The 133,966-nt window shown below is 39.0% G+C and overlaps 2 protein-coding genes and 2 pseudogenes across 4 annotated transcripts; 1 reads left to right on the forward strand and 3 right to left on the reverse strand.

Moving 5' to 3' along the window:
• Nucleotides 1-28,940: 28,940 nt before the first annotated feature.
• On the forward strand, nucleotides 28,941-113,268 carry ZFR (zinc finger RNA binding protein). 3 transcript variants are annotated; one of them, XM_030331786.1, is made up of 21 exons: nucleotides 28,959-29,080; nucleotides 29,379-29,478; nucleotides 47,353-47,376; nucleotides 48,847-49,129; nucleotides 50,747-50,891; nucleotides 53,056-53,274; nucleotides 60,418-60,665; nucleotides 63,413-63,604; nucleotides 64,123-64,414; nucleotides 66,275-66,468; nucleotides 67,879-67,998; nucleotides 69,061-69,206; nucleotides 73,896-74,058; nucleotides 75,329-75,534; nucleotides 76,267-76,417; nucleotides 78,439-78,580; nucleotides 83,850-83,947; nucleotides 84,810-84,905; nucleotides 105,320-105,431; nucleotides 105,540-105,637; nucleotides 111,751-113,268. In XM_030331786.1, exons 1-21 carry the CDS (start codon nucleotides 29,044-29,046, stop codon nucleotides 111,928-111,930), a joined length of 3,246 nt encoding a protein of 1,081 aa, XP_030187646.1. In that variant the 5' UTR covers nucleotides 28,959-29,043; the 3' UTR covers nucleotides 111,931-113,268. The 3 variants fall into 3 exon arrangements, with proteins under 3 accessions (XP_030187654.1, XP_030187660.1, XP_030187646.1); XM_030331794.2 differs by lacking the exon at nucleotides 47,353-47,376 and having other exon boundaries at nucleotides 28,941-29,080; XM_030331800.1 differs by lacking the exons at nucleotides 83,850-83,947; nucleotides 105,320-105,431; nucleotides 105,540-105,637; nucleotides 111,751-113,268 and having other exon boundaries at nucleotides 28,958-29,080; nucleotides 84,810-84,887.
• On the reverse strand, nucleotides 89,788-90,146 carry LOC115524979 (annotated as a pseudogene).
• On the reverse strand, nucleotides 90,262-99,341 carry LOC115514165 (annotated as a pseudogene).
• A 6,575-nt stretch (nucleotides 113,269-119,843) lies between the features above and the next one.
• LOC115524998 (60S ribosomal protein L31-like) lies at nucleotides 119,844-120,263 on the reverse strand. Its single transcript, XM_032594612.1, has one exon. It carries the CDS (start codon nucleotides 120,234-120,236, stop codon nucleotides 119,859-119,861), a length of 378 nt encoding a protein of 125 aa, XP_032450503.1. The 5' UTR covers nucleotides 120,237-120,263; the 3' UTR covers nucleotides 119,844-119,858.
• Nucleotides 120,264-133,966: the final 13,703 nt, after the last annotated feature.

Consider the following 133,966-nt stretch of genomic DNA (forward strand, 5'->3'; position numbering starts at 1 on the left):
GCGTCTGACTCTTGATTTTGGCTCAGGTCTTGATCTTATGGTGTTAAGTTTGACCTCTGCATCAGGTTCTGTGCTGACATCGCGGAGGCTGCTTGGGATTCTCTCTCTCCCTTTCTCTGTCCCTCCCCACCATGCACGTGTGCTCGCTCTCTCTCTCTAAAATAATAAAGTATATGCTTCAATGTTTTAAAAATAAATAAATAAATAAAATGCCATCTTTATCAAATACTGTCTTCCCCTGCTTGCACAGGTCCTGACATGATTCTAACAGAGCTGGATAACTGGTTTCCTTGTCTATTACAGATTGGAAGCAAGAAAATAAATCAAGGACTTTATTTTAGAAAACAAGTCAAATGATGGCAAAAGGAAGTGAAAGCAAAGAACACTGGTAAACAAAAGAGAGGAAGCTTTGTTGTTTTGCACAATAATAGATAAATATCCCAAGTCTTGAAGAAAAGACTGAAGAAGGTCACCTGGGTGACTCATCAGTTGAGTTTCTGACTCCTGATCTCAACTCAAGTCTTGACCTCAGGGTTGTGAATTCAAGCCCTGCATTGGGCTCCACACTAGGCGAGAAGCCTACTTTTAAAAAAAGAAAAAAAAGAAGAAGAAAGAAAGAAAAGACTGGATTATGTTTAGGCCCTTTTGAATAAAAAAAAAATTTTTTTAATGTTTATTTTTGAGAGAGATAGAGAGAGAAGTGGGGGGAGGGGCAGAGAGAGAGAAGGAGACAGAATCCAAAGCAGGCTCCAGGCTCTGAGCTGTCAGCATAGAGCCCGACGTGGGGCTTGAACCCATGAACCATGAGATCATGACCTGAGCCAAAGTTGGACGCTTAACCGACTGAGCCACCCAGGCATCCTGCCCTTTTGGTTTTTAAAACAGTTAACAAATTACATATTTTAAAACAATATCTATTTTTTTAAAGTGGTCAAAATAAACACTGTTTTGGCACCTGAAGGGGCAAGTTTCCATCACATGGAATTATCAGCTGCATGGGACCTTGATTCACATACTATGTGGGTACACTGAGTGTTGCTGTAATTCTTAGATATGAAAAGAAGCCACGGTGGAACCAACCTCATAAATGCAGAGCAAGGAAGATCTTACCTGCAATTTTAAACAAACCTGAAAAAGACCTAGGAGCTTTATTTTTCCATGCCAGGCCTAGTTGCTACATTCACTGCCTGAGCACACAGCCCCCTTTACATTACAATTTGCAAACTCTACGTGCTCAAGTTCTCAGCCTTGGTGCTTCCTGCCAGAGACAGAAATTCCTGGCCCTGTAATTTGAGCTTCCACAGGCTCATATTTTAGCCTGGGGGCAAAAATCAAGGAGGCTCGAATTTTAGCCTAGAGGGTAAAAATCAAGGAATATGTATCAAAGTAACAGTAACAAAGGAACGATTCTGGCTGCGAGCCCCTACCTTTGAGATTTTAAGCTTCTCATTCAAGATGTTTCCATGGTAACTCACTTGTGCCTCCAAACAGCCTTGATGGGCCCTGTAGGAGATTGGGTTACTGCTCCTTCACTTCCTCCCAGCAAAAAAGGAAACATCCACAGCCTTTGCCTCGAGACCTTATAGGGTCTCCCAGTGCAGTACCTTTTCATGCCCCACTGATGTCGGGCTTGACTCTAGTTTGTTTGTCAACAGAATGTTAATGAACATCACCTACACAGAGGCTTTAAATGTGCTTACAAGGTCTGGCTTGACTTGGTTTGGCTTCTTGGACCTCAGCCATCCGCTGTGAGAAGTTGCTGATCTCGGCTTAAGAGACATGGGGAGTTAACTTGAACCAGACTCAGCCTGAAGCCTATATTGGGACCTATAGTGAGAAACATAAATGTGGTGTTGATGTTGATATAAGCCTCTGAAATTTGAGTTTATTTGTTTATGCAAAACCATTGCAATAAAACCTGACTGATCCAGCCCCTACTTTTTAGAAGTAGAATTGCTCTAAAATATATAATGTATTACCTGTCTTAAAAATCAAAGGGTTTTTTTTTTTTTTTTTTTTTTTTTTTTTTATTTTTGGGACAGAGAGAGACAGAGCATGAACGGGGGAGGGGCAGAGAGAGAGGGAGACACAGAATCGGAAACAGGCTCCAGGCTCCGAGCCATCAGCCCAGAGCCCGACGCGGGGCTCGAACTCACGGACTGCGAGATCGTGACCTGGCTGAAGTCGGACGCTTAACCGACTGCGCCACCCAGGCGCCCCAAAAAATCAAAGGGTCTTCAACGTAATTCAATCCAGCCCCTTGTTGGGCACATCCCTGGTGTTTACCATGCAGCTGGCGTGTCATTCCAATAGTCCCTACTCACCAGACACATGCTGTGACTCTTGCTGCACGGGTCTTCACTCTCCCCACCATGGCTGGTGTCCCCACCACCCCCTGTAACATCTCCCATGTCTCTGTGGTCACAGGTAAGGTACAACTCTGCTCAGCTCCCACTGAAGTGAAACGCTTACTTTCTTCCAACCTGGGTTAAATTGTACAAGGTCACAAAATAGAGCCACCCTACGCTGCTGTCTGCAGCTCTGAAGCTTAACTAATTTTTTTCTTTTTAGCACAAGACGACTCACCCCAGGAGATAGTTACAAGATAGCTGGACCTAAAGATCATTTGAGACTCTGGGCTGCATTCAAACCCTCTCTCCTCAGCAACCTCAACAGTGTCCCAGGGCAAGTAGGAGTGCTCCTGTTGGGGTGGGCTGCTTTCCTTTCAGAATACCATCAGGAAGGTTAAGGCAAAGTTAATGATCTCTGATTGAATGTGGTACAGCCCTGGGGTGTCAGTCCCCATGTACCAGGCACCAGGCTCTTGTGAGAGAACAATCCCTGGTAACACATGTGGAAATTCACATGAACTCCATAGCACACGCCTGCACTCTGACATTCGAAGCAGAATAACAGACTGGTATTTCCTTTTTTCTTTACTTTTCTTTTCTTTATCTTAAGTTTATTTATTTTGAGACAGAGAGAGAGAGAGCACTTCATCAGGGGAGGGACAGAGAGACAGGGAGAGAGAGAATCCCAAGCAGGCTCTGAGCTGTCATCACATAGCCTGACACGGAACTAGATCTCACAACTGTGAGATCATGACCTGAGCTGAAATCAAGAGTTGGAGGCTTAGGAGTGCCTGGGCGGCTCAGTCAGTTAAGCATCTGATTTCAGTTCGGGTCATGATTTCACTGTTCGTGGGTTTGAGCCCTGCATTGGGCTTTTGCTGATGGCTCAGAGCCTGAAGCCTGCTTCACATTTTGTTTCCCTCTCTCTCTGCCCCTCCCCTGTTCATGCTCTGTCTCTCTCTGTCTCTGTCTCTCTCTGTCTCTGTCTCTCTCTGTCTCTGTCTCTCTCTCTCAAAAATAAATAAACATTAAAAAAAAAAAGGAAAGAATCATAGGTTTAACTGACTGATCCACCCAGGTGCCCCCGGGCTGACATTTTCATTTTCCCATTCTTAGAGAAGATAAGTCTGTATCAGATTAATCTTGGAAGATTCATTCATTCATTCGCTCAACAAATACTTATTCACCTACTGAGTTAAGCCCTAGAGATAGAACAGTGAAAGGCATAAAGTCTTTGCCCCTGTGAAGCTTATACTCCTGGGAGGAGGAGGGGAAGGAAATAGAAAACAAAGAAATAAACACATAAACATATCCTTTTAAGTGGTGATAAGTGCTATACAAAAGAAGGAGGGTAAATGATAAGAAGAGTTAGGGCTCTTTCACATAGGGCAGAGAGAAAGTATCTCTGAGAACCTAACATCTAGGTAGGCACTGGAATCAAGGGAGGGAACAAGCCATAAAGTTTTAAGAAAGAACCATCTAGAATAAGAAGAGCAAATACTAGGACCTGAGGCTTGAGCAAACATTCAAAGAACATCATAAAAGCCAGTGGCTAGAGGAGAATGAGCCAAGAGGAGCGGGAAACAGAGGGTAGACAGGGGTTCAGGTCCTAGAGGAGCTTGTCAGCCATGTGAGGAATTTGAATTTTATTACAAGTAGAAGAGGAAGCCACTAGAGAGAGTTGAGAGGGAAATAGGGAGGTGGCTTATAATCTGATTAATATCTTTAAAACCTAATCTTCATCAATACAAAAGACAAGTTGGAAGCTTACTGCGGTAGCCCAGATGAGAGATATTAGTGGCTTGGACCAAGTGGTAGTGGTACAATGATGAGTAGGACTCAGATTTGGGGAATAGTTTCAAGGTAGGGTCCATAGGACTTAGTAAGCAACTGGATGTGGACAGTAAAGAAAAGAGAAGCATCAGGGATGACTTCTTGGGAAGGGCAGGGTGTGGTGGGGTTTGTCTTGAGGAAACAACTCAAGCCCTGTTGCACGGTAGCTGAAGAATCTCTTTCTTTATTGAGATGAGAATGTCACGAAAACAGCTGAATATTTCAGTTGGCAATCAGGAGAGAGGCCTCGGCTGGAGGTGTGAACCCGGGAATCATCACCTTTTAGATGAGTGTGAAGCTGTGAAGCAGGGCGAACTCTCGAGGGAGAAAATGTAGTAAGAGAAGGTAGTTGAGGAGAGTCTGATGTATCTGGAGTCTTACAATCTAGAAGACGTCCTAAAAAATGTAGATAGTTCTCCATTTGGACGTAATGGTGGATTCATGTTCTCGAAGGCAGAGGCCCTGTCTTAATCATCTTGGTGACCCTTCCAGGTTTTGCATAAGTCCTGGTGTCTGGCCCCTGTCTCTATAGCAGGGAGAGCCTCAACTGAGGTTTCAGCTGGGAACCTGAAGGAACAAAACCAACTCAGGACTGAGTTGCAGCCAGAAACCAGAGGTGAGCTGATAATTTACTTTGCGTCATACGTGGTACGAGTTTGGTTCTGTGACCAGAATGACAATTATGTTGTGTGGGAGGAGGAAAATGGAGATGAAAATTTCTTAGCATTTGAAATTTTCAACTATCTTTTGAGTGAACCTCTGAGTTTTTAAATAAGTCTTTTATAGTTGATAGGGTAAAAATAATTACCTACAATGAAATTTTGCTGGACATATTATAATTTTTAAAATATTTTTATTTGTGGAGAATTTCCAACTCACACAAAAGTAGATCAAATAGTATAATGAGCCCTCTCTGTATCACTTAATCCCCAAAATTATCAACCCATGACAATCCTGCCCCATCCACATCTTCATCCACTTTCTCTCTTGCCAAATTATTTTGAAGTAAATCTCAGACATAACATTATTTCATCCTTAAAATTTTGAGTACGTTTCTTTAAAAGATAGTTTTTAGGGGCACCTGGGTGTCTCAGTCAGTTAAGCATCAGACTCAGCTCAAGTCATGATCTCGTGTGGTTTGTGGGTTCGAGCCCCAGGTCGGGCTCTGTGCTGACAGCTCAGAGCCTGGAGCCTGCTTTGGATTCTGTGTCTCCCTCTCTATCTGCCCCTCCCCTGCTCATGCTCTATCTCAGTCTCTCTCTCTCTTAAAAATAAATAAATATTTAAAAAAAAATTTTTAAGATAAGTGTTTAGGGGCCCCTGGGTGGCTCAGTTGGTTAAGCATCTGACTCTTGATTTCGGCTCAGGTCATGATCTCCTGGTTTGTCAGTCCAAGCCCTGCATCAGGCTCCGTGCTGCCAGTACAGAGGCTGCTTGAGATTCTCTCTCTCCCTCAGATTCTCTCTCCGTTCCCCCCACCACTCACAGTCTCCTTCTCTTTCTCAAAATAAATAAATAAACTTCAATTAAATAAATAAAAAGTTAAGCTTTTATTGATTTATTTTATTAAAAAATGTTTTTAATCTTCACTTATTTTTGAGACAGAGAGAGAGACAGAGCGCAAGTAGGGGAATGGCAGAGAGAGAGAGAGCAAGACACAGAATCTGAAGAAGGCTCCAGGCTCAGGAGCTGTCAGCACAGAGCCCGACCTGGGGCTCGAACCCACGAACCACACAAGATCATGATTTGAGCAGAGTCTGATGCTTAACCGACTGAGCCACCCAGGTGCCCCTAAAAGATAAGCTCTTAAAACATAACCGCAACACAACCATTACACTTTTTTTTTTTTTAATTTTTTTTTTTCAACGTTTATTTATTTTTTGGGACAGAGAGAGACAGAGCATGAACGGGGGAGGGGCAGAGAGAGAGGGAGACACAGAATCGGAAACAGGCTCCAGGCTCCGAGCCATCAGCCCAGAGCCCGACGCGGGGCTCGAACTCACGGACCGCGAGATCGTGACCTGGCTGAAGTCGGACGCTTAACCGACTGCGCCACCCAGGCGCCGATTGCTTTCCTTCCAGCTTCATGCCTTTGGCAGATTTAAAAAGCATGCTACCAGCCAATGTTCTCAGTTGCGAACAACAAAGTCAACTCTGGCTGAGGTAACTAGAGAAATGGTTGATTGCCAAGATGGAGGGTGGCTCACAGGTTCACTGGGAAGGCCACAGAACCTGGGGCCATGGCAGAGAAAGAGTAGTCTGAGCACCAGGAAAGATGCCGTCACAAACCAGGGGGCAAAACCCGACTATGGAGGATGTCACTGTTCCTATGCCTGGATGGCCCAGCCTGCCTGGCCCGTGGCCTTGGATCGTGGACACAGGCCCCGTGGTGTGCCAGTGCTGCCCAGAAACCCAGAGGCTGCTGCCACGGCCCATCTCCTACCACCAGAAAGGATTTGGGGCACCTGGGTGGCGCAGTCGGTTAAGCGTCCGACTTCAGCCAGGTCACGATCTCGCGGTCCGTGAGTTCGAGCCCCGCGTCGGGCTCTGGGCTGATGGCTCGAGCCTGGAGCCTGTTTCCGATTCTGTGTCTCCCTCTCTCTCTGCCCCTCCCCCGTTCATGCTCTGTCTCTCTCTGTCCCAAAAAATAAATAAACGTTGAAAAAAAAAAATTTAAAAAAAAAAAAAAAAAGTGTCTTAATAATGTCAAATGTGCCGTCAGTGCTTAAATTTCCAATTGTCTCATAAATACTATGGATTTTTCTTTTTTCACTTTTTGGATTTTTTTTTTCTTCTTTTTCTTCTTCTTTTTTTTTTTTAATGGTATCCAAATAATGTCCACACATTGCAAATGGTTGCTATGTTTTTAAAAATCTCTTTTAATCATAGGATTTTCTTCTACTTCTTTTTATAACACTTCCAATTTATCTGTTGAAGAAACTAGGTTGTTTATACTGAATAGTTTCCAATAGTCATGGATTTTGCTTATTGTATCACATGGTTTATTAAACATGTTCCTTTGTCCTCTGCATTTTCTATAACTGGTAGTTGGAATTGGATCATTATTTTTAATATAACATTTTTTAATATAAATATTTTGAAAAAGCATCAAAAAATACAGAAAAGCACCATTTACTCAAAGTTCCACCATCCTTTTGAAGAGTAGAGAATAGAAATGGAAGTTCTCCCTTCCCGTCCTGGAATCACACCTTTCAGGAGTAACCACAGGTAACAATTTGGGACTTGGAGTATATAGTTCCAATTCAAAAATGAAGGAAGTAGTGATGGTTAATTTATTTGTCAACTTGACTGGCTCATGGGGTGCCCAGACTTTTGGTCTAAGCTTATTCCGGGTAAGTCTGTGCGGTGTTTTTGGATAAGATTAGCATTTGAATCAGTAGACTGGGTAAAGCAGATTGCCCTCCCGCATGTAGATGCCCTTCATCGAATCAACAATAGAACAAAATACACTGACCCTCTTTCAGGTAAAAAGAAATTTCTCTTGCCTGATTGCTTGAGCTGGGACTGTTCTTTTTCCAGCCTTTGGACTCAAACTGAAACATTGGTTTTTGAGCCTCTGGGCTTTTGCACTGAAACTTACACCATCAACTCTTCTGGTTCTTAGGCCTTTGGACCTTGTCTGGAATTACACATCACCTCTCCTGGCCCTCCAACTTGCCAGCTGAAGATCTTGAGACTTCTTATCCTCCATAATTGCATGAGCCAATTCCTTATAATAAGTATATATGTCATATATCATCCATATATGATATACATACATATCTCCTATTGGTTCTGTTCCTCTGGAAAACCCAATACAGAAGACTAAGCAGAGAGAATGGAACTTGAGCTAACCTTGAAGGCTGGATGGCATTTAAATGGTTAAAGACAAGGGGAGATAGTATGCCAGGAAAGCAAAGTGGAAGTGTCTGGAATATGAATATGTTACCTGGGGTTCAGAGGGGAGGTTGGGCAGACTGCAGCTAAGATTTGGGATTGTTGAGTTATGCAGAGTTTTGGAGGCCAGGGTAAGGAATAAGTACACTGTCCCACAGGCAAACAAGAATCATTGTCTACTCTTAACAAGATAAAGAGACAGGTATTGAAGAAGTCCAATGTGTATGCAAAATGGCTCAAAGCAGTAGGATTTGCTGGGCAAGTTCCACTGTGGAATTCTGAAGGAACCCAAGATTCTCATTATCAACCGGGTGTCAGAAGGGTCACATACACGTTAAGAAATGCATTTGCGGTGCGCCCGGGTGGCTCCGTCGGTTAAGCGTCCGACTCTCGATTTCGGCTCAGGTCATGATCTCACAAACCGTGAGATGGAGCCCCGAGTCAGGCTCTGTACACGGAGCCTGCTTGGGATTCTCTCCTGTCTCCCTCTGCCCCTCCCTCGTGCTCACATGCACATGCATGCTCTTTCGTTTTGTCTCAAAATAAATAAAATAAACTTAAAAAAAAAAAGGAAGAAAGAAAGAGATACATTTGGGAACCCTCCGAAAGGGAGCTACGAGGTAAATGAGGGCTGTCCAGAGCTGTACCTCAGCATAGACACACACTCACACCTTGGCTCTGGGACTCTCCTGCTTTCCACCTCTTTCAGCTCTCTGGTTCTCATCCTTAGAATGCACCTGTATCTGTGTCTCCTTGACTTCTGGTGCATTCTGGTTGCCAGTCTTTGCTCAAGAGTTTGCTTTGTGTCTGTGCTTATCTGCTTGGCTTACATGAGAGGCAAAATTGGGTACAGTGGTTAAGTATCTCTGGAGCCATATTGTCGGCATGTAAATCCCAGCTCTGCCTCGTCACTCAGTCAGTAGACTGCTTTCCTCAGTCGGATGATTCAAAGATTTTAACCTCATCCAAAAACACCCTCACAGCATACCCGAATAACATCTGACCAAATGTCTGTGCACCCTACAACCAAGTCAAGGTGACACAGAGTGTGATCTGAGGCAAGTGTCTTAAACTTCCTGAGCCTCAGTTTCCTCATCTGTAAAGTGGGGAGGAGAGTACTAGCAACTTACATGACAGGATTAAAAAGATGACGCATGTTATCCTGTCTCTCTGCCCCTTCCCCTGCCCTCACTCTGTCTCCCTCTCTCTCTCTCTGAAAAATAAATAAACATTAAAAAAAAATTTAGGGAGTATGGGCTAAATGGGTAAGGGGCATTAAGGAATCTACTCCTGAAATCATTGTTGCACTATATGCTAACTTGGGTGTAAATTAAAAAAAGAAAAGAAAAGAAAAAGGAAAAAAAATTAAAGACAATATGGCACATGTGCAGTGCTTAGAACAGGCTTAACACAACAGTAAGAGTTATTTTTTATTAAAACATATGCAAAACATGTGGTCTCTGCCACCACTGCTCTATTCCCCTGCTGAAGTAACCCGTGGCCCTGAATGTCTGCCTTTCCTATCCAGAGCTGTGTGCTGCACTCACTCAGAGAGCTTCCCTGGGAATGCTGGATTTCTGCACTTGCTAAGCTGGTTTTCCATCCCTCGCCCCCAGCTAACTGAGCACCTGCAATGGGAGAAGAGATGCATGGTATCTGTCCCTGTCACTGCTCAGCTGTGGGCCTTGAGGCCTTTTTCCAGCAGGCTGAGCTGACCCTGACCGAGAAAGGAAGGGTACTGGGAATACCCAAGCCACCACGGAAGGGATCTGGAATCCATCAGGCTGCCACAGGCCTAGCATCTGCTGTGCTTGAACTTCTCAAACCCCTAAGCCACAAGCATGCCCCTTCAAGCCTCGGGGCTCTGCCTCTACCTCCCATTCCTGGGCTGGAGTAAGAGTTGTCCCCTAGACAAGCCAGGCGTGTATGTGACACCCTGCCCTCTCTGGCCCAAAAGGGCTCTCCCCTGTTTTCCTCTAAAGGCTTTATTGACTTTTCCTTTCACATTTAAATTTGCAATCCAGCTGAAATTGATCCTGCCTTTAGTTCAAACTTTTTGCCTAGAACTGAATTGAAAATAGTTGGATTTCCTTCATGAGACAATGGTGTCTGTCCAGACTATTCCCGCACTTCCTGCTTCTTTACCTTCCAGAGCTGAGTTTGTTTCCATCCAGTTCCAAGCCTGATCCTCCAGCTTTCCTGTTATGCATGTGAGCTTTCTATAAACTCTTCCAAAGTTCCCTGTGGATTTCATCAGCCAGAGTTTGTTTCTACTGCTTGTGATCAAAGATCCTTAATTTTTATACCTCCAGAGAAGTGAATGACTGAGGTCCAGCTATCTGGGGTGAAGGTGGTGGAAATGAAAACATTTGAAGATATCAAGTGAAAAAGTATGTAGATTACTATTGGTGAAATTCTAATCTATCACATTTACTTTCTTTATTCAGGGGACTAGAAATACCCATCCCCAGGACTTGCCTAGGAATTGGGCAACATAGATAACTGTGAAGTTGTTTGTGATGGAGACAGTAGGCATTGGTGAACAAAGAATGCATGCACGGGGAACTCAGGAAATTTCCAATAGGCTACTGTACATGGTCATAAGCTGTAGACTTTTTTGGGATACAGCAGGTCTTTTTTATGGCAGAAGCAAGGCCCACCCACACTCAGCCTATCCTACGATGGCTAAGATAATCAAGGACATTGTCTGTGCGTAGAGCCCATTCACTAGGAGTCCCAAGCTCTGGAGGTCCATGAAGGAGAATGTGAGAGAATGTCAGGCCTGACTGGCTAGAGAAACATGATTTCACTATGGCTGAGAGTACCATAATCACATCTTTGGTATCTCCTGCAACCAACATATTCCCCAGGCTACTACCAAGCTGGGACCACCTAATCATCCCACAGAGAAGGAATGGCAGACACTATTTATAGCCTACTTGGCAGCTGTTATGAATAGAATGTTTGTGTCCCCCACACCCCCAACGCTTCCCATTCATATGTTGAAGACTTAACCCCCAATGTGATAATGTTTGAAGATGAAGCCTTTGGGAAGTAATTAGGGTTAGAAGAGGTCACGAGAGTGGTGCCCTCATGATGGAATCAATGCCTTTACAAGAAGAGACTTTGGAAAAGTTGCTCTCTTTCTCTCTCTCTCTGCCCCTCTCTCCCATCACACATGCCTAGGAAAGGGAAAGCATGTGAGAGCACAGCATGCCTGTTTCCAAACAAGAAGAAAACACTTAACAGAAACTGAACCCTGCTGCACCTTGACATTGGACTTTATGGCCTCCAATTTGCTGTTGCTTAAGCCACCCAGTCTACAGTATTGTTATGGTAGCCCTCGCAGACTAATACAACAGCCATTCTCTTTCTTTCCTAACAGAACCTTATTTTGTAATGGGTGGAAACCTCTGGAAAAAGAAGCCCAGGGGATCAACAATGATTTGTGTAAGATAATCATTGTGCTACTATTCCCCGTTTTCAATAATGGGTTTAGGGGTAGGCACATCAATCAATCATGGTCAATGAGATGGGAAAGAAAATTGGCTACAGATAAAAAACCATTAAAAAAAATCCTTTTTCCTCTGCCCCTTGTTTCCTCTGGCAGAGCTGGAACATCAGCCGCCATCTTGTGACCAGGAGAAAACATATATGAGGAAGAAAAGCTAATGGGCTTTCACCCTGATGATGGTGAAGCCAAGGGTGTTTAATGATACTAAGCCATTTAACCAATCCTGAGACTTTGTGTTAAGTAAGCAATAAATGTCCTTATTGTTCATACTTACTGGTCAGCTTCGTGTTATTTGAAGCTGAATGTAATCTCACTAATACTGGAGGCTACCAGACTTCTCCCCAGGCAGATTGAATTCCAACAGCCATTTAGCCAACGGAAGACTGCATCATGTCTCTATGCCTGTGATACAGGTTTTTGGCAAAAGGGTGTTCTCCTTTTGGATTATGGAGCAAGACGCCATAATCATTAAGAGATATAAATTTGGAATAAGATGCCTGGGTTCAAATCCTGGCTTTTAAGCTTATTAACTGTGTGACCCTGGGAATGTTATTTAACCTCTCTGTGTCTTAGTTTCCTTCTCCATCAAAACCTGGGAATAATAATAGTACCTACCTCATTGGGCTGTTAAAAGAATAAAATAACGCCTGTAAAGTGCTTTGCACAGGGTTGGTCTATAGCCTGGCATATAATAATCTTTCAAATGTTAGTTATATTCCATGGCAGAAGATGAGGTAGAAGGTCTCCAGCATTCACTGCAAGAATGTCCTGCATGGATTTGTGCAACTCTTGATCATACACACTGACAAATTAATGGGGCCCTCTTTTCTGGAATATCTGGAGTCTTATTTATGAAAACAAAGTAGGCAGGTGACACCTGGGTGACTCAATTGGTTAAGCCACCAATTCCTGCTTTCAGCTTAGGTCATGATCTCATGGCTCGTGAGTTCAAGCCCAACGTCAGGCTCTGCACTGACAGTGTGCAGACTGCTTGGGATTCTGTCTGCCTCTCTCTCTGCCCCTCCCACACTTGCTCTCTATTTCTCTGTCTCTAAAAAATAAATACATACACATAAAAACAAAACAAAGCGGGGCTCTCAGGGCAGAGGTAGGGGCATAGCTTGAAATTGCAGGCATAATTTTCACTTGTTTGTCCAAGAACATTACCCATCTCCTCTGATAGACCCTCAAACTCAGGCACCAACCACAAAACAACCCAAATCTTCATTAAGGTTTCAGGGAGGCTAATTTGAGACAGGTCTACAGTGCAGTGAGTGGAGAAGCTCTGAAGACCTGAGAGAGCTTATTCAAATTGCTATGCCCAACAAATTACATTGATGCACAGATGATTCTTGACCAAAGTATTGCTGTTGCCTGGGGGAATATCGGAAAACTGTGGTTATTGCAATGACACCATTAGCATATAATGGTCAGGGGCCACAGATGTTAGACACCCTGCAATACACAGGGCAGTCCTGGACCACAGTGGATTGTCTTACCTCCTGCATGACTTTATAATATCAAGTTGGACGTTCATGCACATGTAAAGCAAGTTTGTAATGATTTAAGCCTATAATCTAAGTTGGCTTTGACAAATACAAAATATTTTTGCATAGTTTTAACATGCTCTAGATTTGAAAGAGATGTCATTATTGTGTAAATAGAAGGATGGTTGTATTGTGTTCTATTTAAAACTCTAGCACAGAGTTTTTTACCATTTCAGAAAAGCACATCACCAGTGCCCGAGTAATTAGCCAATTACCTTACCTGATGCCATCTGAACCTGCAACTGCTGCATTCCTAGAGATTTTCACACTGGGTGCAGGAACCTGATGTACTCACTTAATGTCTTCCAGAGTAGTCATGACCAAACATTTATACGTTGAAATACACAGTCTATTAATTACACATTGTATTTTATCATACACAGTATATTCTACTATAAAGTTTCCCCCTCTCCTTTTTTCTTTATACTTCAACTAATGCATTATAGATTTTTTAAATTATAAAATTCAAATTTTATTTTAAAAGGAAAAAAATTAATTATACATGTAGTATGTACAATTTTAATTTCAGGAGATACAGAGAATGTCACAAAACCCTTGTTATGAAAAGGGGGTGTTTGGGTTTGATAAAATGGATAACTACTGATCTGTGGTGACTTTTTTTTAATGGAAATTTTATATTGAAGTAAACACACATACAGAAAAATCACAAATCATGAGTGGACCACTCAATGAATTTTTATAAATTACTCAAGTATTACAGAACTTATACATCTATAAATTAAAATTTTATAAATTACCCATCACCTCTGATGGACACTAATATTACCAGTTCCATAGAATTTGCCCTAATATTCTCTCCTAGTCACTTCCTACCCACTATCCTGACTTAAAACACCAGGGATTAACTTTGAGTGTTTTTGGTTAAAACTTCACATAAAAAATTATAATTATGTGAGGTGATGGATGTGTTAACTAACTTTGTTGTGGTAACCATTTCACAATATATATGTGTGTCAAATCATCACATTGTACACCTTAAACTTACATATTATGTCAATTACATCTCAATAAAACTGGGGGGGGGAGAAAATTTCATGAAAATGATATATAACCTGTACTTATTTATGTCTGGCTTTTTTCCCCCTCAGTGTTATATTTGTGAGTGCCATCTATGCTGCTGCATGTATCATTCATTCATTCTCATTGTTGACAATATTCTATTGTATGAATGTAATAGAATTTATTTTACCCATTTGACTATCGATGAATATTTGGACAGTATCCAACTTTAAACAATGTAAGTAGTTGCTGCCATGAATATTCTTTTTTTTAAATGTTTTTATTTATTTTTGAGAGAGTGGGGGAGGGGCAGAGAGAAAGGCAGATAGAGGATCCAAAGCCGGCTCTGCACTGACAGCAGTGAGCCCAATGTGGGGCTCGAACTCATGAACTGTGAGATCAGGACCTAAGCCAAAGTAGGACACTAAACCAACTGAGCCAGCCAGGTGCCCCCTCCTCTGAATATTCTTGAACATATCTTTTAGTAAACTTGTAAATATACATTTCCGCAGGCATGCCTAGGAGCAGTATCGCTGGGCAGGGCATATGTGCTTGTTGAGCTTTATTAGATACTGCCAGTTTCTGAGGGGTTGAAGCAGTGGCATTTCCAATAGAGTTAACACAGATCCACTTGGCCCACACTCAGGTATTTAGACATTTAAATGTATTCTTCTATCCCTACCTTACATAGAACCTTGACGGTGGGGCTTTTAGATGTGGCTGGGAGAAACCAGAAAGGTGGGAGTGTGACTACTTAGGCTTGGAGTCCTCTCTGGGAGTCCAGGAAGCCAAGTGCTGCTACAGGTCCTTGCTGGCAAGTGCAGAAGAGTCACAGCCAAGCCTAGAGGCTATGAGACTCTGGGGCTCTCACTGTGTCTCAGCGGGAAGATAACAACTCCAAGGCCTTCCCAGCAGAGAAGGGGCCTTTCAGATGCTCCTGGCCCCCAGCATAGCTGGGCTGCAGCAGTAAGGCAGGGCTGACCGCACAGGTGGAGTGTGGAGTGGGCAGAGGAACGGGAGAGGAAGGAGCAGTGTGACAGCTACGAAGCAGACTCAAGCAAGGTACGTTGGAGTGGGGGAGCCAGAGTATAAATGACTGTATTTCCAAGATGGATGCAAATCAGATGAACTTAGAACTAGATTTTTTTTTTTTAATTTTTTTTTTCAACATTTATTTATTTTTGGGACAGAGAGAGACAAAGCATGAACGGGGGAAGGGCAGAGAGAGAGGGAGACACAGAATTGGAAACAGGCTCCAGGCTCTGAGCCATCAGCCCAGAGCCTGACTCGGGGCTCGAACTCACGGACCGCGAGATCGTGACCTGGCTGAAGTCGGACGCTTAACCGGCTGCGCCACCCAGGCGCCCCAGAACTAGATTTTTAATTAAAAAGTCATTCATTATACAAGGAAAACTTTTTTTTTTTTTTCCCAACCACCACAAAAAGGCAAATAGTCTCTTTTGCTTCTTTTTTTTTTTTTTTTTAATTTTTTTTTTTTTTCAACGTTTATTTATTTTTGGGACAGAGAGAGACAGAGCATGAACGGGGGAGGGGCAGAGAGAGAGGGAGACACAGAATCGGAAACAGGCTCCAGGTTCTGAGCCATCAGCCCAGAGCCCCACGCGGGGCTCGAACTCACGGACCGCGAGATCGTGACCTGGCTGAAGTCGGACGCTTAACCGGCTGCGCCACCCAGGCACCCCAGAACTAGATTTTTAATTAAAAAGTCATTCATTATACAAGGAAAACTTTTTTTTTTTTTTTTCCCAACCACCACAAAAAGGCAAATAGTCTCTTTTGCTTCTTAGAAATTCTGGTCTTCCAGGCCCCTTCCCCAAAGTCCCTCTAGAAGCAGCCTGTGATTATGCAAGGATAGACACAAAGGGCAGAGTGTAAGAGGCACAGTCCTGAAAGACCCAGCCTCTACTTTTCCTGGTATTTCTGACATAAGGGAGAATAAGGACACTTAATATAAGTTTATTTGCAAACTTGGGGTTGCTATTTTTCATTTATCATTAATAATAAATCTCTAAGTTGAAATGAAACTGGCTTTGGAGTAGAAGTCAGGTGTGTCTGGATGTGCCACTGTGGCAAAGGACTTGTGATCTTGGGCAAGTCACTTACCTCTCTAGACCCATTTCCTTGTGTATACAATGGAAGAATGGACTGGGTGGTATCTTATTTTACTGACGGTAAGGTGCGTGGTTTGTGGGTTGTTGTTTTTTTTTTCACATTTTAATATCTCTGAATTTGGAACGCATATATAATAATTACAATCAATGTTGTATTACAATTATTATTGGCAGAGTTTTTTTTTTCTTTGCTGCTCTTATAATCTATAGCAGATTAGAACAAGTGAAATAATTGAAGTTTACTAAAAATTTACTTCTAGCCTGGGGAGGCTTCTGGGCCCTAGGAGGGACCGGACTGTGAGACACCAGGTGCCTATGAGAACTGTCCAACATGAACTGGGTATTATCTTTTTTTTAAAAGTTTATTTATTTATTTTGAGAGGAGGAGGAGGGACAGGGGAAGAGGGGAAGAGTGAGAATCTCAAGCAGGGTCTGCACTGTCAGTGCAGAGCCCGATGCGGGACTCAGACTCACAATGAGACCATGATCTGAACCGAAGTCGGTTGCTTAACCGACTGAGCCACCTAGGTGCCCCAAACTGAGTTATTATCTTATCTACCAAACTTTAACATGTACACAGCAGCATTCCAAAATAGAAGTGGTACATATATATGTGTATACACACACACACACACACACACACACACATATATGTATATATATATACATACATACATATACATATATGTATATGTATATATATGTGTATATATATATATGTATATGTATATATATATAACCGGGCTGGAGCAATCCAGAAGGCACAAATACACTATCACAACCAGTGTCCAGAATCCCCTGTTACCTGCTCCTATTACTTTGCACTCTCTTCCTCCAGGCATCCCTGTAGCTTCTCGGGGAATTCCCTGTGATCAGTTAATGAAAGAGGCAAATTTGGAAGAATCATTGATCAATCTGTATGCCATACTGGTTCCAGCTGGAATTGGATGATTGTCCTACTGCCCGACTCAGGGTGGCCCTGACATATAATGATAAAGGAAAACCTTCCCAGAGGGCAAGATTTAGAGTGTCCACCTTATTGTCTACTTCGTGTGTAAATAAAGATAGACTGAGCATGGACCTGTATTTATTAACGAGCACTGGCTAGTAGGTTGGCCAGCTGATCAGAGACTTCAGAAAGAACAGGCCAGGGGCGCCTGGGTGGCGCAGTCGGTTGAGCGTCCGACTTCAGCCAGGTCACGATCTCGCGGTCTGTGAGTTCGAGCCCCGCGTCGGGCTCTGGGCTGATGGCTCAGAGCCTGGAGCCTGTTTCCGATTCTGTGTCTCCCTCTCTCTCTGCCCCTCGCCCGTTCATGCTCTGTCTCTCTCTGTCCCAAAAAAATAAATAAACGTTGAAAAAAAAATTAAAAAAAAAAAGAAAGAACAGGCCGAGGAAATGGTGACAAGATAATCCAGGGGAGAGGTTACACGGATGGACCTTTCAGGATGGTCACTGAATGTGAAATGTCCATATCCCATGTGTGGTAGGCAGAATCATGGTCCCCATATCCACGTTCCCTTACATGGCCAAAGGAATTTACAAATACGATTATGTTAAGGATTTTGAGATGAGGAGATTATCCTGGATTTCCCGGGTGGACCTAATATAACCGCAAGGGTCCTTGTGAGAGGAATACAGGAATGTCCAAGTCAGAGGGAGATTTGAAGATGCCCTGCTGCTGGCTTTGAACATGAGGAAGGGGCCATGAGCCAAGTAATACAGGTAACCTCTAGAAGCTGGAAAAGACAAGGGAATGGATTCTCCTCTAGAGCCTTCTAAGGGCATGCAGCCCTATTGACACTTTCACTTTAGCCCAGTGAGATTTCTGAACTAAAGAATTGTAAGATAAAATGTGTAGTTTCAGCTCAAGAAGTTTGTGGTAATTTGTTATAGCAGCAATAGGAAACTAATACACCATGTTAATGCCCATGAGAGGGTATTCCCAGCAGAGAAGGCACTCGATTAATAAGGTGGACCAGATGACCCATTTTTGAATGTCAGTCAGCCTCTTTCCCTAGCCACCCCAGTGCTAGCTTAAAGTATATATTTAGTTACTTAATCCTCACACCAAATTTATGACATTAGTACTGTTATTATTGTCCCCATTTTATAGATGAGGAGAGCAGGGCACAAGGAGGTTGAGTAAATCAGTCAATCATATAGTCAGTAAGTAGTGGAGCCAGGATTTGAACCTAGGTCATCTGATTCTAGTACTGTACTATCTAATATGGTAGCCACTAGCCATATATGGGTATTTAAATTAAACAAAATTAGGAGAGCCTGGGTGGCTCAGTTGGTTAAGCATCTGACTCTTGATTTCAGCTCAGTTTATAGTTTCATGGTTCATGGGTTCAAGCCCCACATCAGACTCTAATGGAGCCTACTTGGGATTATCTCTCTCTCTTTCTGCCTCTCTCTCTACACCCTCCCTTCTCTCTCCCCTGCTTGTGCACACGCACACTTCTCTCTCAGAATAAATAAATAAAATTTAAAAAAAACAAAATTAAAATTTAGTTTCTGTCACAATACGCCCTTCAGCATCTCTCATTAATTTGATATCAATCTCTAAATGATCACAGCATGGCTTAGACTCTTCTCCAAGCCCCTAAATAGCTATTCTTTATGGCTGCCTTGAGTTCTGCATGTTCTTCAGATACCTCAAAATGTGTTGCTAACACAAAGAAACCCTTACAACACAGGTGTTGAGTGTTGAGACTTGGTAACAGATAACCCATGTTCACATGTCAAGGAACCTGGAGGACTAAAACAGGTTGGAATTTTCTTGTGTGCTTAGGATTGTGCCAGGTGGTAGCTGGAGGAGGGTAGAGGGAGATACCAAAAATACATCATAAAACCATTGCCCTCAAGAGATGAAGAACACAGAACTACTCTCATTCACTCCACAAATATGTGGGATGTGTCTACCGTGTTCTTGCCATTTTCCTAGGCACTGGGAATTTTAAAGTGGATAAAACATAGCTCCTGCCTCAGTGAAGCTTACTACATCCTTTTCTGGGGGAAAGAAAGACATTGAACAAGAAATAACAAATCTAATGTATGTTAGGAAATGTAAAGTATGGGATGCTTCAGAATAGAATAATTGGACAGTTGACAACATAAATGCTCTAGGAGTTTATAAATGAGATATAGCCAGGTACAATAACTGGCCAGGATTTTTACTTTAGGCAATAGGAATCTTCATAAGGTTTTTGGCAGGGTAGTTACATGCTGGTCAGAGGTGTTTCAGGAAGGTGGTATGTCATAGAAATTAGGCATTCTGGGGTCAGGTTGGTGTTAGATTTAAATCCTTCTCTGCCACTTACTAGCTTTGCGAACTCAGCTTCATCATCTCTAAATGGGATAAACATAATAGTCTCTACCTCATATTTTATTAAAGAATGAATTATTGTAATGTACATAGCTGTTCTTTCTATTATTACCACTAGTTTTTCAAACTTAGGTCCTTTGATAATTATGTAGAGAATGGGATCCTTAGAAAGACCAATTGGTAGGCTGTTGAAGTGGCCTTAGCAAGAGACAAACTAGGGCAATGACTATGCAGAGGAAGAGAATTTGAGATATTTGGAAAGTTTTTTTAAAGTTTATACCAGCAATTCCACTCAGGAGAAATGAAAACATGTCGATGCAAAATTTTGTATTAGTCAGGGCTTTCCAGAAAAACAGAACCAATAGGATATATAGTGATATATATAAAAGGATATGTTATAAGAATTGACTCACACTGTTATGGAGGCCACAAAGTCCCTTGATCAGCTATCCGCAGGCTAGAGAACCCGGAAAGCTGGTGATGAAAGTCCAAGTTGAAAGGCCTGAGAATGAGAACCAATATGTTCTTTATATATTTTTGATACTAATCTTTTATCTGATATGTCATTTGTGTTAAGTCCCTGTTGGAGTTGAAAGGCCCAAGAACCAGAAACTCCAAGTTGGAGGACAAGAGAAGATGAATGTCTCAGCTCAGGCAGAGAGAGCAAATTCTCCAGATCTCTGCCTTTTTTGATGTATTCTGGGCCTTGGCAGATTGGATGATGCCCACTCATACAGGTGAGGGCATCTTTACTCAGCCTACTGATTCATGTGCTAATCTCTTCCAAAGACACCCTCACAGACACACTCAGAAATAATGTTTTACCAGCTATCTAGGCATTCTTCAGCTCAGTCAACTCATCACATAAAATTAGCCACCACAAATGTTCATAGCAGCATTATTTTCTTTAATATTTTTTCGTAGTTTCTTAGTTTTCTTAAAAAATGGTAAATTTTTAAAATTTATATCCAAGTTAGTTAGCTTATAGTGCAACAATGATTTCAGGAGTAGATTCCTTAATGCCCCTTACCCATTTATCCCATCCCCCCTCCCACAACCCCTCCAGCAACCCTCTGTTTGTTCTCCATATTTGAGTCTCTTATGTTTTGTCTCCCTTCCTGTCTTTATATTATTTTTGCTTCCCTTCCCTTATGTTCATCTGTTTTGTCTCTTAAAGTCCTCATATGAGTGAAGTCATATGATATTTGTCTTTCTGACTAATTTCACTTAGCATAATACCCTCCAGTTCCATCCACATAGTTGCAAATGGCAAGATTTCATTCTTTCTGATTGCCGAGTAATACTCCATCGTTTATATATACCACATCTTCTGTATCCATTCATCCATCGATGGACATTTGGACTCTTTCCATACTTTGGCTATTGTAGATAGTGCTGCTATAAACATTGGGGTGCATGTGCCCCTTCGAAACAGCATACCTGTATCCCTTGGATAAATACCTAGTAGTGCAATTGCTGGGTCGTAGGGTAGTTCTGTTTTTAGTTTTTTGAGGAACCTCCATACTGTTTTCCAGAGTGGCTGCACCAGCTTGCAATCCCACCAGCAGTGCAAAAGAGATCCTCTTTCTCTGCATCCTAGCCAACATCAGTTGTTGCCTGAGTTGTTAATGTTAGCCATTCTGACAGGTGTGAGGTGGTATCTCATTGTGGTTTGATTTGTATTTCCCTGATGGTGAGTGATGTTGAGCATTTTTTCATGTGTCAGTTGGCCATCTGGATGTCTTCTTTGGAGAAGTGTCTATTCATGTCTTTTGCCCATTTCTTCACTGGATTATTTGTTTTCTGGGTGTTGAGTTTGAAAAGTTCTTTATAGATTTTGGATACTAATCTTTTATCTGATATGTCATTTGCAGATATCCTCTCCCACTCCATTGGTTGCCTTTTAGTTTTGCTGTTTGTTTCCTTCGCTGTGCAGAAGCTTTTTATTTTGATGAGGTCCCAATAGTTCATTTTTGCCTTTGTTTCCCTTGCCTCCTGAGATGTGTTGAGTAAGAAGTTGCTGCGGCCAAGGTCAAAGAGATTTTTAGTACCATTATTCTTAATAGCCAAATAGTGGAAACAACCCAAATGTCCATCAATTTATGAATGATAAACAAGATGAGATATATTCAAATGGTAGAATATTATTCAATCATAAAAAGGAATGAAGTACCAAAACATGCTACAACATAAAAGAAACTTGAAAACATTAGACTAAGTGAAAGAAGCCAGATACAAAAAGCTACATATTGTATGATTGCATTTAATTTTTTTAATGTTCATTCATTTTTTGAGAGAGAGAGAGAGAGACAGACAGACAGACAGAGAATGAGTGGGGGAGGGGCAGAGAGCAAGGGAGACACAGAATCTGAAGCAGACTCCGGGTTCTGTGCTGACAGCTCAGACAGCAATCGACATGGGTCTCAAACCCATGAACCATGAGATTATGACCTGAGTGGAAGTTGGCCACTTAACCGACTGAGCTACCCAGGTGCCCCTGTATGATTGCATTTACATTAAATGTCCAGTGTAGACAGATCCATAAAGACAGAAAGTAGGTTAGTGGTTGCCAGGACCTCGGAGGAATAGGAAATAGGGAATGACTTTTAATGGGTTCAGGACTTATTAATGCAGTCATGGAAAATGTCCTGACATTATATAGCAGTGAGAGTTGCACAATTTTATGTATATACTAAAAACCACTGAATTGAACACTTTGAAAGCATGAGTCTTAATGGTAGGTGAATTATATTTTAATTTAAAAATTTAGTTGAGGGGTGCCTGGGTGGCTCAGTCAGTTGGGCATCAGACTCTTGGTTTTGGCTCAGGTCATAATCTCAGAGTTTGTGGGATCGAGCCCCACTTCAGGCTCAAGCACAGAGCCTGCTTGGGATCCTCTCTCCCTTTCTCTCTCTGTCTCTGCCCCTCTTCCCCATGCTTTCTCTCTCTCAGAATACGTTAATAAATTAATTTTTTAAAAATTTTAATTAAAAAAATAGTGTAACAGGGTGAAAGAGATTAGAGATTACCTATGCCAAGAGATCCTTTATTCCCAAAGACATTGCTAATATCTATTCAGTCTTTGTGGTAACCGCAAGGATTGTATTGAGAACTTGCTATGTGCCAAGCCATGTTCCAAGAACTTTATGTGTATTTCCTTTAATGTCCACAACAACCACCCGAACTGAAGAAACTGAGGCTTAGCCAGGTTATATAACTTGTCCTAGGTCTACACAACTAGTATGTGGTGCAGGTAGGATTTGAACCCACAAAATTTAGCCCTAGAAGAAACCACTGTATCATAAACTCTCTTACTGAGATTAAATACATCATCATTGCACTAAACCCCCTTTTGCACCAGTAGGTGTCACTGTGTTTATCAAGGATGCATTCCATCTCTGTGGATTACCCTAGTGTCTGACATCTCCTAGACCACACAGTTATTCCTCAGAGGGAAGGAAAGAGACTAGAGGGGAAGGAAGAGAAGGAGATAGGAGGGAGAGGAGGAGAGAGAGTATGGAAGAATTTAGAGGGGAACACTTCCTGATGTGTCACTGTCATATCCACCACCTGGAGTGCATCTCTCAGTTACGGTTTTCTTGATTAAAATCAGAGCTTTCTCGGGGTGCCTGGGTGACTCAGTCAGTTGACTTCGGCTCAGGTCATGATTTCGCGGTTTGTGAGTTCGAGCCCCATGTCGGGCTCTATGCTGACAGCTCAGAGCCTGGAGCCTGCTTTGGATTCTGTGTCTCCTTCTCTCTCTGCCTCTCTCTCTCTCTCTCTCTCTCTCTCTCTCTCTCTCTCTCACTGTCTCTCTGAAAAACAAACATTAAAACAATTTTTTGTTTTTTTTAAATCAGAGCTTTCCCTTTGAATCAACACTGTCCTACCCCACTTGGCCCTTAAGAGCCAGTCTGATAGTTGGGTCAGCTCCCCAGACTGACTCTGTTGCTCTCCACATTCCCTCCTGTCCCACCACCACCTGTCTGTGTTGGGAAGGTCCCAGAATGCCTGGAGCCTCAGCCTGTTCGGGTCACGCCCAGAGCTAGAGCTTCATTTCCCATTCTTTCTTTATTAACCCCAAATGCAATGACTGTAGTTATCTTGTGAAAGCATCACAGGTTCCAAGTGAGCTTCCTGGCCTTCTTGCTCCTTCCCTGGGTTCTCAAGGAAACAACGATGCAACAGCAAGTTTGTCCCTTGCCTCTCCGTGCATTCCTCCCTATGACCCTCTATGCCCCTTTCCCTATCCAGGTCCCGCCCATTCTATGCCCTTGTGGACTCCATCTTCCCCCTTCCACTACAAAAAGAATGACCGCATCCTTTGGCTTTATCTCTGATTGTGATAAAACTGGGTGGGTGGTGGTTAGTGGCACCTGGGTGGCTCAGTCGGTTAAGCATCAGACTTGTGATTTCAGCTCAGGTCATGATCTCAAGGTTTGTGAGTTTGTGCCCCACTGACAGAATCCTGCTTGGGATTCTCTCTCTCTCCCTCTCTCAAAATAAATAAACTTAAAAAAAAAAGAATGGGTGGTAGTTAGAAGGACCAGCCAATACTCATAGCACTTGCAAAGAACCCAGCATTGATCTAGGACCTTTACCTCTGGAAGTTGTTAAAGCCCTGCCAACAAAACCCTGCTGTAGACACTACTTTTATAACCTCTTTTTACTTAGGAGAAAAATGAAGCACAGAGAGATTGTGGTTGAAGTCACACAACAGTTAGTGACAGCTGAGATTTGAAGCCATATGGGTCCAGCTTCAGAGACCAAGCCCTCATTCACCATGCCATACTCTTTTGGTTTATAGAGTAGCTCATATGTCATCCTCTCTGGCTGACACATTTGTATTTTAATGTTTATTTATTTTTGAGAGAGAGTGAGAGTGAGAGAGAGAGAGAGAGAGACTGGGTATGATGCAGGGAGGGAGATATAGAATCCGAAGCCAGCTCCAGGCTCTGAGCTGTCAGCACAGAGCCCAATGCAAGGCTGGAACTCACAAACCGTGAGATCATGACCTGGGCCGAAGTCAGACACTTAACTGACTGAGCCACCCAGATGTCCCTAACACATTTGTATTTAACAAGACCTTTCAGGAAACCGGGCCTGACTCAAAGGTGTGACTAAAGGTGACTACAAATATTTGGGGTGAGTTTAGGGGCAGGCCTTTTCAGGCTAGCTCCACCTTGTGGTTAATCGGTCTGCCAATTAATGTTTCCTCATTTGCCCTCAGATGTTAATTGAGGTTCCTAATGATGACCCCGAGGCATTACAGTTTCCTGAAACTGTCTTCTGAATCATCAAAGATTAAGCTGTTCACTCCCTGGTTCATTTATTAAATAAGGACTTACTGAGTGCCCATCACCAGGCACCCAATATTGGCATCCTGCCTTCATCAAGCTGTAGTTTGATGGGAGACATAATGTCAGTCAAACAATCACGCAGTAAGTGTAAGATTGCAGCTGTCACAAAGGCACCTTAAGGAGAGATGCCCGGTGCTCTGAGAGCATGATAAGAGTCTGATGGTGGGGGGGGGGAGGGGGCAGGGAAGGCTGAGGAGGGATTGACTGAGTGGAGATTTTGAAGCATGAGGATTAACTAGGTAAGGAGAGGAAGGAAGAACATTCTAGTCAGATAGAACATGCAAAGCCCTGTGGTAATAGCATGCTAGATGGGAGGCCAAGGTAGCTGGAATGAAGAGAAGGAGGAAGAAGCTGAAATTGGCTGGTAGGCCTGACTGCACAGGGTAAGCCAAGTGAAAGTTTTGCTTTGTCCTAAGAGTGAGGGGAAGCACAGAAGTGTTTGATTAGATTTGCATTTTGAACACGTCACTGGAGTGAAAGTGTGGAGAATGACTGGTAAGTGTAATTTTTTGTATTCCAATGCCAAGCATTTCTGGACATGAAGCATGACAGATGTTATAAGTGATTTCCTCCTGTCAAGTCTCCCACCTGGCCCAGAGGACTGCATATTGCTCTGTTGGCTGGACTGGTACACTCTGGGACATAAACCCTCTAAGGCAGAGCCACCTACTTTTTGGTTTTAGGTGAGTGACTTGGGCAGTGCATTCACTTTTTGGAAGGAAGATTTTAAAAAGATTCACAATCATCCAGCCTACTTCTTTTTACATAAATACCCTGTGCTTGGAGTTGTTCTATAGAAATTCTACCTTATTTAACCCCCACCACAGTCCTGGGAGACATTAGTATTATTCCTGTCACAGAAGTTCAGGAAGGTTCAATAATGTGTTCAGGTCATTCCACTACTTAAAGCCCAGGAAAAGGACCCATTGCTTCTTTTTTTTTTTTTTTTTTTTTTTTTTTTTTTTACCGTTTATTCAGTTTGGAGAGAGAGAGACAGAGCGTGAGCAGGGTAGGGGCAGAGAGAGAGGGAGACACAGAATCTGCAGCAGGCTCCAGGCTCTGAGCTGTCAGCACAGAGCCTGATGTGGTGCTCAAACTCACAAACCATGAGATCATGACCTGAGCTGAAGTCAGATGCTTAACCGACTGAGCCACCCAGGTGCCCCAGGACCCATTGCTTCTTGATTCCAAGTCCATCCCAAACATCCCAAAACCCCTTCCTTTTTTTTTTTTTTAAAGGCTTATTTATTTATTCTGAAAGGCAGGGCAGGGCGGGGGGGGGGGGGGCGGGAGCAGGAGCAGGGGAGGGGCAGAAAGAGAAAGAGAATTCTAAGCAGGCTTTGCGCTGTTAGCAAAGACCCCAATGTGAGGCCTGAACTCACAAACCCTGAGATGACCTGAGCCGAAGTCGGACGCTTAACCAACTGAGCTGCCCAGGCGCCCCCCCCAAAATTCCTTCCTTAAATAAATCCATGCTAGTTGGTAGAGCCCTTCCTACAGATTCCCTCTTTAAGGAGTACACTGTGGTAAATAATTTTCACTACTGCCACACCTACTCTGAACTCTAGGAACAGTTACCAAAGACAAGAGGCACGCCTTCCTCTTTCTAGTTACTTGCTTGCTCATTGGGGTGTGCCAGCAGCCCTCTTCCATCCCCTAAAGGCCTGCCAAGCATAAAATTGGCCTAAAAATAATCTTAGGTGATTAACACCTGTCTCTTCTCCTCCAGTTTTATTCAAGTAGCCTAGGAACTAATAGTGCAAGTTTATTAAAGCAGTGATAGTCAGTGCCTTAAAAGCTTTATTGCTCCATGAAGTTCAAGACAAATTACGTTGAAAATGCAGTTCTAATACCCTATGTGTAGGAGATATTTTTTCCTAGCAACACACTTGGACTGCAAAGAACTTCTGCCTAGGGAAACACCAGTATTGTCAAAAACAATGACATTGATTTTTTCCCCCCAATGTTCTACATTTTCTCTTTTTTGAAATGAGTAATAGGATAAATCAGACAGGTTCTTAGAACTTGCACCTTTGTAGGAGGTGTGGGGGAGCCAGGTTGGCACAAATAGGAACCGAGGTATTGTTTCTGCTCTGGCATAGGAAGGTGGGATAAAGCCCTAAACTTCATGATGAGTTCTGATTCACCCTTTGCATTTCTCTTTTCAAAAAATTATTGATTATTATTATTATTATTATTATTTGAGAGAGACAGAGAGAGAGACAGAAAGCACAAGCAAGTAAGGGGCAGAGGGAGAGGGAGAAAGAAAATCCCAAGCAGGCTTCACACGCACTGTGGAGCTGGATTTGGGGCTTGCTCCCCTTACTGTGACCTGAGCTGAAATCAAGAGTCGACACTCAACTGACTGAGCCACCCAGGCACCCCTGCATTTCTTTTTAGTGCTCATATTAAACACTGAGGAGGGGCACCTGCCTGGCTCAGATGGAGGAGAATGTGACTCTTGATCTCTAGGTTGTGAGATTGAGCCCCACATTGAGCTGTAGAGATGACTTAAATAAACTTTTAAAAATGGGGGGCACTTGGGTGGCTCGGTTGGTTGAGTGTCAGACTTCGGCTCAGGTCATGATCTCAGTTTGTGAGTTTGAGCCCCGTATCGGGCCTTGTGCTGACAGCTCAGAGCCTGGAGCCTGCTTCACATTCTGTGTCTCCGCCTCTCTCTGCCCCTTCCTTGCTCATCCTCAGTGTCTCTCTGTCTCTCAATAATAAATAAATGTTAAAAAATTTTTTTTACTTTAAAAAATCGTTATTTTTTTAATAAATGATCTTAATAAATAATAAACATTGAAGAGAGGCCAGTGGCAAAGGGTCTGGGGCACGGGCATGGAGAAGATGAGCAAGAGGTGAAATGGAGCACTTATGCATTAATGGGAGGCAAGAAGGAGGGACTGTAAGAGGAAAGAGAATGGTTGGAAATGAACTGGGAAAGCAAAGAGAAAACAGTGAGAAAGCAGAGGAAGAAAGAGATGCTTGCATGGGAGAGAGTATTCTGTCCTTACCATGAAAGACCTGGCATCCCTACCAAGGACCTTTCAGAAGATCCTGTATCCTTACCACTCAACTCCAGTCAGACTAACTTCCTTGCTGCTCTTGAGCACTTGGCTTTAGGACCCTCCATTTGCTGTCCTTCAGGTATTTACCGGGCTCTTCCCTCATTTCCTTCAAGGCTCTACCCAAGTGGTCGCTCTATCCACACCCTACGTAAAATAACACCTCCCTCCTTTTTATCCGACTTTATTCTTAAAGCCGCAATCACCATCCACCACACGATTTGCGATTGTCTGACACTCTCCACCTCCCTCCCCAGAAGGTAAATTCTATGTGCGCAAGGATCTTCATTTTCTTCACTGATACATCTCCAGGACCTAGCCTGACACTTTGAGGTGGGGGCGGGGCTAAACATAAGTTGAAGGACTCAAAGAGTGGGTGTAGATGGGCGGAGACGGTGTTCCGAAGGGGTGTTTTGGGGGTGTGCTTACAGCTCAACACAACAGCAATTTTTCTCTCCTCCCCAGGCATTTCCTCCCCTAGGAAGCTAGGAATCAGAAGCAGGAATGAGAGAATTAAGGAAGCATCCAAATTAGTCCAGCTCAAATTCTAATTAAAAGTGCAAAAGCGAGAAGGACTGAAAGGTAAAGAATACTGCATACACGCAAAAGTGAGAGTGAAAAGTAAGAGAAGGCTAACAGGCGTCACTCTTTCCAATCTCTCCCTGATTCCCCCGCCCCCCCTCCACGTTGGGGCGAGGCGCTGCTCGCACGCTCCTCTATCGCTCCTGTTGCGTTTCGCAGTCACCATCACTTTGGGGGAGACCAGGCCCGCCTTCGCCCGTCAGCTTCCCCCGCCCGCCTCGGCTAAGGCCCTGGCACGCGCCCGCCAGAGCCGCTAAGGCGACCGGGACTACACCTCCCAGGGTGCCGAGCGCGGGGGCGCCTGCGCAGTGCGACGGGAGGCGGCGGTCTGTTCTCCGCTGAGGAGGAGCGGGGCAGAGGAGGGAGGCAGTGGGTGAGAGTTCAGAGTTCAGCAGCAGCAGCCCGAGCCCATGATTCCCATATGCCCTGTAGTTTCTTTCACCTATGGTGAGTATAATGTGCCCCGCCGAGGTCCCTGCCCGGCCCCTTCCCCGGCCCGGGGCCGCGGGGAGGCGCGGGGGTTGGGGCTGGCTCCAGGGAGGAGGCGGCGGCCGCCACCGGGGCGTGCGAGTGAGTGAGGGAGTGCGAGGCGGGAGGGGGAGGCGGCGCGGCCGCGGCCCTGGCCCCGGCCCGGCGAGGGCGGCTTCTCACAGCGCCTCTCTCTCTCCCTTTCCCTCCCTCGGCGTCTCTGCCCCTCTGCGCCTCTCCTCCCGCCATGGGACCCGACTCTCCGTGCCCGCCGCAGTGCCCAGCCGGCTGGGGGAAGATGCCAAAATGGCGACCGGCAACTACTTTGGATTCACCCACAGCGGGGCGGCGGCGGCGGCGGCTGCGGCCCAGTATAGGTAACGGCTCCCCGCCCTCTCCCTTCTTTACCCCTGCTCGCTCTTCCGCCCACATCCCGCCGACACAACGCCCCCGCGCCGGCCCCCGCCCGGCGCCCCCGAGTCCGGGCCCGAGACGGGCCCGGCCCGGCGGCCTCTCCCGCCCCGCTCGGCCCGCGACGGGGAGGGGCCCCCTCGGTGGGGGCGGGAGCGAGAGACCGCCGAGGTGTTGGGACGTGGAGGGCCGCCGGGGCTTTCGGCGGCCCCGCAGCTAAAATGGCCTCCCGCGGCCTCGGAGCCCAGCCGCCACCCCCGCCCGGCCGGCTGAGGGAGGGAAGCGAGGCCGGGGCTCGGATCTCCCCCCCGGTCTCCGCCCCGCCTGTCCAGTTCCCACCTCTGAACCCCCTCCCACTTGGGGAATGGAGAGGGTGGGCGCAGGGGAGCGCCGAGTCGCACTGCCCACCCGCCTGTTCCGCGACGCCTCCCGTGCGCCAGTCTTCGCCCAGTGCCGAGGCCCCTTGAGCCAGATAACGTGTCGTTTTCTCGGGTACCTTCTCCTTCGGCTCCTCCTGTCCCTCCTCTCGAAACCTGCAAACAAACCGCGGGTGTCAACTACATTGGGTTCCTTTAGTTTTTCCTCTGGGGAGAGATGTAAACATACCAACCACCTGTGAATTTGTAGTTGGTAGACTGGTAAAGATGTGCGAAGTTTCTAGTACTGATAAATGAATCCATGGCCTTATTCTAGCTATTGAGTTTAGGCCGGGGGGGGGGTGGGAGGTGGTAATAATTCCCTTTGGCGGGTCTTTTTCCTCGAGTATGGGGGCGGGTTGGGGGGGGGGGAGTTCGAGCGAGATTGTACTGACATTGTGATGCATCCAATGAAATCTGTACCTTAAGGGAAGCTCTAATTTCTGAAGTGTCAGTAGTTCATTATACATCTTATCAAAAGAGAAAAACGCGCTAGATTTTTTTTTTGTGGTCGTTGTTGCTTTTGAGTCAGTCTGAGACATTGTGTTCAGATTCAGGCCATAAACCTACAGGGCTCCTAAGCGACCAGCTTTTTATAGAAAGAGATATATTAGATATGTGTGTTAACTATTTGGTTAAACCGAGGGAATTTTTTTATCTCCTTAACTTCAGGTGTTAGGTTGTGTAATGCAAAGGGCATCACTGGGAATCAGAAGACCTGGCTTCCATGTCTTTTTTCCTCTTGATTTTATGTCGTTGGGGGGGGGCATCACTTGTTTGGGCTTTCATTTTCCTCATCTGTAAAATGAGATATTCGGCTGTCTTCTTGAGTAAAAGCTTGTAATTCTGAAAAGGTTGCTATATTTCATGGAATTCTAAGATACCGCTTATGTATGCTTTATTTTATATATCACCAAAGAAAGTTGTTGCCAATTAAAGTATACAGTGCTTAAGACCCCATTGGTTTTAAGAGATGTTAAAATGTGTAAATGTACATTTTATTTAAAAAATTGGTATTAAATTTTTATAATTGTTGAATTCCTTTTTTTTTTTTTCTAATGTTTGTTTATATTTGAGAGAGTATGCCGGAGGTGGGTAGGGGCAGAGGGAGATGGAGACAGAATCCAAAGCAGGCTGCAGGCTCTGAGCTGTCAGCGCAGAGCCGGAATCCCGGCACTTGAACTCACAAGCCCTGAGATAACGACTTGAACCAAAGTCGGATACTTAACCGACTGAGCCACTCAGGTGCCCCTGTTAATCGTTGAATTTCTTAAACGCATGCGGCAATTTTTACAAATCTGTTTTATCTTGAGACATTCCAGAAAATATTGGGGGCAAGATCTTGGGGCTTTTCAAACACTAACAAATTCTTTGCTACTAACAAAGCATCAGTTACTTTGATAAAAATCTTTTAGAGCTAATAATTTTCATGGAGAGAGGGGAAAAAAACCATTTTCTTTTCCTGGAAAACAAGCTAGCTAATCAGCATCTGTGCCATAAATCCTGTGCTACCAAGTACTATGTGTTCTAGACAAAGCTGTATTTAACCATTAAAAATTTTACTTGTTTCACACAGTATTTTTGTTGTTACTATGGGCAGAGTGATAGATTTTGGGATTATTTGCTGAAAATAGAATGGGTTCTTTGGCAGTTTTGAAATAATTGTTTTCTAGTCCAGACCTACAGATAGAAATGGGGGAGGAGGGGTGCCTAGGTGGCTCAGTCTGTTAAGCATCCCACTTTGGCTCAAGTAATGATCTCACAGTTCATGGGTTCAAGCCCCGCATTGGTCTCTGCTGACAGCTCAGAGCCTGGAACCTGCTTCAGATTCTGGGTCTCCCCCTCTCTCTCTGCCCTTCCCCCACTCACACTCTGTCTCTGTCTCCCAAAAATAAATAAAATGTTTAAAAAAAAAATGGGAGAGGAAATGCTAACTTAAAGATGCTTAACCTTTTTTTTTTTTTTTTTAAGTTCATTTATATTTTGAGAGGTGGGGGAAAGGAGGGGCAGGGAGAGAGGAGAGAGAATCCCAAGCAGGCTCTGCACTGTCAGCACAGAGTTCCGATGTAGGGCTCTATCCCACCATCTATGAGATCATGACTTGAGCCAAAAACAAGGGTTGGATGCCTAACCCTACTGAGCCACCCAGGCACCCCACTTAATCATTTTTTTGATAAAATAGTTGTATGTATGTGTTTTATCCCAGTATAGAAAAGTAGTACAGAATTTCTGTACCTACTTTTTCTATTGGCTTTGAATCTCAAGTTTCAGTAAACTGTAACAACCATCCAAATTACTAAATTTTATCTATGTGTCTAATAAGGAAATACTAGTCTTTTAACTATACTTATTTATGCATATGCCAGCAAAACTAATTGTTAATATGTTCTGTCCTTGTATATAGATATAATACATGGCAAATTGTTTGCTTTTATGGAAAGAAATCAGGCCCAATAATGCTAATCCTGCAGCTCAAGGAAGATAAATAGCATTAATAATAAAAGCATATACAAAAAATGCAGTGATGATGCTTGTTTTTCTTCCTGTCTAGAAATCACTATAATGTAACTTGTAGACATGGAAGACCAAGGGCTTACTTTGCAAGTTTTTGTTGTTAGTTTTTGTTTTTTATTTTCAAGGATGCAAACTTGGAAATTTTAAGCATTTACTTGTGGATAATGTGTTGAATCAAATACAAATAACTCATTGAATACAAGTAACAAAGTAACCTAAGTCTACATTTCATTCTAGTTCTTAGTTTTCTTGGTTATAGCTGTCTGTGTAAGGCTGTAAGTTCTACTTCTCACTGCTAACTTCTAAATAAACTAAGTTTTTTTATTTGTATAATGCATATTAAATATTTTCATGATAAGCACTCAGTCCTTGTGCTGCATGTTCCATCAGCTACTGTTTTTCTTTTTGTATTTTTTTAAGGCAAGTAAATAAACCTATGCCTATTAGCCACTGTTGCAGATAAAATCTTTTCATTTTTTTGACCTTTTTTCCTCCTTAGAAATGAAGTAATCAAAATACTTTTAAGTATTAGTTTATGTGTTTATATGTATGTGTTTCTGGTAGTATTAATTTGTGGGGCACAGGATGAAGCAGATAAGAAGTATGGTGAGAAAATAGGATGGCTTCATGGCAGAAAGGGGGGGACTTGGTTGGGTAGGTAACCTACTTTAGTAGAGCTAACCTTTTTTGTTTGAGAAGAAAGACTTTCAGATAAATTTAATTTTGCAATCTTGGAAAAAGTATTTCAACAGTTATGAAGACTTAGTGTAGCAAAGAATGTGGGGAAACATAGTTCTCAATAGAAAAAAAAGTTTTCTGATAGTTACATAGGCTCAAAATCAATTTTTTAATTCATTCATTGGCAGTGATAGAGAAGTACTCATAGTTTTTACTTTTTGAAAGGGGTTGTGGCATATACAGATACATGTATGTGTAATAAATGTGTAAAATAATATATATTATGTGTATTATATATATAATAAAATAGTAATATAATCCCATTATATTTTACTATTAATAGGACATAAACATTTCTTTGAGAGTTTTAAATAGCCAATTTCCCTTATTTATTTATAATTTTTTTATTTTAATATTTATTTTTGAGAGAGAGAGAGAGAGAGAGAGAGAGAGAGAAAGAAAGAGCGAGCATGAACGGGAGGGGCAGAGAGAGGGAGACCTAGAATCTGAAGCAGACTTCAGGCTCTGAGCTGTCAGCACGGAGCCCTACAGGGGGCTGGAACTCACAAACCTGAGCCAAAATCAGAGCTTGACTGACTGAGCCACTTAGGCGCCCCTCCCTTTATTATTTAGACAAGCCTTGGACATACAAGTTCCTTGTCCTCTTTCTATCTAATCAAGCTATTTGTTACCTGGATAACCTAAATCTTTAGCTTTTGCTTAAACTAATTTTCTTTGTCCTATATATAATTCATAATGTATCATTGAATAATTTAAAGTTAGCTATTTGAAAAAATCATTTGGTAACTTTCTTTTTTACCCTTTTTATATCTAATATTTATTGAATTTAAAGGCTTTTGGGTAGAGATTTTATAAAAATATAAAATAATTACTTTACCCCCATATTCTTAGAATCTTAGCAAATGTTGTTTAAGGATAAATGTTTAAGTGGATTTTGACTATCATCTGGACATTAGTTTAAATTCAGCATCTGCTAATTCAAAAGAAGGCATCTCATCAGTGATTCTTAAGATCTGTTTAGTATGTCTGTTCCTAAAGGTTAAGTATCTCCTCACATCACTAAGATAACTTGGGTAGGTTGATAGCTGGTGAATTTTTTTTTTCTTTCCTTTTTAGTTTATTTTGAATATAGTGTTAAGAATACTCTCTTGAGGAAAGAATGAGAGTAACATTAGTAGGGTAAAAAAGGAGTAATCCCTAACTGAGAAGGTGAAAAACCAGGTGAACAGGTTTTTGAAACCAATCACGGTGATGGAAATTTACTGGCTCTATAAAAAAAATTCTGCAACTGCTAATTATATCAGCTCTTTCATTGTTGAATCAGAGATCTTAGGATTCATAATGCTTGAATGAGTTTGAAATAATGAAAATTTTCTTTCCAAAAGGATTACTACTGTTACATTGATGATATTTCTTGCCTATGTTATTAGTAGCCTTAAGGGTAGTGTGAGCCAAAATATTCCTGTAGAGAATGTTTAAGGTGTATGCTTGACTGTGCTTTTGTAAACTGCTTTACAGTATACTCTAATGGGAAGAGCATGAATTTGGAGCTTGTGAGACTTCAGATTTGAATCTCAGCTCTATCCCATCAGTCATTTGGCCAAATCACTTCATCTTTCTGAGACTGTTCCCTCACCTGACTTACCTTGAGGTGAAGATTAAATATAAAAACTTCCTACCCTGGTCCTGATTTTCAGTAGGCATTTTACCAATGTTAGTTTTCTATGAAGTATAGATATTTGAATAATACTATAAGGGTTTTAAAGGAATTCATTAGTTGATGTCTTTCATATATTTAATGTATAGAGTTTCATAATCTCAAGGTAAAATGTTTTAAAAGTAGGTAATTGAGTATCAATTGATGGGCCTCAATTTGTGTCATTTTGTTTTTTTTATTTTACTTATTTTTAAATGTTTAAGAGCGAGGACACTTGAGGGGAGGGGAGGGGCAGAGAGAGAGAGAGAGAGAGAGAGAGCGAGCGCGCGCTCAAGGGAGAGAATCCCAGGCAAGTTCTGTGCTGTCAATGGGAGTCTCTCCAAATGTGAGATCACTACCTGAGCCAAAATCAAGAGTCAGATGCTCAACCTACTGAACCACCCAGGTGCTTCCCACTCCCCCACTCCCCCTGCCACCGTGTCATTTTAATGGGGAAGGAAGGAGATTTTTTTTAAGTTTATTTATTTTGAGAGAGAATGAGCAGGGGAGGGGCAGAGAGAGAGAGAAAGATCCCAAGCAAGCTCCATGCTAAGCCTGACCAGGGGCACAATTTCATGACCAACCTTGAGATCATGACCTGAGCAGAAATCAAGAATCAGACACTTAACCAAGCCACCCAGGTACCCCGGAAATTTTTTATTTGCAAGCAACATGATTATTTTATTTGCAGCCAACAGACAAAAATAAGAGAAATAGTAAGTACTTAGCAAATTTTCTGAATCTATAATCAGGCAGGAATTGGTAACATTCCTGTTTCAGCAATATTGTGTTAGATTATTAAATTTCAAAATAAATCTTTTTTTATATAGCCACAAAACCTATTAAGTAGAAATAGAACTAATGAGATCTACAAAACACTTAAGGAAAAAATACATTAGGATATAAACGCCATAAAAGAATACATAAATAAATGAGGATGGACTGGGTCCGTGGAGTGAAAAAATACCATCAAGTTATCAACTTTCTTCTATGTGATCTATATAATGCAATTCCAATAAAAATCAACAGTCTTGGGGGACAGGGGTTAACTTGATAAAGAGATTCTAATGTTGGTAATGAAAATAGTGTTTGTCCAAAAGTAGTCATAACAGTCTTGTAAGATATGACAAGGAAGGTCTTGTATTATCATATACCCAAACTTTATTAAACAGGAGAATGTCATATTAATCAGTTACAGGGATAGACAAATAGATAACCGGAATAAAATAGAGATCCCAGAGATAGAATTATGCTTATAAGCAGTTGGATTATAATGTATAGCTGTTTAAATAGACATATTCGGGGGCGCCTGGGTGGCTTGGTCGGTTAAGCGTCCGACTTCGGCTCAGGTCATGATCTCACGGTCCGTGGGTTCGAGCCCCGCGTCAGGCTCTGTGCTGACAGCTCAGAGCCTGGAGCCTGTTTCGGATTCTGTGTCTCCCTCTCTCTCTGCCCCTCCCCTGTTCATGCTCTGTCTCTCTCTGTCTCAAAAATAAATAAACGTTAAAAAAAAAAAAAATTTAAAAAAAAAAAATAAATAGACATATTCGTTAAATCAGCCAAATTAGTTTTCAGAAGTACACCATCATGTTAATCAGAAGACAGGCCTTGGGCTTATAAGTGTAGTAATTGACAAAGTATGTTAGAATTACTTAGCTAAATGATTGAAGGTGTGCAGTGCACCCACTATGCTTGGCCATAAATTGCCCTTGGCACTCCTTCCTCAGAATTAGGGTCACTGTTCAGAGTATAGTATTCCTTAGTGCTGTGTGAAAGCTATGTGCAGTGCAGCTCTTTAATTCAGGCTTGTAGAGGACATACTAATAAAATAAAGATTACATTGGGCTTTAAAAGATATTTCCTATATAATATGTATATTAAAATACATTTTTAGGGAGTAACATGTAATATTTAATGAATATCTACAATATATATGTGCAGTCTCTGTACTCAAGGAGTTTATGCTTTCATGGGATGTCCTGTGGGAGGATAAATATACCTGCAAATAGCCATGCCATGATAATGATCATACTTGAGTTTAAATGAAATACTAAAATGGGGAATTTTAGGATTCTCACTGTGGAGTTTGAGATGCACTTCCATGGTCTTTCATTCTGAAAGATAGGAAACAACACAAAAACCTTTTAAACGATAATCATCTAGATGAGGGCGAAGTGCTGTTATTTATGAAGATGGCTTTATAGCGTCTCTCACTCTCCCAGTCCTACACATCCCAAACCATTTTTTTTTTTTATTGTAAACAGAATACTCATCATAAAATGTAAATTCAGTCACACCACTTTTCTGCTTAAAATCTTCACTGGCTGTCTATTACTTTGAGAATATCTGGTTATCCTAGCTTTATTAAGGACTTCAGTATCTTATTGTACACATTTATAATTCCTTATCTACATTTATGAAATCAAAAAACTACTGAAAATACTCCTGGTAAGTTTGTAAAACACTTGACAATAAAAAATTGATCTATCAGGAGCCTATTTTTAGTTTGTGTGTTTTTTGTTTTTAATGTTTGTTTATGTTTGAGAGAGAGCGAGCAGGGAAGGGGCAGAGAAAGGGAGACAGAGAATCCCGAGCAGGCTTCACACTGTCAGCGCAGAGCCCCACATGGGGCTTGAACCCACGGACTGTAAGATGACCTGAGCTGAAATCAGAGGAGTCAGTCAACTGACTGAGCCACCAAGGCACCCTAGTTTTGTTTTGTTTTTCATTTTACTTACTGTGAATATTCATATCTTTAACTGAAGAAATGTTAATGTGTTTGTGAAATAATGAAGAATGTATTTTTTCTTGAGTTTGGAAAGTTACAAGGCACTTTGGTTTAATTACCTTATAGTATCCATCAGCTTTTATTGTACCTAATAGTTGGTGAATTTCTTTTTTGAGCAGTTCTATTTATAAACAGTTAAAAGGATTGACATTTCATGACTTGTTCCTTTTTAGAGGTCTTCAAAGAAAATCTGCTTAATTTTTAAAAGTGGAGTAAAATTCATTTTTATCTTGCAATTACTGTATGGATCCATTGGGTCCTTTTTATAAGTCTTAAGATTTACCATATGGGATTTTAGTGATTTTACTTTTCTATGTCTTGAAACATTTTGCTGTTTCATCATCCTAGGAATTATTTCCTCTTGTCACTTATTCCCAACTACACTAAGAAAGATTAATACGATAGAAAAATGGAGGAATGTTGGAATCACCTAGAAGGGTAGTACAATAGTGAAATAACTGGAGGACATTGATTGCATTGTCCTCATCTTTGCATCTTTGAAGACATATGAAAGAGACACTACCATTGTAGTTGGCTTTTAGTTTTGTCCTTCAGCACAGTTGAGGATTCCAAGCTGTTCATACTTTGTCCATATTGGCAAAGAAAAGAAAATTAACAGGAAAATATTTGACAATTATTAGATAAATAGCACGAATGCCAAAAAACAGGATCACTGTAGACTAATGATAGTGACATTGATTGTAAAAGCAAAATCTCAGACTAAGAATCTTTAGATACAATATCCTAGATGACATTTTTTTTAAGTCAGGAATCAGTGAAAAATCAAGTTTTTCTAAGGATTAAAAGGTAAGTATGGTAAGGGCACCTGCATGGCTCAGTCGGTTAAGTATATGACTCTTGATTTCCGCTCAGGTCATGATCTCATGGTTGGTGAGTTTGAGCCCCTCATTGGCCTCTGCACCGAGAGTGAAGAGCCTGCTTGTGTGTGTGTGTGTGTGTGTGTGTGTGTGTGTGTGTGTGTGTGTGTCTGTGTCTCTCTCTCTCTTTCTCTCTCTGTCTGTCTCTCTCTGCCCCTCCCCTGCTCTCTCTCCTCTCCTGTCTCTCTCTCTCAAAAAAAAGTAAATATGGTATTCTCATCTAATCAGTCAGTAGGAAGGACTTCTTACATAATATTCTGTGACAAGATCTTCAACATCTCAATTTGCTAGAAGTGTATATGGCAGAATTCTTTCATCTTTTTGTAATGTTTATGCATCACAATTTACTGGATAGGATTTATCAGTGGACAGATACTGAAGGTACGTATGTATTCAAAGATAATCGGAAGGAAGTTGATGGTGTAGAAAGGAAAAGATTGATTAGATTGATCATTCCAGACTTAAAATTGAAAATGTTTGTATGGAGCAAAGAAGATGACTGTCTCTCAAAAAAAAAAAAGGAGCCATCAAATGTTCTAAAAAACTTTTTAAGCATTGTATTTTGACAGTTCAGGTGCAGGAAGAAGAGCCAGAAGTAATAAATTAGAACTCATTGGAGATACATTTGAAATCTGGATTCCACATTTATGAGATAGAAATGTTGTGGTTTGTGCATAAAAGTTGATGAGCAGTTAGGCTCAGGGAACGTGGTTTGTTTTAAAACCAAGAACATACGGAATAAAAATTTGGGTTTCTAATAGGTTTTTATTAGCCCTTAATCTTCTGTAAATAATTTGTTAAATTACTTCAAAAATATAAAAAGTGCCAGGGGCACCTGGGTGGCTTAGTCAGTTAAGTGTCCAGTTCTTGGTTTCAGCTCAGGTTATGATCTCACAGTTTGTGAGTTCGAGCCCCATGTTGGGCTCGGTGCTGACAGCTTAGAGCCTGGAGCCTGCTTCAAATTCTGTCTCCCTCTCTGCTCCTCCCCTGCTCATGCTCTGTCTCTCTCTCCTTCAAAAGTAAATTAAAACGTTAGAAAAAAAAGAAAAAAAATCTCTCAGTGCTTTGGTAGATACATAAAATGCCATAATTTGACCTGGAAAATTTAGAGAAGTCCAACAATGTTGAGCATTAAATTTGGACTCATGAAAAGATCGAATTGTGTTTTGAATGCCATGAAAAAGAAAAAAACATTTTGTCTATCAATCAATTTGACATTTTATCCAAAATTAAAAATAATGCACACACACAGAGTATGTTTTCCAGAGGAGGAAAAAAAAAACACCTTTAATAATGTGAGTGACAGAAGCAGTCTACATTTTCTTGATTGAGACTTTTTCTCATTCCTTTTACAACATTAGGTATTAAACATTGTTTCTGTTTTACAATGGTTGCTCTAGAAATTTAATATGGATATTTCACACTGTCCAAAGTTAATCATTATCTTTACTCTCCTAAACAATATAAGGACTTAAAATGCTTTATTTTTTTTTTCTTTCTTGCCTTTTTTTTTTTAACTTTCTATAATTTATTTTTTATAACTTACATCCAAGTTAGCACATGGTGCAACAATGATTTCAGGAGTAGATTCCTTAAGCCCCTTACCCATTTAGTCCATCCCCCTTCCCACAACCCCTCCAGCAACCTTCTGTTCTCCATATTTAAGAGTCTCTTCTGTTTTGTGCCCCTCCCTATTTTTGTTATTTTTGCTTCCCTATAAAATGCTTTAATCTTGGGGCGCCTGGGTGGCGCAGTCGGTTAAGCGTCCGACTTCAGCCAGGTCACGATCTCGCGGTCCGTGAGTTCGAGCCCCGCGTCAGGCTCTGGGCTGATGGCTCAGAGCCTGGAGCCTGTTTCCGATTCTGTGTCTCCCTCTCTCTCTGCCCCTCCCCCGTTCATGCTCTGTCTCTCTCTGTCCCAAAAATAAATAAACGTTGAAAAAAAAAATTAAAAAAAAATAAATAAAAAAAAATAAAATGCTTTAATCTTAATCCTCTCCTGATTTTGTGCCATTATTATACAATATTTTAGATTTTTTTTAACCCCACAACTAGTCATTGTTGAACAAAATTATATAGTCAGTGATTTTTTTTTTAAGTTATTTATTTATTTTGAGAGAGAGCACGCACAAGTCGGGGAGGGGCAGAGGGGGGTGGAGGGCTTGAACCCATGATCCATGAGATCATGACCTTGAGCCAAAATCAAGAGTCAGAGGCTCAACCAACTGAGCCACCCAGGTGCCCCATATTAGTGATTATTTAAACTTAATTTCATATTTACCATTAAAAAAAATTTTTTTTAATGTTTATTTTTGAGAGAGAGAGAAAGGGAGTGCGAGTAGGGGGAGGGGCAGAGAGAGAGGGAGACACAGAATCCGAAGTAGGCTCCAGGCTCTGAACTTTCAGCACAGAACCCGATGAGGGGCTCGAACTCACAGAGAGATCATGACCTGAGCCGAAGTCGCAGCTTAACTAACTGAACAACCCAGGCACCTCTATCACTTTTTTTTTTTTAAGTTTATATATTTTGAGAGAGACAGAGAGGAGAACACGAGCAGGGAGGGGTAGAGAGAGAGAATCCCAACCAGGCTCGGCACTGTCAGTATGGAGCCCAATGTGGGGTTTGAACTGAAGAATCATGAGATCATGACCTGAGCTGAAACCACAAGTTGGTTGCTTAACTGACTGAGCCACCCAGGCACCCTATATTTACCACTTTTTAAACATAAGTTTATTCATTCTGAGATCATTTTCATTTTTCCTAAAGGAAATCTTTAAAAATGTCCTTAAATATGGGTCTACTGGTAACATTTTGTGTGTGTGTTGTGTGTGTTTTTAATCTCATGTTTCTCATTATTGAGAAGTCATCACTTAGGCTCTGTAGGCAAATTGTTTTCCCTCAGTGCTTCTCTTTGTTGGGGCTCTTGAATCTCAGGATTGTTATTTTTTTTATTAATTTTAGGATATCTCAGACATTCATTTTAGGTGTGTTTCTTTTTTCTCCATTTGCAACTCTACTTAGATGTAACTTACCACTTTTTTTCTTTCCTCCTGATTTTTTAACCTCTAATATTTTTCACCTCATTGTCTCTGTCCATTCTAAGTAATTTTGGAGACAATTTTAAGTTTAATTTTTTTTTTGTCAGCCATGTCTAATCAGTTATGTAATGCCTTTCTAAATTCCTGATTATAATTTTTATATATAGTGTATTTTGTTTCTGGAAGTTTTGTTCTTTTAAAAATTCATCTGGTTGTGTTTGATCAATTTCTTGGTCCTTGGTCTTAGTTTTGATAGTCTCTCTTACTTTTTTTTAGTGTACTTATTTTATATTTTGTATCTAATAATTCTAATGCTTCTTCTAGTCTTTTCAAATTTTTTTTTTTTTTATTCTGCAAACTCTTGCTCATAGTAACTTGTTTCCTTGTGGGTTTTGTTGTGTTTTTATTGAGAGCTCCTGTTTCTTGGAACATTGTAGCATTTAGAGAGGAAAATGTGTTTTGTGGCATCTGGAAGCACTATCAGCCCAGAGATACATTAAGCGAACTTCTTAGCTGGGAGTGTTCCTAGTTAGAGAATGTGCATTCCAGAGCCCAAACTAGGGGAAGGCTGGCTTGTGATTAATTGTCGGGGGAGACTTCTTTCCCCTTTCCCCAGAGCCAAGGCTGAGATAGTAAAGTTTCTTTTACAATTTTCCCTTAAAAGGGGAAATGGGGGTCCCTGGGTGGCTTTGTTGGTTGGGTGTCCAACTCTTGATTTCTGCTGAGGTTGTGATCTCATGGTTTGTAGGAACCAGCCCCAAGAGCCCTGACGTGTGGCCTCTGTGGTGACAGGGCAGGGCCTGCTTGTTGGGATTCTCTCCTTCCCTCTGTCCCTCCACCCACGTATGCCTCAAAACAAATAAACATTTTTTAAAAATCTTTAAAAGAAGTGGGGGGAATGGATTTTTTCCTAATTCACCTTCTGTGCTGGTTCTCGTGGGAGTCCCAGAGTTCTAGGCCATTGCTTCCCAATGCCTTTCATGTCTGCTAACACAGAAAATGATGTTTGTTGAGCAGCACAGTAGGCAAAGTGGGAGATTTGGAGCCCTGGATAGGGTTATTGCAGCTGTAGGCACCAGGCTCTGACCATGTGCACTGCTCATTTTCCTGGAGAACTGTTTCCCTGTTACAGAATAGAAGGAAATGTTTTTGTTTAAAGATATAATTTAGGGGCGCCTGGGTGGCGCAGTCGGTTAAGCGTCCGACTTCAGCCAGGTCACGATCTCGCGGTCCGTGAGTTCGAGCCCCGCGTCGGGCTCTGGGCTGATGGCTCAGAGCCTGGAGCCTGTTTCCGATGCTGTGTCTCCCTCTCTCTCTGCCCCTCCCCCGTTCATGCTCTGTCTCTCTCTGTCCCAAAAATAAATAAACGCTGAAAAAAAAAAAAAAAAGATATAATTTAAAGAGTGGGGAAATGAATGATGAATACCATTATAGACTCTAAGTTAATGCTCTATGATAAAATGGTGGTTCTTGAAGCTTACAGTTTTGGGACCCCTCAAGCAGTTACAATTATTGAAGACCCCAAAGAGCTTTTGTTTATGTGGGTTATATTTACTGTCTTAGAATTTAAAAAAATATTTATTGGGACACCTGGGTGGCTCAGTCGGTTAAGCATCCGACTCTTGGTTTTGGCTCAGGTCATGATCCCACAGTTTGAGAGGTCTAGCCCTGCATCGGGCTTTGTGCTGACAGAGTGGAGCCTACTTGGGGTTCTGTTGTCCCTCTCTCTCTGCCCTTCCCTTGCTTGCTCTGTCTCTCAAAATAAGTAAAAACTTAAAATTATTAAGTCATTTTAAAATAAGAATAAAATTACCACATGTTAACCCCAAATTTCTTTATGAAAAATAACTAGATTACTATCCCCCCAAAATAGTGAGACAAGAGGCCTTACCTCACACTTTTACAGAGATTTTTATTAAATTGTTTAGATTAAATTATATGAAAGCAATAAATTATTTGGATTAAATTATATGAAAGCAATCTGTAACTGAAAAAGGGATAACCTCCTGGATCCTAGTAGTCCTTGGATCACATTTTGAAAATCACTTGTATAAAGATTAAAAAGTATAGAGAGTAGCATGGCAGGCTCAATCTGAAGAGCATACGACTTGATTTCAGGGTTGTGAGTTTGAGTCCCATGTGGGGTGTAGAGATTACTTAAATAAATAAACTTAAAAAAAAAAAAGAGGTATAGAAATGTTTTCCCTGTTACCAGATGCCACTTATATGGACAAGTCATTGGTACACATAGTTGTTTTAATGTCAGTAGTGACTATAACTTTAGTATAATAGCCAACTCATACTAATGGAACTTGCAAATGCTAAAAATGGGCTCAGGGTTGGGTATAGGTTAGTCCAGAAATGTAGAAATTAGGAGTATCTTAAATTTGTGGTGGGTGGTTCGTCGGTTATTCAAGTTGCCAGTTTGAGAATTCTATTCCAATACTTTCATGCTCCCCCCTAGAGTAATAATACTGTAATCAAAAATAAAATAGTATAGAAGGGCTTTTAATGAAAAAATTCTCTTATTTTCCTTCTCCCTTTTTCCCAGTTCCACTTTGTAGAGACCCTTACTTTTAGTGCATTCTGGTTTTATTTCTAACCTGCATATCATGAAATCATATGCTTCTCTGTATCTTAATTTATCAACTTTTTTATGCATTATATTTTGACTTCTACAGTCAGGAGTTAGTACATACTCTCTCATGCTTCTCATTTCTCCTTCCAAATTCATTGATATGCCTATTTCTCTTACTTCAACACTCCATTTCCATCAAAGGTAGTCAGTTTCTCAGTACTCTCTATTTTAGGAAAAGAATCTTGGAACTCTGGTGCTTTACTTTCCCTCTTTCCCCACCCCATCCCCCAACTTAGCTGTGGTTGTACTTGTGATTAACATTTATGTTATATTCTGTAATCGTAGTTTGTCTTCTGTAATTTAGGTTGATTCTGAAACTTTAATGCAAAAACTTTTATTCTTTTATGATTGTAAATAGTAGTACTTACTGTGGAGCCAAGTGGTGGTGGTGTACGATTATCATTTCTAATATGTTTGTTCCATTTTTACAACCCTGTGCCACTTAATAGAACAATCTTCCTAGGTTCAAGTTCAAATGGATGTTTGTTTTTTACATCCTACTGATTGCTTAACTGTGGTGTCTTTTACCAGGATCATGCCTTTCTTGAGCAATTTCATATTTGCTGAAGCCTTTCATTACCACCCGCCCCCCCCCCCCCCATCTTTTTGGTGCCTTGATTGTATCTTAAGATTTTTCCAGGCTCCTGGTATACTGTCCCTTGTCCAATCCTGTTTTCCTGGACATTTCTCTCCTGGAGACCTCTATACTGTTTTTACTTACAGTCTAAGCTCATTGCCTGTGTCGGTCTGCTGCACAGCTGCTGACCTGGCCTCTCCTCTCTCCTGGATTTGGATCCACTGTTTATAGGATCTCATTTTTTTTTTCTTGGTTTATTTTTTATTGAAGTACATCCTCATGTTAGTTACTTCGGAGAGGGGGGTGGTGTATAGGTAGTAAACTCTTTCAGTTCTCGAATGTCAAAAAAAATAGTAATTCTGTCTTGATGGTTTAGCTGGGTACAGAACTCTGTATTAATAATCATCTTTTCTTGAATTTTTAAGACAGTCTGCTGTCTTCTAGCCACTAGTGTTATCAGTAAAAGTCTGATTTTCATTTATTTGTATACAGCTGACTTTTTTTCTTTCTGGAGACTTGAAAGATTTTTTTTTTTTTAAACCTTGAAGTGTTGTAAAATGCTATATGTCTCTAGATGTAGTTCTTTCATTCAATTTTGCACTCTGTAGTCCCTTTAAATTTGAAAATATATGCTTCCCTTCCAGAATGGGAAATACTATTTCTTAATTTCTTTCATTTGGTTTTTTCTTTTCTTTTCAGAATTCTTTCCAATTGGATATTGGACTTCCTAGATTATCTTCTCTTTTCTAGTTTTCATATTCTGATCTTGTCTGTATCCCTCAACTTTATCTTCTACCAGAGTGTAAAGTTTTTATTTTATGGATAAATCAGAGTTTTTAAAATTCTTGTTTGTTGCCTTGAGATATTCATTTTCTTTGGATCAATCCTGTTTCTTTTGCAGTTTATAGTAGGCTTTCTTCCAACTGTCTGGTGATTTTGGTCAGCTATCTGTTGTGGTAAGGTCTCTGGTTGGTTTCACTTTCTGGTAAGGAAGGGGAGAAAGCTGGCCATTAACCTCCAGTTTAAGTCCAAGAATATAAAAAGTGTCATTACTCTTTAATATTAATAATTCCCTAAATATTTTATTTTTCAACCCCCAAGAGAAATACCTTTCCATTTTATGTCTGATTCTTCAAGTATTTCATAACCTTGCTTACACATATTTTTATATGTTTGTTTTGTGGTTAATTATTTAGTTTGTCCTGGTTTAAAACTGACTGAAGTTTATTAGACTTAATTTATTCACAAAGGATATTATCTAAATGGAAGCTTCTTCTGAATGAAAATGAAAGTCTTCTCATTTCACAAATAAATTTTTATTACAAGACTTGGGTTCTTAATTACTTGTCCAGTTTTATTTTAAAAAATTAATGACCATTAAGCCTTAAATTTTATGTAGGGATATAATTTAAGACCTTTTATTCTAACACTCCAAAGTAGGCACAATCCTTGGATTAAAATATTTCGACCTAAGACTAATTTTGCTTAAACTAATTTGAACTTGAATTTTTAAAAATTTACTTACTTATTTAGACTTAGCCAGTAGATATTTAATTGAATTGGTATGGTCCAGGCTGGTCATATACATCACATTAAAGGCAGTTTTTCTAAGGATATTTCAAGTTGAAAAAGAATTTCCCAGATGGGTTTAAGATAACCAGAGAATCTTTATTTTGAACAGCAGACAGTTGCCCTAGCCCTTAAACCCCTGGGAATTGGGACTAGATCATCGTTCATCATGATGCTTTTGGTAGAGGATATAGTTTCAGCCCAGATGATGGGTAGGTATCTGGCTAAGAGCAGTTGGGTTAGGCAGCCCTAGGCATGTACTTTATGATAATTGCTAAAGGTATTGACATACTTTTTATATGGTTACTGGGAAGGGTGATTATAAGATTTATTGTTCAAGCCAAGACACATGGGTGTGAGAGAGTACTGTTAATAATTATGAGGGGACAGTGGGCTTAAACCAGAGCATGTTGTCCTCCCTTTCTTAGTCAGAGGGTCTTTTAAGGATCAGAGGCAGTATAAGTCAAATTGACTTAATGTTCCTATTCTATTCCCACTCTCTTTTTTGTCCTGTAGGACAAGTTTTGGGGATCAAGAAGTGTGAACAAATATTTTGATAAATAGCGTGGGGTGAATGGAAACTGTATAGGAGTCCAAGACTATCTAAATTTTTATATAAACAAACCCCTTTTATGCAGTGTAGTCTGAATGTGTGAAATTTTATCAGTAAATGTTAAATATAAGTTTCACAGAACTGGTGTATTTATATTTTAAATATAATTCTTTTTCTCAGTTCTAGGAATTTTGAAGAAGTATAATATGTTATTGGCATTTTTTTCTTAAGGCTGTGGAATTATCCATAGAAAATGTCAATCCCAAACCAATTTTCCACTATTTAAATTTCCCTTTTCCTGTCTTTCAGTTGTCATATATGTAGAAATTATTAGCTATTTTTAATATCAAAATGTGGAAAACCTCTTCCAAATATAAATTATAAGAGTTTCTTTGGACTTTGTTCTAAGTTTTTGTTTTTTTTTCTTTTTCATATTGGGCTGAAATCTGCCACCCTTCCATCCATTGGTTCTAGTTCTGTTCTCTGGAGCAGCATGGAGTAAGTCTCTTCTATTAGAAGGCAGCTCTCATATCTTCCCCAGTCATCTCTTCTAGACTGAATGTTCCCAGGTCCTCTACTTTTTATGTGAAATAATACCCATACTTATAAGTTTCATATTGATTCCCTTTGAATACATTATAATTATCAGTGTTTTCCCTAATATGGTTAAAATGTGATGGCCCCAAATTTTAATTGTATGCCATATTGTATGGTATTGTGCACACCAGTGAAGAATATCCTGTACTATAACCCATGAATCAGACACTCTATTAGTGCAGCTTCAGCTTACGTCGGGTATTTTTTTTCTTAGCTATTCTTAACTTGTTGGCTCATATTAAAACTTACGGTCATCTAAAACCTGTCAGCTAAAATAACTGTTGGGGCTTTCCTTTTTTTAGAAGGCATTTCTGCCTTGATAATAAAACTTAAGTGTAATTCTAAGTGTATTAGAATAACAAATACACTTTCATGTGCTAACATCTGTAAGCCTTGGTTTTATATGACATAGACTCTCAATTTAAAAATGAAACATTTTTCTGAGAACTTTAGCTGGAAATTTATTTGATCTACAGTTTTGAAAAATGTTTTTGCCTCTTTATGTTTTAAATGGTTATGATTGAAAAGCATCTGACTTAGGTCTTCTTTTGCAACATGTGCTACATTTTTAAGAGAAAAATAAATGTATGTAATGAAATGCTGCCTGTAACTTGGGTAATTTATCTAAAATCATAGATAGTCCATTGTAGGTTTTGTGCCCTAGAGCAAGATTTCTCAACCTCAGCACTATTGACATTCTTTGGATAATTCTTTGTTGTGGGTAGTTGTCCTGTTTATTGTAGGATAAGTAACAGCATCAATGGTCTCTACCCACTAGGTGCCAGTAGCACACATCAATCACCACCACCTCCTCTGCAATTTGACCATCAGAAATTATCTCCAGACATAGCCAAATGTTCCTGGAGGGCACAATCTCCTCCAGTTGATAAGTACTGCCCTAGGGTATCAGAAGTATTTCTTATGTCAAATAAGTAATAGTTTCTCCCTTAAATGTTTTCTGTAATTGGAGTTAGAACTCAATATTTTTAACATGATTTCTTTGTAGAGTTTTTTTTAACTATGGAACAAGAATAAAGAACTTTACAAACAAATATTTTTTAAAATTCCTAGTTTCATCAGTTTTTCTTTTCTTCCTAGTACTGCTTTTTATCCCAGTTTGTCATCCCTGCTTTGTGATATGGTCCATGATCTTAAGCGTAGTATGTGTGACTATCCAATGTTTTAAAATTAAGGAATAAAAACTATACAACAGTAACAAATACGGTATTGACTAGGAGGTTTATTGAGTTCAAATACTTGGTGTTTTGTAGCCCGTGATTAAATTTCTTGAAAATGTGCTTTGTATTTTATTAAATGCTTAGATTTTACAACTAAATTGTATTATCTTTATTCTTCTACTCCACAATATAGCCAGCAGCCAGCTTCGGGTGTAGCCTACTCTCATCCAACTACAGTTGCTAGCTACACTGTCCATCAGGCTCCAGTAGCTGCTCACACAGTTACTGCTGCCTATGCACCAGCGGCCGCCACAGTTGCAGTTGCCAGGCCTGCTCCAGTAGCTGTTGCAGCTGCTGCAACAGCTGCTGCTTATGGAGGCTACCCCACTGCACATACAGCAACTGACTACGGTTATACCCAGAGACAACAAGAAGCACCACCACCACCACCCCCAGCTACTACACAGAACTACCAGGTAAGAAAACTACTGGTTCCAGTAGTCTTGACATACATGCTTCAATGGCCATAGTGTGTGATACAATGTCCAAGCCAGTGCTTTCAAACTTGGGTCTTCGGAAATCTACCTGTAATGATGAAGTGAGTGTGTGTTCATAGGTAATTTAGGGGCATCCTTGCAGTGAGTTTTATGTTAGTAATTCCCCTGAGTCCATTCAACTCCATTTTGTATCTGTGTCTGCTTTAATTAAAAATATTTTCCATTAATTACTGGTTAAATATTAACCAAGGTTTTCAGAAAAATGAAGACATAGTGAAGATGCTCCTTGTTTGTATTATGGCATTATTCATCCATTTGGAACACAGGCTGTGTCTCCTCTTTTGAGAACCACGAGCCTAAGCTATATAGGCCAAACAAGTTACATAGTGTTCTCTTGAAATTTAACAAGGACAGAAAACTGTTGCCTGTACATTGTTCCACTCAAGGTATTCTTTCTTGGTATGTAACAAATTGATGACTGCTCTTATTCATTTAGTTGCTTTTGGTTCAGTCTTTTGGGAACCCAAAGATCTAATTCCCTTTTATAGTAGTACTATGTTTGTTATGACACTAAATTACTACTTACTAAATTTGGTCCTCATGTTTTAGCAACCCATTTTCTGTTTGTTTGCTTTTAGGATCTGTATTTATTTATTTATTAATTGATTGATTGATTTAAATGTTTGTTTTGAGGGAGGGGGTGGGGGAGGGACAGAGAGAGAATCCCAAGCAGGGTCAGCACAGAGACTTACACAGGGCTCAAACTCATGCAAGATCATGTCCTGAGCCAAAATTGAGTTGAATGCTTAACTGACTAAGCCACCCAGCTCCCCTAGGATCTGTTTTTAAACTCAGATCCTTCTGGACTTTGCCTAGTTTTCCTATATTCTTTCTAAAGTATATAAATTTATTTTGTTCAGTAATGAATTGACATGTGAATCATAACATTAGTATTTTCTGTTACTATTGGGCAAGTTACTAAACTCAGAATTCCTTTTGCCATGTGTGATTGTTTTTATTATGTCCAGAGACACAATATAATAAATCCATTGTTTTTAATAGGGTGTATGCAACCCATCATTTTCTGGGCCTTGCCTATTTTTTCAGCCTTTCCACCTGCATGTCCCCCTCCTCACTTTATGCAGTGCCAGAGTTCACCCAGCTCACCTTGATCTTCACTGCTTTGGAGACTTATATACAGTGTTCTTTCTTCCTGGAACCTGAGTTCCCCTTTCCTTTCCACCCAGAGGCTGCTACTCATCATGTTGTTAATAGTGGTAAAGAATGAAAAGAAAGCCAGAGCAGTCAAAGCTTAGAACACACAGGTGGTCTTTACTATGAGATCCATTTTTAAAGATAGGCATTATTTTTAAATGCTTCAGTGATTTTTTTCTGATGTGAAAGTTAAACATGCTGCTTGAAATGGTTTTGACCTTATTTGAAGTCCAAAATGATTGCCCTTTGTTTTGAATTTGATTCTTATACATAGGTCTGTAGTTAGTTGTTTTCCTTTATTACACTTTTATATAGTAGAGTTGGGTTTTTTTTCCTGCCACTTCACTTACAGGAAGACTTTCTTTTATTTCCTTTCTTTAGGACTCGTACTCGTATGTAAGATCCACCGCTCCTGCTGTAGCTTATGATAGTAAGCAGTACTACCAACAGCCAACAGCAACGGCTGCTGCCGTAGCAGCTGCTGCCCAGCCTCAGCCTTCTGTTGCTGAAACCTACTATCAGACAGGTGGGTTTTATTAGCATACAGTTTCATTGAAAACTACTAAAATAAATTGTTCACTGTGTTTAATGAAGGTACCCTTTTGAGTTCATCTAAGGTCATTGTGTTACATTACTTAAAAAGAAGCAGGTTTTAGCCTTGTTCTCTGTTCTGCTGTTGTAATGCCTTTGAGTACCAAAGAGAGAAGGCCATGGGGACAAATCCTAATCATGCCCTTTTCTTACAGTTCTCTTCCTGCTGTGAAATAAGCTATACAAAAGGAGTTATGGTGATAATTTCTGGCCACATTCTTATCTTCACTAGAGATGCTCAGAACATATTGCTGCCTGCCTTTGTGTAACCAGTGGAGACCCTTTGAGGCCCCCACCTTTTTAAGTTTTTAAATGTATTTTGAGAGAGAGAGTGCAACTGGGGGGAACGGCAGAGAGGGAGGGAGAGAGAGAATCCCAAGCAGCCTCTGTGCTGTCAGTGCAGAGCCCCACACAGGGCTGGATCTCAAGAACTGTGACCGCATGGCCTGAGCTGAAATGGAGAGTCGGACACTTAACTGAGTCACCCAGGCACCCTGAAGATGGATTTTTTTAATAGAGATTGAATTGAAAACTTTTAAAAACAGCTGAGTTCAGAAAAGTAGACAGTTCATTTATTTTAATTATTTTTGAAGGACTGTGAGAGTGTGGGTAGAACCTTGGATTAGGAAAAAGTAGGACTAGCCTCTAGTACTGACTTTACCACTAATGTGGGTAGTGATTTTTACCTCTTTTCGTCTCTGTTCTCTTATTAGTAACTGAGGTAGTTGATCCAGATCTCTCTAGGGTACTTCTAGTTCTCAGATTTTTATGAGTCTCTTAAAAGTGGTATACAAATATTTTTATAGTTATGACTGATTTTTCTTAGTTTGTTCTCTAATGATTTGTGAGTACACTGATCTGTAGTGAACTTCCTAGTTAATTATCAAAGTTAGATTGTATTTAAGAGTCAGAAGAGCCTTGGTTTAGTCTTGGGTCTGATATTGACTATGTGACTTGTAAGTCATTTAGCTCTTGGACATTAATTTCCTTTTGTAAAATGTCCTGATCTGTGTGTTGTGTGGATCAAGTTTCATACTACATGTAGATAACAGTTTTATAAACTGAACTGCTGTTTATTTAAGGTGCCTTTACTAAACTAAGCATAAGGTACTGGCCCTCTGATATTTGGGCCTTTATCAGGAATTAGACTTGTATGCCTTAATGATTGTTAATAAATGATTAATTATTAATTTAGGGCTTAATAATAAGGTTCCTAAGATTCTTAAAGCATACGGTTTAAAAAATCCTTAAAGCATAAGGTTCCTAAGATTCTTAAAGCAAAATAAATATTTTGAACATGGTCAAAGGCAGCAGAAACCTGAATATTAGCCATTTGAGAACAATTGCACTCAAGCCATTGGACATTTGAAGATTTAAGTCAGTGTCACCTTATGAGTTGAAATTAGACTGAAGTTCACTATGAATGAATTAATAAAAATGTGATGAAGTATATTTGAACAAGTTGACGTAATTAAACAATGAAATTTTTTCAACGTTTATTTATTTTTGGGACAGAGAGAGACAGAGCATGAACGGGGGAGGGGCAGAGAGAGAGGGAGACACAGAATCGGAAACAGGCTCCAGGCTCTGAGCCATCAGCCCAGAGCCCGACGCGGGGCTCGAACTCACGGACCGCGAGATGGTGACCTGGCTGAAGTCGGACGCTTAACCGACTGCGCCACCCAGGCGCCCCTAAACAATGAAATTTTTATTGTGAATTGAAATACATATTTGAGGCTCACTATTCCTAATATTAAGCATAATGCTCAAATTAGACTGACTAGCCTAAATACACACACACAGACACACACCTTTTCTAAAAACGTTATTTAAGTAGTACTGCTATTCAGTTAGTTGTAAATTTGGACAAAATGCCATTTTGGAAATACATAGAAAGCATCTGAGAATGGGATATTAGATGAATTTATATAGATGTGTTATTTAATTGGTAGTAAGAATTTCAACCCTTGTGCTAAGAAAAAACTTCTAGCATCAAATTTACAGTTGATGTTTATACTTAGTTTGTCAATACCCTTGAAAATTAGAAAAAATATCAAGGTACACCCTTCTAATTTTCTGATGTCTCTTTCCCATTTTAGCCCCCAAAGCAGGTTATAGCCAAGGTGCAACTCAGTATACACAAGCCCAGCAGACTCGACAAGTGACAGCCATAAAACCAGCCACACCAAGTCCAGCTACCACTACTTTCTCCATTTATCCTGTATCTTCCACCGTACAGCCAGTAGCAGCTGCAGCTACTGTGGTGCCATCTTATACCCAGAGTGCTACTTACAGTACCACGGCAGTTACTTATTCTGGTAAGATGGATAAGCTGTGTTTAAATGAGTAAACAAGTTACTAGAAACTACCTTGTTTTATGGAATGATCTTCCTCCCAGTAGCCAGAATTGAATTAATTGATAGTTGTTGTTATATGTGCATAATGTAACAAATAGACCGTACCCTAGGTTGTGTTTTTGTTGGTGGTGGTGTTACTGTTTGTTTGTTTTTTTATTTTTATTTTTTTAAGCTAGGAGATTTTAACAATGTGAAATGCTCTTTGGGCATTTGAAAGGTAGTCATGAGTCCTGGGCCTAGCATTGCAGTTAGAGAAAATAACACCTAGTATTTTACATGGTCATTTTTTTTTTCCTGACTTTTCCAAATGAATTTGAAAACTTAAGGTTGACATTCAGGGACTACCACTGACAAATTGTATTTATTTCAGCTGTGTCAGGGAGCTGTTTCTTTATCTTTATTATCAGGAATAAGTAATCTTGAAAATATTAGGTAGCTTTTGTAAACATCCATAAGATTGTTCTGTAACACATGTCTCTTAGAAGGACAGAGGAGCTTTGTTTTCCTTAAATAATCATATATTTTTTTATTATCTTATTAAGGAAAGTATGTATTTCCTTAAGTAATCATTATAGTGAGAGAAATATAATCACTAAAATCTTACTTATGTCCACTGCTTTTCTCATTTCTAGCTGAGGTACTTTGCAGTGTTTCAGTGATTAAAATCATATGTTGTGGCAGCTCTTTCTGCCCACAGGTCCTGTCCCCGTGCTTTAATAAAACCACCTTTTTGGATTGGGAAAAAAAAATGACATGTTGCTTTTTTGTAGATCTGTAACCTTGCATTACTGTATGGTTTGTTTTGTTCTGCAGTTTATTTCTTAATACCCCATCTTGTTCCATGGAGGATTTAAAGCAATATGGGCAATTTTAGTTCTTCTTGATACTTTGTTGTAGCTTGGTGTTAGAAGACTAACTACAGAATTTAAAAAAAAAATTTTTTTTTTCAGAGTTTTTTTTTTTTTTTTTTTAATCTCTTACCCTATGCAAAATTAAATGCTTATGCTGGGTGCTAGGTATATAATGGTGAGTTAGGCACACATGGAGTATTTAGGAAAACCTTTTTTTTCTGGCTGGAATACAGGATACACAGGGTAAATCTCAAGATATGAGGCTAGAAATGTCATTGTGAAAAGCCTTGTAGGCTCTGTTATAGTCTTATGGGCCAAAAGGGTGCCAAAGAGGAAATCTGCAGAACAGGAGCAGTAGGAGCAGGTTTTAAGTTAACTGTGGCAACCATGCAGGAATGAATTAGGAGTGAGGAAATGTTATTATTCCTAGGTCTGTGATTCCTAGGATTGCCAAGATACTTTTCGGCCTCTCTTTATCTCTGATTAATAAGTTATAACTGCATATGGAATTATTTCAGTGGAATCTGACTAGACACATTTTAAAGTTTTGTTTTTCTCTTTTTGAGAGAGAAGGGGTGTGTGTGTGGTGGGGGAGGGGCAGTGGGGGGGTGGAGAGAATCTTAAGCAGGCTCCATGCCTAGCACAGAGACCAATGCAGGGCTCACTCTCACAACTGTGAGATCATGACCTGAGCTGAAATCATGAGTTGGACACTTAATTGACCCAGCCACCCAGGTGCCCCTGGGCACATATTTTAAAAATGTCCACATTAACTTCAGCAAAATAAGGAGTACAATAGTATTCTTTCCTATTGTTGCTTCTCTCTTACATGTTCTCCTCCCTCTCTTTTCTCTCTTCCATTGTCTCAGCTGCTTGAATAAATCTTACACAGGATGAAGTTTTTATTTACTGTTTTTATTTACTGTTATATTACATGAATAATACATGTAAATACATTTAAAACTAGAAACTATAGATAAAAAAGGAGAAAAAATTAAATCATTGGACATCTACTCCTAGATACTTCCTGCCATTAACATTTTGGTGCATGTCTGTCTTTTCTTCATGGGAATATACATATACAGTATATACCTTTTTTTTATAAAAAGGAATTTGTCTAATGCATATTATTTTGTTAATTGGCTTTTTTCTCATTGTGAATGTTCTTTCATGTCATTAAATTAAAATATATCATCCTTTTGATTTGTTTTTCCCCAACTTTTTATTTTAGAAAATTTTAATTTTGCAGAAAAGTTGAAAAAATAGTACAAGTGTACTATATACCATTTAACTAGATTTATCAATTAATATTTTATCATATTTGCTTTATCAAAACACATTTTCAAATGGTTCAGCAGTATATTTACAAGTTGCAGATGACCTGGTGCTTTGCCTAGAATTTTTCAGCATGTATTTCCTAAGAATAAGGGCATTCTTTTACATAACCAAATGCAAATATCATAAAACGAAATTGAACATGGATATTATCTAATTTCTTTAATTGTCCTCAAGTGTCTTTTATGGCTGGGCTTTCTAGGTGTTTGGTGTGTTTGCACTTTGTTTTATTTATTTATTTATTTACTTATCTATCTATTTAATGTTTGTTTATCTTGAGAGAATGTGCACAAGCAGGGGAGGGGCAGAGAGAAGGAGACAGAGGATCCCAAGCAGGTTATGTGGTGTTAGCCAGAGCCTGATGCAGGTTTCCTGCTCAAGAACTAGGAGATCATGACTTGAGCCGAAACCAAGAGTCAGGTGCTTAAGTGACTGAGCCACCCAGGCTCCCCATTTTTTTTTTTTAAGTTATTCTTTCTTTCTTTTTTTCTTTAATGTTTTAATTAACATTAATGTTTTAATGTTTATTTATTTGGGTGGGGAGGGGGAGGGAGAGAGGGAGACACCGTATCCGAAGCAAGCTCCTGGCTCTGAACTGTCAGCACAGAGTCTGACGCAGGTCTCAAACTCAGAAGTCATGAGATCATGACCTGAACCGAAGTTGGACATATAACCAACTGAGCCACCCAGGCACCCATGTGCTTCGTTTTAAATTCAGATTCTAATCAAGGAGCATGGATTGTACTTGGTTGTTATACCTTGTTAGTTTCAGTTTTCTTTAATGTAGAATAATCTCCTATTTTTATCTTGTCTCTCATGACCTTGACATTTTTGAAGAGTTCAGGCCAGTTGTCCTATAGAATATCTCACAATCTGGATTTTTCTTTCTTTATGCTTAGATTATGACAGCTTTTTAGTCAATAAAACTACCTAAGTGAACTTTTGTATCTCATCACATCAAGAGCACATAAGTAATGTTATAAATTCTGTGTTGGTGATGCCAGCCAGGTATAATGACTATCAGATCTCTCCATTTTAAGGATACCTTTTTCACTTTGTAAGTAACCGAGTAATCTATGGGCCTATTACCCAACTACTCTTCACTCTACGGTGTTAGATCCTTTGAAAATCTCTTAACTGAATCAAGTTCAATGATGGTGGATGTAAAATCCTTTTACATTGATTCTTAGCACTCTTCTCTAAGGAAGAGTCCCCTATTCCTTCTTTTTTAGTATTACTGTGGACTCATTCTTTTTTATTCATTGTAGTATAATCCATTATTCTCTTTTTTTCTTTTTGAGGCACACATTTTCCCAAATTTGGCCAATGGGATCCATTTCAAACTAGCTCCTGAGCCTTTTGGACTTGGCATCGTTATTCTTTGAGCCCCTATTTCGTTTTTGGCACAGTAAGATATTGCTGATACATACACTTAAAGCATTTCCTGCCTGAGTCTCACAACCAGCCATTTCACAAAGGAGCTGTGATTTCTAATATAGTATTTAGAAATCAAAATCTACGTTTAGAAGTACGTAGTTTTTAATGGGTGCGTGATATTTTATTGTATGGATGTACTATATAGATTTTAGAGTTTGTGTCTTGGGATGCTTGGTTTCGTATTAGGGAAAAGCTAAGAACGACATTGAGTTAAATAATCCTTGTATGAAAAGATTTGTGTAGTTGTCAGTTGTTTTCCTAAGATAAATTCCTAGAAATTCCTGTTGTGTCGAAGGGTATGCACTTGAAAAAAATGCAATACACAGTGTGAAATTGTCATCCAGAAGAGTCATTATTAGGGTGTCTGAGTTCTGTATATGCAGTTTTATATCAGCTACAATTTAGGTTAGCTATTTTTTTGGTGTCATTAAGATGAGTTCTAGAATATTGGTATGTACTAAATGGTGACTTGTAGCATGCTGAGTTTTCTACTGAAGTGGTATGTTTTTGTGATATCTTACACTTAAAATTTCAGCTTATTTAACTTACTAATTGATAAGCATTTTAAATAAGAGTACTTTTTAATTGAAACTGTTTTAGCCCTCAAAAATTGAGCTTTTACTTAAAGATGCAGCCTTATATTTGTTTTTCTACAGTGCTTTTACAAGAAATGTACGATTGTTTGCAAGTGTTCATAGGAGATTAAGTAGTAAGCTATAGTTAAGTTTGCCTTTTATTAGTTTTAGACTACATGTGTACAGATGGAGATTATTTTGTAAATAGTAAGCTTAACCTGGTTATTTTTGTGGTTTAGATAACTCAGTGTTTAAAGTACTTCACAATCTCTTAGCCTCAGTTTTCTCATCTGTCAAATAAGGAGATACTTGCCTTAACACACCTGTTTTGAGACTTCACTGTGTCTGGAAAACTGCCTGTCATACTGTGGATTCTCAATTAAAAAAAAAAAAAAAGCAAAAAACTACAAGTCCTGGTCATCCAGCATTGTAGTATGCTGTTGCTGTTACCCTGTTTTTTACTTTATGATACATAATTCATGAGGTTACATTTAAGTGGCATTTTTACAGTTTCTGTATATAACAGCTAGTTATTTAGAAAATATCTATTATAAAGATTCATACAAAAATCATGGTCCTAGCCAGTTTTAATCTAAAGGTAGCTTTAACTAGACAACTTAATGGATTTTAAGAGTGATATTTAAACTATTATTTTGAAGATACTTGGCTGTGAACTTAATTATATTTTTCTATCACATTCCTAAAAAATTTTTTTATTGTTTTTTATTTATATTTTGAGAGAGAGATAGAGAGCAAGCTGGGGAGGGGTAGAGACAGGGTGAGATACAGAATCTGAAGTAGGTTCCAGATTCTGAGCTGTTAGTACAGAGCCCGACGTGAGTCTCAAACTCCCCAACTGTGAGATCATGACCTGAGCTGATGTCGGACACTTAACCGACTGAGCCACCCAGGTGCCCCTCTTCTATCCCATTTTTAAATAACAAAGGACATTGGTAAAACTGACCAGAAAAGAGTTTATTGATCTATATAGGTTTTCCCTTGATCATTTACATCAGTTCTCTTTTTTCTTTCTTTTTAAAAAATGTTTGAGGGAGAGAGAGAGAGAGCATGTTAGCTGGGGAGGGGCAGAGAGAGAGAGACCGACCGACCCAAGTAGGCTCCAAGCTGTCAGCACAAAGCCCGACGCGGGGCTCGATCTCATGAACTATGAGATCATGACCTGAACCGAAATCAAGAGTCACACACTTAACTGACGAAGCTGCCCATGCTCCCCTACATCAGTTGTTTTCTAATTGTTTTTTTATCTGATCATATTCTTAGTATTGATATACCTACCTACTTCTCCCTACTTTTATTTTTAGATGTTTTCTTCTCTTATTACACTTTCTTTCTTTTTTTTTTAATGTTCATTTATTTTTGACAGGGACAGAATGCGAGTGGGTTAGGGGCAGAGAGAGAGAGGGAGACGCAGAATCTGAAGAAGGCTCCAGGCTCCAAGCTGTCAGCACAGAGCCCGACATAGGGGCTCGAACTCACAAGCTGTGAGATCATGACTTGAGCCAAAGTCAGATGCTCAACTGACTAAAGCCACCCAGGCACCCCTACCACACTTTCTATCTTTAGAAGCATTTATGTAATTTAATAACCTGACATAAAACTCTAGGGAGCCTTTTCATGCAAGTTATTTGGTCTCTTTTCTAGATATTTCCAGTTTCGGATGCCATGATTCTGATTTCCCATGCATCTTAAAATCCTCACCTTTCTAATTAATGTTTTCTTCCCTGCGTGTAGATGCCTTGGAGCTAGTGGGTCAGAAGTCTTATTTTTTTTTTTTTTCCAATAAAGCAGTCTGCATTTGAGACATCAAAAGTTCAGTTTTCCTCAAGTAGTTCTTCTTTGCCATCCTGGCAACCAGGAATCTTTTTTTTTGAGCCTTACATGACTCTTTTTCCACTCATTTCCACTTCAGAGAAAAAAGTCTTACTGTAATGGGGTAAATAGGGAGTCCACCAAATTTCCAGAGATCTTAGTTTAGAAAGGGGGTAAGTTTTCTAGTTTTGAGGTCCTTTTATACAGCAACTTTGTCAAATTTAAAACTTTTATAGATTTTTAGGTCTATAAATCACTGAACATAAACAACATGTGTATATTTATTATGTTTATGTCAGTAACAAGCTTCATGTGCTTATTCATTACACTTTGAACAATGGACATGGATAGAATCCATACATTCAACCAGAAAATATAGTGCTTTTGTCTCTTTTGGAGGATGAAAAACAGTGTATTTGGTCCTTAAGTCCAAAATCTTCCGTCTGTTGTCCTGTATATTCATCTAAACTCTGGTTCCGTATCGCAAACTTCTGCTAGGGTTTATTCACCTTACTTCTCCAAACCAGCTTCTGTCAGCCACTTGCTTTTATCAGTTGCACAGCCCATCAGTCAATCAGTGGGTTTCAAAATCTTGGTGTGTTTTCTGTTCTTTTATTTCTTCTATTCTCTTAGCCATCAAGTATATAAAAATCTTACTTTCATGAGTTTCTTTTTTTCCTACTAGTATCTTAGTTCAGACTCTTCCTCAAATTCAACCCTTCCCAAATTGTATTCAGAGGAATTCTTTTGGGAGAAATATTAACAGATTCCGTGACCATGTAACTTTATCACTCTGTTGTAGCCCACCAACTGAACTATATGTTTTTTGAAGGCAAAAACCAAATCTTAAACTTTTTCTATGCCTCTGTAACGCCTGGCATGTGTTGAGTTAAAAACTTGATTGACTTCGATAAAAGGAAGATAAAGATTTTTCCAGGTTTTGTGAGATACATATTTGTAAATATGCACACGTAAACCTACCTATATTGGCGGAATTTATTGAATTTAAATTCATGACATTTAACTTGGCCTTTTGTAATTATTTAACATAATCTTTGTTTGATTTTATTTGTAAGGTACGTCTTATTCAGGTTATGAAGCAGCAGTGTATTCAGCTGCATCCTCCTACTACCAACAGCAGCAGCAGCAACAGAAGCAGGCGGCGGCCGCAGCAGCAGCTGCTGCTGCAACAGCTGCCTGGACAGGGACCACCTTTACTAAAAAAGCACCATTCCAAAATAAACAACTGAAACCAAAACAGCCTCCCAAACCACCCCAGATTCACTATTGTGATGTTTGTAAGATCAGCTGTGCTGGACCACAGGTACTTAACGTTGTATGTTTTACCATGAGTCTTCAATGGGTATTTTTGATAGTTAAGTATGGTTGATATTCTAACTCTTATGCTTACAGAGAAGGTTTACATTTTCTTTCCTGTTAGCTTTTAGCTAACACATACATATTTTCCTAAACAGTCATTTTCAAGGAAGTATTTGTACTGACACATAAGAATTCTATTAAGAAGAAACTTTAAAAATGACTATGAATGTTAATGAAAAATGGGCAAATTGTACTTTTTTCCGTAAAGATACTTTGCTCTTTAAAGTAAAACTTAAGTTTAACTTAGAAGCCTTACATTCAGATTAATTGGGGTTGGGGGTAAGATTGAATTTTTATTTCTCTTTTAGCATCCACAGCTTGCTTAACACAGTTGGCTCTTGATTTCCTTGGCTTTTCTTTGAGGTCCATTTTGAGTGTATGGATAGAATTTTACACCTGAAAAAGGATGACCATAGAGAGAATTCAGCTTTACATACTTGCATTAAAGATGAGAGGACTTTGTCAAGTGTGCTACTTTTTTGGAGCATATAAATAGCAGAAGAAAATTGTCTTTCTGAATTTTAAAAATTCTTAAAATAAATTTTTTTCTAATCTGTAGTTTGCAGGGTAACATTTCTAATAAGACTGATTTTTGTATATGCTTTGTAGAATATTACTATTGCTATATAATATCTTCCATGAGGGAATAGGAACTTTGGAAACAAGAAAGATGTGGGGAAGTGTCTTTTTCAGAAATATCAACTAAAGAAGCATAAAGTAAAGCATAAAGTAAAGTATAGTAAAGCGTAAAGTAAAATCTTTATGCCCCCCCCAACCCCCATTTTGTTTTTTCCCTGATTGCTGCAGTTTAAAATGTGTGATTTAGGCATGAGTGTTTATAAAATCTAATATGTTCAACTCTTATCCCAACATAATTTGTTAATATTTAAGAGTGTGTGTTTTTATATAAAAATTTGATAAGCAGTTTGGCAGATAAAAGGCTTATTGGAAAGGAACAAACTTTGTAGTAGTTTCTTTCAGTTACATTGTTTTCCACTCCTGCCCCACCTGTGTACATTCTTGTTAATTTACTAGATAAGTTCTACTTTTAAATACCTATTTTTAAAGATTATTTTAAATTGTCAGTATTTCCTGTGTTACACCAAATTAGGAAATAATTGTGGAATATTTAATATATGTGACTAGTTATGTAAAACCTTTTTTCTCTCTATTTTGAGTGTGATAGGAAACAGTTTCATTGTGATTACATGGCTAGGGGAGAGGGAACAGGTGGGAATGTTGGTGTTGGCCCAGGATTAAACATGGAAGGAGGATATCCTACTCCACGATGGGCTGTTTAGAGGAGATGATGCTATGAGTGGCCTAAGAGATGTTTTGAATATGTGATATACATATAAAAGGATAGAACATAGCTGTAGGATGACAGGTGAAAAGCAGCATTTTAATGAGTATATATAAGGCTGACCATTGTCTAGATTGTTCTGAAAGAACAGGCCAAGCAGGTCAGAGGGCAGTGCCTTAAGGGGCTGATGAGCCTTAGGGAAAAATATCACTGATATTGTAAGTTAGAGTCTAGGTGTAGACCTAAGGAGGGAGAATAAGTGGGTTCAGATTTAAGGGGCCATGGTTCCCAGTCCTGGCTCCACCATTGTGTGGCTTTGGGCAAGTTGAAGGCCTTTACTTCTTTGGGCTTTTGTTTCCTCACTTCTGTGATAAGGACGTGCCCTAAATAATTGAGCCTCAGAGTGCTTCATGGAGCCAGTTCAGGCCACTGCAGATAACGAGAAGAATCAAATGGCTGGGTCTTAGGTCTCCCTCTTCTGTTTCAAAAACAACAACTTTCTCTACTTCTGTATAAGATTTCACTTGGAGAAAGGATTCTCTTTTTTAAAAATTAGAAAATCACTGTTTTAGGTTATCTTTAAAGTCCCATCCACCTCTGAGATTCTATGATGAAAATACAATTTTTTGCTAATTATACATCTGTCTTAAAAACAATTTTAAAAATAAAACATGAAAGAGGAACTTTTGGCCCCACTCAAGACAAAGCAAACAGTAGTCCTTAGTAGCCTCTTCACTTCTGCCTTCTTCACAAATCTGCCTTCTTTGATCATCTGATTCCAGACAGTTTTTTATACACAATTTCACTATTTTGTTGGTTAGAAGTACAATAATAATTTTTTCCTTGCAAATACATACAATTTTGGCTGTTACCTATTTTAAATAGGCTTTTGTTCGGGATGGCATGGATTCTATGTGAAAATGCATTCTAAGTAGAAAAGTCAGTTTTATAAATAGACATACCTATTTGTAAAGAGTCTTGTTACCGTTCCATAATTTTTTTTTCATGATGTAGATACAGCCCCCCATCTTAATTCTATAATGAAAATAATTTGTGGAATCATCACTCTGTCCATGATTATACATAAGCAGTAAAAGATGCAGATTCTTAAAACTGAAAGTGATGTACCTTCTATTGATAATGTGGCTAAGTATGAAAGGCCTTTGTAAATCAGTGTTAGATAAATGTATTCTTGGTAAACAAAGTGCAGAGAACCACAGATAAATATGGATAGATAAATAGATAGGGAATCCCACATGCTGTAATTGCTTTTACAGTTGTTTAGTACTCATTCTTAAATGAGTATTAGAGATTTGAGAATTGAATATTTTAAATGGTTATAGATAGAAAATTAGCAAAGCAAAATTTATCCTTTTTGTTTGAAACAGACTTATAAAGAACATTTAGAAGGACAGAAACATAAAAAAAAAGAAGCCGCATTGAAAGCCTCACAAAATACCAGCAGCAGCAACAACTCTACTCGTGGGACTCAAAATCAGCTACGTTGTGAGCTCTGCGATGTGTCTTGTACAGGAGCAGATGCATATGCTGCCCACATTCGTGGTGCTAAGCATCAGAAAGTAGGTGTTTTTTCCCCACACACCCTTATGTCTTACTCTCTTTTCTTTTACTTTTTCAATGGAGGGTTTAAGTATAGGTGACTTCAAAACTTAAAAACTGAGTGGATTACATGCCTTGTTTATATGTTAATATATATAAAAGTAATATCAGATAGTCATTGCTTAACGAGAGAAAGACTGTAGACCTTTTTTCTTTAAATTGAACTCGATCATTTATTCTGCCAATTGGAAATTTGTTGTATGATTATTTGCCCCCTCTTGTCATACTTAAATCTAGGTTGGTGTGCATGTAGCCAAGTTGATTTCATCTTCCTCTGCCTCGGTTTCCTCACCTAGTGCTAGATGGAATATGTATAGAAATCTGCATCACAGAGATTGTTTTGAAAGTAATGAGTTTTGTGTATAAAAATATAAAAATACGAAAATATAGTTCAGATTTTCATTGTATAAAATCTTTTAGACAAACTCAAAAATCTACACTTTTTGAGTTTCCTGACAAATGTGCTTTTATTTTGTAGGTGGTTAAATTACACACAAAACTTGGTAAACCCATTCCTTCAACAGAACCAAACGTTGTTAGCCAAGCTACTTCTTCAACAGCTGTGTCTGCTTCAAAACCAACTGCCTCTCCCTCAAGCATTGCAGCAAGCAATTGTACTGTGAATACTTCATCAATTGCAACTTCTTCAGTGAAAGGTCTTACAACTACAGGAAACTCGTCTCTTAATAGCACATCCAACACTAAAGTATCAGCAGTGCCTACAAATATGGCTGCCAAGAAAACCTCTACACCCAAAATAAACTTTGTTGGCAAGTACTGAAGATTCTCTGTGTTCCTCCTAACTCTGTCAAAGTGATGTTTCTTCTCCATTCCAGAACTAACCCATCTGCTTTATGCTCTTGTATCCGTCTCCTCCTTTCTTCTCTGGGACCTTCTTTAATCACATACCTGTTCTTTTCTCTTGAATTTTTAAGCAGTCCTCAATCTTCTAATGGTTTCTTCCTTATAGTCATATAGGTTTCCCTGTGTCTTCTGTAGTCTTAAAAAATATATATATTGTCTTATTACTATAATCTTCTCAAGCTGCAACCTAATTCTTACTTTCTCTACTTCTATGCTTTTTTTCTAGTCCTTATTAGTCTGTTTTAGTGTTTCCACTCTATTCTTCTAAAACCACTTTCAGAAGTCACTAAAGACCTAATTGCCAAATCTAGTGGCTAGTTTTCAGTCTCAACTTGTTGACCTCTGTAATATTTGCTCAGTTGACTGCTATATCTTAGAGCGTTAAAGTCTCTCCTGTGTCCACCCACCTCTTTCTCAGGTGTCTCTATCAGTTCTCCTGCCTTCAAGTTCATTAAATGGCGGTGCTCCGAAGATTGTGATTCTGGCTCTCCTCTCTAGTCACCCAGTGTTCTCAAGTTGTCTCATTCACTCCATTGTACAGGAACTTTGAAATCTTTCGGGCAAACTCAAAACTGCCACCTTTTAGAGCTATTTGTAGGAATTACCTGGTCATTATCTGTGTGGCTCTCTATGGCCAACGAGTGTCTCATTCTGTCACAAGAATACCATGAAATAATCTGTTCAGTTTGCTGCTTTTTTCACATGGAAAACTTCACTGACGTTATTTCCGCTTGTTTATTGCCTCCTTCAGTTGTGTACATAGTTCTTTTATTTCTGTCACCACAGTATCTCTACAAAAAATGTCAGTTTTTCTTCATAGCTACTGCCTTGTTTTTAGGCCTTCAAAGTCTATTCCTCAGAGCTTTGTCTCTGATTGTGTCCAGTCTCCAATGCTTGTCAAAGTTATTTTGTTAAAATAGTGTCAAGTTGTGTTAGTTTCCTGCTTAAAAATTTTCACTGACCTTCTGGCATATCAGAAAAAGTTATATTCCTTATTTATGTCATCCCACAGTCTTCACAATCTGACCCCTGCCTCATAGGTCATCACCTCTGTCTGTCTAGTAATTGATGCTGATGTCTTCCTTGAGTTTACCATAGTCTTTTAAACTTTGTGTTGTTGTGCGTGGTGTTCTATTTAAACATCATTCTCTTCTTTCTACCTGGCCAAGTTCATGCTTGTTACTCTTCTTTCAAAGCCCAGCTCAAGGGACACACCCTTGGTGAAGCCTTTCCTAACTGAATCATGTTAGAGGGGAGTGGCTCTTTTTTTTTTTTTTTTTAAGCATTCCCATAATGTATTTCTACTTACTATAGCAGTTACCACATTGTATTGTAATTATTTGTGTCTTCTCTTAAATCGTTGGCACCTCAAAGGCAGCTACACAGTCTTACTCTTATATCACCAGAACTTAGGGCATTGCCCAGTTGGGAGGGAACTGGGGTTACAAACGTGAATTAAGTTTAGACCCTACCTTTTTAGGTACTTGCTGTTCACTTTTAGGTACTTGATGTTAGTAGAGTCCTGGTGGGGATGGAGAGGATCCTTGGGTGGTGGAGAAGGGCAAAATCCAGACGTGTATTTATTTCGTTAATAGGATAAAAAGGCCAAATGGTTTATATGTTCTTCAGAATTCTGATGGATGTCACCAGGAGTTTGACTATCGGTAGAAAAAATAAGAACTTTATCTGAAATTTTTCCTGTATCAGATTATACATTTACACAAAAAGAAAGTTAAAATTACTGTAATTCTTTTATGTTCTTCCAGGTGGGAATAAGTTGCAATCAACAGGAAATAAAACAGAAGACTTAAAAGGAACTGAATGTGTTAAAAGCACTCCTGTCACCTCTGTACAGATTCCAGAAGTAAAGCCGGACACCGTGTCAGAACCAGTCACACCTGCATCTCTTGCTGCTTTGCAGAGCGATGTGCAGCCAGTAGGGCATGACTATGTGGAAGAGGTATTGATTTGAGAATACCGTTCCTGTGAGATTAGATATAGGAGAGAAGTGTGTGTGACTTTGTTGCAGGCATGCTTTAAGTCTAAAATTAGATTTAGGTTACTTATGAAGGAATATAATATGGTAGGTATTATTGTTAAAGGTTTTTAAAATACATGCCTTTGAAGCTTGCCTAAGTGATACCATGATTTTTAACTTCTCTCTTTCCCTTCCAACACCATCACTGTGATAGAAGGTAACGTTCCATTTGTTTGGTAGGCATTCTTGTATCCTTCCAAGTGTCCTGCAAATAAGAGTAAAAAAAAAAAAAAATTGTGAGCAGTGAAAATATTGACAGAGAGAGCCAGTATTTCTTTCTGAACAGTCACGTAGTTTCACGTGTAAAATTAAAGGTGCTGATTTAACAGATCGTGTTTATTTGGTTTCTCAAGCTGGTGAGAAAGCTTCTGGTTTTATAGCTAAACTCAGGAAATTGAGGAAAGAGGGAAAGTCAGAGGGTCTAATAAATATTTGCTGTTAGCAAAAGGCCCAACATAGAGTGGTATAGCACTACTCTTTACTTTCACTGTGTTGTAGAACATATGTAAGTTCTCTGAGCTTCAGTGTCCACATCAGTAAAACTTGGATATTTCCAAAGTTGTGAAGATTAAATAAAGTACCTAGAATAGCGCCTAGCATGTAGTAGGTTTTTGGTAAATATTTGTTCATTTTTTTCTCCCATCAAAAAAAAAATTATGTATTCTGTTGTCTTCTTTGTTGACCAGATAGAAAACTAGAATGTGTAGTTTATAAGTAGATCACAATTTTAAAAGTACAGATCTTAAGAGAGTAAGATTTGGTTATCTAAAGAAATATACATGGCCAGGACACCTTAGAGAAATATTATCCAATGACACTTTTTTTTCCTTTTTTAAATTTATTCATTATTTTCATGAGAGAGAGAAAGTGCAAGTGGGGGAGGAAGAGAGGGAGTCATAATCAGACTCCATGCCCAGTGCAGAGCCCAAGGCAGGGCTTGATCTCACAACTGTGAGCATGACCTGAGCCGAAATCAGAGTTGGACGCTTAACTGACTGAGCCACCCAGGCACCCCTAGCCAATTGCATTTAAATCTAAATGTTTGCACATGGATAAAAGTGCTGAAATTAAAGTTAATATCAAAAGCAAATACATGCTAACACATCTTGCATCTTACAGTTAAGAATTTTAACAATTCATTTCTATAGGTTATCCTTTCAAAAAATTATAGACATTGTCTCTTATTTTTTCCCCTACTTCAAACTCTTAATTGTTTACAACAGTTTCTTATCACAGAATCTGTGAAGGTTCGTGAATGAAATCCTCAACTGTAGCATACCTGTTATGATTCTTGGGTTTTTGTTGTTTTTTTTTTTTTCTCCCTGTGTCAAGGTACGAAATGATGAAGGAAAAGTAATTCGATTCCATTGTAAATTATGTGAGTGCAGTTTTAATGATCCCAATGCTAAGGAGATGCACTTAAAAGGGCGAAGACACAGACTTCAATATAAAGTGAGTAAGATTTCAACTTTTTTTTTTTTTTTTAAACACAGTTTGGAACATTCTATGTGGAAAACAAAGCATCTAAACATAATGCACACAGTTTGTGAACTTCGATTTTAACAGCATATCATGTCTCAGTTAGATTCAGATGTTTGTTTTTACTGATTAGTTTGTTATACTTAGGTAAGAACAGTATAACCATATTTCATCACTTTTAGTGACTTGTAACATTGCTTGGATCCAGTAATATGTAAATACAGATAATTGCTTCACATAAAGTGTTTTGAAAGAAGTATCAGGTCTTCATTTACCTTCTCTGTCTTGGTAGAATTCTCATTAAGATGAATTTTGAGATGAGAAATTCTGCATTGAAAACTTGTTAAGTGTTAAGTTAAATACAAATCATCTATTTAAAGTTTTGCTTAATATTTTTATTTATTTTTGAGAGAGAGCATGAGTAGGTGAGGGGCAGACAGAGAGGGGATCAGAGGATCCAAAGCGGGCTCCAAGCTGACAGTAGCAAGCATGAGCAGGCTCGAACTCATCAACCGAACTGTGAGATCATGACCTGAGTCAAAGTCAGATGTTCAACTGATTGAGCCACTGAGGCGCCCCCTAAAGTTTTTAATTAGGCTAGACTGATGCACTAGATTCATGTTTTCCCTTCTAAACACAGAGGTGGTGAAAATTAAAATAGTTGTTTTTTTAACCCCAACACTCAAACGTTTAGAATCATCTACTCACAAACAAGTAAAGGAAAATTAAATAGCCATTAGTTCCCTAAAGATTTCTTCAGTTGGTTAGCACTAAGTTATGTACTTTTTATGTAAGAAGTATGTCGTCATAAGTTTGGACAAGTAAGAATTTGGGGGTGTGGGAGGGGAAAACGAATGTTTATTAATGTATTCTGAATCTTTTCTCTAATACAACTTATTTACTGATCTTACTCTTATAATAGGAAATTTGAAACTGAAAGCCTCTATGATGAAAGAATATGTAGGATTGTATGATTCAATAATATGTGTAGATTGTTAGAGGGGCTGCTAATTTTGTAAATGTCTTTTTTAACAGAAAAAAGTAAATCCAGATTTACAAGTAGAAGTAAAGCCCAGTATTCGAGCCAGGAAGATTCAAGAAGAGAAAATGAGGAAGCAAATGCAGAAAGAGGAGTATTGGCGAAGACGAGAAGAAGAAGAACGTTGGAGAATGGAAATGAGGTAATATCTTTAACTTCTAGTAACATGATAGTGAGTGGTTCAGCCTTTCTAAAAAACAGCTATTCTGAGTATGTGACTCCCATTCAAAGCAATCCAGATTTGTTTAATGCACTTTTAATTTTCACTTTTCAGGAAGATCCTAGGTCTAGGAAAGAAATGCATTAAAATTAACTTATTGACTGTTCTAGTATTTGACCGTGGCCTTGGTATTAGGAATTATGTGGTAAGTGGTACCTTATATATATTAAATATGTGAAGAAATAGTTTAATATTATATATATATAGATTTATAGATTTCTTTTTTAAAATAAACTCTACACCCAGCATGGGGTTTAAACTCACAACCCCACAATCAAGAGTCACATGCTTTACTGATTGAGCCAACCAGGTGCCCCAAAGTAGTTTAATATTACAAGTAATATTATAAGTTTAATTATTATATGTAATATTATAAGTTTAATATTACATTTAATATTATATTATAAGTAAATGGCCTCTGTTTAAAACAAAACAGAACATTTGGTTACATAATAAAAATATCCTGAGTATAAGATTTGGTAGATTCTAGACATAAATAAAGTGTGGGTTTGTTTGTTTCAAAGAAATTTCTATTAAAAAAGCTTTAGAGGCTACAGGGAAGGAGAAAGGAGAAAATTCATCTTCTGGAGATATATAAATGTTTGGTTTTATTAGTATAATTGACATATCTTTAAATAATGCAGTTCAGGGGCGCCTGGCTGGCTCAGTTAGTTAGTAGAGCATGTGACTCTTGATTTTGGGGTCATGAGGTCAAGCCGCACATTGGGTGTAGAGCTTACTCGAAAAAATTAAATAGTACAGTTCAGTGTTTTTTAAGTAATGTTCACAGAGTTGTGCAACCATCACCACAATCAATTTTAGAACATTTTTATCACCCCCAAAAGAAACCACAAAACCCATTAGCAGTCACTCCCTATTTTCCCCGGAATTCCAGCCTTTACCCCCAGGCAACCACAATATACTTTGTCTATAGACTTACTCTGGAGATTTCATATAAATGGAATCATACAATATGTGGACTGTTTTGTCTCCTACTTTTGGTTAGCACAATGTTTTCAAGGTTCATGCATGTTATAGCATGTGTCAGTACTTTGTTCCTTTCATGGCTGAATAATATTCCATTATATGGAGGTGTAACATTTATCAGTTGGTAGACATTTGTGTTGTTTCTGCTTTGGGGCTATCATGAATACTGTTGCTAGGAGTTTTTGTGTACAAGTTTTAAAATACAGTTTCAGAAAACAGGAACAGAACCACAATGTATCACTTTTATAACCTACTTTTTTCATTTATATGTCAACTTTTTAAAAAATGAAGCTATATCTTTATTTTCGGGGCAGCATAGTATTCTCATATAGATGTGTAATTTTCTTTATAACTTTTCTCATGTTGTTAGATATTTACATTGTTTCCATTGTGTCTTTAGTCATTACATTGACAATCTTTGAGGTTGTATTATTGCATAAAACATGATTGGTTGCTAATAATAAAATCCCAGAAACAGAAATACTTGTTTGAAGGAGACCTGTACTTTTTGCCTATACTGAGTAGTATAATTCCAGTGGTTTAAGCTATGCCTTTTATTCCTGTGACTTAACTCATTTCATAACTGGAAGCCTGTATCTCCCACCTCCCTATACCCATTTTGCCTATTTCCCCATTCCCTTCCCCTCTGGCAAAAATCAGTTCTCTATATTTATACGTCTGAATTAGCTTTTTGTCTGTTTTTTCATTTGTCTTTATTTAGATTCCACATGAGTGAAATCGTAGGGTATTTTGTCTTTTTCAGTCTGACTTTTTTCACTTAGTATAATACCTTCTAGATCCATCCATGTTGCAACAGCACTATCTTATCCTTTTTTATGGCTGCATAATATTTTGCATGTGTGTGCCAAACCTCCCTTACTTATTTGCGTATCAGTGGACACGTAGGTTGCTTCCATATTTTGGCTGTTAAAAATAATGCTGCAATAAGCATAGGGATGCATTATCTTTTCAAATTAGTGTTTTTATTTTCTTTGGGTAGATACCAAGTAGTAGAATTATTGGATCATAAGGTATTTGTTTTAACTTTTTGAGGGACCTGCATACCTTTTCCACAGCGGCTATACCAATTTACATTCCCACCAACAGTATACAAGGGTTTCCTTTTCTCTACATCCTTTTTCTACATCCTTGCCAACACTTGTTATTTCACAAATTGAATTAAAAAAAATTTTTTTTAATGTTTGTTAATTTTTGAGAGAGTGAGAGACTGAGCACAAGCGGGGCCGGGGTAGGGGCAGAGAGAGAGGGAAACAGAATCCAAAACAGGCTCCTGTCAGCACAGAGCCCGACAGTGGGGCCCGGATTCATGAACCTTGAGATCATGACCTGAGCTGAAGTCTGACTCTTAACCAATTGAGCCACCCAGGCACCCCACAAATTGAATTTTATTTCCTGTTCGAGGACTTGTATTTTTTCTGTGGTAATTGCCTATTCACTTTTTATTTTTTTTATTTACCTGTTGTTGATTTCTATAGATTACTATATTGTAATAGCCTATTATTAGCACGTGACCTTTAGTTTTTGCTGTTATGTGTTTTTATTTTTTATTTTAAAAAAGTGTTGTTGTTGTTTTTTAATGTTTATTTTTTTGAGAGAGAGAGCGTGAGCATGCACGAGCAGGGAAGGGGCAGAGAGAGAGGGAGACTCTGAATCCGAAGTAGGCTCCAGGCTCTGAGCTGTCAGCATAGAGCCCGACCAGGGGCTCGAACTCCATGAACTGTGAGATCATGACCTGAGCTTAAGTCAGAGGCTTAACCAACTGAGCCACCCAGGCTTTTAAATGTATTTAAATATATCATTCTCATTTTTTAATGAATAATCTGCCTTTGTAATGTATTAGAAATTCTTTGTACTTAGATTACGCAGCTTTTCCTCCTTTGCATATAAATATTTATTAAGCACCTACGATATGCTAGGAAATTGCACATAGTGTGTTAGGCACTGAGTATGGATTGGTAAACAGTGGATAAAAAATCCCTGCCCTTATATAACTTAAATGTTTCTCTTCAGTAATAACAAAAAACTATTCAAAATTGGTATGTATGTGGTTTTCCAGAGCCTTCAGCTTGTTGTGATTCATTTTTCTTCCAAGACCTAAATAATAGAGAAGTATGTTTCTATACTTCTAAGTCAGATGACCTAAAAAGCACAGCTTATTCCCCACCTGAGGAAATTGGTAATTTTTGCAGAGCTACTTGAGAAGCATACTTCTTTCTTAATGTTTTATATTAAATAAATGTATCTACCAAAACCTTATTGCTATCAGAATTTTCTTTTTTTTTTTTTTAATGTTTGTTTATTTTTGTGAGAGAGAACTGGGGAGAGGTAGAGAGTAAGAAGAATAGAGGCTGTGCGCTGACAAGCATAGAGTCCGATGTGGGGCTCAAACTCACAAAACTGTGAGATCATGACCTGAGCCAGAGTTGGTTGCTTAACCAACTGAGCCACTCAGTTGCCTCTCAAAATTTACTTTAGAGACATGATTTCCCTTGGGAGTTATTGATATCATAGTATGAAGCTAAGAGTGAAGATAGAACTCGGAGAAAGTGAGATAATAAAAAAGAAGTTAGATTCTGAAGAGGACCATTAAAGCAGAGGTTATACACTAGCTGCCTGCAGTCCCAAGTTCAGCCCATGGGTGTTTTATTTGGTATACATGGTATTTTTAATCTGAACCAACATTAAAGATACTGAAAGCTGTTAATAAAATCTTGATGATTTGGGGATTGCAATCTTTATTCCCTTATAGCAATAATTAATAGAGGCTGGGTGGCAGCTGTTCCTGTCTAGCCAGAACATGTGCTTTCTACTTTACCGTAGTCCTCTCCACTGTTAATATATCCCCCAAAATGAGACAGAATGTGAGTTGCCATTTATCACTGTCTTGCACTGTTGTTTTTCCTCATAGTGTACAGATGTCTTTGTCTCTGCCTGTGTCATAAATGGGGAGATTAAAAATAGTCTTAAGAGATTCTCTCCAGGGGCGCCTGGGTGGCTCAGTAGGTAAGCATCTGACTTCGGCTGAGGTCATGATCTCAACAGTTCTTGAGTTCAAGCCTCACATTGGTCTCCATGCTGACAGCTCAGAGCCTGGAGCCTGCTTCAGATTCTGTGTTTCCCTCTCTCTCCATCCCTCTCCCATTCGTGCTCTGTCTCTCTTAAAAATAAATAAATAAATAAACATTAATAAAAGAGATTCTAAGGAGAAAATAGGAGAGAGAAAATTCTTGAATGTGTGCTTCAAGTCTTTCACACATGTTACTGGTCTGGCCATTTGAGGTAGCCATTTAAGTTTACCATCTTGCCCTTAAAGAGGGAGAGATTGGAAGGAACTCTGAGGTTTCTGGTGTTTGCTTCCTCAACTTTGACATCAGGCTATGAAATTTTGTGTTGCTTTTCTCTTTGTTTTCTCACCTCTTCACTCATATTTGCCTCCTTACTTATAGATGGAAGCAAATGAAGGACATTAGATACAGTAGTGGAAAAAAGGCATTAGGTAGGCTGATTTGGGAAGGTTTTTTTAAATTGTGCTTTTTGTCATTATTGATGTAAGTTATTGGGGTGTATTTCTCTGAGGCTTGTAGCATTATTCTGTATTTTCAGACGTTACGAAGAGGACATGTACTGGAGAAGAATGGAGGAAGAACAACACCATTGGGATGATCGCCGCAGAATGCCTGATGGAGGCTATCCTCACGGTCCCCCAGGCCCATTAGGCCTTCTGGGAGTCCGACCAGGCATGCCTCCTCAGCCACAGGGGCCTGCAGTGAGTATCCACTTTGTCTACATAGGGGGTGAACGTGTAAGATTGGTTCAGTATTACAGGATAACAGTTTGGGGGGCTAATGCTTAGATTTAATAGTCTCATAATCTCAATGTAAGTTTTTCATCTGATACAGAATTTTCCCTCCTTTTTGTTAACAGGTTCCCAACTCATGCTTTATATATAAGGAGTTGATAGAGTTTCCATGAGTCTTTCTTACTTTCAGTATAAGCTATACAGGAGAAGAGCTTGTTTTTTTTTCTTTTTCTTTTTTAAGGTTTATCTTGACAGAGAGCGAATGAGCACACCCATGCAAGCTAGGGACAGAGAGAGAGAGAGGGAGGGAATCCCAAGCAGGCTCCATAATGTCAGCATAGAGCCCAACACAGGGTTCGATCGTACAAACCATGAGATCATGACCTGAGCCAAAATCAAGAGTCAGACATTAAACAACTGAGCCACCTAGGCGCCCTGAACTTGTTTTATCAACTGTTCTTTAACATTAGAGATTTTCTATCCTTTGTTTTTCTTGAGATCAGCGAGAGCAACCAATTTTGAAGGCAGCTGCTTTGCCTTCAAAATTATTACCTTCCCATTACCAGTTGTTAAGAGTCTTTTTTTTTCCTTCTTTGAATCCTGACCATCTAAAACCTACTACTACTTCTGAATTGAGTACAGGATAAGGGGTAGGTAAATGGTTCCACATGAGCATCACACTTGATGTATTAGGGAAACTATAGGAAAGATATGCATCTTGAGAGTTTGTGTTCCATGGAAGCTGTAAAAGAAGAGACACCTGGGTTATGAAGAACATTTCATAGAAGTTTAGATTACAAAAAACAAGAGGATTTTGTTTTGTTCTGTTGTCCAGAGAGCACAGCAAATTCCTCCTCTTTATTTAACCGATTCTCTTTCTCATTTGTCTTTACACAGAACAAGCATTTGTAAGACCTGTTTTATCAAAGCCAAAAAAAAAAAAAGTGTCACAACCACTGGTCTTTAAAATTGAGTAAAAAATATTTTCATAACCTTAGATCTGGTGTTTAGGCAAAGCATATATACATACAGAGATACATACTCTTGATAGTATAACTTTCCATAGTTTGCATTTTTGTTTTTACTGAAATGGAAAAAGAGAAGATAATTTTAAATAGACACTTGGCATCATTGTCTTTTCTTATTAAAAAGATACGAAAAACATGTAGAGTTGAAAAATAGTTTATTTTTGCCCAGGAAACATCGTTTTTAAATGAAGTAACTTTTTTTTCTCTAGCCTTTACGTCGTCCTGACTCATCTGATGACCGTTACGTAATGACAAAACACGCAACCATTTATCCAACTGAAGAAGAATTACAAGCAGTTCAGAAAATTGTTTCTATCACTGAACGTGCTTTAAAACTTGTTTCAGACAGTTTGTCTGAACATGAGAAGAGTAAGAGCAAAGAGGGAGATGATAAAAAAGAGGGAGGTAAAGACAGGTGTGTTTTCAGAGCTATTTACTTTGCATATTTTTGTTTTCTTTACATGGGCTTCTTACACCTGAAATAAAAAGTTACAAAGACTGAAAAACTCTCTGGTGTGAATGTACATGTCTTATCTTGCTTGGTCAGATATTTAATGTATTCAGCTGCTGTTTGCTAAAATGAGAAATGCACAGTTCCTTAGAATCTCCAACCTTGTGATTTTACTCATTTTATTGAAATTTGTATAAAACTATTTTGAGTCTATTTTCAAAGCAGCCTTGGTAATTGGATTCAGCTGCTCTTCAGTTTTTATGTGTTGCATCTGTCCCATTTTCAGTCTTTGTTTTAGCAACTTTTTTTCCTTAATGCATTGACCATAAAGCATAAAGAAGCTTAAGCTTTAGGAGTATCTTTCATATCAGTTTTGCATATAACCTCTCAATAACCTCTCATTTTCCTTTTACCATTTGGAAATATTTTTATATTAAACATGACTCTAATTTATAAAGTGAGACAGAAATGTTAATGTTCTTTGAAATTGTCCCTGTGAGAACTTAGCTCTTCATTTATTTATCCATATTTCTTATCTAAATGAAGTATACTTCTTAATAATATTGAATTCATCTTTATACTGTAGTTGATGAAACTTTTAATAGTGTAAAAAATATTTGATTTACTATTGTGTAGATATTATGATGGCTCTGGTTGAGAAGAGAAATGTCATAATATAATTTGATTTCACTGCAGAGCTTTAAAAGGAGTTTTGCGAGTGGGAGTATTGGCAAAGGGATTACTTCTCCGAGGAGATAGAAATGTCAACCTTGTTTTGCTGTGCTCTGAGAAACCTTCAAAGACATTATTAAGCCGTATTGCAGAAAACCTACCCAAACAGCTTGCTGTAAGTATTATGGAAATGTTCATTTTTACCCCTTGTCTAGTTCAGAAGTTTTTGGCAGGACTAACTGTGCTTTAGCCTAAACCTAAGCCAGCCTTTAAATTATTGGCTTGACTTTCCATATTGAGTTTTTTGCTTGGTTGTGCAAACTGGCAGAACTATTTTCTACTTTGTCTTTTTAGGTTTTATAGTGCTTGTATTTGACATGAAGCCATCCTGCTAATTTATTTAAAAATGTTAAATTTTAGCACATGTCTTCTTCCTGTTCTTTTTCCAAGATTTGAAGCATAGCAGAGAAGGCAGTTGTTATAGGACAGAAAATGGTTTTTCTTTCTTTTTTAAATAAAGACCCTGTATTGCAAGCTTAAGTTTTGAAAATTCATGAATCTTTTGCCTATTTAACTGAATGCATGTTTTTAATAAAATATAATAAGAAATAGTCTTTCCAGTTTGGATTTCCTCCGTTTTATTGTGTTTGATATATTTTGTTGTTGTTGTTTGTTTTGGTTTTCTGTGTTTATGATGGTAGGAATTACTTCTTCTATCTGTGTCCACTAAGTTATGGCAATGCACAATTAGTAGCATACCCCCTTCTGGTCTTACAAAAGCAAACTTTTTTTTGTTTCAAGTTTTATACATTAGTTTGTCAGAATCTCAGATTAAGATTTAAAATAAATATCCTTGAATAATTCAATGTATAAAATTTATTTCAAAACCTTGCAATTTAATTAGGCATTCTAAATCCAAGGATTGACATTTCATTGATAATATGTATTCTACAGCAGTGAGTCAGAATAAATACTGCCTGACCACAGCAAAGCAACTAATACTTTTAAGTATTAGGAACCAGCAGAATTAGCATTGTGCATCTACTTCTTACCCCACTGTTGAGGCTGAAAGGGCAGTGGGGTGCACAACGGGGGGGAGAGAAAAAGGTTTGAGGACCTTGAGAGAATTATGTAACTTGCAAGAAACATCTTGATATTAATTGTGATGCTTAGTAAAACTACAACACAGGAAATATATCCTAGGGAAATAATCAGGCACTTAGCCTAAAAGCAGAATACTCTTTCCAAATCAGTCTGTACTTTATACAAGTGGATAAACAAAAGAAACAGAATTAATTCATCATTATCATTGTCAGAGTTGACATTTATATAATACTTAGTATGTACTAGGCACTGTTTTAAGTGCTTTATGTAGTTAATTCATTGTGTCCTCCAACGGTTCTATAGGTTAGGTAAAATTACAGTCCCCATTTTACAGAAACAGAGGAGTTAAATAATTTGCCCATGTTCACATCACTAGTAAAGTAACAGCTAGAATTTGAATTTAGATACTGTGTTATAAATATAAACAGTATAATTTCTGTAGTCTTCATTCATTAATGTAAACTGGGGCTTATTAAATATCTTCCAAATTGCAGTGATTCCTGGTTTTGTGGATGTTTATAATAAAGACTTTTTGCTCTCTGATAAAATATAGATCTGTTGATTTCACAATTTACAGTGGGAAAGGTTGAATTATGCTTCTGTTAGGTTCAAATATCTATTTAAGTTTCAGTCAAATTCTGCAAATGTACAAGTACTTAGCTACCCGGGTGCTATTTGGAAGGTACAATAATAAATACAGCAGTGTTTCTGTTACCCAAGAATTCGTAATCTAAGAGGGACCTATCCACATAACTCATGATACAGATAATGGTAATTCTAAAAGGAAAGTATAGTAAGAAACTAATGATATTTGCATTATTGCAAGCCTTCTTGGAGGAAGTAGTATATTATCAACTTTTAAAATGCTTGAGGTAGGGAGGGGCAGCTGGCTGGCTCAGTCAGTAGAGCATGCAACTCTTGAACTTGGGGTTATAAGTTCAAGGCCCATGTTTGGTGTAATGATTACTTAAAAATAAAATTTTTTAAAGTAAAATGCTTGAGGTACCGAGAAAATGAAAGATCCATAATGAAATTGCTTTGTCTGATAATGTAAAAGGTCCAACTAATTTGTTTGTACTTTTCATTACATAGGTTATAAGTCCTGAGAAGTATGACATAAAATGTGCTGTGTCTGAAGCGGCAATAATTTTGAATTCATGTGTGGAACCCAAAATGCAAGTCACTATCACCCTGACATCTCCAATTATTCGAGAGGAGAACATGAGGGAAGGAGGTTGGAAAGCCATTAAGCATTCTACTTTTCTATTAACTTTTTTTTTTCATTTATCTACTCTTTTAAGATGGCATTAAGCCCTAGAAGGCAACATGCTGGCATTAAATATGAATTTGATAGATTTGACTTATAGCAACCAGTTTTGCTTAAGATCACTTCCCAGAAAGTAAATGTTTTTAGTAATGTACTTTTACATAAAACATTCATGGTATTGTTGATTTTCTAATTTTTTTCTTTTCTTGCTAACCTCAGATTTCTGGAAAAAAAAAAGTTCAAAATTATTCTTGCTGACATAGTGGACACATGAAAAAAATTAAAGAAATGTTGGTAGTAAGGGGCCACAAATTTAACTTCTATTAAGAAGTTCTTGTTCTTGCCTTGTCTTACAAAAAAGACAAGAGAGTTTCATAAATAAAATTGGTTTAATACTTGTAATGCTTATACTTTAAGAGGCATTGTTATAAGTGTAATCATGGATTTGGCTTGTCCTCAGGTAAATACTTCTAGTTCTCTGAGGTTGCTCTTTGGTTTGGAGAGTTTTAATAAATGCAGAGCATCCTAATGCACATAGATTTGGGCGTTTGATCCCAATATTATTATACTAGATATATTGAAAAATAAATGGTGTAGGTGTAGTTAGTAAGTTCTAGTACAATTCAGGGTTTTTAAACTTACTTTACAATTGTAGAATATGAAATCCTGCTGGTGCCAGCAATGTTGCTTTAGGGACTGTTCTATAACATTTTCAAAGCTTCGAAAGCTTTTAAGCCAAAAAGCATGGTCAGTGTCTGCCTTATGTTGGTTCTGTTGTTTTATGGGTCAGATAAAATTTACTTTGTTTCCTTTCATGTTGTTTTTGTACATCTTAACTTGTTGAGTATGGAGTTAGTCTACACTAATATTTCTTTGTGATAAAGGAGAAGAGAAAATACTATATATTGAATATTAAAATTAACTTGTCTAAAATAGCATGATTAGGCTCTTAGTTGTAGTCCCTTTAAATTTGTTTTTTTGTTTTTTTTTTTTACAGCAAAACAATTTTTTTTAAGGCACTGGGCTTTCCACAACCCAGGAAGAGAACACTTTATTTAAAATGTAGTCATTGGGAGACATGTCTCATATACTTCATATGTATACCATATCAGGGCTTGTATGTTGTAAAAGCTTTGCGTCTTAAAAATAAATGGGTTTTGTGAAAAGGATCTTTTCTATGAACATGAGTTTCCACTCAAGGTCTAGCTGTGGATATTGCTAGAAAAACAGTTCCTGAGTCAATCTGGTCAATTCATATGCAACATATGACCCTTAGGATTTGGGGGAAAAAATCTAATATGATATAAATAAAAGTTGCTATATTTAGGATGAAATTATATTCATATAACCATTTAACTATTTCAGAGCACATTTTATCTAATTATATTTAACTGTAGTTAAATTTGTGCAATATCAAGTCATTTTATTATGTTGCAAAAGTCTAAAGTTCGTATCGCATTTGTAGTAGTCTTTGATAACCTATCCCTTCTAAAGGAAACAAAATTATATTTTTGTCTGACCCAGACTTGAGTTAGAATTACTGTTCTGGATTTCATAAATACTTTGGTGAGAGAAATGATCAGTCCAAAATTAGAAGATTTTACTTCAAGACACTGAGCTGAAAAGTTGGATGTGCAAAAACTGTAGAAACATTGATAGAGTGTTCCTTGCTGCAGATAACTGCAGTAAACTATGTCTTTAGCTTCATTATGAAGATTGCTTCTTTCTTGCTGCAGAATAACGGTATGTATTCTCTCTCACTGCAGCTCCCAATGCTCTGTGTCTTAAAATCACGTAAAGCCTATAGCTTGCTTTGGGGAGTTAGTCCAGAGGGTAAGGAAGGCTTTGCCGGAAGAGCAATTATAAATCTCAAGACTTGCGCAGTGTGGTAGCCTCTTTAACGGTCCTGGTTAATGCCAAAAATTATCTTTAAATTACTTAAAAGAAATTATTAAATTGCCCAAATAACTGTTAAACGCATGACAGATCTATTTTATGGTACTGTGTTTGGCAGTTAAACATTAAGTTAACAGTTAATTGACTTGAAGCTTGAAATGTTCGAAATGCTCTAACCCTTGCTACAGAGTCTTTTCTGCAGCAAGACAAGTATTGTGTGTGTTTTTTTCCACCTGTAGCTTATCAGGCCCGGTCCAAAGCCTTCTAGCAGAGGGGATTGATTCCTGTCAGGGGTTGCTGCCAAGACATCGGAAGGATTTTTGACCAAGGTTTTCAAAAGCTCAGTGTCACACCTGCCATTTGATTAAGGAGGGATTTTTGGATGCAGAGTCTGGCATTTATTGTCCTTTGTGTGGCTGTTTTGTTTGTTTTGTCTTTGTCTATTTAGAATTGAGCAGTGTTCACACTAGTTTTTAAATGGTTGTGGGTGGATTATATATTTTATATAACCATGTTAATTTAAATTAATACATTCCCATTAACTTTTAATCATAAAGTAGTGTGGACACAGCATGTCTTCTAACTGGTGATTAACCCCTTAAAATTTATGAAATACATTTATGTAGGGTAAGAATTTGCCTTTTTTTTTTTTTTTAAATTAACTGAGTTTTGTTAACTGGGTATTAAACAACAAGTATGATTTTTGTTTTGTTTTGTTTTTAGTACAGTATACGTAAGGGGTTAATCCACTTGAAATATAAAATGGGTGCAAAAATCCACACTCTAAATTTAACAGAAACTTCCTACTTACAGCTCTTAATTTGTTTTTAAATTGCAATAGGTGTCTTGGCATCTTTGAAATTGTCATTAAAATTTTCAAAGTTATGAATGTGTGCTAAAAGAGAAATTTTCTTACATTTTGGAGGAAATTACAACATTGTAAAAATAACATTTAGAAATTCAGAAACTTTTTAGAAAGAGATTGCACATTGTCACCTATTTGCATTCTAGCTTTAACAAATAATGTAAATAAGGGGACATGGAAAGAGGATCCTTCAGCAGTTCTGTAATCTTGCTTTGAGGAGTGGTTTCTTGTTTCTTTTTTTCTTTCTTTTTCTTTAGTTAGCTGTGCTTTCCTGTGTCCCTTTTCCTTATCTCAGAATAGCCCCATTTCTAATGGTCAGTATGTTTCTGACGTTAGTAGTAGGTCTTACAGGTTTTAGGATTATTTACTGTTTTTTTAAAATATTAAAACATTTTTTAATGTTTGCTTATTTTTGAGAGAGAGACTGAGTGCACATAGGGCAGGGGCAGAGAGAGGAGACACAGAATCCAAAGCAGGCTACAGACTCTCAGCTGTCAGCACAGAGCCCGACACAGGGCTCGAACTCACTAACTGCGAGATCGTGATCTAAGCCAAAGTCTAAGACGTTTAACCAACTGAGCCACCCAGGCGCCCCACCCCGTTCACTGTTTTTTTTTTAACACTAATATTTTGTCTTGACAGTTTCTTTTTAGCACTCAGATTCCTCTTTTAGTGTTAATTCTCAGAATGTGGCGTAGTGTTCTTGGATTATCTGTAAATCGCCCTTCTAACATGTCTTCTAAAAAAATCTGTATCATCTGATTATTTGAAGAGCAAGAATTAAGAACAGAAAGCCCATGCAGTGGAGAGACTTCTATACCATTTCTAAAATAAGGTTTTTTATGTGTTACCTATTCATAAGAGCAAGTGTCTTTTTTTTTTTTATGTTTATTTATGAGGGAGAGAGTGGGGGAAGGGCAGAGAGAATCCCAAACAGACTGCGTGTTGTCAGTGCAGAGCCCGACACAAATCAAGCCATGAGATCATGACCTGAGCTGAAATCGAGAGTTGGATGCTTAACCGACTTAGCCACCCAGGCAACCCAGGACAAGTGTCTTTTAAGATAACTGAATGCTCATACAAAATATACAATTAAATAACTTACCTAAAGTGGCCCTGTACTCTTAAAACCAACTTTAACTTCTTTTATCATATATTTCTTTTGACCCTCATACTCCTTTGGTACCTTCAATGATTTATTAAATTATATCTTAAAAAAAATTTTTTTTTTATCATTTATTTTTTGAGAGAGAGAGACAGAGTGTGAGCGGGGGAGGGGCAGTGACAAGGGAGACACAGAATCCAAAGCAGGCTTCAGGCTTTGAGCTGTCGGCACAGAGCCCAATGCGGGGCTCAAACCCATGAACTCCAAGATCATGACCTGAGCCGAAGTCAGACGCTCAATCAACTGAGCCACCCACGTGCCCCTAAATTATATCTTAAGTACTGCATACATCTGATGCACTTAGCCAGAAGACTGTTAAATTCCAGAGACTACTTTCCTGGTATATGATTATACTGTATTTAGAAAATATTTATACTATTAAAATTACCCAAGAGCTATGAATTAGATTGACTTAGTTGCTATTTTGGCTAGTTTGATTAGCAGATATGCTGTTATGTATGTATACACACTTTACAGATATGTATAGATGGATACATAGCTGGCCCTCCAGCTATCATGAATATAAAATTACCTTCTTGTCTCTAGTTTTCTCCTCAAGTTTTTAGATAGCTCATTTATGTTTTAATACAATAATTAAAATCAGTTATTACAATTTTAGACCATACATATTGTTTATCATCAAAGCATTCTGCTTACTTTACTGCATCTCTTCCTTTCTGTACGTATTCTGTTTAATCATGCTGGTTCCTATCACCCTTTTCCACTTTACCCATTGTACCCCTACATTTATTCTTTGGAATATTTTATGGTAACCTTTTAAAAGAGCATTTCATATTCCCTTGAAGCTAAAATTTTCCTTGCAGGAGAGAAAGTATTGATCTCTTAGAAATGCTTATCTTTGACTCTTCATTTTTCTCTGATTATTACTATATTGATAAATCCATCTTTATTATTAGTCCTTTGCTATATGAGCCCCAGAATGACATGACCATTTAGAATACTGAACAAACTTCATAGTTTATCATACACTCTTCATTTATTAAGGTGGATTTTTGTGTTCCCTCTTGTCTTGTCTTTGTGCTGGTGCGCTGTGTCCAGTAATCCTCCCTTTTTATTTTGGTGGGTAGGGTTTATATTTGGAGAAACTATTTATTATAAGAGTTTAAATTCTCCTTTTGATCTTCACATTGGATTATGTAAATTTGTTGAAAATAATTCTCTGGGTACATTAATGTGCCGGTAAACTCTCAAATGGCTCATGTGACACTGATGCTACTATAAGGAAGTGTCTTGCTCACCTGGTCAAACACCCATTCCTCACTGCATTTTGCCAATTCAATCCATTTTAGATGTAACCTCGGGTATGGTGAAAGACCCACCGGACGTCTTGGACAGGCAAAAATGCCTTGACGCTCTGGCTGCTCTACGCCACGCTAAGTGGTTCCAGGTTCGGAACATCATTTTACTTTTTTCTTGTAGCCTTATGAGAGAGTAGTTCAGTACAACATGTTTAACTGTGCTTAAACATTTCAAAAGATTGCCCAAGCAATACTATTTTAAATTAAATCTCAGAAAATATGTTAACATAGAAAGCTGGGTATGAAGATCTGCATATTGCAGTTACTATTAATTTGACAATAACCTTAGGTTTTGGGGGTGTTTTGTAGTTTGGGTTTTTTTATTTTCATTTTTAGTAGCTATATTTAAAGTTTACTTGTTTAGGAACATCACATGTTTGTGTATATATATTATATTCCATAAGGCTGCAGATTAACTTTTGCTTTAAATAATGGAATATGTGTTTAAAGCTTTGTGTATAGTTTTAAGATTTTTCCCCCTCTTTCTCTAAGTTAATAAGTGTAGGGAGTGAAAGGTGAGGAAGAAACTGTTTGGTTTAGTGACTTTGCAGTCATGCAAAGGCACAGAAGGGAAACCAAACAGATTTCCTTAACCTTTCAGTCCCTAGACAAACTTTTTAGCTCTTTACTTTTTCTTTTATTTCTAATGTAGGCAGATTTTTTTTAAGTTTACTGTTTTAAATGACACAGGTCAAGGTTCACAGGGGATCAAGAAATATTATTCTTGTATAATCTGTTTACTTTGACCTAAAATACCAGCTCTTAAATACTAACCCTGGCATAAAATACTGCTGTAAATGGCAGCTCATTGAATCCAATTTTAAGTGTGATTATTTTTGTTTTATTTTTACCTGAGCTTCCATTGAACAGTGGTATTTTAACTTTTTTTCATCAAGGGATATTTTCAATATTTCTAAGATTAATTCACCTGGTTTTTGTGTTGCTCTTAAGGCTAGAGCTAATGGTCTGCAGTCCTGTGTGATTATCATACGTATTCTCCGGGACCTCTGTCAGCGAGTTCCAACTTGGTCTGATTTTCCAAGCTGGGTGAGTACTATGTAACTTCATGGTGTGAAAAATAAACATTTAGGAAATATTTCTGCAGTTTTTATAATCTTTTATATTTAGTCATCAACTTTATGTTCACTTGCTAAATATTTCTTTCCTTCTCTAGTGAGAAATCCTAGGGGTCATAGAATATCTAATTTTCTGAGATTTTACTATTTGAAGAATTGGACTTGATGTTTCTTTTTGTATCGCCCCCCCCCCCTTTTGCCCTTCTCACAATGTTTATTTTTTAAAATAACAGCAATTATTAATTGGCTTTTACTTACATAAAGGTACAAAGTTTAAAACTAAGGTATTTATCTCCCTATGCCGCGTTCTGTTGACAACTGTTGACAGTTGTTTTAAAATAATGTGCAAAAATTTAAAATTTTAAGAATTCAGAAATCTGGGCTTTTCAAAAATGTGTAGAGTTAGGAAATTCAAATAATGCAGAAAGGCACCAAAAAGTGAAAGTCTAACACTTTGTTGTGGGTTCTTCCAGGAAAAAAATGCATGCGTATGCATCATATATATTTCTGTTTTTATATATGTAGTACTAGTATCCCTTTGATGTTGGAGCTTTTTTGGTTCCTCAGTAGCAAGAATTCAGATAGAGAGGGGTTCATCCAAAAATATTGATTCCAGAGTTCGTTAGTGAGAATTAAATAGCCAGGTTACTTTACTTCTTCTTTTTTTTTTTTTTAATTTTTTTAATGTTTATTTATTTTTGAGAGAGGGAGAGAGACAGAGTGTGAGTGGAGGAGAAGCAGAGAGAGAGAGAGAGAGAGAGAGAGAGGGAGACAACAGAATCTGAAACAGGCTCCAGGCTCCGAGCTGTCCGCACAGAGCCCGATGTGGGCTCATAAACTGCCAGATCATGACCTGAGCCAAAGTAGGATGCCCAACCAACTGAGCCACCCAGGCGCCCGAACTTTTTTTTTTTTTTTAAGATTTTTTTAAAGTTTATTTATTTATTTTGAGAGAGAGAGAGTGCATGCGCATGTGGGGGGAGAGGCAGAAAGGGAGAAGGAGAGGGGGAATCCTAAGCAGGGTCCGCACCAACAGTGCAGAGCCCAACGTGGGGCCTGATCCCAGGAACTGTGAAATCATGACCTGAGCCAAGATCAAGGGTCAGATGTTCAACTGACCCAAGTGCCCCTGGGTTACTTTACTTCTGTAATTTTTTAAATAAACACAGGGGTGTTTATGCTATTTACATTATTCGGATTTTTCTTAACAAAATGCATCTTGAAACTCTTTGAGAAGGTCACAGTCAAATCTACCTTATTCTCTGCATTGACTACACGGTATTCCCTTTGTATGGATATGCCAAATTTTATTTAACCTGCATGCATTTGATAGACATTTTGGTTGTTTGCAGTGTTTTCCCATTAAATGTTCATTATATTGCTATCAAGCTTTTGTTGAGTACTATGTTCATGTGATAAATTGTTAGGGCTAGAATTCCAAGGTCAAAGAACATGTGCTAATCATTTATCAGAAAGTTGGATCATTGAAAACATCCAAAAACTGTTGGATTGATCATTTCCTTCACACCCTCACTAACTCTGGGATATCATCACATTTCTTAACAATATAATAAATACAAAATGGTGTCTCATTTTTTATTTACGTTTTTTAGGGTCAGCTTCAGCTCAACTGGTTACTTCACATGTGGTTATTTACATTTAAGTGAGTTGAGTGATTGCTAGCACTTGTAATTATTTTTTTCTTAATTTGCAGTTCCATTGTTACTCAACATTTTCTTAATAATTTATATCAACTCTTTTTTATACGAAAATAGCCCTTATCTGTAACAAAAATTATTTTTTCCAGTTTTTTATCTATTTTTTAACTATATGATCATTTTTGCTGTATCAGAGTTTTAAAATTTTTGTAAATTCTAATCCATTGATCTTTTATGACTTCTGGGTTTTGTTTATTCTATTTATAAAATCCTCTTGTATTTTAGGTTATATATTATAGGGCACCTAGGTAGCTCAGTCAGTTAAGCATCAGACTCTTGATTTTATCTTAGGTCATGATCTCACAGTTCTCGAAGTCAAGCCCAAAGTCGAGATCAAGCCCAAGGTCGGGCTGCACGCTGACAGGGTGGATCCTGCTTGAGATTCTCTTTCTTTCTCGCTCTCTGCCTCTCCCCCCCCATCAAAATAAATAAACTTTAATTTTTTTTTAACATTTATTTTTGAGAGATAGAGCATGTGCAGGGCAGGGGCAAAGAGAGGGAAACACAGAAACCTAAGCAAACTGCAAGATCATGACCTGAACCGAAGTTGGATGCTCAACCGACTGAGCCACCCAGGCTCCCCTCGAAATAAACTTAAAAAAAAGTTCACACATGCTTTCCTCTGAAGCCTCCTGCCGTCCTCCCCACAATCAAATTATATTTTGGGGCACCTGGTGGCTCAGTCGGTTGAGCATCCAGCTCGATTTCAGCTCAGGTCTGTTCTCACGGTTCATGGGTTTGAGCCCCCATCGGGCTCCCATTGGCAGGTATAGAACCTGTTTGGGATTCTCTCTGTCCCTCCCCCACTCATGCTTGCTCTCTCAAATAAACTTTTAAAAAATTATGTTTTCCACAAGTGCGTATTACATATTTTTTTAATACATAACAAAAGCTTTGAGAAAGCTATATATCAACTTAAAATTAAAGCACTTATCTCTGAGGAGTAAGAGAAAGGGATGATTATAATAGAGATCTGTAATGTTTAATTTTACCAAGACAAAATATACATATATGACTTACACAATTAAAAATAATTTTAAATAAATAATCATTTAAAATCATAAGTGGATTTAGCTAAATGCTTTTTCAGACCAATTGCCAATTATTCCAGTACAATTTAACAATTTAACAGTGAAATCTGTTATCCCAACCCCCAGTTTGAAATACCACCATTATTCATAAACCAGTGGTTCTCATGCAGGGGCAGTTTTGCCCTCCAGGAGACATTTTCCTTTATCAGTAGTACTGAGGTTGAGAAACTGTCCTAAACCAGAGTTCCTTTTTTGTGGGTCCATTTTGGCAGTTGTCTTTTATTACTCAGTCTGACTGTTTTGTTTTCTTCTATAGTACTAAACTCTTAACTATTAAAGCTTCAGAGTATGTTTAAAAAAAATTTTTTTTAATGTTTACCTGTTTATGAGAGAGAACATGAGCAGGAAAGGGGGGTGCAGAGGATCCAAAGCAGGCTCTGTGCTGACAGCGGTGATCCCTTATAGGCTCTAACCCACAAACCATGAGATCATAACCTGAGCTGAAATCAGACACTCAAGGGACTGAGCACCCAGGCTATTCTCTGCCCCCATTTTATTTCTGCCCCTCATTGTAAACATCGTCTTGCACAGAAGAATTTCTCTGGCTTTTCTTATATGTTTGTTTTTCCAAATGAACTTTACTACAGCTTTGTTCAGTTTCTCCAAAGTTCTCATGATGTTTTTTAAGTAGTACTTCACTGAATTAATAAATTAGTTTGGGGCATATCACTTTTATAATACTGACTCTTCTTGGCCGAGAGTATGTGATATCCTGCTTGCTGAAGTTAATTTTACATACCTGCTCAGATTTGAATAGGTTGTATGCATGTTAAATTTTGGTTTGGGTTGTTTGTTTGTACCTACATATTTAATCTTTTAGAGGTTTTTTTTTTCCTCCCCCCTTCACATTTTATTTTCCGGTTGTTGTGTATATAAAAGCTATTAACTTTTGGTATTAATTTTGCAACCTGCCACTTGACTGCATTCCTTTATTTGTAATATTTTTTTTATATGATATTCTTGGGTTTTCTAATCTTAGAAACATAACTATAAATGATATTTTGCCTTCTTTCTCTTTTCTAATTTAATTGATACTTGTAGAATAAATAGGGAATATAATAATACTTTACATGCATGCTATGTTCATACATGCATTGAAAATGCTTCTTGAGTTCGAGCCCCGCGTCAGGCTCTGGGCTGATGGCTCAGAGCCTGGAGCCTGTTTCCGATTCTGTGTCTCCCTCTCTCTCTGCCCCTCCCCCGTTCATGCTCTGTCTCTCTCTGTCCCAAAAATAAATAAATGTTGAAAAAAAAAAATTAAAAAAAAAAAAAAAAAAAAAAAAAAAAAAAAAGAAAATGCTTCTTGGAAAAAGGAAAAAAAGTGCTTCTAGGTGTGAAATGTACTAATTAACATGATGATTAGCCTTTTATTGTAGAGCATGCGACTATTGATCTTGGGGTTATAAGTTCAAGCCCCACATTGGGCATGGAACTTAGATGAAAAAAAAAAAGTAAAGAGGGGCACCTGGGTGGCTCAGTAGGTTAAGCGTCTGACTCTTGATCTCAGTTCTGGGTTGTTAGTTCAGGCCTCACATTGGGCTCCCCACTGGGCATGAAGCCTACTTAAAAACAAAAAGTAAATAAAAAAAGAAGAAGCAGGAATGGAAATTGAACTTTACCAGATAATTTTTCAGGGTTTATTGACCTAAATGTATAGTTTTTCTCCTTTCAGTCTGTTCAATATCGTATATAATACAAATAAATTATCTCATATTGAGCTAGCTTTGCGTTCCAGGGGTGATTCTCATATATATGAGAATATTAATGAACTATTAAATTCTGTTTGCTGATGGTCTGTTTAGGATTTTTTTTGGTGATAAAATTTTTTTCTAGTTTTATTTTTATCCTTGTTTTCAGATTTAGAATAAAGAATGCACTAATGGTATGAAAACAATCTGGAACCTTTTATTCTTTCTCTGAACTCTGAAACAGTTTTAATAGGATCAAACTACTACTGTCATTTGATGATACTGTTTTCCAATCTCTCTCTCTTTTTAATTTAATAAATTTTTATTTTCCAAAATGTTCATTTGGTGAGATCTCTTCATGCATGTTCACCAGCAGCTGAGACATCTCCACCCTTGGTGCTTCTGGTGTAAATTACTTGAGCTCTGTGCTTTGAAACCAGTTAGTAAGTTCTTTACTAACCAGCTCCTAAAGGGCTTTCCTGGCCAAGAAAACTCAAATCTTCAGTCTGAGACAACAGCTGGAGTTACAACCTTATGGTTGGGAACTTCCTTACAGAGTGTCATATGTTGCTTTGTCGAACAAAACCAGGTTATCTATTGAGCTTGTCCCAAATTTTGCCTTTGGGCCACTTCTTTTTGGGCTCGATTCGTTCATTGAGTCTTTGTCTTTTTTGGCCAACTTTCTGCCATCTTTCTTTTTGTCCTTGGGTGACATTGTGAAGCTCAGAGAGCAGCAGCCACCTATTTCCCAGTGTCTTTCAAGAAATGGGGTAGCATTTTCTCAATTTTTTCTGTTGATTAATTAGTCTAATTTTTCTCTCTCCTGAGCTTCATTTTGGCAACTTCCATTTTCCTAGAAAAATTGACCAATTCAGCTAGATATTCAGATTTTTACATGATAGAATTTTGCTGTCTCAGGGTTTAAGTACTTGCAGCATCTTTATTATTTTGTTTCTTTGTAATTCTCCTTTTGATTGATCACACTAGCCAACAATTGTAGTTAGCATATAAGAGCAAAATGAATGAGTGTTTCAGTATTTATATGTGGTCAGAATTCACAAAATTCTTAATATATTTTAATATAAAATTGTATTAAGCATTACCTAACTTCATATTTTTTTAATGTTTATTATTGTTGAGAGAAGAGAGAGCAGGGGAGGGGTAGAGAGAGAGGGAAACACAGAATCCGAAGCAGGCTCCAGGCTGTGAGCTGTCAGCACAGAGCACGGTGGGGGGCTTGAACTCACAAACCCTGAGATCATGACCTGAGCAGAAGTGGGAAGCTTAACTGACTGAGCCACCTAGGCGCCCCCAAAATGGTTACTTATTTAGTTTGAGACAGAGAGAGAGCAGGGGAGGGGCAAAGAGAAAGGGAAACACAGAATCCGAAGCAGGCTCTAGGCTCTGAGCTGTCAGTGCAGAGCCCAGTGCAAGGCTCGAACTTATGAACTACGAGATTATGGCCTAAATTGATGTCGAAATCCCAACCAAGTGAGCCACCCAGGTGCCCCTCAGGTTTTTAGTGTATAAAAATATATGCCCTATACATTATCATTTTGCTTTCTGCTTCCTTTAACTTCAGTCCTCTCCACCCAGGTGCCCTTGAGGCTATTTCACCTGATGGCTGATCTTTTGAAATCGTGTACATATAACAAAAATACACCAATTTTTTGATTATTTATAACACACCAGAATGTCAGTATTTTGACATTTAAAAATGTCTTATTTAGGCAGTGGTTTACTTTTCATATTATTTTTTCCTGTCCCCAAAGAATCAGCTCCTTGGGTTTATTTGCCAGATCTACCATTTTCCTATTTATTTCTAATTTCATCTCTTTATATTTTTTTGGGTGGGGGGTTATTTTATTGTTCTTTTACAAACTTTTTGAGATGGGTACTTGTTTCATTCACTCTCTTTAATTCTAATTCCAGTATAGTTAACATACAGTGTAATATTAGTTTCAGGTGTACAATGGAGTGATTTAACAATTCTATACATCACCCAGTGCTCATCAAGACAGGTACACTCCTTAATCCCTATCACCTATTTCACCCATTCCCCCCACTCTCATTCACTCTTTAATTATGTAGAGGTTTTAACACAGATTTTGGCTATATATGTAATATTTTCTTTTTATTTTCTATGTAATCTGAAATTTGTCTTCACATGGTCTTTAAGCAAAGAGTAGTTTTGAGGGAATTTTTGAATTCATTGTGATTGAAGGAGGGTTGCTTTTATTTCTGTAAATAAGCTCTAGTTTTTATAGCATTGTAATCTGATAAAGGTATTCTATTTACAGTTTTTAGAATTTAAAGTTTTGCTTTGCAGTCTGATATATACCATTTTTATAATCTATATGGGCACGTTAAAGAGGTGTTCTCAGTAAGATATTGGGGCACCTGGGTGGCTCAGCCAGTTAAGGGGACAACTCTTGATTTCGGCTCAGGTCATGATCTTACAGTTCATGAGATTGAGCCCTGCGCCCAGCTCTGTGCTGACAGCATTGAGCCTGCTTGGAATTCTCTTTTCTCTGCCTCTCCCCCTGTTCTCCTCTCTCTCTATCCCTCCCTCTCAAAATAAATCAATATTTTTTAAAAAGTTACAGCGGGGCGCCTGGGTGGCTCAGTCGGTTAAGCGGCCGACTTCGGCTCAGGTCATGATCTCATGGTCCGTGAGTTCGAGCCCCACGTCGGGCTCTGTGCTGACAGCTCAGAGCCTGGAGCCTGTTTCAGATTCTGTGTCTCCGTCTCTCTGGCCCTCCCCTGTTCATGCTCTGTCTCTCTCTGTCTCAAAAAAATAAATAAACGTTAAAAAAAAAAAAATTAAAAAAAAAAGTTACAGCAAACAACATTTACTCCTTAGTTCAGTTTAATCATCTTTCTATATTTTTCCTTACATATATTTTGTCTACTTTGTTTATCCATGGATTGATGAAAGAATTAAAATCCGCTATTTCTATTGTGTTTCTGTTTCCTATAGTTTGTGCTTTACTGTTTTGTTGCAGTAATAATTTTGGACATAAACACTTAATATAGTTTTGTCATTGTGAATATGAACCCTTTCCCATTATAAAGGGCCCCCCGTTTTAACACTTTCTGCCGAGAGTTAATAAGCCTTGTTCATTGATTAATATTGAAACTCTAGTTTTCTTTTCGTTAGCATGTCTAGTAGGAGTGTATTTCGTGTTTCCTTTGTTTTCTTCTGTGCTTTACCATAATTCTTATTCTTTTCTTGTCCTTTTTATGTGTGAATTTTTTTCTTTTTGACTATTAATTGTTGCCCTTCTATTTTATATACTATTCTTATTTATCTATCTCTTTTAACAGTTTTAGATAATATCTGCCAACCTCTCACCTATAAAAGCTGAGAAAATGATCATTTATACATCCTCCCCTTACCCCTTCCTTCTTGGGTTTGTTATTTCTTTTGTTCATTCCATTTATTTCTTTAATGTATTTACACCTGTTTCTTGATTAACTTATCTTAATATATACTGATTCCATTTAGAAAACAGGTCAATTTACACAGTTACGCGTTTTAAATTTTAAAAGTGTAAAAATAACTACATTTACCTTCTGTAGCCATATTCTGTATGATTGTTTAATGTTCTTTATTTTAATGGTTCAATGCCAACCACTAGGTCTTTTTACTGGGGCTTTGCCTTTTCATTTCCTGATTGACTGCATTTTATCATCAAATAGTTTTTATCAAAAGATGTGTAAGTTTTTAAAAATTTCTCACATTTGAGAATCTCTGCCAGTCGCCATTACTTTAATGAGAAATTCATTGTTAGGTCACAGTTTTCCCTCTCTCCATTTTTAGTTTTGCTCCACTATTTTCCAGCATTGTGTATTGGTAAATCTAAATTCAGCCTAATTTTTTTGCCCTGACGTTTTTTTACAGGCTATTGAAAGAATTGTTTCTTTATTCTTCCATATCATTACCTTAACCAAATTATGTCTTGGAATCTATTGTTTAATATCAGCATTTTTTTTTTTAATCTTTATGTCCTTTTGTCCTGGAGATTTGGTTTTTCTTTCAGTTAGGGGAGAAATAATCTTCCATTATGTCTAATTTTTTTTTTTTTTAATTTTTTTAAAGTTTATTTCTTTTAAGAGGGAGCAGGCCAGGAAGAGAAGCAGGCTCCTTGCTGTCAGCACAGAGCCTGACCAGGACTCAAACTCTCGAACCCTGAGATTGTGACCTGAGCTGAAATGATGAGTCAGACACTTAACTAACTGAGCCATTCCAGGCTCCCCTCTGATTAATAGGATTCTCTATTTTAGGGAAACCAGGTTTCCTTACGTTGGATTGCCTTTGTCTTGCATATCTTTTATCTTCGTAATTATCTTAAGTCTTGTTCTCTTTCCTCTTGTTATCCCTATGATTGTCTCTTCGGCAGTACCTTGGTTTTCAGTTATGTTGTATTTTTCTTTACTATTTATAATTCATTTATTCTGTAATAATGTTATTTTATGTTTCAGTGTGCTTTATTAGCTCTAATCTTGCTTTTCATCTCAACTTTTAGTTCTTAATTTTATTGGCCTTTTGCTGATCAGGTTCTCTCTTACAACTCAGAATGTTAGCAGAGAGATTCTTTCAGAACAGGTTTGTTGTTGTTGTTGTTAAGTTTATTTATTTTTGAGAGAAAGAGCAGGCAGGGGCAGAGAGAGAAAAGGAGACAGAGAATCCCAAGCAGGCCCCACACTGTCAGCACAGAGTTGATGCAGGACTCAAACCCACATAGTGTGAGATCGGACGCTGAACTGACTGAGCCAACCAGGCGCTTCCACAGCAGGTTTTTAAATTTTTTTTTTTAATAGACATTAATTTTTTAGAGTAGTTTTTGGATCTTCTGCTCTCACATGTTCACTCCCTCCCTGTCAATATTCCTCACCAGAGGGGTACATTAGTTACAAGCAGTGAACCTGTATCGACACATCAACATCACTCAGTTCTGAGAATAGATTTTTCATCTCTGTTTTTCATGGTACATTCCACCCAAATATAGAGATGTCATGTCTAGTTTGTTTTTGTTTTTTCTTCTCCTTAGTTGTCAGTTCGATTACAAAATTGTTTTTGTGCTGAGACATCCAAACAAGAATTGTCTTTGAATCTGTCTGTGCCTTTTAAAATCCGTTTCTTTTTCTTCTCCTGTGAGCTCTGCTTTGAGGATTGTTTATTGGAAAGATATATGGATTTGCTGTATCCAGCCTTATTCCAGACATAGGCTGTGCTCTCTACTATATCTTGGTTGAATGTGCTGTGCTATTGTGTGAGGTAGATTCCATTGACACATTTCAGGCTTTAGTGTTCAAACCCAGGGTGGACACCTAGAGCTTTTTCGCCTATGCAGAATCTGTTCTCTTCCCCACCCCTACCCCCACCCCCGCTCCAAGCCTATTTACCTTCTCCTTGTAGAAACTACTTCCATTTCCCTGAACCAACAGAGTATTTGGGTATGTGATGCCACTTTGGGACACTTGAGAGTTTACAGCCATCCTTGGTAATATTTCCTACCCTTTTTTCCTACCCTTACTCCTTTGAAAGATGTTTTTTTTTCTTTTTTATCTACATGTTAGCCAAATGTCTATTTAGAGATAATTAGATGTGGATAATTAGGATTCTTCTTGTTCTTTCCTTCCTCCTTTCTGCAAGAGTCTTCAGGATGGTGAATTCTACTCTTTTCCTTTCTCTGTTAAGATGGAAGGGGAGGTAGAAGGAAAAGGGTTTTTTACATTTAGGAAAATTTCTTCTGGAATTACCTTCAATATGACTTGTTATATCTTTCCAACCTCTCTGGGTTGGAAAGTTATTGCTAAAATTTTTTGGAGTTTTCTCACTCAACTGCCACCCCCACCCCCATCTTCTGTCTAGAGAACCAAGTTGGGAGCTACATGGAGAGTTGCCCAAGGCCTGCAATTTCTTGGAAAGTTCTTTCACTGACCTTTTCCTCTGTTTTTGGTTGAAGCTGTTACATTTTTGCTTGGGTGGTATGTGTTGTAACATATTTCTTAATCATGTTTTGGGCCAGAGATGGTGAAGTTTGGGTTTGTGCTGTCACCTTAAGCAAAGAGTAACTTTTCTTGATTTCATAAAAGAAATTTGAAATTTTTTGTGAACTTTATTATCTTTAGTTTTATTTAGCATTCAGATTATTTGAGTAAATCTTTAAGTAACAGTGCCTGCTTTTAGGCTTTCATTTACCACTACAGTGAGTACTAAAATGGTACTTTGCCTTCAGAGTAGTTCTTTTGTCCTAAACCCATGGTGATGAAGTAAAGAAAAGACAGAGCTGTTGTCAGGTTGGCCTGGCATCAGTGTTGCTTTGTGGTATCTCAACCTCTTTTAGAATGGTATACCTCTATAATGGTATACTATGGTATAATTTACAAAGGACATATTATTTTTTTAATGTTTATTATATATTATATTTATGAACAGTATGTATGAAGTTAAGGAATATTTTATAAAAAGAATAACCTGTCACAACATAGATGAACCTCCAAAATACTGTGTTAAGTGAAGGAAGCCTTAGGCACAAAAGGTCACATTATGTGATTACATTTGTGTGAAATATCCAGAATAAACAAATACATACAGACAGAATGCAAATTGATGGGCTTCCAGAGACATGGGGGGAAAGAGGAAATGGGAGAAACTACTTAATGGATAAGAAGTTTTACTCTGAAATTATGGCAATGTTTTGAATTAGAGGTGTTAGTTGCACAACATAGTGAATTATTCACTTTAAAGTACTTGATTTTATATTATGTGACTTTTACCTTACTTTTTAAAAACTTGTGTGTATTTATTTTTGAGAGCAAGTGGGTGAGGGGCAGAGAGGGAGAGAGAGAATCCCAAGCAGGCCTTGTGCTGTTGGCACAGAGCCTAACACGAGGCTCAAACTCATGAACCATGAGATTGACTGGAACCAAGATCAAGAGTTAGACGCTTAACTGACAGAACCACCCAGGCGCCCTGAATTTTACCTCACTTCTTTTTTTTATTTAAAAAAAAATTTTTTTTTAAAACGTTTATTCATTTTTGAGAAACAGAGCACATAAACGGGGGTGGGGCAGAGAGAGGAAGACACAGAATATGAAGCGGGTTCCAGGCTCTGAGCTGTCAGCACAGAGCCTGACGAGGGGCTCAAACTCACAAACCATGAGATCATGACCCAAGGCAAAGTCTGATGCTTAACCGACTGAGCTACCCAGGTGCCCCTACCTCACTTTTTAAAAGAATGATCTGCCAAATGTTAAAGGACAGTTCTCAAAGAGGCTGAGGGAACTGCCATAATTCTTCTGCTTTGTGCTCAAATAGCTGTTGAAATATGTGATTATTTCTTTCTACATATTTTGTTGTGTTTTTTCCCAAGAATATAAGTAATTTAGATTTTAGTGGTGGTGGCTTATAGTAAGAGAGTTCCTATCACTTTTTTCTTTTTAAGTAATCTTTACACCCGACATGGGGTTTGATCAAGCTCGCCATCCTAAAATCAAGAGTCACATCCTCTACTGACTGAGCCAGCCAGGTGCCCCCTGCCTGTAACTTTTAGAACCAGTGAAGAGTTTTTAAATGATAGGACACTGACATTCAGGGCGAAGAAATAACATTGTCTTAGCTTGTAAAAGAATCAGCAAATTACACTTGAAGGGTATTGTCTCATTCACTTTAGTTTAAAAATAATAATGTAGCACTTAGCTACCCCCCAACAAAAACCATCTACTTAAACCATCTACACATGTACCCCCTAATCACCAAAAGCTGTAAAAAAATTATTCTCACAAGACATGACAATTTTTACCAAGAATTGTTGAGTCTGAAATGAGGTGTTACTGCATAAATGTAATACAAAAATACAATATCCTGCAAATGGACATGGGAATGAAAGTCTGTCATGCATGTATCAATATTAACCTGTGTCAACTAGAATATAGAAATGGATTTTGTGTATACAGTTGCTTGTTGTAAATGATATTCATAAAGTCCTATTTTATTATTACTAACATCTTCATCTGTCAAATGGGAATAATAGTCCTATCTGCCCCTAAAAGGTGATTGTGGGAATTTACATTGGTTAATGTACATAAGAGCTTAGAATAGTGCTTAGTTTATAATAAGCACTCAATAAGCATTAGTTTTAATAAAGAGGATAACTACTATTATTTCTGTTATATAACCAGACTTCCTAGTGTTAGATTGTGCTTACATTAAATATAATAGCCCTATTGTAAATCTTTGAGCGTGTCAGTTGTATGCTAAAAAAGGGTTTACCCGTTTACTTTGCCACCAAATGAAAGTATCTGTGTTCTCACAGTCTCAGAAGATGTTTTTTTAAGTCAGTGGGACACTTGGCTGGCTCAGTCAGTGGAATGTGCGACTCTTGATCTTAGAGTTGTGAGTTTGGACCCCACATTGGGTGTAGAGACTACGTAAAATCTTTTAGGGAGGCCTAGGTGGCTCAGTTGGTTGGGTATCTGACTATTGATCTCAAGTCTTGATCCCAGGGTTCTGAGTTCAAGCCCCATATTGGGCTCCACACTAGGTATGAAGCCTGCTTACTTAATTAAATCTTTAAAAAGAAAAGAAAGAAACTAATATCCAAGGAAACTAGTTAACTGGTCTGGATCACCCATTGATAAAGGATATACATTGCAATATAGTTGTGGTTTTTAAAAACAAAAACATTTTAAATCAGACCTGGGTTCAAATCTCAACCTAATTTTTACAGTTTAGCTGCATAACCTTGGACAAGTTATTTAACGTCTTTAAGATTTTCCCCCCCAGTCTTTAAAATTCAGGTATAGTAGCATCTAGTTATGAGGATTAAATTAAATTATGCATTTAAAGTGCTTATTAGCACGTGGGACACCTGTGTGGTTCAGTCGGTTAAGCATCCAACTTCCGCTCCGGTCATGATCTCACCTTTGGTAGGTTCAAGTTCCGCATCTGGCTCTGTGCTAACAGCTCAGAGCCTAGAGCCTGCTTCACATTCTGTGTCTCCCTCTCCCCCTCCCCTACTTGCGTGCACGCGCGCTCTCTCTCTCTCGCTCTCGCTCTCTCTCACAAAAATAAATATGGGCGTATGGTGGCTCAGTTGGTTAAGTGACCGACTTCGTCTCAGGTCATGATCTCACAGTTTGTGGGTTCAAGCCCCATGTGGGGCTCTGTGCTGAACACTTGACCGGAGCCTGGAGCGTGCTTCAGATTCTGTGTCTCCTTCTCTCTCTGCCCCTCCCCCGCTTGTGCTCTGTCTCACCCTCTCAAAAATAAACAAACTTAAAAAAATTCTTTTTAAATAAACATTTAGAAAAATAAAAATAAAGTGCTTAGCATAAAAAATAAAGTGCTTAGCATGGTGCTTGCCACATTGTAAGCCTAATTAGTACAACTAGAGATGAGAAGGAAAAATAGGCTTCATAAGTGGTTTGGGTTATGGGGCAAATAATTTTTTTTTTTTTTAAACAATATACCAAAGAAACATGCAATACTGCCAGCATTGGATGAAATCCTGGGCCACAAGTCTGCACACTTTTTGGCAGCTCCTCCTGTGATAGCAGAACCTATCATTTCACCTTTATTGTTTACTGTGACCCTTCTGTTATCTTCAAAATAGAAAAACACACCATCTTTTCTCTGGTATGACCTTCATTGACAAATTACCACTGCTGGTTGTACCTTCTTTCTGAACTCTGGTTTGCCTTTCTTTACTGTGGCCATCACCATGTCACCCACAACAGCAGTGAAAAGTCTGTTCAGTCGTTGCTTGATCTCCTTCACAGAGATGATACACAGTTTTTTGGTTCCTGTGTTGTCAGCACAGTTGATCATGGCTCCTACTAGAAGACCTAGGGAAATCCAGAATTTCACACTGAAGGACCCACCACATCCTCACTTCAACATCTTGAATGCCAGAAAGGAACCCATGAGTGTATGTGTGTAAAAGTTTGTTTATTTATTTTGAGAGAGGGAGAGAACAAGCAAGCAGGGGAGAGGCAGAGAGAGGGAATCCCATGTAGGCTTTGCGCTATCAGCACAGAGCCTGATGCGGGGCTTGAACTCATGAGTCATGAGATCATGGTCTGACTTGAAACCAAGAGTCAGACACTTAACTGACTAAGCCGCCCAGGAGCCCCTCCCCCCACAAGTGGCTTTTAAAGCAAATATTAAAATTGTAGATCTCAAATCATTTAATATGGAGAGCTTTTCTCTCTCCATAGCTTCAGCTACCAAGATTCTTTATAATCTAAATATTATTTCTCTTGATTCTGTTCATCTTTAATGTTTACTTTTTACTTTCAAATGCATACATTTCAGAGTTTATAAGCCACGTGCATACTATTTTTGTTGCTTTCCCAACTATAGACATTTGCTTAGAAAATAACCATGTTCTGAAGAAAATTAATATTTTTATTTATTTTTTATTTTTTTTATTTTTTTAACGTTTTTATTTTATTTTTGAGACAGAGACAGCATGAACAGGGGAGGGTCAGCGAGAGGGAGACACAGAATCTGAAACAGGCTCCAGGCTCTGAGCTGTCAGCACAGAGCCCGACGCGGGGCTCGAACTCACAGACCGCGAGATCATGACCTGAGCCGAAGTTTGCCGCTTAACCGACTGAGCCACCCAGGCGCCCCGAAAATTAATATTTTTAAATTGCTTGCTTCATAGCAAATGATCTCAGAAGGCAGATCGTTGACCTAGTTTTATTGTGGGTATTTATATATTGACTTTGGTTTTCCACAAGTAATTTATTTCCTTCTTGGTTTTTAATTAGTCTATACCTTTATTTGCAAGTATAAATCATAAATCCTCACTTTTCAAGGTTAATAAGTAGATTTTGATAAAACTTTGAATTACTTGAAACACACCCTGTGTCTTGACATACCAAGACTACAGCTGATTATTTAATACTTTTTTTCTCTGAACATTTTCTAAAAGTACTTATTAAAAGTGTGAGGTACAGTTGACCCTTGAACAACGTAGGGGTTAGGGGCACCAATCCCCACACAGTTAAAAATTCGTGTACAACTTTTGACTGCCCAAAAACTTAACTACTCTAATAGCCTGCTCTTCATAGGAAGCTTCACAAATAACACAGTCCATTAACACATTTTGTATGTTGTATATATTACATCCTTTGTTCTTATAGTAATGCCTAATTTTTCTTAAATTCTTTTGATATATCAAGGCTACATTCATCTTGTTGTTGTCGTTAATGTTGATGTTATTTATTTTGAGAGAGCGAGCAGGGAAGGGACAGAGAATCCCAGGCAGGCTCCCCACCCAGCATGGAACCCAACACAGGGCTCAATCCCATGACCATGAGATCATGACCCAAGCCGATAACAAGAGTCAGACGCTCAACTGACGGAGCCACTGAGGTGCCCCTCATCTGTCTTTTCAAATTATCACAAATGTCCAAAATATTGTCCTACTTATTTATTAAAGATTTCTATTTTTAAGTGATCTCCACACCTAATGTAGGACTCAAACTCACAACCCTGAGATCAAGAGCATGCTTTACTGCCTGAGCCAGCCTGGTACCCGTCTAATATATTTATTTTCACAAAATCCATGTATTGGTGAACCCACACTAGTCAAACACATGTTATTCAAGGGTCACCTATATTTGTGAAAGTTGCATATTTTGTAACTCAGTGTTGTATTTTGAGCACAGCATCAGGAATTTTGATAATTACCACCTTTAATTTCTCTTATGACCAGGACTGTTCTCACATTATTTTCAAAAGCATTTTGTTTCCTAAACATTTATTGAGTAATTTCTACATGTTGGCTACTTATGCTAGGCACAGGAGTTCAAAATGTCATTGATTTTGATTTGTCAATGATTTCACAGTCTGTTGAACATCTTAAAATAGTACTTGATTTGTCTAAAAAAGGAGAGCCATTTATTACACATTCATAGAGTTGTCTGAGTAACTGAAGCTGATTCCTTAGAATTCTCAAAAATTTTTTAGGTTTATTTTTATTTATTTTGAGAGAGAATAGAGAGCAAGTGGGGGAGGGACAGAGAGAGGGAGAGAAAGAATCCCAAGCAGGCTCCTTGCTCTCAGCTCAGAGCTCAATGTGGGGCTTGAACTCCCAAACCGTGAGATCGTGACCTGAGCTGAAGTCAGACTCTTAACTGACTGAGCCATGCCACCCAGGCACCCCTAAAATTCTAAAAATTTCTAAATGGCAATCTTTAAACAAAATGCTTGAACATCTTCCTGCATTCTTCTGAGTAAACTGAACCATCTTAATTTTTTTCATTGTGATTTGCATTTATCATATGAACATTCATTATTTTCATTTTTGTTAATCAGTGTCTCATGCTGCCGGCTATTATTTTTGTACCTGTTAACTGTGTACTGTCTCTTTAAATTTCCAACTCTCTTATAATTTATTCCTAATTTGTTTGGGGTTACTTCTCCACATGTCCAGACTTTTTAGTTATTGCTATTTAAAGATCTGACTAATGCAGGGGCACCTGGGTAGCTCAGTTGGTTGGGCATCTGACTTCAGCTTAGGTCATGATGTTGCAGTCTGAGTTCAAGCCCCACGTCGGGCTCTGCGCTGACAGCTCAGAGGCTGGAGCCTGCTTCAGATTCTGTCTCCATCTCTCTCTGCCCCTCCCCTGCTCTCACTGTGTCTCTGTCTCTCAAAAATAAAATTAAAACATTTAAAAATTTTTTTTTTAAATCTGACTAATGCAGCGCCTGGGTGGCTCAGTCAGTTAAGCCTCCGACTCTGCTCAGCTCCTGATCTCACTGTTCACGAGTTCTTGGGCTCTGTGCTGATAGCTCAGACCCTGGAGCCTGCTTCACATTCTGTGTCTCCCTCTCTCTCTCTCTCTCTCTCTCTCTCTCTCTGCCCTTCCCCTCTTTGCACTCTGTCTCTCTCAAAAATAAATAAAAACATTATTAAAAAAAAAAAAAAAACAATCTGACTAATGGCCTTAGGGTGAATAGGTTGATATGGTAAATCTCAGATTATATAACTTCATAAGCATTTTAGGTACACAAAAATAGATTCTGACTAAGGTATTTTCAGCTTCATTATTTTTGTTTTGTTTTGATTTTTTCTTTTTTTATTAATTTTTTTTTTAATTTACATCCAAATTAGCATATAGTGCAACAGTGATTTCAGGAGTAGATTCCTTAGTGCCCCTTGCCCATTTTGCCCATCCCCCCTCCCACAACCCCTCCAGCAACCCTCTGTATGTTCTCCATATTTAAGAGTCTCTTCTGGGGGCGCCTGGGTGGCGCAGTCGGTTGAGCGTCCGACTTCAGCCAGGTCATGATCTCGCGGTCCGTGAGTTCGAGCCCCACGTCGGGCTCTGGGCTGATGGCTCAGAGCCTGGAGCCTGTTTCCGATTCTGTGTCTCCCTCTCTCTCTGCCCCTCCCCCGTTCATGCTCTGTCTCTCTCTGTCCCAAAAATAAATAAACGTTGAAAAAAAATTAAAAAAAAAAAAAGTCTCTTCTGTTATGTTCCCCTCCCTGTTTTTATATTTTTGCTTCCCTTCCCTTATGTTCATATGTTTTGTATCTTAAAGTCCTCATATGAGTGAAGTCATATGATATTTGTCCTTCTCTGACTGACAAATTTTGCTTAGCATAATACCCTCTAGTTCCATCTATGTAGTTGCAAATGGCAAGACTTTATTCTTTTTGATTGCCGAGTAATACTTCATTGTGTGTATGTGTGTGTGTGTGTGTGTGTGTGTGTGTATATATATATATATATATATATACATACCACATCTTCTTTATCCATTCATCCATCGATGGACAGTTGGGCTCTTTCCATACTTTGGCTATTGTTGATAGTGCTGCTATAAACATTGGGGTGCACGTGTCCCTTTGAAACAGCACACCTGTATCCCTTTGATACATACCTGGTAGTGCAATTGCTGGGTCATAGGGTAGTTCTGTTTTCAGTTTTTTGAGGAACCTCCATACTGTTTTCCAGAGTGGCTGCACCAGCTTGCATTGCCACCAACAATGCAAAAGAGATCCTCTTTACTCGCATCCTAGCCAACATCAGTTGTTGCCTGAGTTGTTAATGTTAGCCATTCTGACAGGTGTGAGGTGGTAGCTCATTGTGGTTTTGATTTGTATTTCCCTGATGCTGAGTGATGTTGAGCATTTTTTCATGTGTCAGTTGGCCATCCAGATGTCTTCTTTGGAGAAGTGTCTATTCATGTCTTTTGCCCATTTCTTCACTGGATTATTTGTTTTCTGGGTGTTGAGTTTGAAAAGTTCTTTATAGATTTTGGATACTAATCTTTTATCTGATATGTCATTTGCAGATATCCTCTCCCACTCCATTGGTTGCCTTTTAGTTTTGCTGTTTGTTTCCTTCGCTGTGCAGAAGCTTTTTATTTTGATGAGGTCCCAGTAATTCATTCATTATCATTTTTTTAATGTTTATTTGTTTTGAGAGAGAGCAAGTGGGAGAGGGGTGGAGAGAGAGAATCTCAAGCAGGCTCCATGCTGTCAGCACAGAGTCCAGCGCAGGCTTGATCTCAGGAAGCTTGAGATCATGCCCTGAGCCAAAATCAAGAGCCAGATGTTCAACCAACTGAGCCACCCAGGTGCCCCAGCTTCGTTATCATTTTAAGGATTTTATTGTAGTTTCAATCTGTTTAGTTTCTTTGAATATTGTATTGGTGGTCATACTTTTTAAATTTCAGTAAAAACTATCACAAAATGCAAAAGGCCATATTTTATGTTTGTTCCATTTGTGTGAAATGTCCAGAAAGACAAATCTGTAGAAATAAAAAGTGGTTTACTGGTTGCCAGGGGTTGGAGGAAAGGGAAAATGGATAATGATAGCTGGTGGATATGGAGGTTTTTTGCGGGGGTTGGGTGGAGGTGATGCAGTATTCTGGAATTAGATAGTGATTATGGTTGAACAACTTTGTAAGTATACTGAAAACCACTGAATTATAGTCTTTAAAAGAATGGATCTTTGTGAATTATATCTCAAGTTTTAAAATCTAAATTAAAGCAAAGTTTCTAATAGACCATTCAAACCATATTCTGAAGTGGTTTCTTTCTAAATCTATACTTTTACTTTTGTCTTTTATTCATTGGTTTAGATTTTGAGTCTCTCAGATGTAATTTATTTATAGTGAAGGCATAATTTGTATTTTCCTTAGGGATAATGTAAGTGCAGTTATGCATTAAATGAAAATTTAGATAATCTACATTGTTTTTAAAGAAAAAACAAGTCTTCTTTACTTGAGATATCGATCTACTCTAACTGTAGGTATTAAGGAACAAACATGTGAGCCCTAAATATCTAAAGAATTTTAAGGACTGTCATTTTAATAGGAAAGACCAGCAATACTTAAAACTAAAAACAAACCAAACTCTATTAATTTATTTTGCATTTTTCTTCATTAAGCATAAATTATAATATCTTTTTAAAGTGTAGGGGCACCTGGGTGGCTCAGTCGGTTAAGCGGCTGACTTCGGCTCAGGTCATGATCTCGCGGTCTGTGAGTTCGAGCCCTGCGTCGGGCTCTGTGCTGACAGCTCAGAGCCTGGAGCCTGTTTCAGATTCAGTGTCTCCCTCTCTCTGACCCTCCCCTGTTCATGCTCTGTTTCTCCCTGTCTCAAAAATAAAAAAAAATAAATAAAGTGTAAATTATATATTGCCTCATGAGTTTTGTTTCATTACTTGTTTTACTTCATTTTGATTGTTTTTATATTTAATTTTCTGGTTTTGTGATTTGTTCTATGTAACGTTTTCAGTATTTAAAACTTTTAACAGCAACTTAATAAGTAATTTTTCATTCTGATGTTTGAAAATGAGTAATTCCTTTGGTCTGTAAGTTATTAAACACAGTTTTTATTTTTTTATTTTTAGGCTATGGAGTTACTAGTCGAGAAGGCGATCAGTAGTGCTTCTAGTCCTCAGAGCCCTGGAGATGCACTGAGAAGAGTTTTTGAGTGCATTTCTTCAGGGATTATTCTTAAAGGTAAGTTTTGGCTCATTTTTAATGTTTGTGCATTTGATAGTTGAATAATAACTCTTTCTTTTACAAATGGATAATGCTAATGCCTTTTTTTCTCTATGGTGATTGTAGGTAGTCCTGGACTTCTGGATCCTTGTGAGAAGGATCCATTTGATACCTTGGCAACAATGACTGACCAACAGCGTGAAGACATCACTTCCAGTGCACAGGTACCAGTGTATTCCTAATCCCAAAGTTTTGTTGGGTCACTGCCCTTAAGGTTTTTTGTGGTGTGTGTGTGTGTGTGTTTTAATGTTCATTTTATTTTTATTTTTGAGAGAGAAGGAGGGACAGAGAGGGAAAATCCCAAGCAGGCTTTGCACTGTTACTGCTGAGCCCTATGCGGAGCTTGAACTAACTAACCATAAGATCATGACCTGAGCCAAAACCAGAGTCAGATGTTTAACTGACCGAGCCACCCAGTTGCCCCAAAGTTTTGTCTTTTTTGTAATTGTCCTTTAGAAATCATTGTATAGTATTTTTTTTTTCTTTTCAAGTTTTTAAATTCTAATTAGTTGGGGCGTCTGGGTGGCTCAGTCATTTTAGTACCCAGCTCTTCATTTCAGCTCAGGTCATGATCCCAGAGTCATGGTATTGAGCCCCATGGCAGTATTAATGCTGAGTGTAGAGTCTGCTTAAGAGTCTCTCTCTCTCTCTCTCTCTCTCTCTCTCTCTCTCTGCCTCTCTCTGCCCCCGTCCCCTGCTCGCTCACTCTCTCTCTCTCTCTCTCTCTCAAATTTAAAAAATAAGTAAATAAACACACACAGATAAATTCTAGTTAGTTACCATACAGTAAAATATTGGTTTCAGGAATAGAATTCAGTGATTCATTACTGACATACGACACCCAGTGCTCATCATAAGTGCCTTCCTAATACCCATCACCATCTACCACCCACCTTCCTCCATCAACGTTCAGTTTGTTATCTATCTTTGTCTTTTTATGTTTCGTTTCCCTCTCTCTTTTTTTTTCCTCCCATATGTTCATCTTCTTCGTTTCTTAAATTCCACATATAAATGAAATCATATGGTATTTATCTTTCTCTGACTGACTCTAGCTCCATCCACGTTGCAAATGGCAAGGTTTCGTTCTTTTTTTTATACTTTAGAACTTTTTCCTTAATGTTTATTTTTGAGAGAGAGAGAGAGAGAGAAAGAGAAAGCTCACACACAGGAGCAGGGGAGGGGCAGAGAGAGAGAGAGAGCGAGCGCGCGCGCCAGGATCCGAAGCAGGCTCCACACATCCAGTTGAGGTTCGAACTCAGCAACCGTGAGATGACCTGAGCTGAAACAAGTGTCGGATGCTTAACTGACTGAGCCACCCAGGGTCCCCAAAGATTTCATTCTCTTTGATTGCTGTGTGTGTGTGTGTGTGTGTGTAGTGTTTATGTATACATAATGTGCATGTGTGGGTATTTATCAGTCAGTGGACATTTGAGCTTTCTCTATAGTTTGGCTTTTGGTTAATAATGATGCTGTAAACATCAGGGTGCCTGTACCCCTTCGAATTGTTTTTTGGTTGTTGTATCCTTTCTGTAAATACTTAGTAGTACAATGGCTGAGTTGTAAGGTAGTTCTATTTTTAAGTTTTGGGGAACCTCTATAGTTTTTCCGAGTGGCTGCACAAGTTTGTATTCCCACCAACAGTGTAAGAGGGTTCCCCTTTCTCCACATCCTCACCAACACCTGTTGTTTCTTGTGTTGTAAATTTTAGCCATTCTGACAGGTGTGAGGTGCTATCTTATTGTGGTTTTGATTTGTATTTCCCTGATGATGAGTGATGTTGAGTATCTTTTCATGTGTCAGTTAGTCAATAGGATGTCTTCTTTGGGATGTATGGTATTTTTTTGTGCTTCTTTAGTAAGCCCTTGGAGGAGATATAATTTAAACTAGATTTTGCTAATATAATCTTAACTGCATTATTTTAACTATAATTTATATGTCTAAGTAAGTATATTATATAAATATAAAAATACCTCTGTATTTTCAGTGTCTTATTAAATCTGAATATTAGGTTATATATCATGATCAGTTTAGGAACTGTTTATGTCTTCTGGTTTTAAGAAGTGATGTGCTGTGTGGTTTTTGGTAGTTATTCCTATAATTTAGCCTCCCCTGCCACTGGAAAGGCTGTCTAATGTAGTTGATTAAAAATGTAGTCTCTGGAGTCAAGACTCTCTAGGTATGAATATAAGCTCTTCCATCTTATCTATAAAACAAAGACCAAAGCAGTATCTGTCTCAAGCAGGATTTGGGGGAGGATTAAATGAGTTAATGTGTATACTATTAACTGTATCTGATATATGGAAGGATCATAATAAATGTTAGCTATTATCAGTTAACAGTTTTATTAGAAGAATTATGGAAAGGAAAAACTGTGTGAACCTAATGGAAAAAAAAAAGTCTAAAACTCCTATAACTTTCCTTTTTTTTATTCCAAAATTGTACTAAGGGGAGAAAAGGCAACTAGCTATGAACAGAAATACTTCACTCTAAGATACTAAGTTGTTGGGCTTAAGTTCTTGATTTGTTGTCTCTTCTGGCAAGGGTAATTTAGAATTTGAAAGATGTTAAGATTAAATTGTGTCAAAAGTATATTAAGGGGTAATTGGTAGTAATAGAACCTTATGATTATCTTACAGACTTTATACAATTACTAATTCGTGTGTATTAGACAAGTTTTTATTTCTCTGGGTTTAATTTTTTTAGGATGAAGATGGTTACGCTAAGTGGCTTTCTTTCTTCCTTGGTACTTAAAGAAGGAATTACTTACAAATTCTAAGGGAAATGAAATTTACAGTTGGGAACAGGGCATTCGAAAACGAATAGAATTCACTTTTGAAAGGCACTTTTTTTGTTTAAACGTGACTTCGAAGAAAGTGGTCTGACTTTAGGAGGTAGTGACAGATGTCCTTGTTAATAGTGAAGGAGTTAATTGCATTATTCCATTTCTGTAACATTCATAAAATAACATAAATACAGAGATGGAGAACAGAGTAGTGTTTCCTAGGAGTTTGGGATGGGGGTAGGGATTGTTACAAGAAAGGGAGTCTTACAGTGATGGCACAGTTTAATATCTTTTTTTTTTAATGTTTGTTTATTTTTGAGAGACAGAGCATGAGTGGGGAAGGAGCAGAGAGAGAGGGAGACACAGAATCTGATGCAGGCTCCAGGCTCTGAGATGTCGGCACAGAGCCCGACACAGGGCTCGAACTCACGAACCGCGAGATCATGACCTGAGCCAGAACCAAGAGTCCGACACTTAACTGACTGAGCCACCCAGGCGCCCCTGAAGTTTATTTTTTTTTATTTTTTTTATTTTTATTTATTTTTCGGACAGAGAGAGACAGAGCATGAACAGGGGAGGGGCAGAGAGAGAGGGAGACACAGAATCGGAAACAGGCTCCAGGCTCTGAGCCATCAGCCCAGAGCCCGACGCGGGGCTCGAACTCACGGACCGCGAGATGGTGACCTGGCTGAAGTCGGACGCTTAACCGACTGTGCCACCCAGGCGCCCCTGAAGTTTTTTTTTTTTTCTTTTTTTTTTTTTTTTCAACGTTTATTTTTTATTTTTGGGACAGAGAGAGACAGAGCATGAACGGGGGAGGGGCAGAGAGAGAGGGAGACACAGAATCGGAAACAGGCTCCAGGCTCTGAGCCATCAGCCCAGAGCCCGACGCGGGGCTCGAACTCAGACCGTGAGATCGTGACCTGGCTGAAGTCGGACGCTTAACCGACTGCGCCACCCAGGCGCCCCTGAAGTTTATTTTTTGAAAGAGAGTGTGCACAGTTGTGCACGTGAGCAGGGGAGGGACAGAGTGATTGAGGGAGAGAGAGAATCCCAAGCAGGCTCCACACTGACAGCACAGAGCCTGATGCAGGGCTCAAACTCAAAAACCACGACTGGAGCCAAAACCAAGAGTCAGACTCTTAATCGACTGAGCCACCTGGGCGCCCTATGGTAGAAATGTATTAATATTCATTATTGTATACCAGGTATCTTTGGATATTTTCTGTTAATACAGAAAAAAATTACTCTGTTTATCTTTCATAAGTCTCTCTCAGAGAATTTGTATTCTGTTATGGTAAATATTCCTAGTTCTGGCTTCAGAAAGTTGCCTTATAGCTTAAAGGAGATAGAGAAGCACCCACTACTGGTGAAAATCCAGAATTACAAACTAAATAGAATACCTTATCAAGTCCTTATGAACACAGATGATTTGGGGACTTTTAGGATTTCAAAAGCCAATATAATGTGGCACAAAGTTCTAAGGAACTGAAATTGTATAATTGGGGAAAGTTTTAGAATAGTAAATTCTCACACAGATGACTATAACCAACAACTGTATCTCAGCTGAAGAAAATCAACAGGTATTAAAAATATTCTCAATAGCAGCCATTTGGAAAACAGACTCCGAGGTATATTCCCAAGACAACTGAAAACATGTCCACACAAAAACTTGTACGGGAATGTTCGTAGCAGCATTATGCATAATTGCTAAAAAGTGGAGACATCCCAAATGCCCATCAACTGGTAAATGAATAAACAAATACAGTATATATTCTGTACAGCGGAATATTATTTAGTCATTTAAAGGAATGAAGTACTGATACATGCTATAACATGGATTAACCTTAAAAACCTTATTAAGTGAAAGAAGTCAGACACAAAGCTATATAATGTAGGAGTCCATTTATATGAAATGTCCACAGTCTGCAAATCTTGTAGACATAGAAAAGCGGATTAGTGGTTGTCACTACTTAAGGGTGAAGGGGTTGAGGAATGACTGCCATTGAGTCATAGTTTTGCAGGGGGGGTGGGGGGGAGTTGTGTGTGAAAATGTTCTGAAATCAGTGGTTATGGTTGAACAACTTTGTTAAGTATACTAAAAAACACTGTACATTTTAGAAGGGTGATTCTTAGGATATGTTAATTATGTCTCAAAAAAATAGTCTGGGGTGCCTGGGTGACTCCGTCAGTTAAGCTTCCCACTCTTGGTTTCAGCTCAGCTCGTGATCTCATGGTAGTGAGTTTAAGGTCCGAGTCGTCAAGTTCTGCACTGACAGCGCAGAATCTGCTTGAGATTCTCTGTCTCCCTCTCTCTCTGCCCCTTCCCTGTTCATGTGTGTTCGTTCTCTCTCTCTCTCTCTTTCTCTCTCTCTCTCTTTGTCTCTCTCAAAAATAAATAAATAAATGTAAAATTAAAAAAATAGTCTAAAGACGCCTGGGTGGCTTACCGTCAGTTAAGTGTCTGACTTCAGGTCATGATCTCATAGTTTATGAGTTTGAGCCCTGCATCAAACTCTCTGCTGTCAGCACAGAGCCATCTTCAGATCCTCTGTCTCCCTCCTTCTCTCCCTCCCCAACCTCAAAAATAAGTAAACATTTTAAAGAAGTAGTCTAAACAGTTACATTGAAGGTTATAACCATATAGTAAAATTTGCCATATAATCAGATGATTACATCTTCTTGAATTAGTTTATTCCCAGAAATTTGAGGAATAGATTATGTTTTGTGAAATCTTGTGACATTGATGCCTAACATATGTATGCTGTGCGTACATAACCATGTAATGAAATTTTTATTTTTAGTTCATGAAGTAACAAGTTAAAGAAATGGCCTTTTTGTAAACCTGAGGAAGTGTGTATATGTATATATGTGCAGCCTATACACATGGTCATCCACAGAAAAAATGGGAAAATACATGACTATAAACCAAACAGGGATTTACTGCATGAGTGAGAGACACTTTGTTTTGCTGTATATTGTTTCAAGGCTTTAAAAAATTTTTTAATGTTTGTTTATTTTTGAGAGAGAGAGAGAGAGAGAGAGACAGACAGGGTACAATCAGGGGAGAGGCAGAGAGGGAGAGAGACACAGAATCTGAAGCAGGTTCCAGGCCACGAGGTGTCAGCCCAGAGCCTGACATGGTGTTTGAACTCATAAACCCTGACGTCATGAACTAAGCTGAAGTTAGGTGCTCACCTGACTGAGCCACCCAGGTGCCCCTCAAGATTTTTTCAAATGAACATAATACTGAATTTTTTTTAAGATTTATTTTTTAATTTAGGTTTTAAAAAGCAAAATAGCATGTATACAGAAAAGTCTGAACATATAAAACAAGAACAGTATTTCACAGTATTTCAGTTGTGAAACTAATATTATTGAAGTTATTTCACCAAATATGCTTTTTTATATTGTTACATGGAGACCTAAACCTAGTTAAGAATGAATATTTTTGTCTTTAAAATTAACTCTGAATTTTGGCTCTTTTTGTTGCAGTTTGCATTGAGACTCCTTGCATTCCGCCAGATACACAAAGTTCTAGGCATGGATCCATTACCCCAAATGAGCCAACGTTTTAACATCCACAACAACAGGAAACGAAGAAGGGATAGCGATGGAGTCGATGGATTTGAAGCTGAGGGGAAAAAAGACAAAAAGGATTATGATAACTTTTAAAAAGTTTCTGTAAATCTGCAGTGTTAAAAACAACAGGTGCCCATTTGTTGGTTGTTTTTCATTCATAATAATGTCTACTTTGAAAAGTTTATCAAGAATTTAAAGAATTTCATGGAAGAACCAAGTTTTTCTATGACATTAATATCTTAATGTACAGTGTTAGGTATTATATTGAATGGAAAGACACCCAAAAAAAAAATTGTGCTCCAACTAGGGGAAAAACAGTGGTTCAGATTTTTTCCCCATTATTTTGGTTTTATTTACTGGTTGCCCTAGCTCCCCCTATTTTTGTGTCTTTTATTAACTAGTCTTATTAAATCTTTACTGTATTTAATGCAGTATTTGTGCTTCAGTTGCTTTGTGTATTTTGATATTTTTATTTAGTTTTGTTTGCTCTTTGACACTAGATGTTCCTTTGTGTTATAGATGATATCCTTTGCCCTTCTTAATATTTTACAGCAGTACGTTTTTTTGTAACGTGGAACTGCAGAATTTTTTCTTTTTGTTTTATTCTGTATGTGACGGATTTCAACACAAAAAGTTATCCTGCCATTTAAGTGCTCAGAACTGAATGTTTCTGCAGATCTTGTGGCATTTGTCCCTAGTGTGATATATAAAGGTGTAATTAAGACAGATTTCTGTTAATCTAATCAAGTTTGCTGTTAGTTGTGCATTAGCAGTATAAAAGCTAATATATACTATATGGTCTTGCAACAGTTTTAAAGCCTCTGCATAATTGATAATAAAAATGCATGACATTTTTGTTTTTAATAGACTTTTAAAATTATAATTTTAGGTTTGACACGTAGATCTTTGTACAGTTGACTTTTTGACATAGCAAGGCCAAAAATAACTTTCTGAATATTTTTTTCTTCTGCATAAGTGGAAAGGGCATTTTTCATATATAAGTGGGCTAACCAATATTTTCAAAAGAACTTTATCATTGTGCAACTAACAACAGTAACTAGCCCTTAATTATGATGACAGTTCCTTATTGGTGTGTGTGAGATTACTCTAGCAAACTATTACAGTGTAACACAGTTGAATGATTCCTCCCCCTGCCCATCACCCACATAATTTACAGTTCTCTTAACAGTGAGGTTGATAAAGTATTACTGATAAAAAATTAAGGTTATCTAAGGAGAAAAACCAGAAAATTATTTGGTGTGGCCATCTTACATGCTTATGTGTCCTACAAAAAGCTAAATATTCTAGCAGTGGTGTAATGAGAAGTTACATCTTACTGTTGATGTATGTATGCTCTGGTACACAGATGTCATTTTGTTGTCACAGCACTACAGTGAAATACACAAATAAAAACTTAAATTCATATAATGACTTAAATGTATTATATGTTAGAATTGACTCATAAACTACTTTTGCTTTGAAATGACTTATGCTTCAGTAAAACCATATTCAAGTTTTTTGGGTACTTACATCTTGTTATGCTACCTGAGCACATAATTTCAGAAGAATTTATAATTCAGTAGTCTATTGGCTTAACTTCTTAATTTGGTCAGAATCTTTCCCTGGACCCTTAGAGAACCAGGAAACTGTAGGAGACGACTACCAGAGAACTAGAACAAGAAACTTGGGCTTTTTTACCAATTTTGTCACATATACTATGTAACATTGGCAAGCCTTTTTTTTTTTTTTTCTTAATGTTTCTGGGTCTCCTTTTACTCTTTTGAATAATTAGTTGCCCAGTAAAATTTTGGAATTTTGTTTTTCACAGTTCTCTTGAGAGAGAAGGCAAGAACTGACATTTTGTCACGCACTAATGACACAACATACCATGCTTGGTCATTTCCCGTTTTAACCTATCATAACGATAAGAATAAGTGACAGTGCTGTATTTCTTATTTTTCAGATGAGAACACTGAAGCCCAGAGTGGCTAACTAACAAAAGATCACAGATCCACTTATGTGACAGGATTGAAATTGAGTCAGGTTTCAGTAGGAGCTATAGTTAGCGCAGTTTAAATTTTTTATGAAAATAAATGTTCCAGTACTACTTATTTTTTTGCATGATGTAATGGTTTCATAGTTGTGGCTAGACCCACATTAACCATCTTGTGTGAAATAACTTGGATTTGTTAATATCTTCTGCTTTGACAATTTTTTTTTTAATTTTTTTTTTTAATTTTTTTTTTTTCAACGTTTTATTTATTTTTGGGACAGAGAGAGACAGAGCATGAACGGGGGAGGGGCAGAGAGAGAGGGAGACACAGAATCGGAAACAGGCTCCAGGCTCTGAGCCATCAGCCCAGAGCCCGACGCGGGGCTCGAACCCATGGACCGCAAGATCGTGACCTGACTGAAGTCGGACGCTTAACCGACTGCGCCACCCAGGCGCCCCTGCTTTGACAATTTTTTAAAGAAAACTATAAACTTTAGTTAAAAGAGGCATTGGTTATCACCCTGATAATACATTCTGGAATCAGTTGTTTTGGTAACTAATTATTAGTTATTCTCTGCATCTCAGGCTGGCTTTCCCTGTTACTTTGTTACAGTAATTTAATGATGACCATAATAAAACAAATTGATTCCTCTCACCTACCTCCATTTAAATGATACACTCCAAATTAGAATTTTCTTTTTCTTCACCACTACTATTTCTTCTGTTTCTTTGGATAATTAGAATTGAAATTGCAGAACTGCATGAACAGCATAGCAAAAGATCTCTAGTTTTTATTGTTTTTTTCAATGTTTATTCATTTTTTGAGAGAAAGAGAGCGATTGGGGGAGGGACCAGGAGAGAGGAAAACACAGAATCTGAAGCAAGCTCCAGGCTCCAAGCTGTCAGCACAGAGCCTGATGCAGGGCTCAAACTCCTGAATGGTGAGATCATGACCTGAGCCAAAGTCAGATGCTCAACCGACTGAGACACCCAGGCACCCCCAGATCTCTGGTAAGTCAAGACTATTTTAAGTAATTTTTTCCTGCTTGTTAACAAAAACATGAATAAAGATTTTTCCCAATAAAGGGCAAATTTTATAGTGTCCTAGAAAGATAACGTTCATAGCATTGGTCTCAAATTTGACTATTCCATGAGAGTTGTCTGGAGAACATTCTAAAAAGATTGAGGAGGGCCAGAATAAGCCTAATTAGGAATGTGCTCTTCTCTCTCCTCTCCCTTCTCTTCTCTCTCCTCTCCTCTCTCCTTCTCTCCTCTCTTTTCTCTCCTCTCCTCTCTCCTCTCCTCTCTCCCTCTCCCTCTCCCTCTCCCTCTCCCTCCTCTCTCCCTCTCCTCTCTCCCTCTCCCTCTCCTCTCTCCCTCTCCCTCTCCTCTCTCCCTCTCCCTCTCCCTCCCTCTCCTCTCTCCCTCTCCTCTCTCCCTCTCCTCTCTCCCTCTCCTCTCTCCCTCTCCTCTCTCCCTCTCCTCTCTCCCTCTCCTCTCTCCCTCTCCTCTCTCCCTCTCCTCTCTCCCTCTCCTCTCTCCCTCTCCTCTCTCCCTCTCCTCTCTCCCTCTCCCTCTCCTCTCTCCCTCTCCCTCTCCCTCTCCTCTCTCCCTCTCCCTCCTCTCTCCCTCCCTCTCTCCCTCCCTCCCTCTCTCCCTCCCTCTCTCCCTCTCTCCCTCTCCTCTCCCTCTCCCTCTCTCCCTCTCCCTCTCCCTCTCCCTCTCCCTCTCTCCCTCTCCCTCTCCCTCTCCCTCTCTCTCCCTCTCTCCCTCTCTCCCTCTCTCCCTCTCTCCCTCTCTCTCTCCCTCTCCCTCTCTCCCTCTCTCTCTCCCTCTCCCTCTCCCCTCTCCCCTCTCCCCTGTCTCCGAGAGAGAATTCCACACAGGCTCAATGTTTTCTTGCTCAGTGCAGACCCAATGTAGGGCTCAAACCTAGGAACTGTGAGATCATGACCTGAGCTGAAGTCAAGAATCTGACACTTAACCAACTGAGCCACCAGGCACCCCAAGGCTGTACATTTTAAGATGGCTTTCTTGTAGGTATTTACTTGAATGGATGGTTTACACACACGTTTAAAATTTTAAAGGTGTAAAGGAATATATGGCTTAAAAGGTCTGCCTCTTGTGTTGCCCCTTCCCAGAGGCAGTCAGTGTTATCCATTGTATGTCCTTCCACACATGGTCTGTGCATGTGGCATGAACGTGTATACCTCTTTGCTTTTTTACAAATGGCTGCATACTGGGCTTATTCTGCACCTGCCTTCCTTTCCTTTAAATATCTGAGTCCTAGAGATTATTCCATATCAGTACACATAGGGAAATTGCATTTTTTTTTTCAACGTTTTTTTCAACGTTTATTTTGGGGACAGAGAGAGACAGAGCATGAACGGGGAGGGGCAGAGAGAGAGGGAGACACAGAATTGGAAACAGTCTCCAGGCTCTGAGCCATCAGCCCAGAGCCTGACGCGGGGCTCAAACTCACAGACCGCGAGATCGTGACCTGGCTGAAGTCGGACGCTTAACTGACTGCGCCACCCAGGCGCCCCAGAATTTTTTTTCTTTAAGTATAGGTGGTTCTGATTGAGTGGTACATTGGTCATTCTTGAATAAATGTGTGTTATAGCAGTGACCATCATTTACTCTAGAGTTCAAAAGCTATTTTGTGTGTTTTTGTGTATACATTTGTTTAAATAAGTTCTATGCCCAGCATGGGGCTTAAACTCATAACCCTGAGATCAAGAGTCACATGCTCTACTGCCTAAGCCATTGAAGCATCCCTACAAAACTGTATCTTAAATTTTGTATTCTAAGTATTTTTTTTTTTTATCAGCCACACATTATATATGGCAATATATATGACTGGATGGCTCAGTCTGGTAAGTATTTGACTCTTGATACATTGGCTCAGGTTATGATCTCATCTCACAGTCATGAGATCAAGCCCGATGTTGGGCTCCACACTGAGCATGAAGTCTGCTTGAGAGTCTCTCTCTCCCTCTGCCCTCTTCTCTCAAAAAAAATAAAAATCTTAAAATGTTAATGCTTAAGGTAGGGGTTTGGAGGGAAGTTCAAACCTACATTACCAATAACAGCTAATTTTGGTGAGATAGCATTGGAACTTCTAACCTGGAAGGAACTCCCTGTGTCCCTTATCTGATCGAAAGAGAGAGGAACATATCCTTAGCATTGGTTCACACCAGTGTTCAGTTTGGTGTTCAGTTCTGGGCTGCTTCTTATTGATGTTGTTGTTGTTAACTGAGCTTTAGCCCAATGTGGGGCTTGAACTCACAACCTTGAGATCAAGAGTCATTTGCTCTACTGTCTGAGCCAGCCAGGTGCCTGTCTGAGCATTTGTTGTTGAGTGATAACTTGGAGTGACCAAGGTAATGAAAATTTGAAACTAAACTCTACAGTTAGAACCACAGCACAGGAGGAACAAGAGATGTGGGGGAGAGAAAGGATTAGAAGTATCTTCAAATATGAATATCTATAGAAAGCATAGTTTTTGAAAATGTTAACTGCAACAATAAAATAGATGAATGTCACTGGAAAGAAGTTGGTGCCTGTGTTCAAATATAACCACCTGCTTAACATTTTGGTTAAAGGTTCTGGCATTAAGTATGAAAGTATATAAGCTAACCAGATCTTTTCAAAGTTTAAGATGCTGTTACCAGGAATACCTCAGATACTTGGAGGTTCAGTTCCAGACCACCATAACATAGTAAATGTCACAATAAAGTGAGTCAAATGAATTTTTTGGTTTCCCTATATATAGATAGAAGTTATGTTCACCTATTAAGTGTGCAATACCATTGTGTCTTTAGTAAACATTGTACAGGGGCATTTGGGCGGCTCAGTTGAGTCAGTTAAGCGTCTGACTCTTGATTTCGGCTGAGGTCATCATCTCACAGTTTGTGAGTTCCAGCCTGGCATCGAGAGAGAGGTGAGCGTGTGTACTCTCTCAAAATAAATACATAAACTTTAAAAAAAAAAAATGTACATACCTTAACTCTAAAAAATAAAAAAATTAAAATTTTAAGAAAACAATTTTTAAAGCAAAATGCTAACCATCATCCATGCTTTCACTGAGTCATAATCACTGATGACAGATCACCATAACAATTATAATAATAATGAAAAAGTTTGAAATATTTTGAGAGTTAGCAAATGTGACACAGAGACACTATGTGAGCAAGTGCTATGAGAAAAATGGCACTGAGAGACTTGCTTGATGCACAGTTGCCACAAACCATCAATTTGTAAAAAAAAACAAAAACCACACAGTATCAGGGCACCTGTCTGGCTCTCAGTTAAGTGTAGGACCTCAGCTCAAGACATGATCTCATGGTTCATGTTTTGAGCCTCGCCTCAGGCTCTATGCTGTTGGTGCAGAGCCCACTTTGGATCCTCTGTCCCCCTCTCTCCCTGTCCCTCCCCTGCTCGTGTGTACTCGCACTCTCTGTCAAAAATAAACATTTAAAAAAATTACAAATTTATTTATTTTGAGAGAGAGCATGCACGAGGGAGCACATGAGTAGGGGAGGGGCAGAGAGGGAGAGAGAATCCCAAGCAGGCTCTGCACTGTCAGCACAGAGCCCAATGTGGGCTCTGGCTCATGAACCGTGAGATCAGGACCTGAGCTGAAGTCAAGAATCAGACGCTTAACCGACCGAGCCGTCCAAGCACCCCTAAAAAAAAAAAGAAAAAAATCTTTAAAAATAAAAAAAGCCTCAATATCTGTGAAGGGCAGAAATAAAGCAAAGTACAATAAAATGAGGTATGCCTTTATACTGTTAGTCCATGTGCCTAGTAAAGATCATTTGAATAGAATTCAAATAACCATTGTCTCAAAGTTGATAATTATTTCATGGCAGCCAAAATGCAGGCATGAATAAGATTTTGGCAAAGTGGAGGCTGGTTTTGCTCTATACCTTGTTAAATTTTCCCTTGTTTTCCATGGCATTGAAATTCCTGGTTCGTTGGTTTTATTTCCTCCTACCTCTCTGAACATTCCTTTTGTGCTGCTGCTTCTAGGTGGCACTTTCCATGGTTCTGTCATCAACATCTTCTGCATGTGTACATGCTATTGATGATCTCATCCACCTTTCAGGATTTAGATACTCCCTTTGTTAAAATTATTTCCAAATCCTGCCTTTTTCCAAACTCCAGTCTATTCAGCCTACAACCCCCAGATTATTCCTCCTAAAGCATCTGTTTGATTATGTCACTGCTACTCAAGATACCTTCAAGCAACTCTACATCAATGTACTGAACAGTATGTATTCATCCTTACAACATTGTATTTACTACACATGAGCAAACTAGGGTTTGAGATTAAGTAACTTGCTGTTTCTGTAATAAAAGGTCACTTGAATGATAGAGTTTCTTGAATTGGGTCAGATCATCAGAAAGCTACATATTCGGAGAGTTCTTTGACTTCAAAGCCTGAGCATTTAACCTTTATGCCATGTACTTCCCATAGATGTATCCTGCAGCTAAGCCTCTTTCTGTACAATTTTAATGCTTAAGACATGGATTTTAAGTATCCCAAATTTTGGTCTACTCCAAAGGCCTACCCATCAGCCCTTTTCCACTCTTCAGATTCTAAAGAATTCACAACACTACTTCTTTTTCAAAGGTCAGTGGTTAAGTAATGATAGGAAAAGGGAATGCCATCTCCATTGCTCTGCATTTTAACCTTTACCTGAGCCAGAAGTCATATCTTATGTACTATATCCAGGATATAGCTATGTCTTATTTGGCCCAAACTGTTAAAAACAGCCAAGGGGCGCCTGTGTGGCTCAGTAGGTTGAGTGTCAGACTTCAGCTCAGGTCATGATCTCACAGTTTGTGGGTTTGAGCCCCGCATCAGGTTCTGTGCTGACAGCTCAGAGCCTGGATCCTGCTTCGGATTCTGTGTCTTCCAATCTCTCTGCCCCTCCCCTGCTCATTCTCTGCCTCTGTCTGTGTCTCAAAAATAAAATAAACATTAATTTTTTTCCTGCAGTTTTATACCTTTATTTGACAATCAGCAATTCTCATCCACATTAACAGTCTGTAGATTTTTGAAAGTGGTGACAGGTACATAGGTAACCAACGTATAGAGCTTGTTTGGTGAATCCTCATCCTCGTTACTTTTTCTGGACAACCGCACACGGATACAGTACGGAACATTCCTTATTCCTTTGGCCCAGACAGCTCTGTTGAGCCTGGTGTCAATGTGCACATCTGGGGTTCCCATCTCCTGCATAGCAAATTTCCGGATCTCTTTGAGTGCCCGAGGGGCACGCTTCTTGAAACCCGCTCCATGGAAGCGCTTGTGAATGTTGATGGTGTATTCTCTGGTCACTACCTCGTTGATGGCAGAATGGTCCTTCTTCTCGCCACCCTTCTTTGCAGGAGCCATCCTGCCAGGCCCGGGTTGGAAAGGAAGACCACGAGGTATTGTGGGAGAGGGAAAGCAGCCTAAAAAAAATTTTTTTTAATTTTTTTTTTTAACGTTTATTTATTTTTGAGAGAGACAGAGCATGAACAGGGGAGGTGCAGAGAGAGAGGGAGACACAGAATCTGAAACGGGCTCCAGGCTCTGAGCTGTCAGCACAGAGCCTGATGTGGGGCTCGAACTCACAGACTGTGAGATCATGACCTGAGCCAAAGTCGGACACTTAACCGACTGAGCCACCCAGGCGCCCCCCAAAATTTTTTTTAAACAGCCAAAGTTAAAGAACAATTTCACAGGGGCACTTGGGTGGCTCAGTCAGTTAAGCATCTGACTGGATTTCAGCTCAGGTCATGATCTCACAATTCTTAAGTTCAAGCCCCGCCTCTGACTCTGTGCTGGCAGTACAGAGCCTGCTTGTGATTCTTTCCCTCTCTCTCTCTCTGCCCCTCCCCTGCTGGTGCTCTTTCTCTCTCTCTCTCAAAATAAATAAATAAAAAAAAAGAAAAGAAAAGAAAAATTTCACAGGAAATCCCAATTTGACTTCTCTTGAAAAAATGGAAGATCTGATGACAGAGGGCATGTGTGCCTCTGTGGTAACAATTAACTGAAGCTGAGAGGAATGGCTATTCCCTCTGGTGGATAAATTTAAGACCATCTTCTCTGGAAAGTTTATCACAGCCTCTACCATTCCTTATTTTGTCTACCAGGCTGGCCTTGTGTGCATTTGATTTTATGACATTAGAGACCCCAGCCATTTTACCTATGGACTCCTAAATTTAGTGTGCAAACACATCTCTTAAACTGAGGCATAATCTCAAAAATTACTTTCAGTTCCCAAATTCTTCAATTCTGTGATCACATGTTTCTCTTCTTAAACACTAGGGTACTTGATGTCCCTCACACTTAGTGTAAAGGACAGTCATAGGGGCGCCTGGTTGGCTCAATCGGTGGAACATGTAACTTGATCTCAGGGTTGTGAGTTCAAGCCCCATGTTGGTTGTAGAGATTACTTTTAAAAATAAATAAAATCTTAAGGACTGTCATAAAGAAACACTCAATGCACTTCCTTCATTGATTGTTTCAAGAGAAATGTCAGGAAGGAGACCTAAAATTTAAGCAAACTACATATTCAGGGAATCCTTTATTTCAAAGCAGAGACCAAAATCTCCCAGAAATCTCATGGTAATGTTGGAGCAGCCTGTCTGTCCTCCTGTCTGCTCTTTGGTTGGACTTAATGAAAGAGGTAGAAGAATCAGTGGGAGTTGATGAGGAGCAAAGATGGGCTCAAAGGAAAATAAGATTTTCTAGATGACAAAATTCTTAATTGTATGAGTTTTTAGGGGCACCTGGGTGGCTCGGTTGAGCATCCAACTTCAGCTCAGGTCATGATCTCACCGTTCATGAGTTCGAGCCCCGTGTCGGGTTCTGAGCTGACAGCTTGGAGCCTCATTCAGATTCTGTGTCTCCCTTTCTCTCTGCCCCTCCCCCGTTCACACTCTGTCTCTGTCTCTCAAAACTGAATGAAAATTTTTTAAAAAATTGTATGAGTTTCTAAATTTTTTCTTTTTATGAAATTTAGTGTACAACAAAGGAGATGAAAAGGAGAGGGCTTAGTCTACAGTAAAGTGGAAAGGCAGCTACACCTAAATTATTAATTGAAACCACATTTAGATATTTTTAATGTTTATTTTTGAGAGAGAAAGGAAGTGGGGAAGGGGCAGAGAGACCAGGGGACAGAGAATCTGAAGTGGGCTCTGCACTGATAACAGTGAGCTCAATTCAGGGCTTGAACTCACGAACCTCATGAACTGTGAAATGATGACCTGAGCCAAAGATGGATACTCAACTGATTGAGCCACCCAGGTGCCCCTTGAAACCAATTTATGAGTGCCAGTTCGCAGTAAAATGAAGTAAGCACCCTCATCCCTGTCTGTCCCTCTGAATGTAATTATAAAATGTGGCTAAAATACATAAAACAGCAGTTTGAGGACTCTGAAACAACTAATGGCAGGCAGATTGGAGAAGACAAGAACTGACGTATGATCAAACTTAACAGTTGACCACATTTCCCCCTTCCAGAGGTAAAATCACTGCTTAGCCATGAACTTGAATAGAGCCATGGAAGTGTGTGGCAGGCAGCAGTAACTAAAGCCCCAGCTGGGACTTTTCCTGGCCAGAGGATTGAAAGGGGGAGTCCTGGGTAACTAGAACATACTGGGCAGATTGGGGAGAGGGAGAAGCTAGGGTAAGTGACCCCATAAAGTTATCTATGAATAACTTCACAACGATTTTTCTGGTGCCCAACCTCAACTTATTTTATGAGGCCAACATTACCATGATATCAAAACCAAATAAACACAGTTCAAAGAAAGCTCAGGACTGTCTGGCTGGCTCAGTTGGTAGAGCATGTGACTCTGGATCTCAGGGTTATGAGTTCAAGCCCCACATTGGGTATAGAACTTAACTTTAAAAAAAAGTTCAGACCAATGTACCTGATGAAATTAGATTGAAGAACCCTTAATGAGAGATTTATCAAATCATATCCAGCAATATATGTGAAGAATAATATACTACAACCAAGTGGAGTTTATCTTAGGAATGTAAAGTGGGCTCAATAAATGAAAATCAACATACAAATTTTACTACTAAAAGTATGAAACTACCATATCCCAGAATAAAATTTAAAGTCAAGGGGCACCTGGGTGGCTCAGTCAGTTGAGTGTCCGACTTTGGCTCATGCCATGATCTTACGGTTCATGGGTTTGAGCCCCACATCGGGCTCTGTGCTGACAGCTCAGAGCCTGGAGCCTGCTTTGGATTCTGTGTCTCCCTCTCTCTCTATCCCTCCTCAGCTTATGTGCATTCTCTTTCAAAAATAAATAAAACTTTAAAAATGTTAAAAAAAATAATAAAAATAAAGTCAAATAACTGGGGAAGCCATTACACCATAATATAACAGTTGGTATTAATAAAGATATTCAAATCATTTGTATCTGATTCCACTAAGAAAAGAATTGGACACAGGCATAAAGATTTGTTACCTAAATGGTCAAGAATTAAACAAATGGAACATGAATGTAGTGAACCATTGCATATAATGTTGTAGTTATGTACTCACTGGCATACCGAGATGTTCACAAATAATACATGTAAAACAAGTATCTGTGTAAGAGTCCACTATTGCCATACAAGCGTCTACATATGTATACACATCATAGAAAAAGTTCTAACTCAAAACTGTTAGCACTGGTTATCTCTGGGTTACAAGATCCTCAATGACTTCTTTAAGAGATGCAGATGATTTGACAATGAACATGGAATACTTTGGTAATAAATAATAAGATAAATTTCTGTTTGAAAGTGTAAATGAACAATATACATGAGTGGACAATTCTCAAAAAAAAATACAAATGGCTGATAACCATATGAAAACAAAATTTCAACCTTACTACTAAGAAAACACATGCAAATTATTTTTAAAAGGTCATAGACTTTTTGTCAGCCAGATTTACAAAGATTATAAAGATTGAAAATACTAATGTCTGAGCTAGTAATACCAAAAATTGCAAAGGCAAAGGCAAGGGTCACTCATTCAGTTGACATCTAAATTGTCTCTTTTTTTTTTTTTAATGCAAATAAACAGCTGAACTTCAAAGAATTTATCTTAAAGAATTAAATCTAATTAGTTTACAAACTGTGAGTTCAAATATATTGACTGAAACATTCTTAGCAAATGTGTAAGATTAAAAACAATTAAAATGTCCACGAGTATTTTATTGAAATACAGCTCAACCATCTAAATGGTATCATAGACCAAAGATTCTAAAGAGGAGTGCCCCTCAAAAATCACTGCTTGTTCAACCTGTTACTCATGACTTGGTGTTAGCTCCCTCAGGAATCTTAGTTCAGGAAAAAAGTTGAAAATAACTATGCAGGGGCGCCTGGATGGCTCAGTCGGTTAACCAAGTCTTGATTTTGACTCAGGTCGTGGTCTCATAGTTTGTGGGATCAAGCCCTGTGTCAGACTCTGTGCTGACAGTGCAGAGCCTGCTTGGGATTCTCTATCTCCTCCCTCTGGCCCTCCCCTTCTCGAGCTCCCTCTCTCTCTCTCAAAATAAATAAACTTAAAAAAAAAAAAAGAAAAGAAAAGAACTATGCATAATAATAATAATACACGAATAAATTTACTTTATAATGTTTAATGAAAAAAATCAGATCACAAAGCCATGTGCAAAGTATTATCCCTTTTTATTTTAATAGATAAGCGTATATAAAGACCGTTCTTTCTCCAAATCTTTACAGTGGTTACCTCTTGTGTAGTATGATTATGGTTTGTTCAGTTTGGGACTTTTTTTTTAAAAATTTTTTTTTTTTCAACGCTTATTTATTTTGGGGACAGAGAGAGACAGAGCATGAACAGGGGAGGGGCAGAGAGAGAGGGAGACACAGAATCGGAAACAGGCTCCAGGCTCTGAGCCATCAGCCCAGAGCCCGACGCGGGGCTCGAACTCACGGACCGCGAGATTGTGACCTGGCTGAAGTCGGACGCTTAACCGACTGCGCCACCCAGGCGCCCCCAGTTTGGGACTTTTATTTCTACCTGATTATGAGATTTTCTTGTTTCTATGTTTATATAATAAATTTTATTACATAATAATAAGTGATCACCTGATAATTCTTAATTACCACATCATTCTTTAAAAAGAAAAAAAATGGTGTAAAAAGTCTTCACTAGCTCCACATACCTAAGGATAAATTACAAAATCCTTAGCCTAGCATCCAGGGCCCCCTAAACTACAGCTCCAGCCTGTCCTTCCAGTGCCATCTCCCACCACTGCCTGTACTGGAACCAGCAGTGTGATGCCAGGGCAAATCCCCAGCTGTTGCCTCTGCCCTTGGTGCACACACATCCTGTCCCCTCTGAGGTCAGCCTTATAGGCCGATGTGGGTGCTCCTTTTCTTACAGAGCCTTTCCTTTGGGGATGGGGAGGGTGTGGCCCTGGCACACAAGGAGCCCAGGAAAAAAGTAGAGTAGAAAAGCTTTCTAAAATGAATCCAGGGGCGTCTGGGTGACTCAGTTGGTTAAGCGTCTGACTCTGGGGCTCAGGTCATGATCTCACGGTTTGGTGAATTCGAGCCCCGCATGGGGCTGTGTGCTGATGGTGTGGCGCCTGCTTGGGATTCTCTCTCTCCCTCCCTCCCTCTCTCTCTCTGCCCTTCCTCTACTCACGCTGTCACTGGCTCTCTCAAAATAAATAAATAAACTTAAAAAATTAAAAAGGAAAAATAAAGATGAATCTGGATCGGTGTGAGGGTTCGGCGGGGGAAGGGGTGTGCCTGGATGGCTCAATCAGGGGAGCCTGTGATTCTTGATCTTGGAGTTGTGCGTCTGAGCCCCAAGCTGGGTGTAGAGGTTACTTAAAAAGGAAATAAAGAAATAAAAGGAAAAAAATGAATCGCTTATTTCTCTAATCTTGTGTGGTTTCAGATTAAGTTTCTCTTAGTATTTTCTCTTCAGCTAATGTTGTCTCACATGATGTGGGAGAACGCACTGATTCTCCCCTCCTCCCCCCACCACCTCTCTGGGCCCCCAGTTTCAGCTGAGCCACAGAATTTCTTTTTGGATTTCTTAAACCTGTGTAAGATATTTGCAAAGGCTGAAATTGTCTTGCCTGGTGCTTTGCTTGGCTGCCCCGAGACTCTGTTCCAGAGACCAGGTGAATGAATGGTGAATAGACCCCAGTGTCCTGCAGGGAAATAGGGAAATGGGGAAATGGCCACCCATTAACTGTGCTCAAGCAGAAAAATGACTCTAAAAAATATTGAGATGTTTCTTTGCAGTCATTTCTATCCCTTGCATTCTCTCTCTCTTTTTTTTTTTTTTTTTTGCCTTTGGACAAAAAAGGATATTTAAAAAACAATTTTGATTACATTTTCACTTTGGGACAGATAACTATTTCAGATATAAAACAGTGGGCCTTTCACAACCTCTATGTTCTTTTACAACCACCTGAACAATGAGCCTTTCAGGTTTTCAGTGAGCAGGAATGGGTCAGCCAATCTCAAAACAGGCTTGACTGCACTTTCAACAAAGATCACATACCCCGGCAGGGAGGGAGGGGCAGCCTGTTTGTATTTGAAAAGGTTCTCCTGGCCCTTGTGACACCAACAGCTTCCTTCTGCCCTCTAAGATGATTAGGCTGCAAAAACCGGTGGCACTCCTCCGTGGAGAAGAGGTGCCCACCCCCACTTCTTCCAGTTTCAAACCAGGTGCAGCCCTGAACAAAACTGGAAAGGAAGAGAAGATTCTTTCAGTGCCGTCTTCCTGCAAATTAGAGACTAAACACCCTGGGTGTCAGGTCCCTCAATGTTTCCCAACCACCTCTGGAGTACCAGGACTTCTAAGATCTAAACGTGGTGCTTTGGGGTGCCCTAGTGGCTCAGTCGGTTGAGCACCCCTCTCTTGATTTCGGCTCAGTTCATGATCCCCGGATAGTGGGGCCGAGCCCTGTGTCGGGCTCCATGCTGAATGTCAAGCCTGCTTGATATTCTCTGTCTCCATCTGTCCTTCTCCCCTGCTCATGCTCTCTCTCTCTCTTAAAAAAAAAATTAAATTTAACAAATGAACATAATGTTTTGATTTCAATTAAAATTTGGAGGAATAATACATTATTTTTATTTTGTGATACATTCTCCACATGATTGTATGACATGTGAAGCATGAAGTTGTGTCAATTTTAATAATTTGAGATATCGGGGAACCTGGGTGACTCGGTCAGTTAAGTAAGTGTCCAACGTCAGCTTAGGTCATGATCTCACATTCCGTGGGCTCCAGCCCCGAATCAGGCTCTGTGCTAACAGCTCAGAGTCTGGAGCCTGCTTTATTCTGTATCTCCTTCTCTCTCTGCCCCTCCCCCCCACCACCACCACTCTGTCTCTCTCTTTCAAAAATAAATAAACATTAAAAATGTTTTAAAATAATAATAATTTGAGACATCAACAAACTTTTCTCATTCCTCTCCTGGAGATCATCTCTGAATCAGATGCCAGATCTTGACTTCTATCATCCTGGGACGAGTCAAGAGAAATCTGAAATGGAAAGCCAACCAAAATAGCAGTTTTTTTCTGTCTGCTGCTTCCTCCTGCCCCCTCCTCCCCATGCCCGTGTCCCCCGCCCCTACCTGGGGCTCTGAGCTGGGCAGAGAGCTAACCTGGGAGAGAAAGAGCAGAGTGAGAAGCAGGTGGTGTCTGTGCACTAACCCTGCTCCCCAGTTACCCCATCACTTAGGAAAGCTGAGAGAGGGGAAAAGGGAGCCTGGGGGTGCGAGCCTGAGCCTGGCACCCCCAGAGGGGACTTGGAGTATGTGGTGGCCCTGCTGACAGTCTCTCCTCCCCTGCCTCCAGGCAGAGCGTGGTTGAAATTGTGGTGGCCTTTCCAGGTGCTGGAGACCTTGCAAAGCCCCTTGACACTTCTGTGTCTCCCAAGGGCTTTGGAAATGATCCACAGTATTCAGTGGCCCTCAAGTGAGACATAGAAAGTAATTAGGAAAGAGGGCTGAGTGCCTCACAGAGGAAACGGGGACATGCCATGTCAGCCAGCTGCACAGGGGCAGGACGGAGAGATCGCAGGCCGAGTCTGCACCCTCTGAACCCAGCAGCTTCCCTGCCCAGGAACACACAGCACCAGCAATGGGACAGAGGCAGGGAGGCCAACAACCTGTCCTGGCCCCTGCCCCTGCCCCACCCCAGGCCTGGCTGGGGCTTTGTGTACCTTACAGCCTTTAAAATTCAACCCAGAGAGTAGGAGAAGGGAGCTGGGAAATGGATTGCGAATGGCTTAGAAGACTTGAAGTGACAAAGATAAAGCTCAGAAGTAACCAGAATTAGTTGCCTGCGTTAGACCCCTCTCTCTGGCCTAGAACTCACGTTCGGAAAGAAGATTGTGTTACAGAAATAAGTCTCAGGGTGGCCCTGATCAGCGTGATCTCCGGCCAGTCATTTTACTTCTGTCCGCCTTGTGACATCCCCACCCCCCCCACCCCCCACTCCTCAAAACTAAGGGGGTGGCCTAGCCACTGACTCAAGCAGGCTTTCTCCTGCAGGCTGCCTGTGCCTGTGTGCACAGAGGGCGCCAGAGGACGCTTGTGTGCCCAGAGGACAGAGAAGGAATGGGCCCAGCCTCCTCCTCCTTTATCATCTTTCTTGATCGCCTGCGGAGCTGAGGAGATTCCCCAGCCCGTGCTGAGAATACAGGAAGTGAAGCATTCCTATGAAGCCTATTCTTTTTTTATTATAATTTTTAAAATTTAAATTCTACTTAGTTAATATACAGTGCAACATTGGTTTCAGGAGTAGAATTCAGGGAAGCCTCGGTGGCTTAGTCAATTAAGTGTCACACCCTTGATTTCAGCTCAGGTCATGATCTCATGGTTTATAAATTCCAGGGCTCTGTGCTGGCATTGAGGAGTCTGCTTGGAATTCTCCCTCTCTCTCTCTCTCTCTCTCTCTCTCTCATTCTCTCCCCTGCCCTCAAAATAAATAAACGTTAAAAAAAGGAGTAAAATTCAGGGATTTGTCACTTACATACGATACCCAGTGCTCATCATAATGAGTGTCCTCCTTAATACCCTTCACCCATCTAGCCCATCCCCACACACCTCCCTCTAGCAACCCTCACTGTGTTCTCCACCTTTAAGAGTCTCTTGTGGTTTGTTTCTCTCCTCTTCCCCCCAACCCCTCCTGTCCCATGTGTTATCTGTTTTGTCTATGAAACCTATTCTAAGCCTAAATGGCATAAGCAAAGAAGCAATTACCATCTGTAAAAGAAAAAATTGTCTTTATTTTTTTATTTTCGTTTGCAAAAACAGGTACTAATGTGGGTCTTTTGTAAAGGCAGAGTAGTGTAACAACACAAACTTTTGGATAGTGGGGGAAATCTGTACCTTCCATTCACCACTTTTTAGATAGTCCTGTAGAGGGCACAGTTTCCTTGTCCCAGAGGCTTCCAGGGTTCAGGAATGTCAGTGACTCCAGCAGGTTCTGAAGGCTTTCCATCAATCTGATAATCTCTTCAAAGCACCAAGGATAGTGCTTTAGGAACTATCTAGAAGCACAGGGGTGTCTCCTATGACCGTGAGAAGCTCCAGGCATAGCTGTAGGAAAGAAGACAAAGGTGAGGCCCTTTTGCAGTGATTCCAAGACATATGCAAGTTCATGGACCAATGCAGCATACAGATCCTGGTTGCTTAGGGATTCAGAAGAGCTCTACCCTGGTTCCGACAGTCTCCAAGGAAGATGTCAAAGAGGTGGTAACATTGAGGTCAGACCATGATGGATGGATCGATTTGGGAACTACCATGGAGACAGAAAATGGCAATGCCTTATAAAAAGCTCTTGCTTTTATTTTTTGTAAGTTTATTTATTTATTTTGAGAGAGATAGGGTATATGCGTGCACTTGGGGGAGGGGCAGAAAGATAGAGAGAGACAGACAGACAGACAGAGAGACAGAGAGAGAGACAGAGAGAATCCCAATCAGGCTCACTGTCAGTGCAGAGCCCTACTTGGGGCTCAATTTCACGAACCGGGAGATCGTGACCTGAACTGAAATCAAGAGTCAGATGCTTAACCGACTGAGCTACCCAAGTGCCCAAGTCTCTTGCTTTTAAATTAAAATCCAACGTATGTATTTTAATTGTTCACTTTATTTATTTATTATTTATTTATTTATAATTTTTTTTAACGTTTATTCATTTTTGAGAGACAGAGCATGCACGAGAGGGGAAGGAGCAGAGAGAGAGGGAGACACAGAATCCGAAGCAGGCTCCACGCTCTGAGCTGTCAGCACAGAGCCCAACTCAGGGCTTCAACTCTGACCGTGACCTGAGCTGAAGTCAGACGCCCAACCAACTGAGCCACCCAGGCGCCCCTATTGTTCACTTTAAAATAGCTAATTTTGGGGCCCTGGGTGGCTCAGTCAGTTAAGCATCCGACTTTAGCTCAGGTCAGAGCCTGGAGCCTGCTTTGGATTCTGTGTTTCTCTCCCTGCCCCTCCCCTGCTTGTGCTTGCTCTCTCTCTCTCTCTCTCTCTCTCTCTCTCTCTCTCTCTCAAAATAAATAAATAAACATAACAAAATAAAATGGCTAATTTTATGTTATCTGACTTTCATCTCAATTAAAAAAAGTCTATGGGAGATAACTGTTTCTGTGCGTGTGTAATTTTAAATTAATTTGTTGTTGAGCTAGGTAATAATTCTGATAGTTTAAAATCCAGAGGTATAAAAGAAAGTACAGTGAAACTTTTCTTTCTATCTTTCTTCCAAACACCTAGTTCCCCCTCTAAAAGCAACTAGTGTCATATTTCCCCTTTGTATCTATCCAAAGGTGTTCTATGAAAATATAAGGATCTATGTATCCTAGTCTTTATTTCCACTCTGTTTTACACAAATGGTAGCCTACTCTGCCTGCTGTTGTGCATCCCGCTTTAATCACTGACTGTGCTGTGTCCGTCACACCTTATGTATCAACATTCTAAACACTTTATATTCATTAACTTATTTAATCCTCACAACAATCCTATGAAGTAGATGCCATTAGAATCCTCATAACCCTCATTTTAAATATTTTTAAAAGTTTGTTTGTTTACTTAGTCATCTCTAAACCCAACATGGGGCTCAAACTTCTGACCCAGAGATCAAGAATTGCATGCTCTTCTGATTAGCCAGCCAGGTGCCCCCAGTAACTCTCATTTTATAGGTGAGAAAATTGAGACTAAGAAGATAAATGGCTAGTTAAAAGTCACACACATAATAATTGTTGGAGCCAGGACTTGAACCCAAGCAGCCTAACTCCAGAATATTTGCTTTTTAACCACTAAACTTCACAGCCTCTACCTAAAAATTTTCTCATTCTTTATTACAGTTGCATAGTATCCTGCTCTATGGCTGTACCATAATTTATTCAAACAATCCCTACTGATGAACATTTAGACTTGTCCAAACTTCTGTTGTTTTAAAGTTGCTACAGTGAGTAGGCTTGGATACATGGCATTTCACACATGTATAAGTGTATCTGTAGGATCTTTCAGAAGTGAAATTATTGATACAGTTTTTGATGGATATTGCAAAGTTGCCCTCTCTCTTGCCCCATCAATTACTCCATCCTCCCCACCCCACCAGTAATGCATGAGAATCTCTGTTTCCTATCTTCACTGAGGGCTCACTTAATATTGTGGCATCCGATTCATGGTTATTAGCTAGTTATAAAGGAGTCTATCTCTACTCTAGAGAACTTCTAGTCTTATTGGGAGAGTCTGGGAGACAAGTCACAGTGAACCATCAGTAAATCTTTATTTAATGAAAAACGAATCAGGCCATTAACTTGTGTTTTGAAGAAGATAGAATATAGATCATAGAGTAGGCTCATCAAGAACCCCTAACATGTGACCATCTTAAGTTGGATGTTTTATAGGGGGAAAAATTACCAGAAAAGTCTTTGTTTACAATTCTGAGTCTGCCTAGCAGGCTGTCATATTGTAGTACCAGAAGATTGAGAACAATCCAAATATTAAAAAAACTTCTTTTTTTTTAATGTTTATTCATTTATGAGAGAGAGACAGACAGAGTGCAAGCTGGGGAGGGGCAGAGAGAGAGGGAGACACAGAATCCAAAGCAGGCTCCAGGCTCTGAACTGTCAGCACAGAGTCTGATGTGGGGCTGGAACTCACAAACTATGAAATCATGACCTGAGCCGAAGTCGGACATTTAACCAACAGAGCCACTCAGGTACCCCCAGAGAACAATGCAAATGCTTCCTTCTTTAAAAAAAATTTTTTTGGGGGGGCCTGGGTGGCTCAGTCGGTTAAGCGTCCGACTTCAGCTCAGGTCACGATCTCGCGTTCCGCGAGTTCGAGCCCCGCGTCGGGCTCTGGGCTGATGGCTTGGAGCCTGGAGCCTGCTTCGGATTCTGTGTCTCCCTCTCTCTCTGCCCCTCCCCCATTCATGCTCTGTCTCTCTCTGTCTCAAAAATAAATAAACGTAAAAAAAATTAAAAAAAATTTTTTTTATGATTTTATTTTATTTTTGAGAGAGAGACACAGTGAGAGCAGGGGAGGGGCAGAGAGAGATGGAGACAGAATCCGAAGCAGACTCCAGGCTCTGAGCTGTCAACGCAGAGCCCAATGTGGGGCTCGAACTCACAGACTACAAGATCATGACCTGAGTCAAAGTCAGACGCCCAACTGCCTGAGCCACCCAGGTGCCCCCAAATGCTTCTTAATCCAGGTCCATTACTCACCATCCTCAGAAGAAGGTTGAAAGAGCCCTGGCTATAGCAAGAGGCTAAAGAATTTTCTTTTTCCCGTGAAAGAAGAGGGTATATCTTCAGATCCAGACCATTTGCTAAAGTTGAAATTTGGCAAGTGGCCATTAAATGACATGTGCATCTTAGTCTTTGAATATATATATATTACATATGATATATGTAACATATGTTAATATAGTATATTACATGTAATATATCATATATAACATATATAATCATATGTATATTACATGTCATATGTATACCATATATTACATGTATAACACATTACATGTAATACATCATATGTAACATATCATATATATACATATATATTATATATATATATATATACACACATACATACATTATTTATTGATTTTAAATTCAGACCCTAGTTTAAATTTGGCCTAGTATCTAAGTGATTTAAAAGTGGAGGTTCTAATCTGGATGCCAAAGTTCAAACTCTTGCTTCCTCCACTTAGTAATCAATTGCTGCCCGGGATGCTTTTCATCTGATAATATTTCACTCACTCAGGTGCAAATATTGGTAGAGTTCCTACTACATGCCTGGCACCAGATAAAGATGAATAACACACACAAATAGGCTGCTTCAAGTGACTCCAAAGAGGAGGAAATGCAAATGTGGCTAGGCTTAACTATTTACCAAAGGAAACCATTTTCTCTCCATTTTGGAACATGCTGTCAGTTTCACTTGTCTGTGGGAAGCACTGCCTTTGGTCTGGCACTTGTTTTCATGTGAGCTAAGATTTGTTCCTATTTATAATTCTCCGAGAAAGCTTAGGGCAGTATTAGGAGAAAAGAGTGACTTTAAACTATTGTGTGTAAATTAAACTATTTCAAGGTCTAAGGGCTTCCATCTGTGTTTATTAATAGATGGAGAATTATTTGACCTCAGCATGACAGGAATTTTTCAATCAGCTGAGAGAGACTCTCCCAAGGAGATCTGACCCACACCCTAAAGATTAAGTAAAAATATGCTCATAGCTGGAGAACCTTAAGAGCAAGATGGAAACAGATGTTAGTTTATTCTCCATCTTTATTCCCTTACTGCTCCTTAAAGAAAACATGTTTTGTTTTTTCATTTGTTTGTTTATTTTTGGTTTTTTCTGCAGAAAGGCCTTTGCTGGGCACACAGGGGCGAGTCTAATGTCAGGGTGATGGGACAGGGCACATCCTGCAGAAAAGCAGGGGTGGCATCCCTGCCCAGGGGCAGCCTGAATGCACTAAGGGCTGGCCCTTCAGACAGGCTCAGGGGAGGTACGCCCACAAGGGCTTCAGGCCCCTCCGTCATGGAGATGCCATCCTGACATGGGGAACATGGGTCCTTGCTCTCATGGCTGCCTTGGCTGCTCTCAGGGAGTACTGTGAGGTG

This window comes from Lynx canadensis, chromosome A1 (genome assembly GCF_007474595.2).
Source record: "Lynx canadensis isolate LIC74 chromosome A1, mLynCan4.pri.v2, whole genome shotgun sequence".
Lineage (NCBI taxonomy): Eukaryota > Metazoa > Chordata > Mammalia > Carnivora > Felidae > Lynx > Lynx canadensis.

What these genes read in the sequence shown, in the direction of transcription:
- ZFR (XM_030331786.1), top strand. Translation starts at nt 29,044, where the DNA reads ATGATTCCCATATGCCCTGTAGTTTCTTTCACCTATG. An exon ending in TGTAGTTTCTTTCACCTATG is followed by an intron (nt 29,081 to 29,378) that starts GTGAGTATAATG and finishes TGCCCGCCGCAG; the next exon opens with TGCCCAGCCGGCTGGGGGAA. An exon ending in TTCAGGGATTATTCTTAAAG is followed by an intron (nt 105,432 to 105,539) that starts GTAAGTTTTGGC and finishes TGGTGATTGTAG; the next exon opens with GTAGTCCTGGACTTCTGGAT.
- LOC115524998 (XM_032594612.1), bottom strand. Translation starts at nt 120,236, where the DNA reads ATGGCTCCTGCAAAGAAGGGTGGCGAGAAGAAGGACCATTCTGCCATC.